We start from the raw sequence: 143438 nt of genomic DNA, 5'->3' as shown, positions 1-143438 counted from the left end.
CACGCAAACACTTGACCCTGTTCATTCACTGCCATTGAATGGGCCCGACCACTCGACATCATTGTTATCGTCTGAGCATCCAGAGCTCCTACAAGCTCTGTGGAGAGGAGGAGGAGCGTCAGACATCAGCAGTTTCGTGACAACAAATAAATAGATCAACGTATGAAGAGTATGTAGAGAGAGGATTGTCATACATTTCCATTCAATTCAATTCAAACAACTTTATTGATCCCAAAAGGGCAGATAAAAATAAATATACAACCATAATCCAACTTAAGTGAAGTAATAAATACATAAATTGAAGCATTATGCCTCCCCAGGATTACAACCTCTGAATGTTACAGGTTGCTGCCATCAGGAGCATTTAAGAGCCTAATGGCAGAAGGAATGAAGGAATTCAAGTATCTGTTGGTTTTAAATGGGGGGGGGGGGGGCAAGATAGCACCGCCCTAATGGCATTAGATACTGTAGCTTTTCAGTTAGCAAGCTACAGTATCCAAATGGTATTTTATTTTAGGATCTTTTGAAACAGAGAGCATTCATTATGCCCTCATGGACCCAACCCATGTGAGGCATTTAGCGCAGGCATTTTATCTCATCTTTTGGACCGCTCAAACTTCTATAGTTCCCAGGCCGAAAACAGACTGTTTGCGTAACATAATATGACCTAAGATTCAAAGGCTAGAGACGTATGTATGATACTATCAATGCACAAAAAAATATCTAAGTCGTCTATGCTTTTAATGTGCGCTGTAAAAGTGGGTTTGTCTCTGCAATAATCCATGTCACACACATTAGAGAGATTCAGTAGGAAGCAAGCACATATTGTAGGTGCAGATAATCAGAAACTGTCACAGTGCTGTTGGTGCACTGGTTTCCTGTTTGGTTTCTGCTATAGAAATGGTTTATAATAGAGGGTTTACTGGGTTAAAAATGCTGCAGTTGCTTAGAAAGGTTACAAATAGGCAATAATCTGATACTGTGGTTTCATTAGAGCTTATACTACAATATTATTTAAAAACATTTAATTAGCAATCTACATTGTATAGGCTTATTCAAATAATATATTTAAGTAACAACACGTGCCTGATGGAGGCCTAAAACATCGTGTTAAGTGACTAGAAGTGCTTATCCTACACATTTGTCACAGAGATTTTTTAGGTATGCAAGAACCTTCTATTGAATATGTCTATTTATTTGCTCGAGGTCCAGTGATTCCTGAATTTATTCATCGTTGTTACAGCTTCACCCACATGGCTATACAAAGTTACTAAAACTTCCACCCACATGATACCAACACTGACCCACCACTGTCTGCAATCACTGCCAAGCCATGAGAGTGTTTCAAACCTCCTAGAAATGTGTTTTGTGGCTAGTCATTTCATTTGATGTTCCCAATAGAACCCACTCAGAAATGGAGGCACTTGTGCATTTATACTGATACTCTCCACAGTTTGCTTTGCTTAAGCACATTTTATGTATAATACAACTACATAAAGAGCATCATTTGTGAAGCTTATGGATTCGCCCGGTTTTCTTATGCTTAGTAAGAGTCATCCACTTCTAGCAGCAAAACTAGTTTTACACAAAGATAGGGTTACCTGGAAAATCATAATGTTGGAACCACGGCATCAGCTATTCTCACATGAGGGTGTAACTCTACAATAGTACGTCCAGTTGCAACTGCTATGTAATATCTCTTTTATTTGAATGTTCATATTCATATCTTCTAATAATTTACGTATTTGAGATTTGAAACCCAAATCTGTCATTTCTAATACCAATGTTTGCTATACAGAAACAAGACTATAAGAGTTTACAGCCATGCTAGCAGCTCTATGAGGCTGAACCTAGGCACAGTGTTACTTTGAGCTAAATGCTAACTCCAGCATGCTAACATGCTCACAATGACAATGCTACTATGCTGATGTTAAGCAGGTATAACGTTTGCCATTTTCAATATCTTAGTTTGCTATGTTAGCATGCTAACATTCACTAAGTAAGTAGCACTACAGTACAGCTGAGGCTGATGGGAATGTTAGTAGAAGTCTTCCTCTAGGGACCATGAATATCTGTACAGAATTTCACTGCAATCCATCCAATAGTTGTCGGGATATTTAATCAAGTGGTTGACTGCCTGAGAGGTCAACATTGCCATCCCTAGAGCCAAGCACTACCAATACAAACAGCGCTTATAAACACACCATGTCATGTCCACCCACATTCTCATACCTGTTGTAACTTTCCACTCACACCTACTGAAAACAGTGCAGCAGGGTGGTGCAACAGCCTACAACTTGTAATGAGTAATCCAAGGTCAGTGAATCTGCTGTTCACACTGAAAGCTTACCTGGGGAAGTCCCTGGTTTGTTGTGGCCCAGTTGTCCACAGCTGTTAGAACCACATGTGTACACACTACCATCATGCAGCAGGAACATTGAGTGTTGCCCTCCACAGGCTATCTCTTTCAGTCCCCTGCCACTGAACACATGACAGTTCCTTGGCTCAAACACAGGGTCCCTCTCCATAGCAATACCCAACTGTCCATCCTTTGCATTCCCCCAACACAGCATATTGGCGAGGGGCGTGAGGATGAGCACCAATCAGAAGAGGCAGACTGAGAAACGGCCAGATGGAGGAAGACAAAAAATGTTCAGGCTTGAGAGCAGCCCCGCTTTCTCCTCTTTATGTAAATTCCAACCCTGGAAGAAACAGAAAACAGGGTAATTATGACATCTTTTTTCATTAGGAACTCATGCTGATCACTGTGCTCCATGTGTGAACCACTGGTGTTTATTAAGAATAAAGTATATGGGTCTAGAGGTGGATATGGCTGTGTGTAAGAATGACGTAAGCCGTATGACTGGAGAACAGGGCAGTGTGTTTAAATAAACCCTGTCAGTGTAATCCCGGCTTAAGCAGCTCCAAGCAGTCCCGCTTTACTGTCAATCCACATACAATACATGCATGTTACTGACTGAGTTAGCCAAGGGTAATAAACAAATAGGAATAGAAAATAATAAGAAAAAATTAAAATGTACATATATCAGGAGGCAGAAAGACAAGGAGAGGTGAAAGCAGAATGGTACTGAACGCAAGAATCTGTCACCTAATCAAATTCATTAGAGGCTATAAAACCAGGATGACCAAATAAATTCATATCAAGGACAACCTCGGCTACACTTCAGACCTCTGACCCCAATTTAATCACTTTTATGTCCATCTGACCCCTGTCTGAATAGTTTCCAGTGTAAATAAGATTTGTGTGAACAGAAATATCATTCCCTGCAATAAATCCTATAATAATAGTAGTAGTAATAAAGTTATAATTAAAGTTGCAACAATTAGTTGATTCCTTAATTAGTCAACTGACAGAAAATGAATCAACACATATTTTGATAATGCATTAGTTGTTGTAAATAATTTCTTAAGCAAAATAACAAAACATTAACTGGTTCTGACTTCTCAAATGTGAATATTTGCAGGATTTCTTAGTCCTCTATAAAAGTAAATTGAATATCTCTAAGTTTGAGACTACACAATCAGTTTAAAGATGTCAACTTGAACTCTGGGAAATTCTGATGGGCATTTTGCACTTTTTAGTGAATGGAGTAAATAACAGGCAGGTTAATAACAATCAAAATAAATGTCTAGTGTTAGCCCTAGTTAAGATGTTTACTGTTACTGTTATATATCAACAATGGGAGGACTAGATATTTGAAACACCTCTCAGTATTTGGTATTTTATTATGCCTTTTCTTGTTTGATTAAAAAATCCCACTAGATTTTTCTTATTATTTTATGTTTGTAAAGCATATAAATAAAGGTAATAATTAGTCGTAGCAGTAGTATAATGCAATACAACTCTACAGCACAACAATCTGCAGCCTCTAAAATTACCATAAAATTGAATCAACAATCAAAGGTCCTCTACAGTTTGAGCAAAAAACGTTGGTTGTATTGTATTGTAGACTGTATTACATATTGAAAATTAACCGTAAGACCCCAGTTAGCAAACACTGCATTATACATGAATAACTCTATTATAGCTCAGTCTCGCATAGCCAGAACTATGTCATCAGCGCTGTGTCAGTGTACAAGTTAGCTTACATAGCTTGCTATAACACCCCTAACTTGGTTTTCAGTTCCTAGGAGACAGTTTGAATTCATGTTTATAACAAGTGGGCTATTATTAGTATTAGCAAACATTGCAATCAGAATGTACTTAATGTAAATCCCGTTAGCTAGCTACCTCACCTGTGTTTAAGTGTGAACTGTAACTTAAATGGTCCAGCTATGTCAACGTGTATTTAAGGTTACGTTAGCTTGATGCTGGTGAAAAGGTGAAGAGGAGTGGCCTGCGTTGTGTAGACATCTTTAACATAGTGTGCAGGCGCAGCTAAATATCTCCACTGACATTAGCTGGTTAAACAGTAAATTAACTAAACCAAAACAGACGGCTTGATGCCCCGCACAAGCCATTATAGTTAATAGTTAGCTATTTAACCCTAGCAAGCCTCAGCAACGCTAACTATCAGTCTATGGTTAAAAACACAGAAATCCACTATTTAACTGATGTCTAAGTAAAACAGTGTTGTAATATGGCTGGTTCATCCAAAAATAAAATACTGTGTTTACCTGGACATATGCATTCTGAAATGGGGCGTCTGGTTTCGGGTTTAGCTCAGAAAACAAACAAGGAAGTACCACCGCTGCTACGTCACTGCAGGGAAGCTGCGATCAAGCCTGCGATTGGCTTGCTAATCAGGAAGTGCGGTGTTGCAACAAATTCTGTGACCCATCACTGGTAACCGTTTTCTTAATACCCATCACATTCTGTGATCTGATTAATTCAGCTCTACTATATATTTCCAGTGCAAACGATTCTATTTTACTGTATTTTGTATTTTGATAGCAGCTTTTGCAAAATGGTGCCCCATAGTATTTAGACATTTTATAGCTGTAAAGAAAACTTTGTAAAAACGCCCACACACTTGCACCAGCCACTTCATACCTAGTCTTGCAACGCCAGCTGTGTCAGCACTACTTCCTACCTTACCTCGTTTTCCTGGTCACCATAGCCTGACTACTTGCACCTTACTACATACTCTGTATATATACAGTAAATATCATCAGGGACTCAAAAACTGCTACTGCACTACTTACACTCACTTATTCATACACTTTAATTTATATTTTTACTTTTCTTATACTCTCATTTATATTTTATATTTATACTTGTCTATTCTTTTATAACAGTCTTGTATAGTAGTCCTGAATATTGCACTATTGTGCATGTTTGCACCTTGATTTGAATTTTGTTTGTACTCTTGCGCCTTGTGCGTCTGAATGTTTGCTTTCACTCCCACTGAATGTTGCATCATTCATATTTTTATGCCATTTAGTTTAATACTTAAAGGAGTTGTCAACTGAATGGAGTCCTATTAGCAGCAGAGAGCAAAGTTGATTTGATTTACAATCTAATCAGGCTTACCAAAGCGGAGAGGCATCTCCAACAAGACATTGCTCTAACATAATTGAGGTACTGTAAAGCACAGACACCAAAACTGCTGTCTGAGATTACACAAATTGGCTTCTAGGAAGTTTCTGGCTTAATTGTGCAACTGAACTGGTTATTATTGTGTGACAGTCCATAATATTGAGATAAAGTTTCAAGGGGAAAAAGTTATAGTTACCCTAATCTCATGTTTTGAACATTGATGACTTGATCAGCTTCCTTTTGGAGAAAAAAAATGAATTTATTTTACATGCATCAATACAGTATGTGAGAATGATGAAAAAGAACATTTACTTTATGAAACAGTGGGCTGCTGTAAGTACCCAGTTCTTATGAATAAGAATACCACCACACAGGTATGGAAGAGTGTGGGTTCTGGACAGCTGGCTGGGCAGACATGAAACCACCCACCCACACCCACCCACACCCACCCACACACACACACACACACACACACACACACACACACACACACACACACACACACTTTACTGTAATATTGTTATTTTCATGTTGTTGCTGATTTCCATCAGTTATGTTCTTGCTGCTTAAATTTTGTCGACATAATTGTTGCTTTTGCACTAATGTTAACATAATGTTCTATTGTCTGCATCTTAAAACTATGTTCCCTGTTGCAAGATGTGCTTTGCAATACTATACGTCAATATAGTCATGCTAATAAAGCCTCTATGAATTTGAGGTCAATTTAGTATGCGGTTATGGTGGATTACGGTAAACATACTGGACTCAAATGAAATGCTTCTCTGACTGGCTGCGAAATGCCAAAGTTGCCGATTAGTGATTGGTGCATAGAGCTGTCATTAATCGCTTCTTGGACCAATCATCTGCACTGTGCGTGGGGCGTAAAAGGAGGCGTTTCCCAGGCTGCTGAATGCTGATTGGCGCGGTCACATCAAAGGCCGTATTTGATAACATTGAGGAGGATACAAATCAGGACGAGACGAGGGCGGCGGTTCATAGCGAGATCATTTCAAGAAACTAATAGAGGACTAAAGCGTATTAATACATCTAAAACATCAAAGGTATGGTTTTAGTTAACACACCACTAAAAAAGGTCAAGGGTATGGTCTCGGTAATATTGGACAAACTGCGAACTTCTAGCTAATGCTGGCAACCTAGCTAGCTAGTCAGCTAAAGATAGCTATCGTTATGTAGCTAGTTAGCTAGCTAGTTAATGCTAACGCCGCCAAAACGAAAAGCTACTAACTTGTTTGCCCAGCTGCTCTTTTCATAACTACGATATGTATATGCTATTTATGATGATTAAAATGTTCTTACTGAAACTCGGGCACACCCCATGTGGCACTTGTGTTTATATAATCGGTATATTGTTAGTGCAAGCAGCTTCATGAGTGTCAAGAGTTGCATCATTCATGTATTAACGTTGACCTTAACGTTAATCTTAACGCTACTTTAAAAATGTATCTTTATGTAACGTTAACGCTACTGCTACATTTTGTGAGTATTGTTGGATAGAACGGTCGTATATTGATCGTATACATTATGTTTATTTACCAATTGTGTTTTTTGTAACGGTATATATGAGCAATGTTTGCAAACACATTAATTGTGATTTATGATTTCATAATATGTTTTTAATTATGATCAATGGACAAACACAAAGTGCTTATTTTCCATCATTAAGACAAACACTTTCAGGTATACATGTGTAATAAGGTTATTTGGAGTCAGATTTTAAAGATTTGAACTCTGACCTGTTTGGCTGCAGCTAACTGTCTTAATTTTGTATTATTCTTATGATTATTTTGTGTGTAATTTGTCAAATATCAGAAAATATCTATCACAATTGCCTGGGCCTAAAGGAGATAAAACCCAAAGATAGTTTGTTAAAGAAAAGCCTCAAATTCTAATTTAAGACATAGAACTTTATTTATCCTGAGGAAATTGTTGTGCAGCAGTTGCAATATTATGTGTAAAAGAGTGCAGATAAAGTATGAACAATAAAAATGATTAGTATGGTGCAAAAAGTGAATGTACACAATGGTAAAATAGAGAATATTTAGCATTTATTGCTTGGAAAAGCTTAAATTCTGTCAATCAACTAACCGGCCCCTATCTTTTCTTAACTAGGTCACTGTTAAACACCTTTTGTAAAAGTATTTCTAGTTTGAAGAGATCATTAAGGCAAATAGCACAGAGCTAGTGGCAATAGCTGCAACATTTGAGATATTCTGGTCCTGTGGGGCCCTCCTGAACAAACAAACAAAGTCTTGTAAGGGGACATTAAATTCTGCATCCAGTCTAACAGTTTTCTTCATTGTTCGGACAACAGATCCCTCTCCCTCTGTATCCAGTGCTTCTCCAGTGTTTGAGCTGTCAGGGTGATGTCAGCTGCCTGCTTTGCGCGCCTGGCAAGGTGCAGTGGTCTTCATGTGGGACGTAGTGGTCTTTTACAGATGACCACAGTCCCAGGTCCATTCCAGCAGGACAGCCACCTCCAGTTCACAATCTTCCGGAGACAACTTTACAGCCCTTCAGGAAAAAGGCACAGCAACACACGCTTTGATGCAGACAGCAGTGGTCAACCCACTACTTGGGATTCATTTGGCATCTGGGACAATCGTATTGATGAGCCCATTCTGCTGCCGTCCAGCATTCGCTATGGCAAGCCCATTCCCAAAGTCAACTTATCAAGGGTAGGCTGTGCCTCGCTCATCGGCCAACGCAAGGAGAATGAAGACCGCTTCCAGGTCTCACAATTGACTGACAGCCTCCTCTACTTTGCTGTGTTTGATGGGCACGGCGGGCCAGAAGCAGCTGACTTTTGTGAAAAATACATGGAGAAATTTATCAAGTAAGGAATTCAGTAAATATGCTGTTATCACATATCTATACCAGTCATCGCCACAGGAAATTAATTGACTGATTAACAAAATAAAAGTCACACCTTTTGTAGCTGATATACTGATCAATGTGGTCTTTTGGTTGTTATCTCAGGGACCTTGTGGCAGAAGAGTCCAATCTGGAAGTAGTTTTAACGAAGGCCTTCCTTGAAATAGACAAAGCTCTTGCAAGGCACCTGCATTTCTCTCCAAATGGTACGTTATTTCATGTGACATGTCTATAGATATACTGTGTATATGCATACACACATGTATTTATGTAATGACACTTTTTTTTTCTTCTCTCTTCGAAACCTAACTTACTTATCCTACCTAGGCTTTGATGCCTTGGATTTCCCAACTGACATGACCCAAGCACTTTTGGTTAGAGGTCTGTCATTTAACCCAAAGTTACTTATTAACTGATGAACAGTAAACCAGCTACAAGTAGAGCAAACACTAGTGCTTCATGCTTCACCATTCATCTACATATACAGAAAGGCAACAAATTAAAGGAAAAACTGAGTACTTGTGTGGATAAACATAACAAATGTGTATCTTTCCATGAGGAGGAGTCAGTGAATGGTTTTTGATGAGTATGAAAAAGGTGTGAATCATATGCTATGATCTTCAGTCACCAGATCTCAACCCAGTTAAACACCAGTGGGAAATTGTGGACTGGTGCGTTACAGTGCGCTCCACCACCATCAGAAACCCTAAATAAGGGAATATCTTTCAGTAGAGGTCCAGGGATTCTAGGTCAACAACCACTGAAGCTGTTTGAAAGTCTTGTGGTGATCCAACACTTTACAAAGACACTTAATGTTCTTTTTTTCCTTTAATTTGTCACCCATCTGTTAATATTTTGTCAATCTGCAAAGTACATTGTTTAGCACAGGTATTAAAGGTAATTTGAGCACTGCTCAAACAAATGAATGCAAAACATTTTTCTCAAATCATGTGGTTTACATCTTTGCCCTTGTCATATAGAAACTTATATAACAAATTAGCTTGACTTTTCTCAAACAGCATATATATTAGGGGTGTGCAAAAAAATCGATTCATATTCGAATCGCGATTCAAGCTCTACCGATTCAAAATCAATTCACAGAATTCCAAAAATGTATTCATTTTTATTTTAATTGTTTGTCTACTGCAATCACATGGGAAAAGTAACTACATTTATATACTGTGAATCATTTTTGAATCAAATATTGAGCCTAAAAATCGATATTGAATCAAATTGTGACATTTTCTGAATCGTGCACCCCTAATATGTATGTCTGATTAAGGTTATCTGTTGATGTAAAGGCTAGTATACCTGTAATGTGGCCATACATCGGCCACGATGTGTGAAATGTCCCAATATGCCTGTGTGTGTGTGTGCATGTTATCTACGGCAGCTGCTGACCCAGCTAAGAGCTGGAGGCCCTTGGCACCAATGTGGATGACGAGAGGCTAGATATTGAAGGAGAGTCCAGCGGGTCCTAAATCCTGGACTACTGGAAGGTTCCCTATCTTTCTCTCAATCTGCTCCCTCTTCCTTTTCTTTTCTTCTCTTCTCTTCTCTCACCAAGTGTATGCAAAGCTTCTTGTGAGACAGTGCTTCAGTTTGACAAGTTGTATGAGATGTATGTTGTCAGTGACAGATCTTGTCCATGAGATGCAGCATGTTTGATACGCAGATTTGGCTTACACATAGCTTAAAAAATTCTAGCTAGTCATCTCATTTATCTCTTTGGAGAGAGAAAGGTCTAATGACATTTAATGCTGTTTCATCACATGTGTCATCCCTTTAAGGAACTACATTTTAATGTTTGTGTAGTTAAATATTCTCCAGACACATAAAGTTGCTTAGAACCATGTTGCTGAATTTAATTTTAAAATAACCTCTTACAGTTTGCCTGCATTAGTGAGAATTAATTACCAAGTTAGTACCAAATAATTATATTTGATATAACTTTCGTTACTGTCGTTGTCAGGCAGAAACCTTGTATCTATATATTCTGTCATAAAAAATCCTAAATCACTGCTGTTGGTCACCCTTTAACTCTGTTGAATTTTTCACATTTGTAACTAGATAAATGCATGCAAAACATAGAATTTAAACAAACCACCCCTTTCAGGACATATTAAAAAAAAATAGTTCTCGTGTGTGTGTGTGTGTGTGTGTGTGTGTGTGTGTGTGTGTGTGTGTGTGTGTGTGTGTGTGTGTGTGTGTGTGTGTGTGTGTGTGTGTGTGTGTGTGTCTTTTGAATATTAAGATCAGTACTAGACACTGATAAGTGTGGTGTCAGTTAACATTGATTATGTTTTAGCTGCAGCCTTAGACCTCTGCTTTAAAATTTGCTCTGGACCTCTACTCAAACTGTTTAAACAGTTTGACCTTTATGTGTGACTCAATTGTTTACTGTGTCTCTCTAGTCCACTGTATGACTTCCCACCCACGTGTTAATGTTTTAATGTGTGAATGTGAGAGTGTGAGATACACCATGTGGTTGTTGTGAACAATGTGAACAGTGACTTTTTGTGTGGACTTTTTTTTTATGGCACGTTCCACCTCCTGATGTTTCCTTTTATGTTTCTGTAGTACCCGGGATGAATGTAGGAAGCACCTCCACCGTGGCCTTGCTGAGGGACGGCATTGAGCTGGTGGTGGGCAGTGTGGGTGACAGCCGTGCAATGCTGTGTCGCAAGGGCAAGGCCCTTAAACTCACTGTCGACCACACTCCTGAGAGGAGGGATGAGAAAGAGAGGTACATTGTCAGTTTAGACAAATAACGGGATGATTGTCGGCTGCATTTGCAGGGTTGTTGTGCCTGTTAGAGCAACTTTATCTTTCTTATTGGTACGTAGCTTTTGGTGACCTCACATAATTCCCAGAATAACCCATTTAAACTGGAGCAGATCAGAATAAATGAAAACACCTGTGTGGAAGTGCAGGGCTTTTAAGAAACCGTTTTGCTACTGATAGTTTCCCCCCAAATGAGAGTAACTAAACTCGTATCCGTGAGAAGATTAACATCCAGTGGTTAAAAGCATTTTTTTTATTTTTATGAGATGACTAATTTTAACGATGTTTGATGATTGTTTTTGTTTGTGAAGTGACCTTGGGTGTCATGAAAGGCGCTTTAAATAAAATGTATTATTATTATTATTATTATTATTATTATTACTGAACTGTCCACCAAAGATGGGAAACAAACAATTAGGCTTTATTGTGTTCCTAATCCCTGTTGATGGTTTAAATTTGAATATAACCCCTTGAGTAAAACCCAACATACCAGATTTTTTTTCTGCGTCTTCAGAATCCTATTATTAGGTTTTGATGAGTCAAAAAGCTTCAGAACCCTTTCGCTGGCATCTGCAGTAATGAGAAAGCAATTTTTTTCTCTCTCTCACTGAACTAACAAACTTCTTTGTGTACCTCTCTCCCTCTCCACCTGAATCAAGGATAAAGAGAAGTGGGGGTTTTATTACCTGGAATAGTCTGGGACAGTCAAACGTCAACGGCAGGTTGGCCATGACGCGCAGCATCGGAGACTTTGACCTGAAGAACACGGGGGTCATTGCTGAGCCGGAGACCAAGAGAATATCTGTAAGTTTATAAAATTATAATATTTCACATTTTTCCACTAAGTGTTTCAGTCTAATTTGTTATGTCCTTGATCATTTGTCCCAAAATTAAGAGATTGTATAGTGACAAATTGAGCTTCTCAACACGAACTGCAGAGATTTTTTTTCTTTTTACGGTTAATGTCGGTACACGATCCGTTCTGCCTGCACGATCCGTTCTGCACATGCGCAAGATAATACTGTTTTACGTATCCATACGACCTGCACGATCTGTGCCTATGGCTAGCCTCCACCGGGAAGCTAACGTTAGTTTAGCTAACAGCTAATTCGGCTAACCGCTAGCTGACAGCTAGATTCAGTCTAAAATAACGTTAACTCAAACGTAATGGGAAAAGCAGGCTACAGCTAAATTAAGACTTCACAGTAATAACAATAAAGACAAGTATTGAGTGATTGTATTTTAAATGAGCACAAGTAAAGTAGAACTGACGTAACAGCTGTTATATATGTTAGGTGTTTGTTATATATGTCAACGTTTATTTTCAAGTTTTATTTTGAGGGTCTTTTAAAGTTATTACATGCTGTCTCAGCTAGCAGTTAGCCGAATTAGCTGTTAGCTAAACTAACGTTAGCTTGGCTGTCGACCGGAAGCGTGGAACAGATCGTGCAGTGTCGTAAATCCTCGTACAACCGCGCATGCGCGAACATTTTGCGCATGTGCAGAACGGATCGTGCAGGCAGAACGGATCGTGTACCGACAGTTAATACTGTATGTACCACAGCATAATTGCAACACAGTACAATTATTACAATCTGCACATCTTGACATTTCTGTGCACATTTGACCTCCATCTTAAATGTGATTATGTACATTTTGAACATCTGGATATATTTTGTATAACTGTTCTCCTATCTGCAAACATATTCATCTGACTAACCATGTCTATGAAGACACTATATATATGTAGGTATTTTTTTGGATTAGATTTTTGTTCTCTGCTTTTGCATCACCACATTTTCCCCTTTTTAAGGTTTTTGTTAATTTCTTTTCTCCTATAAATGACAGTAATTCAGTGCTACTTGGTGGAACAATAGTTTCAAAAAGTTAGAAATGTTTCTAAATATTGCTTGCCCTTTCCTCAGTTGCACCATGCCCACGACTCGTTCCTGGCGCTGACTACAGACGGCGTTAACTTCATTATGAATAGCCAGGAGATCTGCAACGTCATAAACCAGTGCCACGACCCGAAGGAGGCAGCTCAGAGAATATCTGACCAGGTAAGACGTTCATACTTGGCTTGTAATGCGCCCATTGTGAAACCACACAATGTATGTAAAGGAGTGTTTTGTGATTTGAATGGCCATGGTTTGATGCCTCACCAATTGCATAAGGAGGTTGTTTATTGGCAGGCATCTTTGAGTTGTGGAAGATAGACATATTTATTAAAATGTAAGCTTACATGTTTTGTTAGACAATCAAAATCCCAAAACAAAACTGTGTCCACATGGATTAGCCTATCATCACTAGAGGTCGACCGATAGCTAGGTTGGGCCGTATTTGCCGATAACCGATTAATCGACCGATAGTATTTAGAATTGATACTGGATAAAAACAAACATGACACTCCAAGTAAAACAGTGCTGAACTTTATTATAAAAATAAAAAAAACTGTATTGAACCATGAAAACATTCTAAATTAAATAAATATATAAATATAAATAAATATTGAAGTCAATAAAAGACATTCATTCAAACTGAAACAAAAAGTAATAAATAACAAATAAAAACAGTTAAACTCAACATGTAACTGTTTAACTGTACAGCAATGCTACACAAGCATGTGTGTTGTCTAAAACAGTTCTCCTACATATTTGGAGTCATCCAGTGCAAAAATAAACATAATGAGCATTATAATTCATATAAAGGACAAACTATTTACATTTCTTCAAAAAAAATGTATGGCCCAAATGTATGCCAAATCTCAAAACAGTGACGCCATTCTTCTCTGTAGAACGGTTTAGAACGGTAACAGACGATCTCTGACCTGGAGGGATCTATCTTTCCCACTTTATTCTCTTTGTTCTCGCTTGGATGCCCATATAAGGCGTAATGTGTGACGGACTTGCCTTCCCATTGGTTGAAAACATAAACAAAGGCATCATGGGAGATTCCCTTGTCGGTAGCACCTACTGTCTATGGGTAGCACGGAGTTGGCGGCAGAAATGACCGAAAATGTGATGAATTATGGACATCAAGTGGATAAATCTTGGATGTAACAGTTTGGATTTAATGCTCAACAACCCCGAAAAAAGGCACAAGTTCCAGGCTGGATAGAAAATCACCTGTAAAGGCTAGAAAGACACCAGAGACACCCCCGTGACGGCTAACTCGTTAGCTTTTAGCTGCAGCAATCAGTAAGTCTCTACGTTTAACTGTTATTAAATTATCTAAATATGAATCAGAGTTGCCGTTTGGGATCGTGGACGATCCTTTAGGGTTCTGATTCTGACATTTGGGTCGGACTTGCGTTTATTTTTGTCAGTGTTTTAAGCGCTAGAGGTAAGTTAGCCTACTACTAATGTTTAGCATCATCTCAGCCTCGAAAGCAAACAAACATACTGTTGTGCTGTTCTTTCTCTACTAATGCAGCATCTATTCAACAAATTAATAACTTTATAATGATATGACAAAATGTATTGTATACATACCTTTTTGCTGTTTTGCTGCTTTAAACGTTCATCTGATGTCAGCCTTCTCCGCACAGCATGTGCTCTCCGTGCAGCGCGCAGTAACACGTGTCGAAAATAAACAACACGAGGCATCAGTGATAGTTTTTATTTCGCCTCTAGAGGCCGCTATTGTAATGCATGATGCCAGCAGACCCTTCTCAGCTCTCGCGTACTGTGTAATGAATGACAGCGTGTGCTTCTCAGCCACTCCAGCAACGGACGCAACCAGGAAAAACTATCGGTATGGATTTTTACCGATAACGATAGTTCCACCAATCAACTATTGGTGCCGATTAATCGGCAAAACCGATGAATCGGTCGACCTCTAATCATCACACTCATCATTTGATGGAGAGATTAACTTGTAGCATGTACACTGTTGAAATACTTTCAGGCATTATGTTTGGTAATGTCCGGCACCAAGGCAGTATTGTGGACAAGCACTTTGCTCTCTAGGTCAGGGGTCAGGCAATCTTTTCAAAATGTCTTGTTTATTAGTGTGCCATGTCAACATTAAGTTTAATTATGACATCACATCAAAATTTAATATCCAGGGAATCTGCAATTTTATTCCATAGCAACATTTGATAACATTTATTTCCCATAATCAGGACATTGTAATTATATCTGGAGTATGACACATACTGAAAACATCCACATCTGAGTTGAAATCATTAACCTTACCAACATTACACCAATCTTGTTTATCATCTTAAACTTCACTCAAGTTATAATGGCAGTAAATGTCAAAACAGGAGAATTAAGAGTAACAAACAGAAATATGAGAACTATACAATAATGCTGCCATGCTTATGAAACATCCACATCTGAGTTGAAATCATTAATCTTGTCAGCAATACACTTAATACTTGTATTTTTTTTATAGATTTATATGCACAGTTCCCATTTCACATATGCTTGCAATGGTATTCTCTCATTTCAAAAGAATCAGAATCAGAAAGGGCTTTATTGCCAAGTACGTTGCACATACGAGGAATTTGTCATGGTGTTGTTGGAGCATGTCACACATACAAATATAAGAAGGATAAAAAGATATAAACAATATAAGTATAAACATATACACACAGTACGTATTAATAACGATAAAATAAATTTAAATAAATAGTAAAATAAGTTAAACAGTAGTGAAAAGGGACGCTACAGCAGAGTAGGTACAGTGGCATGAGGAGCCAGAGGTGGGGTGTGGAGAGAGTCAGGATGGATTCCGAGCCTTGTTTAGAAGGCTAGTGGCGGAGGGGAAAAAACTGTTTATGTGGCGTGAGGTTTTGGTCCTAATGGACCTCATCCTCCTGCCAGAGGGGAGTGGCTCAAAGAGCTTGTGTCCGGGGTGGGAGGGATCAGCCACAATCTTACCAGCACGCTTCAGAGTCCTGGTGGCGTATAGGTCCTGGAGCGGCGGCAGATTGCAGCCAATCACCTTCTCAGCTGACCGAATGACACGCTGCAGCCTGCCCTTGTCCTTGGCAGTGGCAGCAGCGTACCAGATGGTGATGGAGGATGTGAGGATGGACTCAATGATGGCTGTGTAAAAGTGCACCATCATTGTCTTTGGCAGGTTGAATTTCTTCAGCTGCCGCAGGAAGTACATCCTCTGTTGTGCTTTCTTGACGAGGGAGCTGATGTTCAGCTCCCACTTGAGGTCCTGGGAGATGGTAGTTCCCAGGAAGCGGAAAGACTCCACAGTGTCAATTGTGGAGCCACAGAGGGTGATGGGGGCAGGTGAGGCTGGGTTCTTTCTGAAGTCCACAACCATCTCCACTGTCTTTAGAGCGTTGAGCTCTAGATTGTTTTGCTTGCACCAGGTCACCAGGTGGTCAGCCTCCCACCTGTAGGCGGACTCGTCTCCATCAGAGATGAGTCCGATGAGGGAGGTGTCGTCCGCAAACTTCAGAAGCTTGACGGACTGGTGACTGGAGGTGCAGCTGTTGGTGTACAGGGAGAAGAGCAGAGGAGAAAGAACGCAGCCCTGGGGGGATCCGGTGCTGATGGTCTGTGAGTCGGAGACGTGTTTCCCCAGCTTCACATGCTGCTTCCTGTCAGACAGGAAGTCAGTGATCCACCTGCAGGTGGAGTCAGGCACACCAAGCTGGGAGAGTTTCTGCTGAAGCAGAGCCGGGATGATGGTATTGAAGGCAGAGCTGAAGTCCACAAACAGGATCCTGGCGTAGGTTCCTGCGGAGTCCAGGTGCCGGAGGATGTAGTGGAGGGCCAGGTTGACTGCATCGTCTACAGACCTATTGGCTCTGTAGGCAAACTGCAGGGGGTCCAGGAGGGGGTCGGTGAGGTCTTTGAGGTGTGAAAGCACAAGGCGCTCAAAGGACTTCATAACCACAGAGGTCAGGGCGACGGGTCTGAAGTCATTAAGTCCTGTGGTCCTTGGTTTCTTGGGGACAGGGATTATGGTTGAGGTCTTGAAGCAGGCTGGCACGTGACATGTCTCCAGTGAGGTGTTAAAAATGTCTGTGAACACTGGAGACAGCTGGTCAGCGCAGTGCTTCAAGCTGGATGGGGAGACAGCATCCGGTCCAGCAGCTTTCCTGGGATTCTGTCTCCTGAACAGTCTGTTGACGTCCCTCTCGTGAATGGAGAGAGTCGTCACTGAGGTGGGAGGGGGGGGTGGAGGTGGAGGGGACCTTTAAGGGGGGCATTGGTGGGGGGGCCCAGGACCCTGCTGAGGTCGGCGGGGTGGAGGTGATGCACAGTGGCTGTAGCTGTAGGGAGGTGTCATGGGGGATGGTGTCAGGACTGTCCTTTTGTCTTTCAAATCGACAGTAGAACTCGTTCAGGTCGTTGGCTAGGTGTCGGTCATTGAAGGAGTGGGGGGTTTTAGGCTTGAAGTTGGTGATCTGCCTAAGTCCTTTCCAGACAGTCGCAGAGTCATTAGCTGAGAACTGGCGTTGGAGCTTCTCAGAGTACCGATGTTTAGCCTCCTTCACTGCCTTGCTAAATTTGTACTTTGACTCTTTAAATCTGTCTTTGTCCCCACTCCTGAACGCCTCTTCCTTAGCCAGCCTTAACCTTCTGAGTTTGGCTGTGAACCAGGGTTTGTCATTGTTGTAACTCACCCTGGTGCTTGATGGAACACAGCAGTCCTCACAGAAGCTGATGTATGACGTCACAGCCTCTGTGTACTCATCCAGACTGTGGGTAGCAGTCCTGAACACATCCCAGTCAGTACAATCCAAACACGACTGGAGATCCTCCACAGCTACACTGGTCCACTTCCTTGATGTCCTCGCTACAGGTTTGCAGAGCTTTAGTTTCTGCCTGTAGGTGGGGATCAGGTGGACCATGACGTGGTCAGAGTGCCCCAGTGCAACACGGGGGACGGCGTGATAAGCATCCCTGACTGTGGTGTAACAGTGATCCAGAATGTTCTCCTCTCTGGTCGGGCATTTAATATGTTGTCTATATTTAGGGAGATCATGAGTGAGGTTCCCTTTATTAAAGTCACCAAGGACAATAACTAGGGAGTCCGGGTTGGTCCGCTCCACACACAGTATCTCGTCGGCAAGCATGCGCTGCGCGTCCTGCACGTTGGCCTGCGGTGAGATGTAAACACCGACCAGAATGAATGAATGGAACTCACGGGGTGAATAAAAAGGCTTACAGTTTATGGTGAAATACTCCAGGTCAGGAGAACAATACTGCTGGATCACTGTCACGTCGTTGCACCAACCGCTGTTGATGTAGAAACAGATTCCTCCACCTTTAGTTTTGCCGGAGAGAGCCGTGTCTCTGTCCGCTCTGAAAAGCTGGAAGCCTGCCAGCTGCAGCGCAGAGTCCGGTATTAATCCACAGAGCCACGTCTCCGTGAAGCACAAAACAGCAGATGAAGAAAAGTCCCTGTTTCCACTCAACAGCAGTTGTAATTCCTCCACTTTGTTGGGCAGAGAGCGCACGTTAGAGAGGAATATTCCAGGTAACGGTGTGCGTGATCCTCGCTGGCGGAGACGCACCAGCGCACCGGCCCATTTCCCTCTCCTCCGGCGTTTCTCTGCGTGAGCAAAGGTGAGCGCACCTTTGACCAGAATGTCCAAAAAAGGTTGCAATGGCAGCAGATGTCACAAAGGGAGACCTAAGTGTAACAAACACTATACAAGAATGCTGCCATGAAAACACATCTGAGATGAAAAAAGAGACTGGGACAGAGCCCTTGTATGTAAAGTCATATGTGCTACATTAAACAGATGCCTACCAGTCAATGTGATCCCTGGCCCTGCTTTTCTTTGCTGAGCTCCATAATCTGGGGGTTCGTAGCCTACTTAGTCACTTTAAGTTGCACACAAGCTTCGGAGTGGTCAGTTGTCAAACGACTGCGGGAGGGGCTTCATATGTGAGAATATCTGCTCACAGAGATATGTTGATCCGAAGACTGTCAGCAAAGCCAGTGCAATGTTCCCGAGACAACAAAACTTATCTGGTACAGATATCCAGCAGGTGAAGATGCAAGTTCCGTGATCATGCCTTGATCAAACTTTCCCGCAGCTTAGCCACCTGACTGCTGTGTGGAGAGGGATATCTTTCCTCGAGCAGAGACATGAACTGTGTCGGTGTGTTAGAGCAGATCGCTTAGCTATAAAGTTAACAGCTTTCACCACTGTAGCCATAACCTCATTAAGATCTGAATTTGACATTTTTGCACAAATAATTTCTTGGTGTATTATGCAGTGAAGTTTCATGATGGGGTGACCAACTTGTTTCTCCATTAATGTGACTGCTCCCCGTTGTTTCCCGACCATGGCGGGGGGCACCATGTCACTACAAAAGTCATGCTAATGTCAGTCCCTCACTCCTCAAAATGCTCCAGAAAAACTCTGGCTATGTCCTCACCTTTTGTTGTTTCAGGCATTGGCTTTAAGCAACCGAGTTCCTCTCTTACAGTCCCATCACCGTATCTTGCCATGACTGCCAAACGTGGTATGTCATTACATCCACACTCTTGCCGACACGCCGCTACCGAGCCCGCTCCGCCAGCAGCGTTACTAGTAGCCTCCTAGCCAATCAGAGCAGAGGCAGAGTAGGGTGGGTCTTTGCTGCATGCGAATGGGGATAGATTTTATACGGTCTATGGTGGGGATACAAGTCAGTCAAACTACCATAAATAACAGGTCGCGCAACTGTGAACGTTGTAATGTGGCATGCGGATGAGAGAGTGCTTCAGCATTTCAACCATGATTTCAACACATCAATAACTCTCTTGCACACATATTGCCAACGTGCCATTGGTTAAGGTACAGCGTGCCCATGGTGGCACACGTGCCTAAGGTTGCCGACCCCTGGTCTAGGTTATAAATACACACACCACTCATAATTATTATTTCAGTGATTCATGTTGATGTTGATGAAATGATAAAGGTGCTTTCAGACAGTGGGTAGTTGCCACCAGTAAAATCAGCTTCTGCATCGTTTCCATCCCTGTGGTTTCTATGGTTGCCATGGTCACATAGCGAACCGAGGTAGCACGTTGAAAAAGTTGAACCATCATAAATTCGCAATGCAGTAGCAACAATCAATACTGTATTTTATTCTTTAACTGTTGATGAATCTTGCAAGTATATGTATTTCTAGAAAAGAAACTATTTGCTACACCTGCCAAAGCCGGGCTGGTTCCAATATAGCTTGACCTAAATGGTAAATAACCCCTCATAAATATAGAAGGACAAGTGGAGATCAATGCAATATGGTCCTAGAGCATTAGGTCATCTTAGGTCTAAGACAATTGTTCAAAGTGTCTAAAGAGTTCAAGTAGCAAATAGCCAGTAATCAGACCTTTATGCACATGTTCATGTTTTTTTTTTTTTTAATTATTGTTATTATGGTCCTCTTCTCTCTCAGGCTCTTCAGTATGGCTCAGAGGACAACAGCACAATTATCGTGGTGCCCTTTGGTGCTTGGGGAAAGCACAAGAGCTCGGACACAAGTTTCTCCTTCAGCAGAAGTGTTGTCTCCAGTGGTCGCTGGGCGTAGTCAGCTGGATTAAAAGGTTGCGGTCTGTGGACCTAATTAATGTGTGCAATACAATCGAACAACAGTGCCCTTGTGAAAACATTATAAAAAGTGAGGTGTGTCCAAGCAACAATACAGGGTTACAACATGTTATTTAGAGAAGCATGATATTTATTAGCCTCTGCGAAGTAAGAGGCAGTGAATTCATGATGTACACTAAATGAAAAACATCCTCTTTTATAAAGGTTTAATCTACCAGCAAGCCAATGACCTTATAGGTGCTAAAAGCTGAGAAGTGTTTGAATGGCAGACAGTAATTCATGATGACATGAAAGCCGTCACTTGTGTATATGTAGCCTGCGCTACATTAGCCATGATTGAGTCAATGAGTCAAGATTAGACTCATAGTTAAGACTCATATTCCCAACTGTCTGCCATTTAGATAATTTGTTATCTATTTAGCTGTAATGTATGGAAGCCCTGAGAGGCAAGTGAGAACTTTTTTTCAGTTTCGTTTTTTTCCCCAAGTATTTCTTTTTTTTTTTTTTTTTTTTTTTTCATCTATGAAAATTGGGCACATTTTTTCTGTTTCAAAGTGTTGTAATACTCATTTCAGCCACAAGAGGCTGAACTGCACCACTACTCTGTTTTAAATAGGACTGAAATAATTCAGTTTTCTGCCAGGTGAGTTTTAATTTCTTCATGCATTCACTAAACACAAGGTACATATATTATGTGTTAACAAGTTATATATCATTACTGGCTAATGACAGATTACCACTGATTAAAATAAATTTCTCGCCAAAAGAAAGCCATGACGGAAAAGTTATATAAGAAAACGTGAATGCTTTCAGTCCTATTTAGAACAGAACATGGGGTAGTGGTACACTTCAGCCTCTTGTGGCCGAAATGAGTATTACAACAACAACAACAACAACAACAACAAAAACAAACAAACAAACAAACAAACAAACAAATTAGCATGAACACGTTTAGACGGATGGAAAAAAAATATGAGCCTGAAAAAAGAGGTTTGCATACCTCTCAGGGCTTCTGTAATACAGTTCACGTTGAGAAGTCACAATTAAAAAATAAAAATAAAAATAGTGCATCTGGATTTTACCAGTTCTTTAAAGCCTGCAGTCTTTCCATTTCTCTGTGTTAAGGATAGGACTACAAGCATAGAAAACACTGGGGTAAATGTAATAATTGAACTTATTTGTCAATTGATGGGAATTAATTGAACCCTTGTATAAGAATACAAAATCTACTGAAATGTACATAGAAACATCACAGCTTCTGAAGCAACTGGACTATAAGCATCATGACCAAAATCAGCGAAAAGGTCTTGATGACTGTATGTCAATTCTGGAATTTCCTGTTCATGTTTTTGGTCAAAGCATCTCATTGATGAATTGAGCATTGATGTCCAATTGCACAATCTTGATGGTTTGGTGAAATGAACCCTACATGTTCTGTGATCTAGTGAACTAGTGCTAATGGAATTGCTTAATTCTATTTATATGAGCAGCATTTCAGTGGCTCAATCTGACATTTATAAAAGAAATAATAGGATATTCATGTTTCTTGCTATTAAGTGTTACTCTCTGTACTGATTTGGAACAGGTCTTGTAAGGGCACTAAGAAGTGTTAAGGGTACCGAAATGTACAGTTTATGTTTTGTAAATAACTCTATTTATGTACATCTGGAAAACTGATAGTTGTCATTATTTAATAACTTGTCTGAAGAAAGTCTCATATCAGAATATTTCACAAGCGCAGGACCTTTGCTTAGGTGTTTGTGTTGTGTAAAGCTACATCATTTGATTGTAACTCATTTACACCATTTATGTGTCACTCGAAATATGAAAGCACTTAATGCAATAGAATTGTTCAGCTAAGAGCCATTTTTGACAATGTGAATGTTTGCTTAAATGCCCTCCATGACTAAAAAAAAAAGATCAATCCCTGCATGGTATAGGAGTAATAAGTTGTCTTGGGTGACCTCAGTGAGTGGATATATTTCCAGTGTAAGGCAGGCTTGAACCATTAGATCCACTGTTCTGTTTTTGTTCACTGTTGAGCTTTTGTTTTGTGGTTGTTAAATCTAGATAAATGAAACGCTTCATATTTATCATTGTTCTACCTTTGAGATTTGCAAATGTGTAACCATCAGTTTGTCCTCAATCACCATTTAGAGTTTTGTAAATACAAATTCACATATTGAATGAAACCTTGATTTATTACAATGACTAAGTCTTTATAATTAACATGTCCTCACAAACCTCATCTGTTAAAGTTATCTATCAAAGTGTGTTTTTATTTACTGTATTTTGTTTCACTACCTTTTAAAATACTATCATTGCAGCTGTGGACCTGTATCTGGGACCTAAATGTGACTGTTTTAACAACACTGTTAGTACTGTGTTTTGGTCTGAATGAATTGTTACACTTCAATTAAAAACTATACATCAAACAATGATGTCTTTGTTGAAATTTACTGTATGTAGTAATGTTTACTAACCATTTAAACATTTTACTGTACATTGTCACAGTCACCAGAATGTAAATGACTAACATTTGATATAGTCAACCTATTTACCTTCTCGTCCATTTTATCAAGGAATATACAAGAAATGTTTGATTTGATGGTTGTCACTTTTATAGCCATTAATGGAGCCTGGCGGACACTGGATTTTTGAGGACGACATCAATATCCAATGGTGGAAGAAATATTCAGATTCTTTACTTAAGTGAAAGTAGCAGTACTATACTTTGAAAACACTCAAGTAAACACAAGTAAATGTCCTGCACTTGGTAAGTATTATCAGCAAAATGTACTTAAAGTGTCATATTAACAGTAGGCTATTAATCTGAAGGGTAGAGACCATAATGTATAGTGGCCATTAATATAAGACATATCTCACATTTTTATTTAAAGGACTATACCTGTGGTTTTGCATAGCCCTTTTAACTACAAAATAAAGATATACAGGCGCTTACATGACAGCCATTGTGCTGTGTTTGAGAGTTTGTGTGTGTTTTTCCATCCAGGCAGTTATTGATTTCCATGCATTTGTAAAGACTGCAGTTCGAAAGTAAATTAGCAAATGTCTGAAACAACTTGTGTATTCCATCGCAATGCGCTAATATTGGTTTATGTTCAAACGGCTTTAAAGGTCTGCTCTGCTCTACCATGCAGTGATAATGTAACTCAAAAGTAATGCAAGCTGATGTTCACTGTGATAAATTGCACAACTGTAGCACATTTCATGATGTGAGAAAAGAAGGTTTCCCATTAGATCCTTTGTCTTTTTGAGTGGTGAATAAAGGGTTAATCCGCCTTGCAGCTTGTGGGATATGAGCTGGATGGTAAGACACCTGTCTCTGCTGTCATGAGCTGATGTTAGTCAGCCTGCAGTCTCTCTGCTCTGTCAGTGTGCAGCAGGATCTCCGTACCAGCAGCCCTCTCACAGTCTCCCAGCAGGGTAAGTCACTGCAACAAAACTGTTCATTACTTTGCAACAATATCATGGTGGTGATCATTTTCAGAGGATTTCTGCAACACATGATTGATTGATTTATGTATCTAAATTTTTGGTTTTGCAAGAATTGGTAATTGAGGATTGATCAAGAGGAAATAGTTCCTAAAAATGTACTATTTCATGTTTAAAGCCTTTTTAGTGCTTCAAATCCACAATGATGTATATTAAAAGCAAGTAGTGTGAGAATCAGTGCTGTAGCCAGGCTTTAGAAATCATGAAGTCATGTGTCCTGTGTGTGGGTATTATTGGTTAGTGTTTGTCTGGTTTGGTTAGAAAAAAATACTAGTAGGCTTACAGTTACGGTATGCTACTTGTACTCCTTTTCACTGTAAAAACAAAAACAGCTTGAAGCAAAGAAAGCAGCCATGAATGTACTATACTTTCTTAATTTTGTCTTTTAAATACAACATCAGTGGCCATTTTTTACACAAAAAACATGGTTATATAAGGCCACATATGCCACAGAATCTTATCTAAAGATCTAACATACTGACACCGAGGCCCTACATTTTTTAATTTACAACTATGCCACATTCCCCTATAATAGGGAAAATAAAATTACAAGGCCACAGCATTGTTCAAAGGAATTGATACCTTGTCTTTTGAGTATTACATATTCTGCATAGTTGTATGATAACTCATTTATCATTCATCACTTATGATACTTAAAACCTTTCTTTTGTGTATGAGATCTACAAAGTCTATTTGTAAGTCTGTTTAAACCTACAACCTCAAATCATAGAATTCCTCACAGAAATATACAAATTGGTTCTATTTTGTAAACTATATCCTGGACACAGACATACTGTATTTTATTTCTGATTAAAATAGCTCCGTTTGTTTTCTAATCACACACTTTAGTGCTGATGGGCAGCTTTTTCTTTACTGGTCTGTCCTTCTCCATAGTCTTTAATTCATTAAATAAATGGGAGCTGAATTACTTCGGCACAAATATCCCATCTCCTCTAAGGATATAACATTTAAAGATGCTAGACGGTCTTTTTCTGATGTTAATGACAACATTTTCATAGGGTTGTTAAATAGGCTATACTTTAAATAGATACGTTTTTTCATTTGGATTTCACTTGACAGCATCTTTAAAACAATTAAATGAAAAGAATATTGTACAGGCATACGTTTAGGAGACGTGACACCCCTGCTTCGATCAGTGTTATTCATTTAGAGATACATTTGTTTGAAATGAAGGCGGCTGTGGCTCAGGAGGTAGAGCGGTGGTCCACTAATCAGATTCCTGTTTGATCCCTGGCCCCTGCAGTCTACATGTTGAAGTGTCCTTGGGCAAGATACTGAACCCCAGATTGTGTGTGTGTGTGTGTGTGTGTGTGTGTGTGTGTGTGCGCACACTGCTGAGGAGCAGCAATAAACATACCATAGTAAACACTGATTGATGGATGTCTTCAGTAGACTAAGTATATTTCCTTTTAAAGTGTTACAAAAAATAGATAAACATATTTTAACATATTAATACCCTTTAAAAATCCCATGGGAAAACTATTTGGATGTTGAAACATTGGTAATAATGAATTGAATCTGAATGTGTTGCATTATTTTCCTATTTGGGTTTGTGCCAAAACCAGTTGTGCGTGTGCAATAGCTGGTTTAAAATTGTAAACCATATGTTGTAGATACAGGGTTTCCCCCAGGATTTCTTTTGCTGAGGTGATACTTTAACCCATCCATCTTTTGGTCAATATTAAATGTCATAAACAGTACCCATACATACAGTATATGATGTTTGCTATGCATGAAATCCTGAGATACATTTTGTCTATATTGTTTTGCACCACATCAGTAGGTAACAAATCAGTAAAAGATTGATTTCTATCAGATCACTGTCATTAGACAGGGTTATTCACTGCACAGGATGATGGAGAGAGCCAATCACATCAACATTGCAATGATAGAAGATATCAGCACCAACGGGACGGCCCCAGCCATGGACCACAACAAGCAGCCGTGTGGCTCCACCGTGAGCTTCCACAACATCCAGTACAAAGTGCAGTTGAAGAGCGGCTTCTTCTGCAAAAGGAAAACCAGCCCCAATGAAATACTGGCCGACCTCAAGTCAGTTTTAACAATTACACCCTCTTTATCTGTCTCTTTACATGCTTGTCATTCTCTTTTCTCATCACTCACACAAAAATGCTGCAACTGTTTCAGAAAAACAAGACCCACATTTACATAGAGATCCATTGTTGTTCTCTCTAATCATTTACTCACAGAGTTCAGTATGTATTGTTGTTGATATGGTTTTACAGATTGCTGCATAATTGTTCTAATATACACACACTCAACACTGCTTGAGATTAAGTACAAGCATTTTCTTAGCAAGCAAGGCCAAAAAATATTTGTAAATTTCAAAAACACATAGCTCAGTTGATCATTTTTGGCTAAATTTAAAAATATACATGTCTTGATTTTGAAGACCGTGTTACAGTGAATCCAGTATGGCTCATTGTATCCTTGTCCAAAGCAGAACAATAGTGAATAGACTTACATTGGTTTCTTTCTGATGGTATTAAACATAGCTGACATTTCCCATGGAAGAATGTATCATTTCACACAAGTTTTTGGGCCTTTTCCCATCTCAGTGTTAATTATATGATATTAAGCATGGTTTCTTGCATATAATCTCTCTAATGCACTAAAGAGCAGTCTGCCAGGGAAACGAATTAAATCCACTGCCAGGCTTTTATTCAAGTCTTTTAATTCCGTTTTAAATGACCGACTCTTTCTGGTGCTTTTGTGTTACTTTTTTCTCTGAAGTCAAAGGATTTGCTTTTTTCAGTATAGATTTGTTTTGTGTGTGCAGCTTTCAAGAAATATTTATAAGATTTGTAACACCTGCAAAAACCTTTCAAGAACATTATTCTATTTAGGATGAGAGAAAATGTATTTAGAAAAAGTGCTATGAGGAAAAATTGTTTCATTACATGTCCAAGAATGACATTAATCCACTGTCTTTTTTTTCTCACTCCTCACAATTGTATTGTAAAACTGAAACGGTGAAGTGCAAATCTTAGATTATGAATGCGAACCATTTAAATGTAACCCAGTCTTTTCCTTTAAATTAACTTATCCATGTTAAATTGGTTACAGAGAGTTCTGTGTTATTGTCTTGCAGTGGGATTATGAAACCTGGCCTCAATGCTATTCTCGGACCGACTGGAAGTGGAAAATCTTCGTGAGTATCACACTGATCTCCAAGAAAAAATAGTCACCTGCATTTGTTGTAGATACATTTATTAAGTATTGTTTTTGTTTTGTTTTTGTTGAAAGATTCTTGGATATTCTGGCTGCAAGAAAGGATCCTTCAGGTCTCTCAGGAGAAGTACTCATTGACAAAGCACCACAGCCTCCAAACTTCAAGTGCCTCTCTGGCTATGTGGTTCAGGTGCATTTGAATCCTTTTAATTACTTAAACCTGCATGAACTGATTTTTTTGGCCACTTGTGCGACAAATATTTGGCTCTTTAGCTGTTAAACGCTCCACTATGTTCACCAGCTTGTCGCTAACTTTGTCTGTCTGGTGTTTGGTGCTGAATACACTCTGTTTATCAGAGCCTTTTCACTGAAGACAGCTGCCTGGAAACTACGCTGATGAGAGCTGTGAGAGTGAATCCAAACAGTAAAGTGCTGGGCTGTAAAACCAAAAACATGCTGAAAGACACTAAAAAGCTTCGTAAATGTGAGAACTGCAGAGTTGGGTGATTGAGCCCTTGTTAATATAAAAAAATATTGATTATAGCAGTTTTAAATACAGGGTTTGCTAGTTTCTAAACTCCGCTAGGTCAACATGCATTACAGGTCTGTGGCAATGTAGTACTACAAAACAAATGATCTTCTCTGGCTCTGACCTTTGACCTCAAGCTCTCGTCTCCCCTCATAGGAAGATGTGGTCATGGGCACCCTGACTGTGAGGGAGAATCTGCGTTTTTCTGCAGCACTGCGGCTGCCCAGCTCTGTGCCTCAAAGTGAGAAGGAGGCTCGGGTCAATCACCTCATTAATGAACTGGGTCTCACCAAGGTGGCAGACTCCAAGGTAAATATACACACATGTCCCAATTACTTATCTAACCCTCAAGACATCAGGTAAGTGTCAGGACGGACCGATGTGGGTGTTTCCCTCAGGTGGGCACACAACTGACCCGGGGAATCTCTGGAGGAGAGAGGAAGAGGACAAACATCGGCATGGAGCTGATTATTGATCCTTCAGTTCTCTTTCTGGATGAACCGACCACAGGACTGGATGCCAGCACTGCTAACTCTGTCCTGCTGTTGCTGAAAAGGTAATAAAAAAGCTCCTCTGCCATTCCTCTGACTTTATAATGTGTTATGTTCAGAGTTGATACAGCTCTGTCCGTTCCCCAAAACCACACCTGTATCCATTAAAATGTTATTTAACACTAAAAACACATTTGATTAAGCTTGCATTTACTATCTACTGTAATACATCTTTTAAATTTAATTGATCATTTATCATTTTATTAAACAAAGAGCTGCCTCTTTGGACTTAAACCATTTCCAAATTACAGCACTTGATATTACATGTAATTACATTGAAATATACATTAGCCTGCTATTGGTGTATTGATCAAACAATGTAATGAATGTGCCTGTTTAATCGATGTTAAATTGTTCATTATTCCCACAAATTTAATGGCACAGACCTACAGGGTATGGAGTGTGGAGTTTGCTGCAATTAATAATAACTAATTATTTTAGACTTTTACAGTGTTTAAATATCATTAAATAATTAATGCAGTTTAAAAAAAAAAGGTTTAAAGATTTAAAACCGCATATGGAAACATAGTATATGCTCATTTGTAACTATTAATTGAATATAATGAAATAAAGAAGTAAAAAGTAGGCATTGGAAGAGTTTTTGTTTTAGCTGTAAATCTTGAATTTCATTAAAAAATGAAAACGAAAACAAAAAATTTGTTTTTGCAATTAGAAGGCATCTTTTTTTGTATTCACTATTAAAATATATCTTTACTATGTGTCTTTTCAGAATGGCCAGTCATGGAAGAACCATAATTATGTCCATCCATCAACCACGATACTCCATCTACAGACTGTTTGACACTCTGACTCTGCTGGTTGGTGGTAAAATGGTGTACCACGGACCAGCACCAAACGCTTTGGACTACTTCACCAACATTGGTGAGTACGTGGAAACTTACTCAAGATACCATCTTTATATTGTTCCTGATGTTTTTAATGTCACCTGGAAATAAATGTAGGTGGTTGTGTAGCTTTAATATTTATATGGCAATAAATAAATCAGAACATAAAATAGTCTTCATAAAACATTGGACATGTATTGATATTAAACATGGATCATTCTGATCTGTGTTCCAGGCTATCCCTGCGAGCCCCACAACAACCCAGCTGACTTCTTTCTGGATGTTATCAATGGAGACTCCACCGCCACAACCATGACCAAAGTGCATGGCTCTGAAGGTAACGCCATTTATAAATCCCTCCATGAATGCCACTGTCAAGATGATGTCTTAAGCAACAAATGTCTGTCTTCATAATAGGAAGGATTTGTAAACATGCAGATGCATTTCTTTTGTACAAATTCAAGTTAACATATAACATGTAGGTCTTTTAACCCTTCATCCTTACGTGTTTATAGATTTAGAACAGCATTAATTTACTAGTTCAGAAAGCTTAAAGTTTATTTGTATAGCACCTTTCAACAAGGTAATTTACATAAAAGGCATTTAGAGCTTATATAAAAGAAACACAAGGAAATATAAGGACACATAGATTAGATATTGAAAGAGTAAAAATAAAACAGACTAAATAGAACAATAAATATTACAGTTCAAAGTGGGGCAGTGGAGCAGCTCAGTGGCCAGTAGATCAGACTGTGGTTGTACTGGGCAGCTTTCAGGTATGAATGTGTAACTGTGTGAATGTGATCAGGGCATTCCTGCAAAAGAGAGGCTTCCTCTCAGTGAACCTTCCCTGAATAAATAAAGGTAAAAAAGAAAATAATAATAAAAAAAGTTGAATATAACAAGGAAGCCATTGTATAATTCAGTCAGGTGCTGGTCAAATAGGCATTTGAAACATAAAGAAAGGGATTGCTGTACCACAAAAAACTTACCAACTTAAAACCTCTTGGTATTCATTTTAACATTCTCTGCAAGTGGATGTTCATCGGGCTCTCTTGTCAAGAAAATGACAATGTAAAATGTTGTATTGCCAAGTAAGTAATACTTACAAGGAATGTCCCTTGGTGGAGGGCGCATACATAACCATAAACATTATTAAAAGGAAATGAAAAATAAATGTAAAAGAAACGGTAACATAAATAAACAAATGTGCAATATAACAATAATTGTTAAGAGAGCAAATATGTTGATGAATGTGCAACAAATTCAGGAGATAAAGTTTGTGCAATGTACAGGTAAATAGTCCAGGATATATGATTTAGTGCAGGATGCGCAAAAATGTTGATGATTGTGCAAAAAGTTCTGGAGATATAGTTTGTGCAATGTACATTATGTAGTGTAAGTATAGTATAGTATATGGTAATTATTCTTCCATTCCAAGTTAAAAGTCCACACCATTATGTTTTTAATCCCATGCTTTATGGGATTATTGGTGTCTATTGTAAAAGAGTATTTGAAATACCTACTCCTACTATGACTCCCATGCAAAGATATGGACTTTGCAGAGCTCAGCGGCACGAGGCAGAGCATCGAGGAGCGCCTGGTAGAGGAATACAGGAACAGCAGCTACTCCAGCGACACAAGAGCTGAGCTGGACCGCATCGTCCAGGATAAGAAGTGTATCTCATGTTCAAAATCCCGCACCATCACCTACAACAGCTCCTTCTTCCACCAGCTACGCTGGGTTCTTAAGAGAACCTTTCAGAACCTCATGCTGAACCCACAAACATCTGTGGCCCAGGTATACATCCCCATTACTCACTTAAAACACAAAAATACATCATCAATGGTAAAAATATGACATGTCATAAACTTAAAGCCATGTGTTGTTGTCACATTACATACAAATGACGTGAAATAAATATACAGAGTGCCTCTATAATAAATTCCTCTTCACTTTTCCTACTTGTGGAATTGTTGTGGATTAGTTTCAACTTGTATTTTCCAACATTTGTAGGCAGATTTTTTTTTTTTTTTTTTTTTTTACCTTTTAACAGATCAGAACAGCTGTTTCCCAGTTTCCAGTCTTTATGCTAAACTAAGTTAACTGGCTGTTGGCTGTAGCTTCATATTAACCATTCAGACGTAAGAGTGGTTTTGATCTTCCCATCTAATTCACCAAAAAGCGAATAAGTGCATTTCCTAAAATCTCGAACTGTTACTTTAAAGCTACTTGTTTATGTATCGAATAATTCATTTTAAAGTGAAAAGTCACATTTTTTCTATTGTGACTTTGTTCTGGCTGCAGCCGCTACATCTGCAAGTGTTTAAGCAATATCTTCCCCGTTACAACTTTAATGCTCCAAAAGGCAAAAACTATGCACAGCACAGCACATCATTTTCTTTTTATATTTATTTATCTGAGGTCAAGTCTCCTCAGTATTTTGCCATCAAGTCTCAAGTAAGTTAAGCAAGTAAGTCCTCGTTTTGAGACATTAGTGCGACTCAGGTCCAAGTTCCAAGTCTACAGCTCTGACAGATAAATATTTAATTAATGTCTCAGTTTTCAGGTTAAAGGTTTAAACATGATTCTGTGCCACTATCACAAATGTTATTTTGTTTAAACACTCCAAAGAGTGAAAAGCATGATCAGCATAATCATAAACAGGATGCACAGACAGCACTTTGGAGGGGTCAAGACTTAATGCTCTCATTAGTCACCCCATGGCGAGATGGCGTCAGAAGTCTCCTCACTTTAAGAATTATTAACGGCTAATTGGTCCTAAATAAGTCAAAATAATCCTCCAAGAGGGTCTCTAGGTGTCGTGGGCGCCGTAATCAGCTTTGATGACTATTGTGACCCCACTCTTGCCTCTTTGGTCCAGGATCTGAACTGATATCATATTTGGCCAAAGCCCCTTGGCCCTGGTCCGAGATTCATCACATGATGGCATCATGACCTATCACTCCACTGCCCCCCTTTCACATGAGGGGCTGTGGGGAATGAGGTGAAAAAGGCTCAACCTTATTAGCTTATCCCTTCACCCTGGGAACCGCTTAGTCCCGTCATAATCTGTAAATTGTTAGGATTAAAACTTGTGTCGGTTTCACTTTTCTCACTCTTTTCCATCATCCTCCCCCACCACAGGTTGTGGTTGTTCTCTCAGATAGGCCGGTGTGGAGGAGGAGCAAGGTGTCCACTTGACCCCTGACCCTTAGAAACACTGGCTTTTCTGTCTAAGAGGACAGGACTTTTTAGATGGTTGTCAATGCGTCTATTAACATTTCTCATGTTTTTGTCTGTGCAGCTGGGAGTCAACATTTTCCTCGCCCTCATCGTAGGAGCCATTTTCTTCGGGGTGAAAGAGGATCAGAGTGGTGTTCAGAACAGGTGAGAGGCCTGCTGAAATACACACTGCACATGTCCTCAAAAATCCTCTTTTTTTTAACATAACATCCTAACCTAACATCAATTCTAATATATTTACTGAGGTCATATCCTCTGTATTTTAGCTGGTAGTTTTTTAGCAATCTGGACGGAGTTTAGATCATTCTGAATGAAAAACTAACACAATTCAATATTTTTTAAGACTCAAAACACTTAAATGTGGCTTCTTTCAGGCATTACATTTTTTTTGAGACATTATTTTTGTTTTTAGCAGAAGAGAAGGACTTGGACTCATGAATTCTAGAATAATAAATTATATAATTATATAATAACTAACCATTTAAACCACCGTCATCCCCAGACATTCACTCTGTCAGGGAGCAAGCATCATAAAGTTAAAAAAATAACCTTTTGGTATAGACCTTCCTCTTCCAGGAAAATTGTATTTATTAAAAAGAATTCACGGCAACTGGGCTGACTTCTGTAGCTTCAACAGCATGTTCATGATGCACAATCTAAAGCTATTGGTTGCTAAAACAAATCGGTGCATATGTTATAATATGCACACAGATATAATATTTAGATTAGTTCTGTTAATCTAAAATATTATGTGGCTATACAGTACAGACATATTGATTATTGTTTCCTAATAATTTTTCAGGTTTTTTAGGCAGCCACTTGCTTTTAATAAGGAAGTGTAAAACGTAGAGCAGTTCCTGCATGGCTAATCCTTTTACCATGTTTTATTGTGCACAACCTGGTACTCCCAAGCTCAGTGAAGCATATCAGAAATCTCAATGGTCTCCCTCCTTTTTTCTGTGCATGGTTCAGTGAAATATAATGACCTGATGTCATTATTTTCATGGTCAATGCATAGGCAGTATGGCAGACACCAGTTTATGCAGCTTAAATGTCTCCAGTTATTCACCCCTCCCTCCTTAATTGGGTGCAGGGCCATAGTGAAGTCACCTTCTAAGTCCCTGTATGTACATATGGACCACACCACATCTCTCTGTAGATTACCTGGAACCAGTGCTTATAGATCAAAATGTTGCAATAAAAGCCTAAGAGAGACGTAGTGATCAGGTTTTGTTTTGCTGTTCTTCTTGCAGGATGGGTGCCCTCTTCTTCATCACTACCAACCAGTGTTTCAGCACTGTGTCAGCAGCTGAGCTCTTCATCATCGAGAGGAAACTGTTTGTGTATGTACACTGTCAGGAAGTCTTGCAGGAGACTGACATCACTATGACATATATGTGGATAATTCAACATCATTTTGGATTTGTGTGGATAGAGCTAGAATTTGATTTCCGCTTGGGTTTTCTTGTGACAGGCATGAGTACATCAGTGGCTACTACAGAGTGTCTGTCTACTTCCTCTCTAAGATCCTGTCTGACATCACTCTGCGCACCATCACCTCAGTTATCTTCAGCTTTATTGTCTACTTTCTGATTGGTAAGACTGACAGATGTATAAACTGAGTGATTTGTGGAATACTCGAGATTTCAATCTTTGAGCACTAGATCAAATGCTGTATTTAAATGCAGATAGCTCAGCATTTATTCTCTAATAACAGTGTGTGCCCGTGTCCACTCAGGGCTCAAATCCACAGCTGAAGCCTTTTTCGTCTTCACGCTGACAGTGACTTTGGTGGCCTACACAGCCACGGCCATGACCATGGCCATCTCAGCTGACCAGAGTGTTGTGGCTCTCGCCAACATCCTTATGACCATCACCTTTGTCTTCATGATGGTGAGAGACGCAGCGGCACATCCACCCTAATGTTATTAGTAACACCTGAGATTTTCCTGCTGTGATGTCAAAATGTAAGCTGTGAAAAAGAGCTTCCATTTTTGTCGTGTTTTTAGATTTTCTCAGGTCTCCTGGTGAACCTACCCAGCATCATGGACTGGATGTCTTGGCTGAAGTACTTCAGCATTCCTCGCTACGGCCTTGCAGTAAGTTACAATTAAAGGAAGGTTTTGACAGGAATTGACTGCAATAAAAGTAAGAGTAAGAACTATATGTTTGTAGTTCAAGAAAAAGGAATTTATGCTAAAAAAAAAATATTTAATGCAGCTTTGATGGTTCACATCTTCACCAGCATTCTCACCATGGGAAGAAGGCCAATATAAACACTGTGTACACATTATCTGATTAAACACAAATTGAGCCAACAATTATGACAGCACATAGACATGATTTACCCAATATATTTACAACATTTGAAACATACAGTTTGAAACCAAACCCAAACATAGGAATTAATGTTAGTGCCGGATAGATATTGGATTGTTGTCGCCGACACACATATCGATATATCAAACAGAACCACTGTCTGCAACCTACGAGTACCTAAATACTGCCTAAAGCCTAAATAATAAATAATGTGGCGCAAACCCTCTCATACAGCACAAGTTGGTTGTACAGCTAAAATGTCCGCTCTCAGAGGACTGTGAACACCCTCCTTACAGAGTTTATTATTTAAAATCAGACCATATTCTTCATTAATCGCCATAGTTCAGCATGCCAGGGTGTCCGCGGGGTTTTAAAAAGTATTAAAAGGTAGTAAATCAAATTAGTAAAATTAATCGCCATTTTACGAGGTATTCATTTTTGGAATTTTTTTTTTGCAAACTATGAGTTGTCCATTTGTTTTATTATGTCTATTTAAGTTGATCTTGTAAAGTTTGTGTGATATTATATCCTATCCCGCATTGGGTGATAGCCTATGATCCTGAAGTCGACATCAAACATTTCACGGGAATGTGGATGAAACATTTTGCGCGCTGAACTGGATGACTAGTAGCTGCTGAACGTCAAGCTCCTTAAAGTGGCCATATTATGCTAATTTTCAGGTTCATAATTGTATTTTGAGGTTGTACCAGAATAGGTTTACATGGTTTAATTTTCAAAAAACACCATATTTTTGTTGTACTGCACACTGCTGCAGCTCCTCTTTTCACCCTGTGCTCAGGTCTCTGTTTTAGCTACAGAGTGAGACCTCTCACTGCTGTAACATCTTTGTTGGCAGTCACACATGCGCAGTAGCTAGGTAAGATCACATCATCTAGCTGTTTGTTTCTACAACTTCAGTAGTACAAGGCAGGATTAGCCGGGAGACTTCTTCTAAACGAGGGCACACTTCCAACTTTGCGTGGAATACCTGCAGAATAGGGACATGTAAGTAGTTCTTTTGTAGATTATGGTGAACTAGTGTGTGTTGTAGCAGTGTTTTGCCATTCAGAACAAGTTAGCATGCTAGCGCTAGTATGCTATGGTTAGCCACCTCGTTTTGGCTAGTGACGTAAAAAGCCCTGCCGATTTTGAACAGCTCACCCGGAGACTGAAGGCAGGACACATTCAGAAACCCGTATCTCACTCAAAACAGCATGGATGGTTTTTTTTTTCCAAGTTTGTATACGTGTGGAAGCACCAAAAAACATCAGTATAACTTGGATGGGGGTTAATGCTCTTCGGTCGCATATGCAGTGTACCAGCCATAAATCTGGAATACGTGGAGAACAGTTATCAATCTCCAGTTTCTGTGCTGCTGCTACCATTAGGCCTACACCACCGCAAACTAGTGCCACCATCCAAACCAACGTTTTATAAATCTCAAACTCCGTTTAATGGTTAGAAATGTGTTGCCGTATAGACCTGCAACTCAATGTCGTGTTGGTTTACAAAAATATTGAGAAGGTATTAAAAAATGGTATTAAAAGGTGTTGCATTTACCTCCAGGATTTCTGTATATACCCTGGTATGCAGTCTTAGTCTAGAGTCTAATCTTCTATATTTACTTTGATCTGCTCAGCATTCTTTGACTATGCCGTCTATGTTCAGGCCTTGAAGATCAATGAGTTTGTGGGTTTGAAGTTCTGTGACGAGGCTATGATCCGAAACACCAACATGTCGGCTACAGTGACAAACTGCAGTGTGAGCACAGTCGGCCTGACGTGAGTAGACCTCCATGCTGTGTATGTTCTGGTTGTGTCTTACTGGTCTTACTGGTTTTTAGTGACAAATGACTGACTTTGTGACAAATGATGGCATTTCCAGTCTAGCTAGTCCTTAATGCCAAATGTTAGAAGTTGACATTTTTAGAATCACAGACATCATTCCAGTTGAAAAACATTTATGAACCAAAGAAATCTGAAATGTGTTATTTCAGATGTACAGGAGAGCAGTATCTGGACTACCTGGGAATAGAGTACACCACCTGGGGACTGTGGGAGAATCATGTGGCTCTGACTGTTATGACGTTCGTATTCCTTGTCATCGCTTATCTGAAACTTCGCTACATCAAGAAATTCACTTAAATATGCGATTATGCATCTTTTATTTTTGTCTTCAAGAAACCAGGCCAGTTAATATTCACCGAAATTGTCACCATTAAAGGAATAGTAAGATATTTTAGGAAAAAAACACTTGTTTGCTTTTTTGCATAGAGTAAGATGAGATGACTGATACCACTCTCACTCTTCACTGTTTCCCCTGCCGGGATTAATAAAGCATTAAAGTCTTCTTCATGTTTGTGCGCTAAGTATGGAGCTAAAGCTTAGCTTAGCTTAGCATAAAGACTGGAAGTAGGAGGAAACAGCTAGCCTGGCTCTGTCCAAAGTTAAAAATAGATCTACCAGCTCTAAAGCTCACTAGTGTCTTGTTTGTTTCATCCTTGCACAAACAGAAAAGTAAAAAAGCACTTCTGTGCAGGGCATCAGTTGGTTGCCTGGCAACCTCACGTGATGACAGGACTCTGGGAAGTCACTGCGTCTGGCTGTCATTTGCCAATAAATGGTTTCAGCATGTATCTCTGTATAGAACCACAAACTGTTGGTTTAGCTTTAGAGCATATTTTTGAACTTTGAAAATAGCCAGGCTAGCTGTTTCCACCTGCTTCTTTATGCTAAGCTAAACTAGCGGTAACACAACATAGACATGTTATCAACTCCTAAAGTTGATATGGTACACATGTTAGCAGACAGTAGCTTATTTACACATCCAGCAGACAGAGTAAGATTTTAAATGTATTTGGCTTATCTAGTTAGCTAGCTAAATGCTGCTAAATGCTCTAGCTGTTTGGCGCTGAGCAGAAAGCGTACTTTTAGTTTTTAGAGCTTTTTTGGTGAAAGCAGCCCACAACTGATGTATGAGAGCGGTAAGAGTGAAACAAAACAGTAAAGCTGCGTGACATATAACCAAAGCAGTGAGTTGATAGTAATTTGATTCATTGTGAATATGAAAATATTGATGATTAGAGCAGCTTTGCTGTAAAGATATAAGAGTGTTGATCTTCTCATCTAACTCTAAGTGAATACGCACATTTTCCCAAAAAGGTATATTTCTTTGAGTGTGTCTACGGTTTGCTGTTACATACTTGGATATTCAGTACAGGTAAAATACATACCTGAATGTAAACATCAGTTTTATCATCTTTGGTGAAAACCATGTGTCTTCAAAATGTTAACTTTTTAGGAGCTAATTGCTGACAATATTTTTTATTTTTCACATTGTTGGAGTAGTTTTAAAAGCCCAACAGAAAAGAGTTTTCTGACATGTAGGAATTTCAAGACTTTTCACAAGAAAAGGACGTGTGATGTGTTTCGTATTTATGAATGTATTATTTTAAAATCAGACTATGCCTTTTTTTCTGTACTTTTGTAACTCAGTAGTCTTGATTATTCAGCTTTCACACAATATCCTAATCTTTCTTGATTTGAACTCAGCACTGATTATTTGTAATTGTAGATATTGTAGAAGGATATCACATAGATACTAAGTTTGTGTTAAGCTATTCTATTGTTCCAAAGAAAAGTTCTACATATACATGTATATTATGATACAGCCTTTTGAGAACATGTATAAACATTTTCATGTAACATTGGTCTCTGTGGGGGATTTTTTCTCGGTGCATTGTGTTTTGATATTAACTAACAGTTATTCTGTTGAATGTGTTTAAGTGTTAATAATGATCATATTCAAAAGAATACTTGGCAACACTTTATTTTACAGGTCTGTAATTTTTCTAATAATTTCCAAGGAAGTTTGTACTTTTGTAGTATTATTGTGTTTATCGCTATTTGTCAGTGCACAGCAGGTCAGCTGCACATGCACAAATGTGTTTTAAGATACAATTTAACATATATAAAGACAATTATTGACAATAATATATAAATACGTAAAGATTAGATATTTACTTTGATTATAATGGAGCTGTTCTTTCAAGGAAATCAGCAGCTAATTCTAAACTCAATGCAGCTAAATACAGTAACTGAAACAACACAATGTTGTCTTTATTTCCTCCATAATTAGTTCTCTCTATTATAATCTAATGTTTTTATATTTAATGAAGACTTCATCCTAAATATATATATATATATATATATATATATATATATATATATATATATATATATATATATATATATATATATATATATATGTTTAAAAAGGAAGACAGTGTTTTAGATCCTTTTGTTACTGAGTCATATTTATGGTTGTTGTCTTGTCACTTAAACTGAATCATAATCCAAAACAGAGAAAGTATAATAAATTAAACAAACTTATATTTTAATAACACTTTATTTGGCATAACAGATTTAAAAAAGAAATAGATTGTAAAAAAAAAAAAAAAAAAAAAAGTAAGGCACAGAGAAAACATAATAAATGCATGGGTTTCCCATGAACACTAGATGCACTCCAAATCGAAGTTTGTTTTAAGTTACAATATGTATCATAAAATGATAATAAGCTATTTAATTTGAAGCTTAACTGATGTACAGAGGATGAGTAAATATGACAGAATGTGCCACACTTGTACCTACTGTGTATTAAAATGATGAAAAAAAGAATCAGCATAATTAACAGTCATAGAAATGTCTTTTTGGTATTTGTGTAAATGCTGCGATGTGTGGATACAGTAATCAAAAGCAGGTAAGCATATTTCTCATGTAATACTAAAATCATAAACTGTGTATTCGCTGAGTACAACTGAGTATGCTTGCAGGTTGATGTATTATATCCAATATCTAATACTGTGATGTAACACTGCACTGTAAATCTTCATTATTCTTCAACCACTTTCACACATTTTCATGTTTCCTTTCATCGTGCTGTTAAAGTAATACTTGATAATAGCTTAAGTGACTACTTTTAGATGTCTCAGAGGAGGACCTCACTCACTTTCAGTGCATTTAAATATTTGAGGTGAAGTGCGTTTGATTTGATCACCTCCTTTGAAATATGTCAAGAAATGGTATCTTATTTTCTTTTGCAAAAATGGTCCCACATCTTCAGTTACTTGTACCGCTGCAGGGAAATTTCCAGTGGAGAGCTTTCTTGCTAGAGTGGAATATTCTTCAGCGGGCCAAGTCCTCACACATGGCTGCCCCCGTTTGTGCTTGTGTCAAGGCCGTCGGTGGACAGGGAGGAGGATGGGCGCGGCCGGGGGCCGACAGGAGTGGCAGGCTGTGGGTGGCTGACCTGTGAGACCATATCATCAGACTCCCATCGCTCCAGTTCCTCCCTCACCAGCCTCTCCATCTGCTCCCTGTGGACGTCAGTGTCCCGTCCCAGACGCTCATCCTGACAGACAACAACAGATTAAGTTGTACAGCTTGTTTACATGCACATAAGAAATCCGATTATGCAGTATATCTGACAACGTGCACTGTTGTAACCTAGTAACTATAAATCTGCATATACCGTACATGCAGCAGGACAGTATTCACATTTCTCCCCAACACCCAACTTTATTATGGAAGCATGGCTTATTTATTTTAATTGTACTAGTGATTTAAGATTTAAGAAGAAATCTAGCTGAGGAAATCAGGTTTTTCTTTTCCTCGAGAACAGAAACTGTGTTTCTTCTTTCTTCTTAAAGTCTGCTGTAACCCAGTTAAATAAACCTGCAATAACAGATTTCTTTGGCCACTTGGGGGCAGAAGAAACAAGCTGCTGATATATTACCACCTTTTAAGATGCTATTGCAAACTTGTAATCAGTTGCCTATTAACACATCCATCAGATACAGTACAGTACAGAACATTATTCAAGTATATTAAGTCATATTTCTGGCCACCTTATGAATGCAAATCAAAAAATTCCCTCTCTTTTTAGCTCTGTTTTTGGTCTCTACCAACTCTTCAGAAACATATCTGGCTCTTTAGCTTCTAAATGCTCCACTATGAGCTGACTGCATCTCCACTGCATCTCACCTCCATGACTCCATCCAGCAGTTTGCCCAGCACATCTCTCCTTTTGAGTTTAGCTCTCTCCATAGTTTCCAGCTTCACGATCACAGCATCTATCTTGGACACTATACTGCCGATGGAGTGCTCCATCCTGTCCACACGTCTCACCAGCCTGAGAAACACGGAGCCGTTAGTTCCCTTTATTTGATTAAATGTTAAATGTGTCATACTACTACAGCCATAATCATTCAGATTAGTATGAAAAACCCAAATGTATGTACAGTACCAGTCAAAGGTTTGGAAACACTTTCCTATTCACTTGAACGAGAAAGTGTATCCAAACTTTTGACTGGTACTGTATGTATTATATAAATTGTATATGTATGATTCTGACACTGTTACTAGTTCAACTTTCATTAATGATTAGCCTGCACGTAAGCTACAGTATAATAGTAAAAGCTCCATACACTTGAAACTCTTCATAGGAGACACCCCCTGAGCTGCTGCCACGCCGTCGAGAGCTGTGGCCGCTATCCTCGTCATCGTCTTCCTCCGAGTCGTCCTGGGTACGAGGGAAGCTCCGCCCGCTGCTGGGTCTAGTCAGCGAATTGCGTTCCAGATCCAAGTCCTCCTGGCGAGTGAGCAGAGACACACTGAACATCGGCAGGCTAGGTGTACGCTAACACATACATGCAGGGTAAGTAGCTGTTGGCATCACCACTCACTCTCTCTTTCTCCAGGTCGTCTCTCATCTGCTGGTGTTCATGCTCCGTCAGCTCCTGGTCGCCATCTCGATCATACTTGGCAAAGATGGCCTGAATCTCTGCGTCTGTGTGGCCCTTTCTAAGCAAGGATAAAAAATCAACAACACACTCAGGACACATAGCATATGATTTTTATATTAACAAAACCAAACCCAAAACATTGAAATAATATCATAATAGTTAATAGCTTTCAGCAGTATTGAGGTTTGCTTCACCTTTTAAGGTCCTGGCGGAGTTCATCGATGTTTAGTTTTCCCCCGGCCTGGCGCAAACTGTCGGAGATGTCGTCTACTGCCGTCTTCTTCAGTCTCAACTTCATCAAAGCTTTGTTACAACCCTAAAAGAGAAGAACACTTTAACTTACATTTGGACTTACCTAAACAAAGCAGATACAGTTTAAGGTAATACACAAACTACACTTCTGCAAAAGTAAACTAGCAAACATGTTCCCAGGATCAGATGCTACCTGCTCCCTCTGTCATTAAGATGAAGTCACTCTGTATCACTTTTTGTTATGGAGCTGACAATCTTTGATACCATTCTGGTGTGTTACCTGAAACATTCAGGATTTCCTGCAGCGTTGCGACTCACATCAGAAGAAATTATTTCTGTTTTATTAAATATATCAAGCGTCGGGGAAAACAACCAACCACTCCACTAACACCTTGCCTGGAGGAAACCCTAACATTTTCAAGACAATATTTTTTTCTTTTCTAATAATTTTTTCAATATCTGTATCTGTAAGTATATACAACCAGACCCACAAATTGCAATATTGGGAGTAGCTTCTGGAGCCATTATCTTATTATTGCCATGGTGCCTTCTGTTGATTTAATGGATTTTATCTGCCCTGTCAAAATGAATGATACCAATGGCATGAAAATTCAATACCTTTTTAATGAGATCAGTCATTTCCATCTCAGTCCTCTGCTGGGACATGTCGGCCTTCACCTCAGAGTATGTGTCATTAATGATGGCCAGGAACATGTTCTATATAGACAGGATGAGAAAAGATGTTCTTGTGTTGGCGCATGCAAACAACATGAACAAACTTCAACACAACAGATGACTAAACCCTACTCACCATGAGAATAAAGAAAATGAAGAAGACAAAGGTTGTAAAGTAGATAGGTCCGAGAACTGGATTCGCCTCTTCTATTTCTGAGAACTCAAAGTCTCCCAGAATGATACGGAACTGAGTGAATCTACACAAACAGAAGCAACATTTTTAAACAACAGGAAACATCAGAGGTGTTTGTACACGTGTAGACTATACTTTGAATTACATACATGCTGGCTTGGAAAGTGCTGAAATCGTTGACTTGGGTTCCAAACACCAGGTAGGCTAGCTGAGCATACGCCAGGAAAATGATGAAGAACATGATGGCAAAACCAACAAGGTCTTTGGCACAGCGAGACATGGTGCCAGACAGCTGACTCATGGTCTTATTGAAGTTGATGAACTTAAAAAGCTAAGAGATGTGAGAAATGATCAGCATTAGTCGACTTTACAGTAGTTGGGTTCTTATGTTTCCACTAAGGTATCTTTGGAGTGATTATGAATATAAGGGAAAATATGTATACCTTGACCCAGGCAAAAAAGACGATGACCGCAGCCACGTTGTTGAACTGGACCTGCAGGTTGGCCAAAAGCTCAAAGCTGGGGTGAGCGGTGTGGTTCTCCAACAGGCCTTTCAGACGGTTGCCAACCATGGCTGTTCTGGTTATGTTCATGATGATGGCAACAACACTCAACTGAAAAAAAGAGCAGACAGAGCAAACAACAAACTCAGTCAATCCTGTTAAAAATGACTATATATTGACTTTAGTAATCCCAGAGTAATACGACTTTGATACACACCACGACAATGAGAACATCCAGACAGTTCCACAAGCTCTTGAAGTAATGCAAGCGGTGGATGCGGATCTCCAGCACTTCCTCCACCACGTAGTAGAGGATGAATAGACAGAATGCCACCTCACACAGACCCACAAAGTAGTCCCAGCTGGACACATATCGTATCAGACGCACTGTTTGGAACTGCCAGGAAGTCACCACCCCACCAGTAGCAGGGAACTCCACCAACAACCTGACAAATGCATCAAATCAGATCAACTATTACTATTCATACAGTTACTTTTATATTTTGGAGATAAATTAAGATTCTCCCAACAATTTAGCAAGGGGGATGTATTCATTTTTCCCTTTTTTAGACTGTACTGGGTATATCAAATAATTGATTTGTTGATTGACAGAAAATTAGACAGCACTTTTGATAATCAATGAATCATTTAAGTCAGTTATCAAGCCTTTCACTATTCACTGCTTCTGATTCCTCACACGTGGGGTTGTGTGCCTTTCCTCTGTTTCATATTGTTATGAATAAAATATCCTTGGATTTAGAAACGTTTGTCAGACAGAAGGAGCAATGTGAAGAAGTCACTTTGGGCTCTGAGAAATTGTCATTTGCATTTTTTTTACATTAATTGAATAAACCACAAACAAAATGTAAAATTGGGTGCCTTCTTAAAGAATGTTTTGCCTCTGCTAAAAGCATTTTTGTTGCATTTCATTTCTACCTGGTGCCATTGTTTTATCATTATTGTATTGTATATGTTCTTTGAATTCCATACCATGTTAATAAATCCAAAATCTAGAAGTAATCATAAGTCACGGCCCTGGATGGTGATTGATGATTCTCACCTGGCAATGCAGAAAAGGTTGATGTTCCCATTGTAGACAGAGAAGTCGAAAAACACCGCTCTGGTGCCTCTGTCCAGCCACAGGTGGTCTTTCAGAAACTGCAGTTGGGTTGCCGACTCCTCTTTCGTACGAGACAGGTCTTGGTAGTATCCTCCACCTCCATATTTAGATATCTGTCCCCAATAACCACTCCCATTCATGTTACTCTCTGCTGTATACACCCACCTGAGAGACACCAGAAAGAACCGATTTAGGATGTAGACATTTGTTAGTGTAATACATACGATACAGCTCTAGCCTCCTTTTAAAACTGATAATATAATATAATTGAAGGCTATCAAACTGAATTGAAAAATGCATGGACTTACGCTGTTCCTTTCTTGGGGCCAAAGGAGGTTGTGTCTTCGTTGGTTGGGGTGTACATGTTGTAGCAGTCGTGAACTTCATCTCTCAGATCTTCGTGGATGGAGCAGGACTCGTTGCGGACTTTGACCTGCCGGAGCCGTGGCACACCGAGGAGGAGGTTCTCATAGTAGATAAGACTCTGATTCTCTGGCAGGCTCTTGTTGTTGTACCACACCTCCCAGTACATGCCATTGAGGAAAGGTCCCTCTGTGAACTGTAAGGGGGATTTGTCATGTAAAACAATGATCTTGCTACAATCTGACTATGGAAAGACTTTACTAATGTGTTTAAGGGTTATAGGTAGGGGTGGGAAAAATAATCGATTCTTAGATGCATCGCGATTCTCTCTAGAACGATTCGATTATCGATTCTGATAAGTTAATAATCGATTAAAAAAAAATGGGAGTTTAGGCACGAGTGCAGAAAAAAAACACACAAAGAAAAGGAAAAGAAAATTACATTTTGTATATATACACATGATCTAATAAGACATACATAAAATAATTAAGCAAAACACATATAGGCTGTTCATCTACTTTATCACATTACATCTGACCACCTCATGTTTCATGTTCTAAGAAGCCAATTCTCCACCTTTAAACATGACTGAGCCTCTGACATGGAAGACTACTGGGAGAGAAGGTGACTTTCACAAGCATGTTTAAGGCTTAAGCATGAAATGACTAAAAAACAAAAACCTAAAATATGTCAAAATCTAAGCTTTGTCTAGCTGCTTTGTCTAGGAAGTGATTAGCAAACTCTGAGTATCAAACTCAGATTTATATGTATAATTTTAAAAATCACGCATGGAAATGTACATAAAAAAATTGTTGCATCGAGATGCATCGATAATCGGTTTAGAATCGAATCGTTGGCCTCTGAATCGGAATCGAATCGTGAGGTGCCAAGAAATTCCCACCCCTAGTTATAGGTACTGCACTTTTTGCCTATGCTGTTGCAATATTTCCTTCCTTTGTTTTACTTCTTCTATGTATTTCTACTGAAATGGAACTACAATTGTGACCTGCATTTCCCATGTGTGCTCACATGAAAAAGCACCAATGTACACTATTTGATGGCATTATGCTCTGATGAAGTTCTGAAGATTAAAAGCTTTTTTTTTTTATTTAAGGAGGAGGTCGACCTTTTGGGAAATTTACTATGAACTTTCTTGCCGCAAGTTCCATGAGAAGATTGATACCACTCTCACGACTGCATGGCAAATATGAAAGACGAGATGCTTAGCTTAGCAAAAACTGAAATCAGGGGAAACAGCTAGTCTGGTTCTGTCTGAAGGTAAAAAACAAACACCTACCAGCATCTCTAAAGCTCACTTATTAATTGGGTGGTGGTACCTTTAAACAGAGCCAGGCTAGCTGTTTCCCTGTTTCCAGTCTTTATGTGCTGCTGGTTGAGTCTTATACAGTATTTAACAGACCGATCTAACTCAAAGCAGGAAAGAGAATATGTGTATTTTTTCAAAACTTCTAACTACTCCTTTAATTACATCCAACCTATGTGTGCAGAATAATAAAAAAATTACCATCTTAAAGACATTTTAGTTTACAAAGCAGAGATGAATTTTGCATTTTACCTTCCAGAAATCCTCCATGGTTGAGAGGCTTCTAAAAGAGGAAGGGTCCCCGGCAGACAGCGGTGTATCCAGGAAAAGCTGAGACATGACTTTGGTATAGTAGTACATATTGGCACTCACCATCCCATAAGTCACTGCAGAGCGAATCACAATATGACATAAACATTATTGAAAGTATTATTCCTATTAGCACTAGCTATAGCACTAGCCCTTGTTAAAATGCAGAATGACAAACTTTTGAATTAACAGAGTGAATGCTTTTTTTGTGCTCTTTGCATCTAGTATGAGGATGCAAAGACTTGACGAACACCAAAAATAAACTCAAAATTAGGTTACGCATTATGATTCTATGTAGCATTCAGTATTCATCAGGGAGCAGCTCTGGAAACTGCTTTACTGCCTGGCAGAAAATGTCTCAATCCATTCTGTCAGAATATCATTTCCTGATCCACCCTAAACCACAGTTTGGCATTTCCGTTGCAGCAAAAAGAGAGTAGAGAAACTTTACCATACATTAAATGTGGGATTTCCATCTTTTTTTTTCGCCATCCCAAAATGTGACCATCAAATTTGTGTTGGAATCTAAGCCATCTGACAAGTGTCGGAGATTACATTTTTAGCTGCCAAAACCATTAAGCATATACACTGTGAGCTTGGAAAATAACTTTTCAGCTACAAGAAAGGTACCCAGGCTGGCATATTTTGTGCCACATTTCAACTGTCAATTCAGTTCAGTCCAGGACTAACTTTTAGGACACAAGCATTTACTTTATATAGTGTATATATATATATATGTCACCTAAATGACACACATATTTTGAGCATGTTCCTTAAACCATGTTTCCCTTCCAAAGCTACATGTATGTTTACGTACTGCCCAATGTGTGTATATGTTATTGTTATAGTATACTTTTTTGCAGGTACTCTACAAGAAATAAATATACTTTTCTGTCTTGAACTAATAGAAAATGATGCTATGGGTGCCGACTGACATACTAGTTAATTACTTATAACTTACTTTGGTTTTGGTTTTCTGAGATTAAGTTTTCTGTCACACCCCCAAGAACAATTAATTTAAATGTATTTGCCACTTTAAAAAATAAGCTGATTTAATATGCATACTAATTGTTTGGAGAATACCTAATTTTGCCATATTTCTAGTGTGAAAACACTACATACTACATACAAAAAAAACGGATAGAATTATTATGAATAATAGAAATGGGACACAGTTTGAGAGTGGAATGTGGGCTATGTAGTAACAAGGTCTTGTAGCACATGATAAGGCTCTGCCAACACTTTTCCTCTAGGTTCTCACAGATGAGTAATTTCTGAAGGGCATGCCAACCAACCTTAGCATAAATCTTGTCATTTTGCAGGATTTTTGAGTGTTTACTTACAGATACAAATAGTGATGAGGAATGCGATATATGTAACCATCTCCCTCAGGACGTTCCTGAGGTACCTCTCTCGACTGTTGTCACTGTCCTCCATCAGCTCTGTGCCCCACAGAACTGCAAAGGAAAAAACAGCAGGAAAAATCTTATATTACTGGAATTAGTTTGACCTATTTTATTCTGGTCCAGTTAATGTCTCTGTAACAAACAGTATAAGCCCTACATCTGGTTTGATGTTATATTTGATTATATAATTGTTGATTTAATGTTGATTTGCTGACTTGTATGAAGCACTGTGTAATCTAGATTTTGAAAAGTTCTCTTGTAGAAAGATGATGAGGACTATTATTACTACCACATAGCACTGAACTTTAGTAGCTGTCTACTGTAGGGGCACTGATACTATTGTTATCAGTGATAACAATAGTGATTAGTGATCACTGATCGCTATTGTTATATAGTGGTGATGGTGGGAGGGTGGCAATTCTAATGGCAAATGTTCTCTTTATATAGTATGGGGAAAATATTACTTTAAATCAGTGAAATCTGATTGACGTCTTACTGTACAGGGAAAAAAACTTGATAAGCTTTGGTCGGCTTGATAAACTTCACAGCCCTAAACCCTGACTACCATGTATTTATACATCAGCATTATGTTACTATTCTGTAGATAACTATCAAACTAGTCTATGAAGTTTACAAAGCATAAAGTGAGTGACTAACTTCTGATCTTTTGGAGTATCTGCTTCATACAGCTGCGGTGGTCATGCCTGTCCTGCTGCCGGGCATCCACTGTCGGGGTCGGGTAGAGTCCTCCTCGGGAGATATGGGTGCTGCTGCCCGCGCCAGTGTAGCTGCCTAGGCCGCTGCTGCAGCTGCTGCTAGAGGCCGTGGACACCGACCTCCTCCCGGGACTCGCTGGAGGCCAGTCGGCTTCCATAATCTCATCCTCAGGCTCAAAACCCGGGTTATCCCGACTCCACGCTTGTCTTGACGGAGGGGACGGGGTGCCTATTACTCCTCCGAGACCGAGGTCTTGCTGCTGGATGTTTTCCATCTCTATCCCTTCGCTTGAGTCTAGTCTGTGCGGCAACCTGCCAGTCTGGCTCTGCGGTAACTTTAGCTGCTGCGGTCTGACTCGGGATGAACTCATGGTCCAGTTAGCTATTTCGTTTTTATCTAGTGCGGGGCATCTGAAAAAAAGTTAACCGTTATGCAAAAACGCATTGTCAGCGTCAGTAAGTTAGTTTTCACTCTCGACAAACCGAAGAAAACTTTTCCGATCTTCAATTGCGTCTCAAAAAGCGATGTCCTCCGTTATAAAGCAATGCCTTTAAAGCGTTTAAAGTTGTTAACGTTACCTACTAATCTATTAAAGTTGTTACCTAGTAAGCTATTTACATGAAACTGACGCCCGCATCACAATGCCGTGTTTATGTGGAAGAAGAAAGATACTTTTCTTGCCCCAGGACAGCCATCTTGTTCTTGAACTGTTCCCCTAAAAACCCTCATTCTCATTTGTACGGGACTCAGATTACATTAGAAGTCATGGCGTCGCAGTAAAGGATGGAAAACACCTCCGTGGAAAAAAACATAATCTTTCCTTACATATTTGTACGAAAGTTTGGGCCCATTTATATTATGTTTTATTAAATTAACGGTTTGAATTTACACATTGGGATTGTTTTTGTTGATTCGTGATGATCAGAATCAAGTAGCTAGCTAGTTAATACATTTCTTTAAAAGCTTTTTAAAAAACGATTTCTGAACCCTTTATGACGACCAATAGACAAATAAGCCTTGCATTTATTTTATAATGTTTAATACAGTATTTTAGATGAATATAGACATTAGCGTTAGCTAGCTAGCTAGCTACATAATTTGTGTATGTTTGGGTCCGCGGTTGCTATGACAACAGTGCACTAAAAGAGGAGCTCACTGACAAGAGGCCTTCATTTGAAGCAAACTACTCTAGAATCTAGATCACGCTCTAGATAAGCGAACTAATGGTGCTATATGAGACCTTTTATAGGTGCAATGTATGCAATAAAGTTTTAAACATTAAGTGAAAAGCCATTTTTAAAATAAAAAGCTAGGTGTAACTGCATTGGGGGCTTGTTGGACCTAAGTGTCCAGTTTTTCAATTACATCAAACAACAAAGTTTGGGGACTGTAAAGAGTTTTCTTTTTGAATAATGAATCCAAGCTGGAGAGTGATTTAACATGGAATTACAAGCAAAAGAATATGGTGTATTAATGGGAAAAAGGAGGGCCTGATTTACAAACTGCTTATATTTCAAAATAAAAAGTCAACAACTCTATAAAAAAAAATGTAAATGACCCCCTTAAGACTGTAAATTGGTTGTCAAAGACAGCCGTCTTCATAGAAAACACAGTTACTTGCCGAGGTACATTTAATCATTAGATTATATTTATATTTATATTTGCTACTCATTTATTTATGTTCATACTGTGCTTTATTTATGTTCACACTGCACTACATGCATTTGTACAATCTATTGTTTTAGCAACATAATCTTTTAACCCAATCTTACTTTTGAACCTAATTTTACTTTACTTTTTTATTTCCTGCACTGTAGCTATCTTACTTTATACACTTATTGACTAACTCTTTTCTTACTCTTCCTTTTACCTTGAATGTGACCGTGAGCAACTGCAACTGAGCAATTGAACAATTTCCCTGAGGGGATCAATAACGTATTCTGTATGTAATGTAATGTAATGTAATTAGAGCTGGGCAATATATCGATATTATATCAATATCGTGATATGAGACTAGATATCGTCTTAGATTTTGGAAGTCGTAATATCGTGATATGGCATAAGTGTTGTCTTTTCCTGGTTTTAAAGGCTGCATTACAGTAAAGTGATGTACTTTTTCTGAACTTACCAGACTGTTGTAGCTGTTCTATTATTTGCCTTTACCCACTTAGACATTATATCCACATTACTGACGATTATTTATCAAAAATCTCATTGTGTAAATATTTTGTGAAAGCACCAATAGTCAACACTACAATATCGCTGCGGTATCGATATCGAGGTATTTGGTCAAAAATATCGTGATATTTGATTTTCTCCATATCGCCCAGCCCTAAATGTAATGTAATGTAATATTCTGATTGTTTTTTCCCCATATTTAACTCTTCATTTTTACCTGAGCAACAAAATACATACTGATGTATGCTTCTGTTATATATTTCTAATATAAGTGTTTTTATTTGATAGGATGTTGTGATAATACTGTTTTACTTTGTTACCAAAATGATGGTGCATGCATTATCTGCTTTACCCAAAGTATAAGATACAAAACTTGTTTGACCACTTGGTGGTGCTCAATATCCAGACTTGTTAAGCCCTACACCAGTGACCAGACTACTAAAAACATCAGGAACTATGCATCCCCATTGTTAAGTGTATGCACATTTGTATCAAAGCACAATTCTTGTTTGACTGCATGATTACAGGGAGCAAAACCTGTCTCAGTGTTCATATGGGCACCTGCTATTGTTTTAAGACAGATTTGAAAGTTTGTGAACCTAGAATGGTCAAAATCAAAGCAACAGATACTGGGACATTCTGACTTTTTAGTCATGACTCGTGAGTATAGGTCAAGCCTAAAAAATGCTAGATACAATTTTTGTGATGCAACTCAAAAGCATTTTTCACAAGCCCTAACTGCCAATTATGATGCAACTATTTTCACACCTTGTGATGAGTAAACTTATCTTCAAATGTAAAATCTGGGAGTGCCGCTTTAAAACCATGGAAGATGTGTACCAAAAGGACAACTTTCAGGGATTTTTCATTAAAAATGCAAATGTATGCCATTTGTATTATAAGCTGGAAAGGACACAAAATGATACATGTATACAACTGTATTTGTAGAATGAAGAGTTTTTGAGTTATAGGTGAACAAAAAAGGCACCAAAGAGTAATAGGAAGTAGTACTAAGCAAAATAACACGACACAAGTGTGATGATCAATACAATCAATACTACTACAGTAAAGTTAAGTGAATGTTTTTGGCACAGCATTGGTAGAAAGTTTGGGGGGCGGAGTTATTTGTTTGGCGTCATAATTTATGTTGCCTAGTGTAAACAGTCTATTGGCTGAATCTTTGTGATGGGGGTTCCCTGCCCCAGATTGCAGGGGTAAAACAATAAATAGAACCTATCACTTTAAAACTTCAATCTCTGGTACAGCAGAGATCGTAAACTGTTAGCTAGTTAGTGAAGCGAGGGAACTAGCACTGTATAAACCAGGGCTATTTCAGAACAGTTTACAGCTGGTTACTCGTAGATATTTATTACAAATAATTCTGTCTACATAGATAGGTCTTTTATAAGGTAAGTAAGCCATCCACCAAGCTAAACTATTAGACGGCTGACAAGCTAACGTTAACCGTACCGGCTAATTTTAGCTGCATTGTCTGGTCAAAACCACGGCCATTTGCTTGACAGGCAATAATCATTCAAAGTAGGTGTGTCGCTACTGTACAATTAGCCCACATTCGTTATTAGTTAAAAATAACGAGTGTCATTTAAGTTAGTAAAATCTGCCTTCCTTTGTTTTCTTTGAGCTAGCATAGCACTCCACTTGTTCCATTGATAATGGCTCGACAGTCAGTGTAACGTTAAAGTGGGGTAACGTTAATTTATTTTAAAGTTTGAGTAAACTTTGTTACCTTCGGGTTGTATCGATTATGATGCAACTAATTATAAATCAGTAGTGGATGTCAATGTCGAAGACTCCCTGGCAAAACATGGACATACTTTATTGGTGCACTATCAACGGGCTCAACGTTATGTCTTAGGCTTGATGGTTTCCCCCGCTTGCAATTAGCGTGTAAGTTGTGTGTGTGATAGTACAGCCAAGTAACATCTTGTTAGGTGTCAATTTTTCTGCGTTACCGAAAATACCGATGTGTTTATTTAAAAGTGTTACTCCCGCACATTGTACAAGTGACAGCAGCTGAAAGAAAAACGACGACGCCACAAGTTAGCTTAAGCTAATGCTAGCTAGCTCACTAGCAATGTCGCAAGCTTTGCGTTGATGCACTGTTTGCCGGGCTATGGTTAGCCATTTAGAATGACAGCGAAGAGGCCGTTAGTTGGAGGCTATATTCCTAACATTGTTTTTACAGTCTAGATAACGTTGACCTAGCTGACACTGGGCGCACAGTTTCTAGGACAGAAACATACGATGCAAATTATTAATCTGTCATGTCATATGGTTAATGGACATGCGACAAACGTGAGACATTGCAAAATGTTGTTAGCATAGACATGAAAGGCCTGACTCGTACAGTAGGCCACTTATCTACAAGGCAAAGGATGCACACATGTGTGTAACACATTTATGCGATGTTTACTTTCTAAAAGTAGAATTTAATTGTAGGAAAGTTCGTTTTCTTAGCTTCCAAACTTGAACGCCTGCAATCAGTCACTTCCCTTTTTATATCTACTACAGCCAGTTTTCCTCTTTGTCTCATTGGATGAACGTGATGGCGCAGTTGTGTGTTAGCTAGTTTAGCCAGCTAGCGAAACGGGCAGCTGTCTTGCTTCTGCTATTGGATTGATGTGGGTCATATAAAACGTGGGCCTAATGAGACAAAGAAAGTAAACCTTGTTCTGTTAAAAGGAGACGTGATTCACCTTTTATACTTTGTACTTGCTATTCAAACACAGCTATGCTGTTAACCCGAGGTACAACAAACGTTCATGAGAATTAATGTGGGCTTCCTTAAAATGGCCTGATAATTCATATAACGTTAAACGTTAGCGGTATAAGCTTAATTCCCCAATTCATTATCTTCTACACTCAGTTGCCAAATCGTTGGGGAAGCCTAGTTAAAACGAATGCAGTCTTATTACTAAAGCTCTGCCACAAATCCAACCTTTATGAAAGTTGAAATGTTCAGTTTGAAAAGATGTTGCTTCAACTTTATGGTCATTTTTTAGGATGTATTTAGTAAGTGGTGCTGATGAATTGTATTGTGTTACACCGAGTAATAACTATATTAGGATAGCATGTTAGGAACCTCATCCACCAAAGTTCAGTCCACACCTCTCGAACCAAAACTTAATAACCTTCATAAAGGTAGGGCTGTAGTATAGAACTGCATTCTTTTTTTATATAGTGTGTTTGTGTGTGTTACATTTCTAGATGGCATTATTGCTATTTATTCCTTCTTTATCTTCTGTTTCAGCACTTAATATTGTTTACCAAAGAAATGGTGATGGAGAAGCCAAGTCCCCTGCTTGTAGGGCGGGAGTTTGTGAGGCAGTATTACACACTCTTAAACAAGGCACCAGATTTCCTGCACAGGTAATTAGCAAAATGTGACGTGGAAGACACTAAATGTGTTGGTGTTTTTAATGCTGTTTTAACTGTCATATTGTTGTACCATTAGGTTTTATGGGAGGAATTCTTCTTATGTTCATGGAGGACTTGACCAAAGTGGGAAGCTGGCAGAAGCGGTGTACGGGCAAGCGGTAGGTGCTACAGCCCAATAATGAAGATTCACATTTAAAATACTGTGTATTAGGTGACTGGTACAAGATTATTCACAGTGGTGCTACATATTTTCTTGTCTTTGTTTTTGGTAGTTGTTGTGTTTGGTGTAGTTTCATCGCCCATACGACTCTGTTTTACTTTTGTCGGGTCCGCTAGCATTGATGTGGTGCTATTATTGTGGTAAGCTAGTTCCATTTTGCAGTAGACACACTGTACAGAGTTTTCGTTTTAATTACGTTTGAACTGATTCCAAACTTTGGACACTTTCTGTCGTTTTTTTTTTTTATCCAGCCTGCATTCTTCTCTTAACCCCTCGCTATTTACGCTGCCGTCAGTCTGTGTGGCATGTATCGAAAGCAGCGTCAGCCCGGTGTAAGAATCATCTGTGCGGAAACACAGTGAGCAATACAACGTTGGTAACATTGATTAAACGAAGCTTCGAGGCAAATCATTTTGCATCGAGGATTTTTAGTAATCGAATTATTCAAGTTACTCAAGGAACCGTTTCAGCCCTACAATGGTGACGTGATTGTCACTCCATATAAAACCTTCCTTTTTTTTTTTTTTTTTTAACAACCTTATATTTCCATATCGGTATTTCTGTTAATTGTGTCTGACCAAAATGGAGTCAGATATAAAAATATGTATCATCACCCTGTTTATTAAGGTTGAGCTAAGTAACAAAACACTGCCTAACCTCAGATTGTTGCTAACTGCCAAATTCTTGAAATAAATGAGAATCAGATTTCATAGCATTGAAATATCTTTTTAATTACAAGCTGATTTTGACAAATTTGTCCTCGTTTTCAAGTCATTAAATGTTTTTGGTTATCCATTTGTCTCTGCATTAGGAAATCCACAAGAAGGTCATGTCCCTCCAGTTCAGTGAGTGCCACACAAAGATCAGGCATGTGGATGCCCATGCCACACTGAGTGATGGGGTGGTGGTGCAAGTCCTGGGAGAACTGTCCAACAATGGTCAGCCCATGAGGAAGTTTATGCAAACTTTCGTGCTTGCGCCAGAGGTGAGTACCCCTCTACCTTTCAGTACTGTTAAAATTGAGATTAATTGATAATAACAGTAACAAATGTTTATTGTTCTATTATCTATCTATTGTCATTATGTTTTGGCTTAATAAATAAACCGTAAAGAAATGTTGACATTTTATTGGCTCAAACATAGCTGAGAACTAGAGATCAGTTACTTTTGCTATATTGAAATTACTAACAAGAAAGAAGTTCATTTGAGTCACTAGTAGGCACAAAACAAATTGTATGGTCCTTTTTAATCTAATGTCATTGGCTTTGATTTTTAAAATGGACTCTGTTTGCATGATGAATTTCCTTAGGGTTCAGTGGCGAACAAGTTCTACGTCCACAACGACATCTTCCGTTACGAGGATGAGGTCTTTGGAGACTCTGAAGCTGAGCTTGATGAAGGTAAGATGTTCACAAAAATCCCAAACAGACCTTGTTTTGTATTTGCGAGTTTTAGTTCATCTTTTCATGGTTAAATGTGAGGATGCTAATGCAAATAATTTCCAAATTGTTTTGCTTTCTCTCACTTAGAATCAGAGGAGGAAGTTGAAGAGGAGCCAGAGGAGAGGCAGCCATCCCCTGAGCCACTTCAAGAAAGCCCCAACAGCACCACCTATTACGAACCTCACCCTGTCACGTATGCTAAAACTTCATCATATCTCACTAATATATTTTTTTACTGTGTTTCACATTTTAAAATTATTTAGCATGACGGATTTTGCAGTTTAAATTTAGTTTATCTGTGGAAGTGACCGAATGCTGATTTATGCTTTTGTAGCAATGGAGTCGAGGAGCCCATGGAGGAGCCGGCTCCAGAACCCGAGCCAGAGCCTGAACCAGAGTCCAAAGTAGAGGAGATAAAGCCGGAAGTAGATGAGAAGGTTCTGGAAGAGATGGAGGAGAAAGCACCGTCACCGGTTCCTGTGGAGTCCCCACCAAACACCCAGGAGCCTCCCAAGGTAAGACTGATGTGTCAATGTATATAATAAGTGCAAAAATGACTCTCCTTAAACTTTGTTCTTTGTTTGATATGTCAGCGATGCTACATATAAAATAAAGATGTCTGTCTTAAATTATCAGTCGTTTTATAATGCACAGTCTAGTAGCGTATCACCCAGTCCAACAGAGATTTAGTGATTGCAGTAATATGCCCAAAGATATACCTACTAATGTTATAGTAAGGTGTTGAGTGGTTATTGTTGCTAACAATGCATTACTGCATCCCTCACAGACTTTCTCGTGGGCCTCGGTGACAAGTAAAAACCTGCCTCCTAGTGGCACAGCCGCCTCTTCTGGAATCTCCCCCCATGTTGTTAAAGCTACGAGCTCACAGGTAACCACCAAACCGAGGTGTTGCGTTGCTTTTTCACCGCGGTAAGAAAAAAATCCATACAGTCACAGCCCTAAACCCATGTACTGTATTCCATTAAGTCTCATGATTTCAAGACTTCCTCAGACTTTAAAAGTTTGATTTGTACAGCATTTTAGACTGGCTTTGGCTATATAAACATGCCTTTCATAGGCATGGGCAATATGATTTGAACTCCTATCACATGTCATTTTTATCGCCATATCACCATATATCGTGAACTTTTTAAAGCAGTTTCAGAAAAATCAAATTAGAAATCAAATCAATTAATGGATTAAAATAACCAGATAAATGTCTTGTTTTTGCATAATAAAGTAAATTTAAATACCTGGAAAAACAAGTTACTTTATCACACTAATGCAAAATTTATATGAAAATGTCATACAAAAATTAGAATTATTATACAGTGGTGTAATACAAAAAGACATTAATGCAATAGACTCCTTGCTAGAAACGGTTAGGGTTGGGTACAAAACTCTTCAAAACTCTACTTTTTTGGTTACCGAGTGGGGCTCCGACACCCACGCAGAGGTGAAATCCTCACGAACCACTCTTCACATCGGCATGAATTGCATCCACAGCACTTATGCTGTCACTTTTTAAAGCTGGTTCGCCTGTTACTCCCATGATTTCCTTACACGCAATGTAGCATTTAAAAGGCTATCCGGCGCAGTGCTACATTACATCACTTCAGCTAACTTCACGGAGAACGAGGGTAGAACAGCATCGCTGATCTCTTATAACCAAACATTCAAGTTAACTGATTCTCTGGAGCACCATGTAAAGCAACGATGAACCGGATGTATGGTTGATTTTAGTCTTTTTCTTTTTTTTTCTTTTTTTTTGTGTGGAACAGTCCAGAGTTGAAGCCAAGACAGAGACACAGACACCACCTCTACGGACCAGAGACCAGCGCACACGTGACAGACCGGCCTTCACTCCTCGGGGTGCCAGGCCTGGTAATGCCAACACTCATTCCTCAAATTACGGGTTTATCGTTTTTTTTAGCTTCTCATTTGGTTTATTCTCATGTCCTGCACGTCTCTGTCACTATTAGATGGTGTTGCATCTTTGGAGTCACAAACGGGGAAACCACACTTGAGTTTTGTTAACAAAGGTAAACATGACCCTTTTTAAGTCCCATCTAAATAAATCTATAATCCTGTTTCTTGATTATGCTTTGATTACTTATGAGAATGTTATTCAGTCGTTGTCGTCTTACACGTGGTATGGCTTTCACTTTCATGATGCTGAGGGTTTGACTTTCTTAGATGTTGATGCAGATGATGCATGTGAGCTGATCTGATGTGTTTTTATGACTGTTCTGACCTGCAGGTGGCAGGGGAGATTCTGAATCTGGTGACATTGATAGCAGGCGGATTGTCCGGTACCCAGACAGTCACCAGCTTTTTGTTGGCAACCTCCCACATGACATTGACGAGAGCGAGCTCAAAGAGTTCTTCTTGAGTAGGTTTCCTTGAAGAAGCAACAATACATGTTGTCAAAAAATCCTTCAAAGCTGTTGAGTGTGAATAAATATTAGTTAAATTACAACATTTTTTTTTTTCTTCAGCATATGGAAATGTTGTGGAGCTGCGGATCAACACCAAGGGCGTTGGTGGGAAGCTGCCCAACTTTGGATTTGTGGTCTTTGATGAGTCTGAACCTGTGCAAAGAATCCTGGGGGCCAAGGTACAAGGGGCATGTATTAACATTTCATTACCCACTTTCATTCATTTGGTGGTGGTTTGGTGACACACATCTCTACATCTAGTCTACAATGTGACACCGTAGGGATAAACCCCCACAGGAAATACCTTATCTGTTACAATACAAATGTTATCTTTGTTTCACATTGTCATGTCGGTACAAATCAGGCTCTTACCCGGATATCTAAGGCTGTGATCCGACCAACTATAGTTAAAAAAAATAAAACACCAGGAGCTGTGTTGCTGCAGATCATATAAAATATGAACTAAGAAGGGCAGTTTGAAGCCACTACACAGCGGTTTAAACTGCTTTGATGTAGGAGCCTACTACCCTGGAAATCTATCACTGTTGGCTAAAAGTTTCTCCAAACTAATGCTAATGTACACCTGTCAAAGTATTTTCACTGGAACTTTTAATTGCTCCTTTTTTGATTGCTAGTCAGTGTGTTCATTGAGCCAGGCTCAACATTTATTTTCTTAACCCCTCTTGTGGTGGAAACTCGCTGGTCTCAAAGACCTCAATGAGGATTCGGTCTCTTACAAAAAATATCCCAGCCCAAAAGGCAGCTGACACTCTAGAAGTGTATAGAACATCTATATACCAATATACAAAGTAAGTGCCCTATTAATGTGATATGTCAATAACCAAATTTATCTTTTGTCACGGTGATAAACGGAGGTAAATGGTAAAAAATACTCCACTCATGTTACAAAGTAATCCACTCACTCCAATCATTCAAATTAATAATGGCACTGCAATTTTTTTTTCACATAGGGCTGAAGTCAGCCTGAACACAGCCTTAGAGATGAAATGGTTTCACTGGCAGGGACACAGAACTTGTCAGGTCAGACCATTGTGACACAGCAGTGCTTACATGGGGTCTGGGACCGATTGACAAACTTGTGTGTGCAAACCAGTGAATGATGTGGGTTGTGAAATTGATTCGGGAAATATTCAGTCCTGGTTTCCCCCCACTGTAGTAACAGTGCTTTTCTCCCTGCAGCCCATCATGTTTCGAGGCGAGGTGCGTCTGAATGTGGAAGAAAAGAAGACTAGGGCGGTGCGTGAACGAGAGACCCGTGGCGGCGGAGAAGAACGTCGGGACATGAGGCGCAACGACCGGGGCCCTGGAGGTTCGAGAGGCATCGTGGGAAGTGGAATGATGCGAGAACGTGACGGGAGGGGACCACCACCTCGAGGCGGCATGGCCCCGAAACCTGGCATGGGATCCGGAAGAGGCTCTGGTGGCCAGGGAGAGGGTCGCTTCACAACCCAGCGCCGCTGAGAAGAGCACCACCTGCAGTGTGGAAGTAGTACCGCGTTCTTCATCTTCAACCGTTCTCGTTAACGAAAAGAAATCTTCATGTATAAGCGTATATATTTGTTTTTTTTTTTTATTTTTATTTTTTTGTTCCCTCTTTGCTTTGGAATGTGACACAGCCTGTCAACCTTTGTTTGTGAAATAGACAAAACAAAATAAGCAAACAAAAAAATTCACTTATTAGTTGTGAGCTGAGCATCCTTTTCAGGTATCTCAAGAATTCACAAACTTTAATTTGTAAATTTGTGAAAAAAGTCGAACCAACCAGGAGTAATCTGCCACATTAGGAGGGACTGATGGGACTTTTAACTACGATAATACAGCCCATCATTTGGAAAAGAGATTATATGCCTTGACTTAACTGGGGCGCTGCTTCACGAAATCCCTCTATTGCACATTTTATATGGTAGTTTTCTGCCCGTTACTGTTGGAAAAGAGTGAGATGCAAAATTTGTGCAGTTCCAGGGGAAAAGCTTGCCTTTTACTTTTTTCCTTTTGAGAGACCACTGCTTCAAAATTGCATAATGCACTCATCAATATGCACTAATGGGTACTTTTTGTCGTATTACATTGACATCCATGCTCAGAATGCAGCTGGAGAGACCTGTTTTGTCTCAAAGCGATGCGACTTTCCGGGGCAGACCTCGCTCACAGCCTGTCTGCTGTGACCAATGTACTTTTCACACTTTTGACCCGAAACTACGCTTCGATTACTGGCTGGATGGACAAGATGACAAGCAAATCTACATTATATTTTTCCTCATTTATAAATCGAATAAAAATATAAAAAAGCTCAAATCCTGGACTTTCACCAAATGAGTGGGGGGGGGGGACAAAGGATACACAAGAAACGAAGTTGAACAATATAAGAGTGGTGGCTCGCTCTGTTTTTTTCTTTTGATTTCCAAGTTTGTTTTTCTTCATGTTTTTCCCTGCCAGCTAGACCGCAAAACTGGGATGGACGACACCTTCCCTCTCTCTTCCCTCCCTTCCTCTCGGAGTAACAGAATAAATGTACAGCAAAAATCATAGTTTACTGTATGTTTTGTTTTCTGTGTATTTTTTTTTATTTCTCTCTCGACTTGATAAAAGCATGAATGGTGCCTTCTATTTCACCTTTTCCAGTCTTAGTCCCCAAGCAGTTTGGGGCATTCTGCCTCCTAACACAGAGCTGCTCATTTTGAACTATTGTTTTTGGGAGCAAATAGGAGAAAAAAAAATTGCAGTGTTCACAAGTTTTAAGTTTTTTCAGGTGCATTTTTCACCTTTTTTTTCATTTTTCCATACTGTTTTACTACCTAAGATGATCTGCTGTGAGTTTTGTGCATTTGTTTTGTATTTTGTCTGTTCTTGGGTTTTGTAGAGACAATAGGTGCCTCCAGTTCTATTCGATGTTAAATGGTTAAGAGGTGCATCTGAAGAACAATTACACCCCCCCCCACCCCCCCCCCAAAAAAAAAAAGGTACATCAAAGATGTTGGCAGTGAAATGCTTGCTCATTGGTTTAAGAAGTCGTAGCTCTACACAACCGGGATTTCAGTGAACTAAGGTTACAAGAACAGAAATAGTAAAAGTCTCACAATGTGACTCAGATTCTGTTGATCCTTACTTTCAGTCTGACCATAGTTTTTGCAACTAATGGCAAAAAAGTTGTCGGACTGTTCATTTCTCAGCAACGATTTTGTAATGATCTGTGTGGGTGGGCTGGCCGTAGTACCAGCCTACAGACTAGCAAATAATTGTGCTCACTTTTCTAGCCGTTTATGCATTTGTATTTTCATATGCTGATTATTCATTGTGCTTTATTTTTATTCATTTATTTTTTCCATTCAAGGCAAGTCTGATCTGAACACCATACTAGTCGTCTCTCTCTTGCCCTCTAGTTTACTTTCTTTTTACCACTCTGTAGGGAGGGAAGACCTTTTGGTTTCAGCAGGAAAGGAAAACTTTTTTTTTTGTTGCACTGAACTGGGAAGTGATATCGATGTAGCATTTTTCTTGACTAAAATACTCATGAGGTCTTCCTTGTCTGGTGGTATTGCACTATTTTCAACATTTACTGGGACAATCTGTCATTTTGAACACACTCTCCAAATTTGTCATCTGGCAGTCAAAAAAGAAAATATTAGCGCTCATCTTGTTATCAACATGAACAGAAAATTAGCTCTCTCGCAGTTAAAAACAAGATTTGATGTACAGACATGGCATAATTTATGTAGTTTTCCACAGCAATGCTCGCTTACTGTCCCTTTGTAGTCGAGATTAAATAATTTCCGATGTGAGATTAGTTTTCAATAGGGAGACACTTAATTTGTTACCATCAATCTTAGACTTGATATTCCAAAAAAAATTACAGCTCTTTGGTCTTTGTTTCTCATGGGTGCCTCTACACCGAATGTTTATTTGTCAGGTAATTGCTTAACCTGAGTACTTGACTGCATTCATACTTTTTACAGCAGTGGTCAATGAAGAGGGTGACGAAGAAGAGGCATCATGCTTTCATACCAATTTGTGCTTTTACATCGTACTGATGGTTAAATGTTTGAGGATATAAATTTACAGTTGGATAGTTTTTTTTTTTTCACCAAAGTTTTCCATTACCCACCTTTTCCCAAACTTTTAAAGGGTCCTCAAAAGAGAAAAAAATTCTGTAAATTAATTTTCCTGTGGTTGAAAACGCAGTAGAATGGATCCTCATTGTGTATCATTCCAGTCCTTTTTGAATGAAAATAGAAGTACTTTCTTGGCTTTAGAAGTGGTAAACAGTTGGCAGCCATCTTAATTTTACTGTGGTTACCCTTGTTACTAGTACAAAAGTGTTGCAGGTGGAGATTCTTTTTGGTTTTGTTCTTTTTCTTTTTCCTTTTTTTTTTTTTTTAATGTGTTGGACTTAACATACAATAAACTACTGATATCAGCACCACTCATACCGTTTGTCATGTTTACAGGTCCCTCCATAAAAGATAATTGAAGTAAGCTGTTGCATGTTGAAAAGCTTGCCCAAACCAATGGCACAAGTCAGAAATTAGACTTGCCCCTGGCAGGTTTTGTAGTAAAGGAGCTCTTTGCTGTGGTGCAGATGTGACAGCTAAAGTTAATGCAGAGATACGCACAAGATCATTATTTGTTTATATCGCAAACATTTTGCACTTTGAAAGACATGTTTTGGTGATAACCTGATTTTTATTTTGCAAGCATTACACTTATGGTATATATAATTATTAAGGGGCACTTGGTTTACAGTTTACTTGTCATGGTTAGTCCTACTCAGCCTGTCATATTAAGTCTTCTGTGGCTCTCCCAAAAGTTTGTCAAGTCTGGATAAAATCCCAGCTTGGGTTTAGAGAAAACTAATTTATAACTCAAATATGTCACAGTTTAAGATATGTGGATGTATTTGCAGATCCAGTGCATTCGTAGCTTGACTTATACTAAGGACTAACATTCCATTTTTTAAATGTCTCTCCCAAATCCCCCAATGTAATGGGAGTGCTCAGTTGCTGCAGTATCCCTATAAAGATTCTCTGCAACTACTACTAACAATATGGAGCAATGTTTTTATGTGTGAGCCCCTGTTTTATGTGCTACATTTCAGCCAATGGTTGCACATTATTCTACTGCTCTACAGGTGGTGGTGACTCGTCAAGATACACACTAATGCACCAACAAAGGCAATGAAGAAGACTCCAAGCTAGCAGTAACATGGATGTGAAAAAAAAAATGCAGAAAAACATTTAAGACAATCAGCTTTGCAAATGCTTTATGAGGAAGAAATACATTCAACATGTTCGTTAGACGCAATTTGTTTTGGTGAGTAACTGAATGTAGAACAGAAACTTTTGTTTACAAGAAAACTCCACCGGACCCCTTTAAGATCTGAAAGACACCCTCCAGTGGAAATTAACAACTACATACATTGTTTGAATCCTTCATACAGTTATTCATTTACATTTTGGTATATTCAAAGAATGTATTCAGTCTCATCGTCCAACATCTCTTCAGTCACTGTCACCATCCTCTTCAGATGATGTTTCACTGGATGAAGAATCAAAGCTTGGAGTCTGGAGGGGACCTCTTTGAGGGCCCACTGGGAGGCGTTTGTCTCTCTGGAGATCCAAGAACCATCGAGGAGCTGGGAGAGAACCGGATGCACCAACAGGTGAGTGTGGAAGAAGCTGACCCCCTACTTGTATAAACCCGGCATTATCAGCACCATGTCCATACACGTAAGACCCTCCTTTGACTGGATACTGGAGAACGTAATAAGGCATGATAGGTTGGTAGAGGACATTAGGGGGAGGAGGAGGGGGCGTCTGTCCTAGTTTATTGACAGAGATCGGAGGTAGAGGAGTGGTGGTCAAAGGATCATCAGTGACAGGAAAAATCTGACATGGGTGATTCTCATTTTTTGTCTTTGCAGCAACTGTTTCTCTCACAAAGGAGCCTGGTAAAAGAAGCAATGCAAATGTGATTTGGCATCACTCCTAAGTTCTTAAAGTGCTCAAATTGTAGTGCAGAAAAATGAACTCATTTCATACCTTTTTTGCCATTTCCTGAAGTGTCTTCAAGGCTACGCCTGACAGGAAGAGCTCCTTGGAGAAAAGACAAATTATTATGTCTATAAATTTCACTATTTCAAAGGATTGCTAAATGCAAGGCCATTGCCAGGATTTTAGAAACAATGAGGTCATGAGTGTAATTACCTCGCTCCTATGAATATGGATTATTTGGATGTTTCTCAACATTTTATTTATTCAGTAAACTGTTCATAAAATAAAACAAAAACATTTAAAAGGCTAATAAAATGGAATGAATAACCCAAAACAATATTAAGTTAAGGTAGATTTAACAACTCTCCACCAGAATCATCCTAGATTTAGATTTCCCAGCTATCAAAGCCCTCTCAACAGTGCAGGAAATTCAATTATAGTGGGGGAAATAGTTCTGTAGTTTTTTTTTCTTTTTTTTCTTAAAAGTCAGAATTTAATATTAATTCTGAATTTAATATATTTAGTCTAAAGATATTGTAATCAGCCTACAAAATATGTAGAATTTATACTCCAAGCAGGTTTCTAACCCCCTCCCAAATTCCTGGAAAAGAGTAGTCAAGTAAGTCAAGTTAATTAAGAATATATATATATATATATATATATATATATATATATATATATATATACACACACACACACCGGTCAAAAGTTTGGGGTCACTTTCATATTTTCATATTTTTTTTATATTTAAGTGGTCAAATAAAAATCAATCAATCAAACTTAGAAATTTCCATTCCACTCCATTAGAGACAGAATACCAGCTGAGATCAGTTGCATTGTTTTTTTAATCAGGGCAGCAGTTTTCAGATTACATTATGTGTTTACATAATTGCAAAAGGGTTCTCGACTGTTGTAGAAAGAAGTGGCTGATCTTTAATGCAATATCTACATTGTCCATTATCAGCAACCATTCATCCAATGTTCCAAAGTCACATTCTGTTTACTAATCTGATATCATTTTAAAAGGCTAACTGAGAAAACATTCGAGAACCCCTTTTGCAATTATGTACGCACATAATGTAATCTGAAAACTGCTGCCCTGGTTAAAAAAACAATGCAACTGATCTCAGCTGGTATGCTGTCTATAATGGAGTGGAATGGAAATTTCTAATATATATATTTTACAGTTGTACGGTTTTACAGTCTGTACAACATACGAGACCCTCTGAGGACATGACCTCAGTATAACTGCCTTGGCATTCTGACAGTCGGTGATAAAAACATCTCTATCATCTGTACAATATGCTATTCTAAATAGTACGTTAAAGAACGATGGTTGAAAAGGACTCTTACCTGTGTTTTGTATCTGTAAGCACAGAAGAAAAATCAGAGCTGCTGTCGTTATCAGTTCCATCGCTGACAGAAGATGTTTTCTGAGGACCCTCTGAGAAGCTTTTTAAAACAAGGGGTGATAACCATATTTGTTTTGCTAATTGATGTGTGTTATGACTCACTGCTACCCACTACTACTGTAATTATCATTTATATAATCATATTGCATCACTTTATCAACAGAATCTTAATTACTTTAATTACTGTACACAAATCAGCTTGTCCGTATTTTTCTCAAGTGTGGTGAAACAAGGTTCACTGAGAAACAGTCTAAGCTCAGATCTAACTGATCAGTGCTTTGGCCCTGTGAGGGACAAAAATAAAAGGTACAAGCTACATGCTAAAGAGCACAGTGAGTCACTATGGTCAACCCACACATTAGAGCAGCCATATGGCAGATGGGGTCATGTGTAATTGTTTTCAATCTATCAATCCATAAAAACATAGAATTACAGTGCTCCTATCCTAATCAACCATCCCTGATTATACTCAACACTAATCACTAACATCTCACTCATGCGCAATGTTAACTAAACTGCAATATCAATATTTCCTTTGTGCAATTCTTTGTATTGTGTGAATTAAACAGTTCACTCTTAGCTTTTTACTGTTTACTGCTTTTTTTTTTTTTTTTTACTGTTTACTTATTTATCATATCTTGCATTTATCTTAATATTTTGACACAGGGCCTCTGTACAAGACTAGTTCACTGATATCCTGATAGCCTATCATAATATAACACTGTGAAAGGAGACCTTCTGCATAATAAGATTTATTTGATGCTTTATGTACATTTGGCTGATAATACTTCTGCACCTTCACTTACAGTAAGTAACTTTGAACTATTTTTAGACAATGGTATTTCTACTTTTACTGAAGTAAAGGATATGAGTACAAGGCCCTCATTTTGAATTAAAGTAGGCCTAAATCATTATATAAAACAACATTCAATGTTAATATTATTCTAATTATATATAGCCTACTAAATAAGCACTGACAAAGTAGCCTACAGTACTTTTCTTCTTGATAAGTATTTTGCTGATACAACATAAATTATTATTATGTATTATTTTTCCATCACTGCCTTTGTATTATTTTTCACACAGTGAACTGAATGAAATTGGTCTTTGTATTAGTGTATGATCTTTCACACTCACAGTATAATCAATGACTTTCTTGCCCTTTAAACAAGTGAACTCAATTGTCTGCTGATCAGCCACGTATCGCCACGTCTGCGCGCATGCGTAGTGCCCTCACATTTGTGTTCCGGGGTCGATTAGTCAGTGTATACAATCATCATTGTGGACCTTTTTTTGTTTTCTATTCACATAGTTGTTCACGGATCACTGAGGGGGAAGTGTGAGGTTTTTTTTTTTAGAAGGAGAGACGCTTTGAATACGGCACCGAGAGGACGTTTATAAAGATGAACTTCTTAAGAGGAGTGATGGGTGGGCAGGCAGCCGGGCCGCAGCCGTCCGGAGCGGAGACGGTAGGAAACCAGCCCGGCTAGCTGCGGCTAACTGCAGCTAGCTAACATTTCCACCACTGTTTACCTGACAAACCGAGACCACACACACGTCGGCAATAAAACTTGTGTTCGTACACTGAGGGTTAATTTCTTTCTCTAAAAAACACCCAGTATGACATGTTGAGAGGCTGGGCCCTCCCTACATCAGAACAACGAGCTAGTTTAGGAGGCTAATTAGCTAACGTAGCATATCTGTCAGCCAGCAGCAAGGCTGTCTGACATATCTGCTGGTTTCTCTTCGTGCAGCTGTAATGAATGGGAACATGAAGGAAAGAAAACGGGCAATAATGAATACAAGGACTATCAGCTGCCAGTCCCTCAATCAATATCGTCCTACAATGTCTTTATTTTCAAATAACCTCCAACAATACAGAAGCTAAATATATTCACATCCAGTATAAAGGGTTGAATTAAAGGCAATTGGTACCACATACAAATTGGCCTTCTTCTTGCTATGCACTGTCATGTAGGTCTGCAAAAAACGGTTACTTTCATTATCGATTAATCTGCTGATTGTCTTCTCTCTCTTGTCTTCATAATTGGTTAGTCCGTAAAATAGTGACCATTTCTTATCACCGTACAAGGTGACATCTTCAAGGTGCTTGTTGTTCAGCACCCAAACATATTCAATTTCTAGCGGTATAAAATAAAGTATCAAATCATCACAGGGTGTAATCCCAGTATGAAACAATCAGCATCTTGATGTACAGCAGCATATGACAGGCATGCAGAGCATTGCAGGCATTGCCGGAGCATAGCCATATAATCAGATCTTTATCGGTAGACATTCCTGTTTTGGCTGTTCAGGGAGGCTGCGTGTTCCTCCTGCAGAATGCACAATACATTCATCAAGAAACTGTTACATCAGTACTTTCCCAGTACTGGTGTTTAAAGAGTAACTAACATTAATCCCAGAAGAATCACTCTTTTGAGTAAGTAAATCATATAGTAAATATACTGTATTATAAATGTATTCTTGACCCCTACACCTATGGTATAGTGTTCATTGCGATTGAAAATTCCTTGCCCTTTTCTAGAACGAAAGAAGTTATTCTGTCCTCTAGACCAGTGTTTCCTAACCTTTTTGGCTCCTTAAATTAAAACAATTGTGACATATGTTACTGATTGAATATCTCTGCTGGTTTCCTTTCCAATAATTAACAAAGATTAGAGGAAAGTATTAAAACATATGCATTTATTTTCATCTCATAATGCCTCAGACGGAAAAAAAAACACAAACAACTATAAGGGAACATCCCGTCCACTAATCTGCAAAATGCCCCGCCTTATTAAGACATGAATACAGATTTCTTCTCTTGATCGTATATTAGGCAGAAGTGCAAGCAAAATAAATAATGATTCCTCTATTGACAGATCCAGAAGTTATGTGACCGAGTAGCCTCCTCGACGCTCCTAGAAGACCGTAGAGATGCTGTCCGGGCTCTTAAGTCCCTCTCTAAGGTACAGTAAAGTATAAAGTTATTGGAAACGGGTGCAATAGAAATACACTCAGTTGCCAGTTTATATGGTACACCTAGCTAAATGTAATGAAGTCTAATACAACAGTTCTGCAATAAATACTACCTTCATGAAGTTTATAATGTTCTATTTTTGCTGAAACTGTTTTATTGAACTTTATAATAATTTTGGAGTCTGTGGTTCTGCTGCATTGTGTTGGGTTTTACTGAGTGTTTTCAATATTTAGTTTTGCTGTCATTGATATGGGGTGGACAATATACTAAAAACACCTCTCTAGGGCTGCAACTAACGATTATTTTAATAATCGATTAATCTGTTGATTATTTTTTCGATTAATCGATGAATCGGATAAAAAAACAAAAAACAAAAAAACATTAATTTACATCAACTCAATACATAATTACATACATGTTGTTTTAGTTAATAGTTGTGTAAAGGTAAGTAACCCAAAAAGCAGATACAGACCACACACACACACACACACACACACACACACACACACACACACACACACACACACACACACACACGATCACTTGAAGCTTATTCATTAAATTATTACCATCATTGTAGTAAGTGCAAGTTAAGTTCATTTGTACACCACATTTAAACACAGCTTAAGATGACCAAGTGCTATAAAAGAGCTTTAAAATGAAATTAAAAAGTACAACACACACAAATATATACCTCAACAATAACTGATATGGGACAAAGCACAGAATATATAGCCTACATGACAATAGATTGAAAAATGAATGGGCCAAAAAAGGCGAGTGAATAAAAACGTGTCTTTAGTCCTGCCTGCTTTACTACTGTTATTAACGAGCTAACGCTAGCTTGTCATGCTAGTCAGCTGGATAATGAGTAAACACCACACCAGCACCCGAAGAGGGACGTTACGTTCCTCACTTCAAAACGGAACAAAAGTAGGATTGTGTAGTGACTTTACCCTGCTGTTGAACTCCCTTCCTTCTCATCAAGGACTCCACCATGTTTACGTTTTAGGTGCTGAATCATCACCGTGGTGCGCCCGTGTCATGCCATGTCGCTTTTGCTTATCTTGCAATTAACACATTTCGATTTATTTAGTGTGAAATGCCCACACCTTGGATGACTTAGGTCGTACTGATTTCTCTGCCTGCGCCGTGTGTTTCAGAACGATGTTAAGGGTCTCTCCGGTCTCTCTCCGTATTTCCTCTACTCCGCTCTGCTCTTTTTTCGTTTCTTTCGCTCCGCGCCGCTCCGCACGGCACTCAACTCACTTGCTTTTATCTCTGCGACTGAGTGGCGTGTCGCGCGACACAACGAATCGATAATGAAATTCGTTGCCAACTTTTTTAATAATCGAATTTTATCGATTTTATCGATTCGTTGTTGCAGCCCCACACCTCTCAGTATAAAAAGCAGTTTGAATAAAAACTGAACGTTATAACCGTATAAAGATTTATTGCATGACTGTTGTATTTGACTGCATTACTTTTGTCTAGGTAGATATTATAAACTGGCAACTGAGTGTACGATGGGGTTTGTGTTAAGTCACATTCTTCTAGCATTTTTTTTTTATTCAGTAGGTGTTTAGTGTATTAACATGTTTTAATCTACAGGGGTAGCTGTCAGCAAAGGAGGAAATAGCAGTTGAATTCCTGTAGCGCTGTATTAATGTCATGTAAATGTATGTTTTCTCCTCGGTAACACTGTCATGGATAAAGCTCTCATTTGTCAAAATCTAATTAAAATGATCTGATCATTGACCTCTCCAAAGCCACCTCTCAGTTCTGTTCATGGACAGTTTTGTTACTGGTTGCCACGTCAACCATGAGTAATGAGTTTATCAGGCATGAATAAGGGGTTTAGGATGCACAGGGTTGCACATTAACACACAGCGGTGTCAGTGCTGTGCAGAAACACAGACACGGATGTGTAGACTTCCTCTATTTTCTAAGAAATATAATACAAAGTTCAGAATTGTTATTTTTCTTTGTCCATATAGATTACAATTCCTTTATTTTTAAAACTGTCTTGTCCTGACAGTGGATCACTGATCTTATGAGTATTATTAGAATACTACTGTTGGTTTATAAAGCGTTAAGTGGTTTAGGGCCAAAAAACATGCTGCTAAGTTATGAACTGTCCAGACCTCTGTGCAAGCTGTAAACATGCAGAAGCAGCATTACATTTTTATGCAACACATATCAGGAAGAAACTTTCAGAAAACAGTTATTTCAAGTCATGTTTTCTGTTTTTACAGCTCCTTTTATTCAATTAAAATTGAGACCATTGATACCATGCTGGTTCAGTAGCTGCACTCTGTTATTGTCCTGTTTCATCAATTAAAACTTATTTTTTATTTTTATTTCAAAATCGTATTTATGTGTCTTTATATCACATTGTGTTTCTTCTTTTATATCTTATATACAACACTTCTACTTGCCTTGTTGAAAGGTACTTTACAAATAAACTCGCCTTCCCTATTATCTTTTATAGAAATATCGCATGGAAGTTGGCACACAGGCGATGGATCACTTGATTAACATACTGCAAACTGACAGGTGTGTTGATAAAGTATTTCTGTGTTTTTGTTTGGTCATGTTCTCCTAAAAATAGTATTGTGTTGTTTGTTTGACTCAAGTTTTGTTAACAATAAAACTTGTGTTTTGTTAACACTCTGCTTCTTCCTGCTACTTGAACAGGTCTGACTCTGAAATCCTTGGCTATGCTTTGGACACACTGTACAACATCATCTGCAATGATGAGGAGGAAGAGCAAGGTATTAAACCCTCCCATTATTATTAGAACCTTAAATTGGTTATCATTTGAAGATGATTCCTCCTAATTGTGTAGTTGTTGTAAACGGTGACTGAGCCTTTGTTTTGTTTGCATGTGTGTGTGAGGTCCGTTCATGTCAACTGGACATCAGTGAATTTGCATTTCCCTCTTCTGTACACTGATAATGACTGTTTTATGTAAAGATTCTCATCTCTCTTTTCTCTTCCATGTTTTAACCCTACAGATGAATCAGAAGGTAAAACTCTTTGACTGTGCATGAGCCCCCCCGCCCCCCATACACACATCCCATGCCCCCCCCCCCCCCCCCAAAATCACCAGCTGCGCCTAAAAATCATACATTGTTCTTGGTTGGGTTGTTAAAAAATACCACATTAATAGTCTTGCAGTACACAGATTTTTAATAGCTGATAAAATTCAAGGCTGTGTGTTGGTTGTCACATCTTTACAAGAATCAGTCAGCTGATTCTTCAGAGTGGTTGAAATGAATGCTAGCTGTTGGGTGAGGCTTAAAACTTCCTCTTCCCGCCTCTTGCCCTCGCAGACGCAGTAACCCCTATCCCTGCCTCAGGGAAGAATAAGAATGTTTCCATGCCTGGTCAGTACTGAAACCAAGATATCTCTGCCATAAATAGTACTGCTATTTAACTAACTACACTAAAATATGCCGGCACTGGTAAAGTGAATGGAAGGTGTTTGGGTAGTAACAAGAATGCTTCACTAATACCATCACATCCTCGACCATCTGTCTCTCATTTCTCATTGCTCCTTTGTTATCCTCACATTCAAATAGCGGGTTGTTTTTGCACTGTTGTGTTGGAGTTATTGTATAGTTTTTAGAATCAGTTCACCCAAATTACAAAAAAATCATATTTCCTCCCCTTTACTGTAGGAGTATCTAGCTTTTTGTTTTTGTATATAGCTTTATTTTTGGTCTCAACCTTCTGCCTCTTTAGCTCTAGTTTAGCAAAACTGTCAAGATGTGCGCCAGAAAACCAAAACAATGAGCTAAAAGAAGCAAAAAGGTTCTGTAGATAATTCTGTGTATTCATCACAACAAATGGTCCCTTTTACATTACTCATTTGATCCATTGTTATCCATTGATTATTAGCCTACATAGCTGTGGTAGGCAGTGTCTTTTTGGCGGCACTGAGCAAAAATTCCATTTGAACCTTTCGGCAATTTGTTATTCAAGTGGTCTGATAGAAAACTAGACCTCTATTGGGTTGGAAGCAGAAATTGTAGAGATGGATATATCAAAATGTGGATAAATACATCTAAAACTATCTGCAGTGCTAGATACTGTTTAAGTTTAAGTACCATTTTTTTTAAAATTATGGTCAGATTACGAGGTAAGTATACACTTGCTCTCAGTGCAGTGGTGTTGCTAACCAGCGTGTCACACTAAAGCTCTCAGCTCATCCCACATTAAATGTTTATTCCCATGTATACACTGTAACCCTACTGAGCTCACCCTGTTCACCCTCCCCTCCAGCTGTCCCCTCATCTGTGTGACGCCCTTTTATTTTCCCAGAAGGCGTGTTCACAAGTATCACCCTGAGCTTGGCACATTTTTTGAGTGTATTTTGATGTTCCATGTTCCAAGTCATTATTCAATAGCAGAAAGCCACCAGCGATAAAGACTGGTAAGAAAGTTTTGAGAAGTTCCAGATCATTAATTATTATCGCCGTCTAACTCAGGCTGATTGCTGTGAACAAACCTACTGGTCCCCTCACTAGACTTATGATTCCTCATGTAGTATTTATTGGAGACGTCACTTATTTCAGCTTTCATTTTCCTTCCCAGATGAGGCTGCCCAGAAGCAGGCAGATGACCTGGGTGCCCAGTTTACAGAACAGTTTGTTCAGGACCCTGAGCATGTGACTCTGCTTCTCGCTCTGTTGGAGGTACTGAACTGTTTCTGCTCCAGTGGCAAGACGTCTGTGTTATTATATTTGTCTAAACAACTGCCTGACATACTTAAGCATTGATGTGATTTTTTTTTTTTTAAGGAGTTTGACTTCCATGTACGTTGGCCCGGGGTAAAGCTGCTGACTGCTCTCCTGAAGAACCAGTGTGTCCAGGTTCAGGGTATCATTCTGGTCAGCCCCATGGGTGAGTGTGTCCTCTCCACATCTGATCCGTTTCATATCAACATTTCTGTATGCCTTTACTGACGGCACCTGTTAGCTCCAGAAGTTGACGACTCACACAAAAAGATGAGTCAGTTTGTCAATATTTCCTTGTTTTGCTTTAACCAGTATTTCACAGTTTTTATTTATGATACCATCTGCAGGTGTTTCCAGATTGATGGACTTATTGGCAGACTCTAGAGAAGTAATCCGCAACGACGTGAGTAATTGTCCCTGTTGCGACGTTCAGACCCACTTTGGCTCTGTGTGAAAAAATGCAGCCCTCTCATTCATTTCAATGAGGCCAGTCCATCGGTTGGCAAAAAAGTTCTACGATAGGTAACGTCATCTGGCATGCGCACATTCCTGGTGGATTACTTTGTAACATGAATGTTGTATTTCTGCTGATTACCTCACAATCGTTGCAACGAAAGATGAAATAATTGCAGCCGTGATAACTTTACAGAGTTGTAAAATCTTGTGTCAAGAGTGTTATAAACTGTGCAGTGTTTCTGCACTGAGAAGCCTCCAAATTCACAGATTTGTTACTCAAACTGGACTTCCTAGTCTTTCCTGTCTCACAGCATGGGTACCTTAACGCTAATGCAGCCCTCTGCATCGTTTTAACGCAGAGCTGATTTTGGTCTGAACGCTCACTAAGTTTGTTTAGCACAGTTCTTTGTGTCAGATGCGCGACGACCTGTTTTTCGCTTCCAACAGGGCTTGTTGTTGCTTCAGCAGCTGACCAAAAGCAATGCTGCCATTCAGAAAATTGTGGCATTTGAAAACGCATTTGAGCGTCTTCTAGATATCATCACAGAAGAGGGCAGCAGCGATGGAGGTAAAAGGATTTTCAATGCCGAAAGCTTGATTTTCTGTAATTACGATGTTAAGATCATTGTTTTTCTTGTGAGATATGTCCTAATGCACATCCTTTTTTCCTCTGTGCAGGTATTGTGGTCGAGGACTGTTTGCTGCTTCTGGTAAACCTGCTAAAGAACAACAGCTCCAATCAGAATTTCTTTAAGGAGGGCTCCTACATTCAGAGAATGAAGCCCTGGTTTGAGGTCGGTGACGATAACTCTGGCTGGTCTGCACAGAAGGTCACCAACCTCCACCTCATGCTGCAGGTAATGCAGAACAGTCATGTTGAAGTGTTGATTTAACCTATTTACACATTAAACAAGCAGAACAATGGGATCTTGTTTTGCTATAAACTTGATGACAATGTTCTGTTCCCAGTTGGTGCGAGTCATGGTGTCTCCAGTGAACTCTCCTGGAGCTACAGCTAGCTGTCAGAAGTCCATGTACCAGTGTGGTCTGCTGCAGCAGCTGTGCACCATCCTCATGGCCACCGGTGTGCCTGCTGACATCCTCACTGAGGTAATGACACAACGTACTACCCAGTACAGAGAAGAATAATTGCTTAAGGCTGATTTATGCTTCTGCGTTAAATAGACGCTGTGGGTACGTACGTAGGTACGTGGAGATACCGACCATACGCCGTAGCCTGATGTGCACCTCTCAAAAAACGTAACTACACGTCGCTCTGCCGTGGCTCGGTAGCGTTGCATTTCCCTCTACTCATTTCCGGGTTCTTCTTCTCCATAAACAACATGAAATCAAGAAGATAATTAACTTTTCCTGCTACAGATTTCCGACCATGGTCAGAAAGCACAGGGGAGACACTTTGTTTCTCTCATTATGCCTCTAGAGTCTGTACTAACTCCGAAGGTAATTCCAGTCACTCTCTCGCTCACTCTACCACACACTCCTCACACACTCCTCACACACACACACACACACACGTGCTATACTCTTAAAGAGATCGGTGCACACACTAATGCTAACTAAGTATAAACTTACGTAGGATATGGCGAAAAGCTCTGCGTGGAGTCTTCGCAGAACCATAAATCAGCCTTTACTCAGACGGCTTGGCTCCTTTTGAGACATACTGCATTCAAGCTTGTGATCTGGCCCCTTTCTTTCAGACCATCAACACTGTATCAGAGGTCATCAGGGGCTCACAGGTAAACCAAGACTACTTTGCATCTGTCAACGCTCCTTCAAACCCACCAAGGTAAGACGCAACCAATGAGCCAAGACATTAAATCACCCATATCCATCTGATAGTCAACTGACTTAACTTTCTCTCTGATCTCTCTTGTTTGTCTCTCCATAGACCGGCCATCGTGGTGCTGCTCATGTCCATGGTGAATGAGAGGCAACCGTTTGTCCTTCGCTGTGCAGTCCTCTACTGTTTCCAGTGTTTCCTGTACAAAAACCAGAAAGGACAGGGGGAGATTGTGGCTACGCTGCTGCCCTCCACCATTGATGGTCAGTTGCACCGAGTTGAGAACCTTTTTAAGTGGAGTTTGAAGACAAATTGTCCTGAGAAGACATTGTGTTTTCCTCGTATAGACAGTTTCCTTCTATAGAGAACACTCATTTTATGAATGCAGTGTCTTAAATCAATTTTTAACAGCTTTCCAGAGCAACATTAAAGTTTGATTACTACTAAACACCCTCAGTGTAAAACTTGAGTAATTCTTTAAGCTTCTTATTCCCACTTTATATATATATATATATATATATATAAACACACACACACACACACACACACACACACACACACACACACACACACACACGGTATTTCAGCTTTTGAGGGGCATTACATTTATTATATTATTATCTTGTTTGTTTGGATTTCTTCTAAAGGTTATGATGTTACAGTGTTACATGTACAGTGGTTTTTGACGTTGTTGTACACCAAATGTTGCACAATGCACATTACAACAACTAAAGATGGATGGACTGCTGTTCATTCTGCCTTCAGCTTTATTTATGTATTCACAATAATTTCTTTACTGACTTGCTCACTTTTTTCCGTAGCCAATTCCATCTCAGCGGGCCAGCTGCTGTGTGGAGGTCTGTTCTCAGTAGACTCTCTGTCCAACTGGTGTGCTGCTGTGGCCTTGGCTCACGCCCTCCAGGATAACCTCACCCAGAAGGAGCAGCTGCTGAGGGTCCAACTGGCCACCAGCCTGGGAAAGCCCCCCGTCTCCCTGCTGCAACAGTGCACCAACATCCTCTCCCAGGTAGGACCATAACAGTGGCACTTAGCTGCTGGAATAAAGAAGATGCTAACAGGTTATGTGTGTCTGGGTAGGAAGGGTTTTTGGCAAATAAAGGTTAATACTGAAGTGTCAAGAACAGTGTCACATTATTGTGGTTTTGCAGGGAGATAAGATCGTCCGGCGGGTAAGTAACTTTTGTCTGTGTGTGCGTGCTGTGAGTGTTTGGGCGCCATCTATGCTGGTTATTTTGGCTTGGCATCTGTAGTAGGGGTCTTGTTGGCCCATGTGTTGGGGGATCTTCGCTCTAACTCTTTACTACCTCTCTTTCGTCTCTAACTTATGGCTATGACCCTGTTCTTCCTCATTTGTGTGGCACACAGGTGCACTCGTCCCCACAGATTAAAAAGCTCTCGTTGCTCTCAATGTGTTCACTAGTGGGGAAGTACAGAGAAAAGGGACAGAGCAGCTTTTTCGTGGGTTTCGTCATTCTAACACCTGCTTCGAGCTGTGACTTTGGTTCATTTGGTGTGCTGCAAGCCCTTATCTGTCTGTTCAGGAAGTGTGCAGCACCTCAGCAGCTTTTGGGCCTTTTCCTGTCCGAGTGAGAGATCTCCACTCTTGTTTGTCTGGTTCTCTTAACCAGGGAAGGGTTAAACTTTAGGGAAACTGGTCTTGGTTAAAGGTGCTCCGAAGACGTTTCTTCTCCCATTCGAGAGAGCACCTTTAACCAAGTCCAGTTATCCTAAAGTTTAACCCTTCCCTGGATAACTAGGACCTGAATGACTGAGAACTTTCACAGACATCTGGTTCTCTTACTTACATGTACCTGCTTACAAATGCCCAGTGCAGGTGCCAAAAGATGTTATACTTTATACTAGCCTGGATGCCAGCCGAACTTAGCCCCGCCCGCAACATTTGAGGTCGGGAAGTTCGGTCTGGACTTGATCCATTGTGGAGCAACTATGCCAATCAAATTGTCAGGGTGGGCTTTATACAATGATGGACAGATGATCAACAGTAACGTAATCAATCATGTCACCAAAGAGCGCTGGGGTTGAATTTGTTTACAACAAAGATGGCTGCTGCTGGAGAATTGAGATGTGTAGATTCCGCCATCGCGTCTGTTATAGAAGATATCGACAGCGCATTCATTTTGAAAGAGGAACACAGAACCGCGATCACGTATGTATACACATTGCCACACCCGTCCGCACGACACGGAAACTGCCACCTCTGCCTTTGCTCTGTCGAAGCCTGCCTTTGACTCGCAGCTTCTGTGATGTCTGTCTCCGTTGCGCTGATTGGTTGTAGGTCTATCCAATTGAGTGCAGAGGCATTTTCTTTCCTGGTTCGGTTGAAACGCGCCCCATGATCACAGCCCAATGGAGCAGTATCAGACTCATATTCTGACTAGAATCTGAGTATGCTAATTCTTATTGCTCCCACCCCTACGAGCCCCCAGGCTGACAAGAATGTGGTCAGTTAGCTTTGAGAGTTAAAGGTTACATGTTGATGTTAAAACTCATTGTAATGGTGGTTTTCAGTTTGAAGGAAGGGATGTGCCTTTATTCTTCTCGCTTGAGTCTTCGATTTTCGTCAGGCTGTAGTTTTAACCACAAACACATAAAGAAGCAGAGTATGTGTTTTTGTTGTTGCAGAAGCCAATGTTTGTTCAAATAATACTTGTGGTCATTTTCCTGTCTTTTTGTTTTCCTCTTCATTTTGCATAACGTCATATTTGGAGACTAAATCTGAAAAGGTGATTTCGTAAGTTTTTGTAGTATGTAATGCTGATAAGTTTTTACCAGAGACTGTATATAAATATGGATGACACGTCTCCACTTCCTCCCACTGTACAAAAGTAAAGCCAAAATATCCCGGATATGGTCGCCGCCATCTTGTAATTTTGGAGCCAGAGTCTGCGCAGTAGTGACCGGGCAGTTGAGCCGCGGTATCAAAGTCCCACCCATACACTCGCTCGACCAATCACGAGTCAGTCACAGTTGTCAAGCATGACGTTTCACCCTGTTTTCATAGCATCAAATAACTAATAAAAACCAAACTTATGAGAAAAATGAACACTTGAACAAACATCAGCGTGATCAGAACTACTTAAAATGACAGAAACCATCTCTGGGAAAAGATTATTTGACGTGTAATTAGATATTTTTATTTGGCCTGCTAACATGGAGGGGGCAGGATTTACGACAGCTAGCCACCAGGGGCGATCCAAATGTTTTGGCTTCACTTAGACAGTCTGCATCAACCCCTGGTTTTTACCCACACCTTGCTCCTCATTACTCAATTCTCAATTTTGGCATTTCTGTACAGGAAAGAGGTCTGCTCTTCTTAAAGCATGGGGCGCATTAAGTGTTTGCACCAATTTATTAGCAGCCTTAAGCTACAGTGTAGAGTTTACAGATTATAAATCGCCTCTGCTCTGTGTTTTAATGTGTATTGATTTTCATCATCTTGCATTCCAACTCCATGAAAATCATGCTTTCTTTTGCAACAGCTGATTGAGATAAATTATTATGCATAATTAGAAGCTGATGCTGAGCTGACTTTTGTAAAAAGGAAAGAATATCCATGTTGAGGTCTGTTGCAGATCTGAAACCTCTCACCTGTTTCTCAAAACTGTTTTCATGGAAATGCATGGTCATTTTTATATCACCTCTTTATTATTAGTCCCTTTTTCATTCTTAAAAAGCACATTTGTCCTTCTCTGCCCTCCTTTCTTTCAAATAGTTGCCCCATATATATTTCCATTTCCGTCTGCATTCCTCCTCTTACAACACAGGGTTAAAAGGAAGCAAAAAACTTCACAGCGTTGGGTGCTTTTCCGCTCTGAGTTGGAAGTTTTTTTCAACTCAAGGCATTCAGGGCACCCCTGCAAAAACGAGAGGCACTAACTAATTGAAAATTGTATACTTGATAGATTGCTGGAAATAAAGATACAGTTTTTAGGGAATTTCTTAATACAGGACGCCTAACCTTGTTAAATTTACTGAATGTATTAATTTTGACTGTCTCGTTGTTTTTTGTTTGCGATAACTTTATTAACTACTAATGGTTGATGTGATTGAAGTGTTCCCAGTTAAGCGTTGATGGGTTTACTTTAATCAAGTGCACGTCCAGATGGGAAGACATGAAATGTGCCAACAGAATGAATGCTTGTTTTAACACTAACTCATATTCAAGCACTTTTGTTGCCATTTTATCAGCCCGGTTTTTAATTCATTTTTTCCTGTTTGAATTTAATACATCAGCAATAATATAGTTGGATTTCTTTTGCAAATTATACCTTGCTCTTTTGAAGAAATGACCAGAACTGTTGCTTAACTAATGTCCCAATCTGGACTTAATCTAAAAGTCTATAACCAGGATTCAAATTCTAATTAATTGAAATATTGGAATATATATGGAATTCTGATCCAGGTTATGATGGTGTGCCTTCATGTACATATTAAACATCTGGTTCTCCATTGTCTAAACTCAATATGTTTTAATATCTCTACAATATTACATATTTGGACTTTTGTCAGCTGTTTTTATAGTCATTCAAGAAGCACATGTTAAGATGTCTTTTCTTTTCTCTCTACAGGGCAGTAAAGTGCAGACCAGGGTGGGCCTCCTCATGCTGCTGTGTACATGGATCAACAACTGTCCGATCGCTGTCACTCACTTCCTACACAATCAGGAAAACGTTCCCTTTGTATCCTCAAAGCAGCTTGCAAGCCATCCACCAATTTCATTACAATAAATGTATTTAGTCTTAGATTTGTTAACAAACTGGATTGAATATTTATAATATTTAACTTATAACCTTTAAGGAATTCAGTTAAATCTTCTCATTCAGATTGACAGCTACAGTATGTACTATATATCATCGTATTCTACTTCCAGGTTAAACAAAATAGTGTGTTTGAGTCTAAAACTGACTGGTGTTGAATGAATCCTTGACTCGGTGTGATTCCTGCAGCTGACAGCACAGATCTCCGAGAACTTGGGAGAGGATGAAAGGCTGGTGCAGGGCCTGTGTGCGCTGCTTCTCGGCATCTGCATCTATTACAACGACAACTCGCTGGAAAACTACACCAAGTAAGTGTTAACTCACACACACACACACACACACACACACACCTTGAAAATAACTCTGTAGACATATTTACATGACCTGCCCAGTTCACACACCATCATACCCCCGCATATTATAACCAGTATTGGTTTATTTTTTGTTTATTGAAGTTATTGAGTGTTGTTTTTGTTATTTGGCACTGAATTTGGACTAACTGAAGCTTTACTGTGGGAACACAGTTTCTCCATGTGATGTGTCAATATACAGATACAGCATGATAATCATAGAAATAGCCCTCAATAAGTACTCAAGTTTTTCCAGAATTGTCCATATGTTAGCCAAAGTTATCTAAATGCCCCAACCCGATGAAGCGAAGGAAAGATCAGATTAATCATGTCAACACAGAGTTGGTTAAAGCGCTGTATCCTGTTTTAAGACCTGCCATGTTGTCTCTTTCCTCCTTTAGAGAAAAGCTAAAGCAGCTCATCGAGAAGCGGATTGGAAAGGAAAACTTTGTAGAGAAACTGGGCTTCATCACCAAACATGAGCTGTACTCGCGGGCGGCTCAGAAGCCTCAGCCAGTCTTTCCGTCTCCGGAGCAGATGCTGTTCGACCACGAGTTCACCAAGCTGGTCAAAGAACTGGAGGGTCAGTCAAAGTGAATTCTCCACATCCAGTGATGGTTAATTCATCATGGCAGTTGCAAAGTTAAATGGTGTTCTACTAAGTATTTCTCCCGCTACTCCACACAGGCGTGATCACCAAGGCAGTTCACAAATCCAGTGAGGATGAGAAGAAGGAAGAGGAGGTGAAGAAGACATTAGAACAACATGACAACATTGTAACCCAGTATAAAGAGCTGATCAGAGAACAGGTAAACAACTGACGTATTTTGCATTGTTTTTCATGTATGTGTATTTGATGTTATTTATGTTTGATGCACTTTCCTGTTGACTGTTTTAGTCAGATTAAATTAGATTAGATTTACTTTATTGATCCCAAATTGGGAAATTTCAGTGCTACATCAGCAAAATATAAGACACATAGCACACATACAGAATATACAAGAAATAATAAATAGGATAGAATACAACAACTATTCAAAAATAAAGATACAAAAATACAAAGGAAAGAATGTACAAACGTATATACAAGTGGCGAATAACAATGTACAACCTACTTAAATAGTATTTATTTTGATTGTGCGATCCTCAGGATGCTCAGATCCAGGAGCTGAAGGAGCAGGTAGCGTCCATGTCGTCTCAGAACGAACAGATGCAGACTACAGTCACCCAGCAGCTGGCCCAGATCCAGCAGCACAAGGATCAGTACAACATCCTCAAGCTCAAATTAGGTGGGTTCACCTCATTGGTTGACTGGTAGGAGTTGTTTGTGTCTGGTTGTGATAGTTGAATGAACAATAAGCACATTTTAATCCTATCCTAAAGTGATTTTGGAAAAGTTAAATGTCTTTAATTCATTTTCCGTGTGATTTAATTATTAACTTTTAACAACTCTGGTCTTGTTTTCATATTTTTGGCCACCATCCCTGTTGATTATAACATTTTACTGCTTCATTGCTGCGATATGAGGCAACAGTGATATGCAGTGACATCGCAAGATACAGTTTTACAACAGTGTGTGCACAGGGCAACAACATGCACAATCAGAGAGGTTCAGAGAGGGAGTAGTTCAACAAACTTTTGGGAAATACACTTAATCGCTTTCTTTCACATACACAATGTGAAAAGGGCAATTTGTGGTTTTAAGGGAGTTATGTAGCAATTTCTTGGCAAACAAAGGGAAGGTGTAGTGATCGCATGGAGTCTTGTCATCTCAGTAATGTTGCAGATTTTAGTACCACCATACCTGTACAGAAACACATACTAAAACCTATGCTCCCCGACCATATAATCTGGCAATCCTTGCTAAGGCTTGAGACGCTGCACAGAAGTACTCGGTGGATGGATAAACTGTTGTTAGTCAAGAAATAGTTACATCATGTAGCTCCTCTGAAAAAAAAAAAATTGTTGTTTGTATTAAACAAACGAGATGCAACATATTAATTTGTGAGTTTTACAGGTACTGCTAAATGTATATTTGAACTTAGGACAGGGCCAGACTAACCATGTCTCCTTGCTTCCAGTATTTATGCTAAGCTAACAACATCCTAACTCTAGCGCTGTACTTGATGCACAGACACGAGAGTGATATCATTCTTCTCATCTAACTCATTATGTCATATCACTTATTCAGAAGTGAAAATTAGAATGGATGCACCAGAATTGTCCATCAGACTGGTTCAGTGCAGTCAAATTAGGGCTGGGCGATATGGGGAAAATCAAATATCACGATATTTTTGACCAAACACCTCGATGTCGATATTGCAACAATATTGTAAGGTTGACAATTGGTGCTTTCACAAAATATCTTCCACATTTAGATTTTAGATAAATAACCATCATAATGTGGATATATAATGACTAAGTGGTTAAAGGCAAATAATAGAACAGCTAGAACAGTCTGGTAAATTCAGAAAATGACATCACCTTACTGTAATGCAGCCTTTAAAACCAGGAAAAGACTTTACTTACCATGTAACGATATTACAATTCTTCAAAATCTAAGACGATATCTAGTCTCATATCACGATATCGATATAATATTGAAATATTGCCCAGCCCTAAGTCAAATGCTATGTACATGGACAACTACAATAAATACTGTAGCTCAGACTTAAACCAGGAAGGAACAATAGCAACCAGATGTTAAAAATAGACAGTTTAAACATGTCTGATGGCTTATGTGGTTTCATTGTTTCTCTGTATAATTGCTGAATGGAGCAGAGTGCACAATGCCTTATCTAAAGAATTTTAAATAGTGAGTAAAATGTTATCATAACTGCATAGAATAATGGCTAAAAACTATGTAAGTAAAACCCAGGCTGTAAACAGACTTGCCTCTAAAGAGACTCACTAAAAGACTAACTGAAACAATCCAAACTCTTCCCATAATATGATGATTGACTGTACTACAGACACTGATAAATAGTCCAGGCTGATATATTGGTCAACACGTTGTTCTTCAGTTTTTTTCTTAAACTCCTGAATATCGAAATCCGTATGAGCCTAAAAAGAATCCAGTATCACTCGGGCTGTATTGCTGTGTTTTCAGTAGTTGGTTTTTTGTTGTGTACATTATACAAAAATCAGTAACTTCAACATTTATATCACGTTTTCACGTTTGTGTGTGTTTACACTTCAGGTAAGGAGAACCAGAATCAATCTAACAGCCAGGGAGACAGCTCTCAGGTGAACGGGCTGCAGACGGAGGAGCTCACACAGCTCAGAGAGGAGGTGGAGGAGCTGCGCAAGCAGCACACACTCCTTCAGACACAACTCCATGACAAAGATGCACTCATCAACACCCTGGTTAGTAAATGTGTGTGTGTGTGACACAGACATCCATCACCCCCTCCAGACACAATTCTGTGACTCCCTGGGGAGCGTTTCCCAAACAGCAACGGTGGTCACTGTACACAGAACATGATTGAAACAGCTGACATTATTACACAAACTGGTGTTTAGTTTTCTGTGGTCTGATCCATGCATAACATATAAACAGCAGATAGACTTTGGATAATAAATGACACTGAACTTCAAACCACACCTTCATTATCATGGAAACAGCCAGACAACATTACAGCATATGGATACCAACTACAGTTTTCTGGCGAACTAAAATGACTTAAAACAACAAATAAATTCTTACAACAGAACTTCCAACAACTTGAGAAACACTTCCCAGGGGACTTAGTTTGTGTGCTCGTTTGTAAGACAGACTGAATTAGAGCTGCACTTGGTTGATCCACAAAAAATGAATAGGCAACTATTTTGATAATCGATTTTGATGATTTAAGTTACTTTTTAAGCAAAAACTCCAAACATCTCCAAGTTTCGGCTTCTTCAATTTGATGATTTGCCTCCTTTCTTCACCTTTTTATCATTTTAAATTGAACATTATGTTAACATTTATGTTTGGGCTGTTGTTCTGACAAAACAAGACATTTGAAGATGTCACCTTCGGCTCTGGAGAAACTCTGATGGATGCTTTTTTTTTTTTTTTTTTTTACAGTTTTCTGACATTATATAAACGAGGAATAAGAAAATAATCCGCAGATTAATTGATTGATGAAAATAGTCGTTAGTTTCAGCCCTATTCTAACTATAATCTTACAGTTAGAAGTGGATGTAGAGTTTTACTTTAATCCTGTCATTGTGAAAAGGACATTATAGTGTGTCAGTAATGTATTTTGTTTTCTCTGTATGTAACTGTAGAGGTCAGAGACAGCAGAAGGTTCAGCAGGAGGATCAGACAACACAGAACTGCTCAAGGTGGGATTCATCACTAATACACTTCCCCTTCAAGAGTGTGGAACTGACCTTTGTTTTCCAATGAATGTATGTGTAAGGGTTGAAGCTGGTATTATTCTATATTTCTCTTTTTGTCACCAAATCCCATGAAAAGACGAAAACCAACATCATTGGTCTGCCTGTTAATTAGGGCTGCACAATTAATCACAATGTTATCAAAATCGCAGGGGGCATAATATATGTCAAACCATTCTGATTTAATATTGTATCCTACAGGCTAAAGTAGAAAAAATCTTTGTTTGGTACAGATCCTCCCAAAAATCACACTATAATCATTTAATTTTTTTAATTTTTATATTTTTCAGGGAAAATGAGAATAATGATACAAAAATGATCATTCCTTCCAATATCGTCAATCAAATCGCAATTGCAATATCAGTCAAAAATAATTGCATTTAGATATTTTCCTGATATCGTGCAGGCCTACTGTTAATTCTTTTGGACTTCCCTGCCCTCTGTCACTTTGCCCCAGCGTGTTTGTTCCCAGAATATCACCAGACTTAACCCTACAAAACTTCAATGGAAAGCATTTTTCATATTTTTAGTTTGTTTGTTTGACTCTGTTTGTTGCAGGAGCTGGAGGCTCTGAGGAGTCAGGTCGAGTCCCAGTCGGCAGAAATCAACCAGATGAAGACGGAGAGACAAGAGCTGCTCAGAAGAGCTGAAGCTGGGGTAAATATCATGCAAATATGACATTTTGTGCCAAATATATCACATTATATCTTGACAGATGCTAAATGAATCAACCTGCCACTGGTTTCTCTCAGTCCTCGGACGCAGTCTCCAGCAGTGACGGCTCATTAGACGCTGCCAAGATGGCAGAAGTGGAGAGCAGACTTGCAGCACAGACGACTGAGACCGAGAGACTCAAGGTGTGTAGAATAACTGTTCAACAAAATGTGTGTATGACTGTAAAGCATCACTTTACTTCACCCTGATTTGTTTCAACTATTTAAACACCAGTTGGCTCTGACCTCTTTGAAATGATTTATTTTATTCATTGGATGTTTGGGGTTTTTCCTGGGTTCCCATCATTTTCTATTCAACATCTACACCTTTTTCCCTCCTGTCTCTGTCCTCTCCATGTTCTTCGTTGGTTCAGGAGGAAGCAAAGAGCTTGTCAGAGAGCCGGGCGGAGCTGGAGCAGCAGCTGGCTTCAGCCACCAGCACGGTGGCCATCCTGCAGACGGAGCAGGCCAAGCTACAAACGGAGGTGCAAGAGTCCAAGAAGGAGCAGGACGACCTGCTGATGCTGCTGGCAGACCAGGACCAGAAGATCCACAGCCTCAAGCAGAAACTCAAAGACCTGGGAGAGACGGTACACAATCAGTATTATAATTTTCATTAAATTCCTCAGGAGTTTTAACTCATCATCTTATATGAATGAATAAATGAATGAATAATTTTTAATATTGTGTCATGCACAAAAAAAAGTATGCCCAGCCCAAACGGGCTTACAAGACACCATTATTCATAGCAAGGGGCCAGATACCACAATAGCAACATAAATGAAACAAATAAAACTTCTTGTCTTTTTTTGCCATGCTCTAGAGACAAAAGTTGCCAACTTAAATGTATTAAATCTAAACAACCACTCTATTTGGCCATCATCAGTACACCAGAACATTTCAGCATTTTGAACAGACATTTCATGGAAGATAATAAGGACAATACAAAAGGAAATGGGATTCATTCTCAACTTCTTCTAATTTACATAGTTCGCACAACCTTTTATCTTCTTATAAGTGCTGAAAAGCTTTACTGCTGTGAAACCTCACTCATCTAAACTTGTGGAGAATGGAGTTTTCATAGACAGACTGATTAATGTGCGAAAGGAAAACTATGACAGAAAGGTTTTGTTGACAATCTTTTTTCTATGACGCCAACACCACAACTAAATAATAACTAAGCTATGAAAACAGTAAATATGACTAAATAAATTACAATATTCAAAAATGAGACTAAAAGTTCAGATACAAACTAGACTAAAATGTTTTTGTTGACTAAACGTGGATTCCAACTAACAGTCTAATGACTAAAATGTGACTGAAACTCATATTGTTGCTCCAAGACTAAGTCAATCAAATTGGCTTGTGTGGTGGTTTGATTTTCTAACGCTGGAATCTGGATTGTCAACACCAATAAACTGGCTGAAAAGCGAGCACCAAACTGCTGCTCTGAAAGACAGTCATTTTATAATTTACTTACTAGTTTCAATGCAGTGCAACAGCTTCACCTCACTTTGATGAGGTTCAGTTGCCTTGAGCTCTTGTTGCACTTGTGTACATCCAACATCTCACTCAAAATCATAAATTAGCAAGGCCAACTGTTTTTGATAGATGTTGTTTCTGCTTCCGTACCAGAACTGGTGTTGTTACAGGATTGCGGAGGTTACCGTAAAATGGAATTATGCTTCTGGGAACAAACGCGTCTCCGCAAACCTACATAGAGAATGTAGGATATGAGCAACTGTAGGTTGCAGAGGCTGATTAGTTGATCCGACCTTTGTCAGTAATTGGGTTCAAAACATAAAAGGTAAAAAGTATGAAGAAAACAGCTGTGTGAATGTCTCTGAATCGCCCCCCTGCACACTTGGCTACATGCAGCACAAAGAGCATGTTTCAGCGTGCAACTCTAACCCCGATTTTCCACTGGGCACGTCTGTGCTGCGTTCCGGTTTTGTTCCGTCCTCCGCCACACGCCATATCACACCGGGAACGTCTCAGAAGCGGAGCGTCTTGCCTGCCCGACTCGCAGATTATATTGTCTCTACTTTGGTAAATTGACTGCATAGTCTCGCTGTTTCACTTCCTGCCCGGCTGTCCGAACGGCCTGCGGCTCGCGTGAAAATAGACCTGGTGTGTATCTTCAGCGGAGCACCGCTTCACGCATGCTTCTGGGACGCGCCATGGCGCGGCTGGTGGAATATCAACCATTGACTTGAATAGCTGCGATTGCTCACGGGGGCCACAGCGCAGACGTGCACTGTAAGCCCGGCTTCACACTGGCTGCGTGTGCTGTTTCTGTCAGAAAGGTGTCTGACGCGGCGCTGCTGCTGCTAGCCTTGTCTGTACACATGTATGTTTCCCATTGATCAAATGAAACAATAGTGTGTATGCTTCATGTTAAACATAAATATATAAAGATTTGATTACAGCAAAGACATCGTCTGCAGTATTGACGACAAAATAGGCTACAGAATATTTCGTTCTGTATTGACAGGTGCAGTATTTGAAAATAGATAATTATTATTATTTTTTTTTTTATTACATTTATATCTGCATTTATGTCAAAACCTAGAGACTTTCAAACATCAAAATGTCATTTATTAAATGTATTCGTGTCAAAGTGACATATAAACATCTTTTTGTATTCTATTTTGCCTGGAAACGCTTCCAACACGCTTGCGTGTCGCGTGAAAAATAGGCTTCGGCCCTATTTCTAGCATGCACGTGTTTTCGGCGCGGCTCGAGCCGCAAGCTCTAACCTGTTAACATGGGAGCCGAAATAAAAACGGACGCGCCACGCAGCTGACACGCTCACGCCACACAGCCAGTGTGAAGGAGGCCTAAGTCTACCTGATGTCCAGCGTGTTGTCCTCCGTATCTGCTCATTCATTTGATCTGACTATCAAGACAAAAACTAGACTTCCAAGCTTTTAATAATCTTAAGGTCTGCTCCCAGCTTAACCAGTGAACTGTGGCAGTTTTTGGTAGCACAGATGTCCTGTGTAGTAAGCTTTACAACTTCAAAGACATGCATATGTCCTGACCACTCAGCTGTGTTTTGTGTGTTTGCTTTAGTTAGACTTTAGTGACACTTTCCTTTCAGGTGGACGATGAAGACGACCTCGACGCCAGGGACCAGACAGATGACGATTTCGAGGAGGATGAAGACGAGGACTAGAGGAAAAACACTGAAAGAAAAGATAAGGAGAGATGGGGAATATTTGTCTGCCCACAGGCAAGAAAAAAAACTTGACTGAGAAACTGAGGAAGAGGACTAATCTATTGATGCAGTTTCTCTCTCCAGCTGCCATGCTATCTTCACGTTTCTTTACCTTCTTGTCACGTCACACGTACATGTTAGTTATTTTGTCATTTTTCCAAGGATTCAGTTTTTTAGCGGCAGCAAAAAAGATTCAAACATGTCAGTGCATTCATCTCTGCTACTTTTAACCATCAGTTTGTGATGGATTTTACCAGTCTTGTGTTTATTATAATGTATTGTCATATAGTTTGTAATCACAAGAAAAACACTAGGTTAATATTGACTCACAAGTCATCTGGAAAATTTAGAAAGGAAGATTTGAAATGTAGCAACAATGCAACTGTAAACGGATTTGATATTATTCTCATTTTATCATAAAGACAACGAACGATGCACCTACAGCATCAGCATCCCCTGCAATGTGTCACTGTGCTGCACCCTGAATTCATCTTCACACCCCAATCAGTTCGAGTTCAATGATACAGTATTTTAACACTCAAGTTGTTCCATTTCACTTTGACGACACAACCTGACCGCTCTACAATATGCTGCAAAACACTGACAGAAAACATGTAAAGACAAAAAAGATATTTTTGCAACTTTTTGTCCAGTACTGGCATCCAGCTTCTGTATGATATTGTGTAACTTATCAGTTTATGAGCCACATTGAAATGAATAAAGAATCTATCAGTCTGTATGCCTGAATAGGGGGATAATTGTAGATAAATAAATTTTACTAAATCCACAATTAGACTTTTCTTTTCATGATTATTTAGGCTGAATATAGGTATGGATAACTTTCAGTATATTACTGGCGTTGTCATGTCTTGGCTACATAATGTGTTTTCTGGCAAAGATTTCTGAAATTTTTAGGACGTGACAATAACAGATACATTTTTTGATACCTTTGCTGATTATAAACATGTTTTTTTTTTGCAAAACCCTTTTTGATCATATAACTAAATAATAAGCCAAACTTTTCAAATGCATTTGTTTAACATGTTTACACAAACAGGCATACATGAATGTTTCAGGAAACAGGAAATATCTGACCAATATACTTTAGGTACTTGGCATTTGTTTTGTTTCACTGTCTAATAGACAGTGAAACAAAAGAGACAACAGGAAACAAGAAGAGAGATGCAACAATGGTCCCCAGCCAGATTCGAACCGGGGACGTTGCAGTTCATGATGTTTTTAACACTAAGCCACAGAAGATAGTCTCTGATGCTCGCTGCTACAGTCACAGTTTTCCTGGCTTTTTTTTTTTTATACGCAGCCCTTTTGTGACAAATAATACTAGACATTGATCATCAACACTAAACTAGAAAAAATACAGTACTACAACTCACACAACTTCTCCAATTTCCCATTTCCACACAAAAAGAAACAAAAGTCACACACAAAGTGGCTTTTGTTGAAATGAAGAAACAAAATCAATACTAAGAGAAAAGTACAAAAGAACAACTCCCACATGGATCAACATGCTTTAAACTCATCCTTTCGCTTACAGATTTATTCAAGAAATAAACTTTCTCCCACTTGAGAAAATATTTTTCTGATCAGTTCCAAATACAGTATGACACTCTCCCCTTTTCTCCAAACTCTGTCACCAGAACCTAAAAAATGAGGCTCTCCAGAAGTCGTCCAGTTCCCTGAGAATAATTCATCTGGGTCCAGTCCTTCAGTAATCGCTGAAAAACAGATAATACTTTACAACTAAAATATAACGTTTTGGACAGTATACAAACAGCAAATCTTCAACCAATATAGTTGGATTTAGCCTCTATGCCCCCAAATTTCCAAAAGGCCACAAAATCTTCTAAACCAAGTCAATTTAACCTGAAGGGAGGCCAGTAGAGGCAACCTTAAACAATACGTGTCTGGCTGCATTTGTCATAAAAAGTTCCTCTGAGAAAACTAATTTTGTCAATGCACATGTGGAGACTGCATGAACAAACCAACAACTGTGTTTATGAAGACATTTGTGTTTGTTTTACACTTAACAAGCCAGGCAACTTGTCCAAGCAGTTCAACTATTTGACCACCGAGCCTCTGGGGGAAGAGGAGGCCGATTATGTAGTTCACACTTGGTTTTGGTAAACCACGCCTAAAAGCCCTGAAAGCAGTCTGAAAACTTGTTATGTAGAAAAACATCTTGTCTGCCATGTTTCCACACAGCCCTGCCCATATGACAAGCACCCTGCTGGATCTCCACTCCTTCAGCCAGCCACACTGTATAGATACATTAATTGTAAATGTATTATTCACCTGGTTATTATCTGAGGCAGTGTCCAAATATAGCGAGCACATTGACAAGCAAAGGTCTATCTATGATCACGAATGCGACATGAAGGTTTTCTAGAGAGGAGGTGACAAGTTCCTGACAAACCAGAAATGAGGAAACCTCCTTACATACAGCCAGTAGTACACATTTAGAGGTATTCATACTTTACTTGAGTATTTCCGTTTTATGCTACTTTATACTTCTACTCCACTACATTGCAGAGAGAAGTATTCAACTTTTTACTGCACTACTTTTATTTGACAGTTTTAGTTACAGATTAAGATTTTATATAAAGAAACACAAAGTGTTTAAAATACAATACATAGTTTAAGATTACAGTAGTGGTTCCCAATGTTAAGGCTTGTGACCTGTTACAAAACAGCAGTGTCTAGTTACAGTAGGTCTATTTAGTTAGTGTTTATTTATATTTCATTAAAAAAGATTAAAAAAAAAAAAAAGTAAAAACTAATTTGTGTTTCAGAACTTTAATTACATGTTGATGCATCAGTATTGCAGAGTACTTTTGCTTTTGATAATTTTTAAGTACATTTCCCTGATAAGACTTTTACCTGTAATGGAGTATTTTTACATGGTCTTATTGGTAGGCCTACTTTTACTACAGCCCATGTTCTGTTTACACAGGACCTGAGGCTCTTGTGTTGTACTTGACAAACTGGAGATCAACTAAGTTTATTTCACATGGTTTCCCTCGAGGCAGTTTGTCTAAACTAGCGTAATTGAAGATGCATTTTCAATCCTTGTTTGTTTTAGAAAAACTAAACAGGATTTTTTTCCTCGTAACACTAGAGAACATTTCCCGCTTCGGTCCCCCTACCGGTTGGAAGCGGAATTGTCCATTATGGTTTAGCGTTAGCATGGATGTATTAAGAGCCCAAACTTTGAGGAGCATCCCTTTTATATACTGTCTATGGGAGCATCTCGCGTGCAGTCTGCGGGAAGGCGGTGCTTGACATCAAGCTCTTCTTCTTCTTCTGTTATATTGGCGTTTGGCATAACAACTTGTTGCATGACTGCCACCAACTGTTGGCCGTAGCCTAGAGCATCAGGTGGTGAACACCTGGTGAAAACATGGAGGCCACAATAATTTGCTGCTGTTTTCTTATGCGAGCATACAAACAGCACATCGTCAGGTGTTTGTGTTATCTGCAGGACAACGAACGGGAAAGGACACGGATAAGGTGTTGTTGTTTTTTTATACATAGGCCTATTTATGAATAATTTGAAACATGTTATGTCTGTGTATGTTCCTCAGCAGAGGCGTTTGTCCACAATAAACAGTTTATTGTCATTGAAATATGTTTAGTGAACCAAAGTCGCCTACATCAAACGTCAGTTGTCAACAACGCGTCACAAATCTTTATTTAACAAATTCAGGCCATTACAAACTTCGTTTGACAATTAATACATGGAGTACCAAATACAGACTAGGTATCCAACTATAACAAAGAAACAACTTGAATTATAAAGAAAAAAGAAAAGACAGAAAAGTAAATAAATAAATAAATAGAGGTCTAGTCCACAACCAATACTTGTATGATCTGTAGCACATTCACTGCTTGTTTAGTTTTTATACATTTCAAAGATTTCTTATAAATGCGTAGCTCATTCATGAACACACAAAATAAGGGTCTCACCTTCAAAAATCTGCATTTGTGGATAAACTGTTTAGCTAAAATAATCAAGGTGTTATACATCTGGTCCCTTTTTGTGTCCTCCATTAACACTCCCAATTTAATGTCCCCATAACTCAAAGACGGTGCTTCTGAATCCTTTTCAGAAATCCAATTACTGATCAAATCCCAAAAAAGGTTTGGTTACATTACACTCAAAAAATAAATGTTCTAAGGTTTCTATATCTGAATCACAAAAAGTACAGTTATTCTCGTCAATGTTAAATCTTTGTTTAAGAAACCAATTACATGGATAGATATCATTCAACACTTTAAAATGAGTTTCTTTTGCTTTCTGTGAAACAGGAAGAGTGAGGTATCTGGTTCTTATTCTCCTTACAATCTCTTCAGGATAGACTTGAAGTAAGTTGTTTCTTTTCAACGGTAAAGGAAATAATACAGATGTAAGGGCACCCCTTATAAATTTGTGCATTTTGCCACCTTAAAATCACGGTCCTCTATAAACAGAGAAGGCATGCGTGGTACTACTGCGTCATACTGCAACATGCCTTTAACCAAATTCACCATTGCCTGTGGAATTGCTTTAATGACTACTGAATATTGTTTTTGGGTACACTTCACATACAATTTACTAATGAATTCATCATACTCCAAAAAGTCCCACTTAAATCCATCAAATGTAGAATAGACCAGACACCTCTCTCAACCCAATCACCATAACATAACGATTTCCCTTTGTAAAGGATGCACCGATTATTCCATATTGGGGAACTATGTGGAGTAAAGTTGTGTTTATAAATCATTTTCCAGTATAAGAGGACCTGCTCATGGCATCTAGACAGCTTGACAGGTTGGTAACATTAAAATCACATCTTAAAAGAAAGTCTATCCCACCACATTTGTCAAAAATCTTAGAAGGAATGTAATATTTTGTAGCCACCTCAGTTTTATCACTCCGTTCATTGCTTCATAGTTGATCACATTTAAACCCCCTTCTTCTAAGGTTTTCACTGCATCACCTTTTCTCAGATAATTATGTCTGTTTTTCCAAATAAATTTGAAATTAGTTTGATTCATTAGGGATGGCAAGAGAGAATGCAGGGTACATAACTCTAGATAGTGATTAAATTTTAGTAATTAAAACTCGACCAAAAATAGACAGATCCCTCTGTAACCAAGAATTAAGTATAGCTTTGGTTTTCTTTATACCAACCTCAATATTTAGTTCTTCTCTAATTTTCCTATCTTTTGTTATTACTACCCCTAAGTATTTCACTTCATTCTTAACAGGAATATTATACAAATCTACAAGCGGGTGGTCATGTATAGCCATTAGTTCACATTTCTTAAGATTTAAACATAAACCTGACGCTTTGAAGAATCTCTCTATTCTCTTAATCACCAGAGGGATCTGTTCAGACTTCTTGAGGAATAAGGTAGAATCATCTGCCAGCTGAGAAATAAATAGGCGATTACCTAGCACATTTAAAAGCTCTATATCCGGACTGTTTTTTGTGTATTGCCACTAAAATAAATAATAACGGCGAACAGGGGCAACCCTGTTGAATACCTCTTTTAACCTCAAACCTTCTAGTTGTTCCCTGGTGGAGAGAAACTGAGCTATTACTGTCCTTATATAACATATTTATGACCTTAATAAATTCTGAGCCAAAACCAAAATACTCTAAAGATCTCAGAATAAATGCATGTTCCATTGAATCAAAAGCTTTGTAAAAATCTAAAAATGGCCCCTGTCGTCAATCCAGTTGTTATAATCTAGTAGGTCAAGGACCAGTCTAATGTTATTGTGAATGGATCTTTCTTTGAGAAACCCCAATTGAGTTGTGCTTATTATCTGTTCTATACCATCTTTCAACCTATTAGCCATAACCTTAGTAAGTAATTTGTAATCCACATTTAATAAAGTAATTGGTCTCAAGTTATCAATGTATCTTTTGTCCTTGCCAGCTTTAGTTAATAGAGTAATAATACCTTGTTTCATAGTTGCTAGTAAATGTTTTTAATACATTCCTTTAGGGCAGTAAATAATTCTTTTATATCTTCCCAGAAAAATTTATAAAAATTTGAAGTTAATCCATCCTGACCCGGGGATTTTCCTGACATTTGCTTTAATGCTATATCCAATTCTTTCAAATTAATCTCAGCGTCACATCATGCTTTGAACCCCTCCTCAATTTGAGGTATATGTTGTTTAACGCTTTCCAGAAATGATAATGACTCCTCCTCTGAATAGGATGAAGAGTACAGTTTAGAGAAGAAATCATAAATATTTTCATATATTGCTTTTGTGTCAGAGCATTCTGTATTATTGATCATCAAAACATTTATTTTCTTTCTTTCTTGTCTCCTTCTTTCAAGACCGAAAAAATAAGAAGTATTCTTTTCCCCTTGTTCTATCCATTTAGCCCTGGATCTGACATAAGCCCCTTCTGCTCTCTGGACAAATACCTTATCTTGGCTTGTAAACTTACTAACATTGCTGTATCTTCTTCTGATAAATCAGCTTTTCTACTAAATTCATTAATTTCTTGAACTAGTTTCCATTCATTTTCCCTTTGTTGTTGCCCTCTAATTTTACTATACTTTAACGACAGACATCTAACCTTGTGTTTAAAGTATTCACATTTCTTACAGCATGTATCTACCTCCACATCGCCCTTAATTTCCCCTATTAAAGCCTTCACTTCCTCAACATATTCTTCTACATTCAATAAGTCCGCATTAAACTTCCAATAATTCTTCCTAAATTTATGATCGCTTCCTGGTTTCATTGTAATGCCAATTACACAATGATCTGTTAAAGGAGCAGCAGATATTGAAACATCTGTCACAGCACTTATTATTTCTGAAGTGACCAACCAAAGATCTATTCTCGATCTTGATCTCCCATTAGGTTTTATCCAAGAAAACTGTCTCATAAAAGGTTTTTTTCCCCTCCAGATGTCAATGAGTGAATTAACCTGTATGAATTCCTTCAGAACAGTATTATAGTGGAAGTCATTGTAAATTGAAGGACACCTATCGGACCACTCATCCGGTACCATATTAAAATCCCCACCTATTAGTGTAAACCTTATACCATACATTTTGTTATAATCTGCAATAATTTCAGTCAGCATTCCCAGAATTCTTTTGTTTTGGCTAATCGTATTGAACCCATAGATATTAAGATTGCAAATGCCCCTTCTAATTTAACTACTACAGCTATCCAATGACCATCTTTATCCACTTCAGATGTGACTACCAACTCGGAAACTCGGTTAGCAAAATCTGGCCCGAGTTTCCCACCTCTGATTCCGACAGGAAGGGACGTGAATGATGACGTTTTCACTCGGAAAAACGTTTTTCCGATGTCCATGAACGCACGGTATAGCCTCTGTTTCACATTAGATGACAGAAACTGATGTAAGCTAAACACAAACGACATTCCATGCAACAACAGTGAACTGTGATTGGGCCCGTGTACTTTTTCGTTCATTTGATTTCCGATTTTGAAACGAAAAGAGTGGTTCGGAAATAACGTAAGACTGCTCCGGTGAAAGCCTCGTTTTCGTGAGCTTCTGGGGCTAGCTGCTAACTAGCTCGGAAGCTAACATCTAATGGCAAGCAGGTTGCTAATTAGCCAATGCTAAAAAGTATGGAAGTACTAGTTTTCCCTGCTTTTTATTAATATTTCTCAGTATTTGTCTTTTGGTGTAGTTTCATAACATGCTCGTAGACATGTAAATTAACTGTTTGCGTGCTAGCTAACGGTCAACACCTTTTATATTGTAATGTGAAAGCTCAGGCTGCGTTAGTTTCAGCAAAACCACAGCAGCAACTTGCACTGCCCCGTTAAAATGCAACATCAACCCTCGGATATAACGGTAATCACGTAGCGATTTTACTGTATGACATCTGTATGTGTGTTCGACCTTTTGAAATACTTAGATTAGGTGTGTTACTGTGCAGGTAATATCCGAGGAGCATCTCGTATGATTGTGAGTTCTACTGAACCAGACTGAGAGACCATTTAAAGACTCAGGAACCCTTTGCAGGTGTTTTGGATTAATTAGCTGATTAGAGTGGGACACTTTGAGCCTAAAATATTGAACCTTTTCACAATATTCAAATTTTCTGAGGGTTTTCATAAACTGTAAGCCATAGTCATCAAAATTATAACAAATACAGGCTTGAACTATCTCACTTTGCATGTAATAAGTCTATATAATTAGTTTTACCTTTTAAGTTGAATTACTGAAATAAATGAACTTTTGCAAAATATTCTAATTTTTCGAGTTTCACCTGTATGCTTCTGGTTCACCTGTTAATTGTTAAAGCAAAATTGCCCCTTTCTACATTTGGTTGTGACTGAATTCTTGCTGTTAATATGAAAGTCCATAACGAAACAACACACCATTCTACTTTTGAGGGCTAAATTAAATGAAATATGGCTCGTTGACCGTTTGAACACATTGTCATCAATATCAACAAGGTTTAAAATGACCCAGTTTTTCAAATTTGGATATCATTTCAAAATCGGAAATCAGTAGTAACTACATGAAAACTTCACTGTTGCCTGAAATGTCATTTGTGTTTAGCCTACATCATCAGTTTCTATCTAATGTGAATCAAGAGGCTATATAAGCTTCGCTACCAGGCTGTCTTTTTTTTTTTGTCTTCAAAAAACTTTATTATTCAAGTACAGATCCATAAACACATTGAAAACATTAAATGCATACATACATACACGAAAAATGGGCGCATGAAATTTACATTAAAGTGGTTGTGAGGCATTGTAAATGTTCAGAGTCCAGATGGCTTTCTTATTTGTCAGTCCTTTTTTAAAGTTTCAAAATATAATTTCATGTCATTTTTAAATTGGTGAATATTCGGTTTTCTTTCAGATCATATACATTTATAGATATAACATTTTCAAATAAAATTCAAGATTCAAAATGAAAACATGGCATTTATCCAAATAATTTCCTTCATAATAAAAAATTCTACCAGGCTGTCTTGGTCCGTTCGAGCGTATGGGGAGTGACGTAAGCAAAGAAAAATGGCTGATTTGGATGTAGGTGGGGCTTGATGTCAAGCCCCGCCTTCCCGCAGACTGCAGCGAGATACACTTGCAAACTTTCGCAGAACAGCGGAGAAAAAAAACTGCCGCAACCTTGACTGTCTCTGGCCAACTAAACTAGACTTTGTTTTATTATACCTTAACGTGTACTTTTGTCTTCTGACACCATGCTCGATGGCTTATAGGGGCACTGGAGCCTATCTGGAAGCTCTAGCTACATAAGAACCACACAGCAGCATGCCTATTAACCCACTACTTTATTGACCCTCCTTTCAACTGTCACCTGCACTGGCACTGCACAAGGTTCCTACCCTCGTATCTCCTAATACTACAACAAGCACCCCAAAATTCAGGGAAAGGCCATAAGCAAACTGAAAGTTAGCAAGGAACGTTGAGATTGAAACTAACGTCGGGTATCCTTTGCATGTAATCTCTCGCGCTAACGGCCAAAGCGCGTGGCATCAGTGTTTTCAACGGCAACAGTTGATAACGGCTGGATTTTTGAAAAACTTCATTGTCAAGCGGTCAAGAAACACCAACGAATTTTTTCTACTAGCTAGCTAACTTAACGTTACTTGGAAAACAGAAACCGCACTAACAGTAGGCCGATGGGCATCTTTAATTGTATCGATGACTGAGTTTTGGTGAGAGCAAAAAAATGCTATTGCAAAGTTAACAAGAGGTAAGATACAGCTAAGCCAACAGCAAACTGACTCTGAGATTGTTTGCTAACGGTTAATGTTAGCTAGCTAGCTAATTATCACAATGTCAACGCTAGCATCGGGTTAATTAATTGATGTTAGTTAATGCTAACCTTACGTTAATAACCGAAACTAATTAAGCAACGTTTACAATAAAATAACTTACGTTAGCTTTTACTTGTATTTAACTTTAGCCAAGTTAGCTCAGGGGAACGTTAGCTAGCTAGCTACGTTTTTAACACAAATATGCCTTCGCAACTCTACATGAACGTTAGCTGAACGTGAACTACCCGTTAAATGTAACGTCAATCCCGTCAACTGTCATCAGCTGAAAAACTGCCATATTTTAGTGAAAAATACACTAATTTATCATCTTATTGATATTTCCACCTCTTAGGGGCTTCATCAAAGTGTCACTGTGTGCATTTGCTTGCTTGGTCTACTAAACTTAATAACAGGCGTTTTGTTCATGAGCACTAGCTACTGACTGGCTAATTATGTTTTTATTTTTTATTTCATCTAACAGAGAATAAACAGAAGGTGGTGATATTGCCAGAGCTCTTTATAATGGATGCATATGATTCAAATGCAAACAAGCATGAATCTCAGGTAAAGTTAAATTAATTTGACACCCTTACATGCTGGCTTACAAAATACAAGTAAACAAATCCATTTAATTTATGGTAAAGCTGTTTTACATGTGCAAGTACTATTACTACTATTTACAACACTTGTTTTCCTCAGGCCAAATACAAGCAGGCAAGAGAAGAGCGAAAGATGCTCCTCACCACTGCACACAACTACATGATTGACATTCTGGCTGACAGGCTGACCTTGGAGCCAACAGCAGTAGAGGAATTTATTTTAGATTCTTCATCTGTGAGTTTTTCCTCATGAGTTTTGACAATCAATGTGCAAAAAAATGGGGTCCCAATGGTTTTGGACAGTTTGGTCTTCCATGTGGCCACAATCAGGTCTCTGAACAAAATAAATGAGAAAGCCAAGACCCCAAATTGATATAAAAAGATCATTTTTGCATCTGGAAAAAATGTGTCAGTTGTACCTTCTCATTTTACCTTCCAGATGGAAACTGAGCGTTTTTTTTTTTTTTTGTTATTGGCACGAGCAAGTTCACGTTTTGATTTCACTCTGTTTGAACATAATATGCATGATGGCATGGTTGGATGGTTTATGATTCCAATATTGTTGCAAACAGCCTACACATCATATTGGTGCATATTTCAGTTTGCTAGCATGTCTTTTTGTTACTAAAGTACCACTGGAAGATACAGAAGATAAGTGTGCTTCACATCTATAGTTTGGTAGACTCGGTGGGATTTTGGGGTAAAGTTGCAACATTGTTGCATTTTTCATATGGTTTGGCAGCTGACAAGACAGCGAGTGAAGGGGAAAGCGGGCCCTGACGAGAGAGAGATTATGATGTGTTGTCACACAGATGACGAGCAATGTATGAATGGTCATTATAGGTTATGGATTTGGAAGTTATCCCTTAAATCATTATATAAGTCCGTAAATTGTGTGCAAGATTGAAATTGCAAGCAAGTAAATGCACTGTTTTTTGGTTCACTTCCTATATTTGGGTCGGATTGCATTCTTACTTAAATTGACCTGAATTCTAGTGCACTTGGAAGGGAACCGAGACTCCCGCTTTCAAGCGGACCAGAGTTCGGTTGTTTTGTCCACACTTGCTTTCACACCACCCCAAACACACCTGACTATCCGACGAAGCGCTTTTAGATCGTGACACACTAACCCGATAATCGGCCGTTGGACAGTCTGGCGAGGTCAGTGACTCGAGTCTGTTCGGTGTGTTCCGTGTTGTTGTCCGTTGGATGGGCCGTCGGCCTTCATTTTTGCCGATTTGACATGTTGATTCGGAAGGCGGGCACTGCCGGCAGTCGGACTCAAATGACCCATCTGATTGGTAGAGTGCTAACCCGGAAACGGGGAACGGAATGAGCGCGACTAGAGTCTCTCAAAATCTGACGAAAATCGTTTAAACTGACCTTTGTCGATCTGAAATGAAGACAGATTCAGCCACTACACAGCCTATTCCTCACTTAAAATGTTTTCAGAAACATGTTTCGGTGAACTAATTTAGTAAAATATGAGATCGTATTCTGAACAAGCTGCCATGACAGTCTGGCTTTGAATTTCTGGAGAAACCAGACCCACGTGACGCGTTCGTCCAATCAGCTGATTAGCAGATTAGCGCCGCCTGCTCTTATGGAGACGTATTACGTCTCGTCGCTTTGGTGTGTTCCGAGGCACTTTTTTGACCAACTCAGGGAGACTGATCAGTCCAACTGCCTTTTCTGCCGAGGGTCGGCCGTCTGGTTGGTGTGTCAGGGGCTTTAGGGTTTGGTTCAAATGGCCCAAACTGCTCAGTTGTGATGTAAAAGAAACCTTACACAGGGTGCGGATAAAAATGTGCACTCTGTATTTCTGGTGTCAATTCATGACATACTGTAGCACAGTACTGTTGTGGCACTCTTTGCTCTTGAATTTAGGGAGAAGTTTTCATTTTCATAAATGTTTCTATCTAAGATGACAGGAACATTGTTTTTTTTGGTTGAATGTCTTTCATGCCTATGTTACTTTATTATGTCTTTATTTGTTTTCTTGCTCAATAGCTGGCTGCTTTTGATAATTTCTTCGCCAAAGGAGGTTGTAAAACCATTTCCTTTGTGTATCAAGAGTGTGAAGTCCCAGGAATAGGTAGGAATACTTGTATTGCATAATTGATTGTATTTGTCCCCATAATGGTAAATATTCAAACTCTGGTATATATTATCTATATCTGTTGTACAGGTCCATTACAGTTTTTTATCTCATCAAAACCCATATGGATTTAATTTCAGAATGTGGACGCTCATATCCTGGGACTACCAAAGGGGGAAAAATATTGAGGCTGTTTTTAGCCAATCTGTCTCAGACATGTCTTACAGGCATTTGCTGCTCTTTCACACGGACCAGAGTGGACATTCCTGTGAATTTCGAAAACATACATGAGGTTTTGAGAAGACATTCCTTTATGTGTTAAGTTGTGTGTTTCTGTAATTAGTTTTTGTGTGATAAGCACATGTTTTCGTTGAATGATTGTATTTAAATAGTCAAATAAAATCACTGTTGAATGTGCATATCAGTCAGAATTATTATTAATGTGCTAAAGGAGGTTGTGGCTTGCCTTTAAAATATACTGATTTAACATGTAGGCCTACCTTTCCTTTTTTAGAGGAAAAACTTAATGAATTGTGTGCTAAAATAGCAATATGTAACGGTTGACAAATAATGTATGTTAAAATGCCTTTACTTACTATTTAACAAAACAGCTAATTGTACTCATGAGCACACCTTTAACCATTCAGATGAAGCTAATCAGCATTACCTGTATTGGGAAAAGTTGGCAAATATTGTCATTCAAAACAGGTCTTGCATAACTTACAAATATGCTCACAGCTGATGACCATGTAACTGGCACTAAGCTAGTCTTTACTTCTTTGCCATTTGATTTTGTGAAGTAATGGATGATATTGTCTTGATGCTTTGTAGGAGATCTTCTTTTCAATGGTTGATGCCAGAGAGGGCCTCCTGAAAGGAACAAGGAATGCCAGCAACTTCCTGCTACCAGCTCTTGACGCACAAAACTGGGGTGTCTTAGATAAGTCTAGACATGGAGGAAAATTTAAAAAGAACTTCAAGTACACAATGAAACGTTTCCTTAGCTCTTTAGATGGTTAGTCATTATTTTTATTAAGTTGCCAGTTGCATAATTTTTTAATCTGTCAAGTTTTGATGTTTAGAAGACATAACAGTAACATGTCCTCAACATTATTTGGCAAGTCATACTTAATTGCTTTAAAATTGTCATTTGTTCCATTATCTGTTAACAATGATATTGTTGTAACCAAATGATGGTCACTAAGTAAATCTGATAATCTTGCACTCTGTCTTTCTTGTTTGAACCCCAGACATACAGATGAGCAATGAGAGTATAGTTCATCTGAATGCAGTCACAGATATTGACTTTTCTAAATTGGCCTCCCTTGACGATATGAAAGTTGCAGCTTCCAATTCTGACATGGTGCATCGGCTGGAAGAAATTCTGATGCAATGGTATAAGCAAATCGAGCAGGTTGGTAACTTTTATCTTTGTTATTATCAACTAAAAGGCAGTCACATTTCAAACAGTAACAGGATCTCTCCCATTGTCAAAGTTTAGAAAACTAAGACAAACAATATAATGTCATTAAGAGCATATTTATGGTTTATGCAGTTGGTCCAAGATATAAATGGAAACTGCAGATAGCTTTAGACACTAAACATTTTCCATAGTTAATTAATCCATATTTTGAAATGTTAAAGTTGATTACTTCCTAAATTAATCTTATTGTAGATTAATTGATTGAATTGCTGCTCTGTAAAAGGAAATTGTAACCATTCTCCATATCCATAATCATCAGGTCCTGATAGAAAGTGATCAGTTAAGGAAAGTGGTTGATTCTGCAGGGCCATTAAGTGAGTTGGAACACTGGAAAAAAATGTCTTTAAGGTTCAACTCCATCATCAATCACATCAAAGGCCCAGAATGTAAGGCAGTGGTAATGGTGCTCCATATCAGCCATTCTAAGATTATGAAGGTAAGGAAGCTTGAGTGTTAAACTTCAACAAAGTAATAGCTAAAGAAGTTATTATACAGCATTATAACAGGTTTTGATGGATCTGACTACAGTTTGATGTGTGTAAAGACGCAATGTGACTAACTGAGTCTGTGTAAAATAAAAAATAAATGTCTGTGCAAATTATATGATAGAAAATGTTATTGTTGCATGAGCTATAGTAATGAATGAATGGATGAAGAATGCAAATTGATCATCGATAACTGTTATAAGACATTTTACCATTCGTTACCTTAGTTTTTTTCTGCAATCTGAACATCACTCAGCTACAGTCATTTGTGAAGGGCATTTAACGGATGAGGATTTCCTAAAAAAATGTTTATATATTAATAATAATCCAAAACTTGTTGTTCTTAAACTTGTCTTTTCAAAATTGAACCTTTTCATGCATGCACCTATGTAGATGTGGAGGGTGCTGGATGCCAAGATAACAGATCGCACCAATGAAGCAAAAGACAATGTAAAATTCCTTTACACACTGGAGAAAGTCTGTCAACCTCTTTACAACAGTGACCCGGTATGTATAGTCAGTAATTGGATATGATAAATAGCTAGTCATGTCTACGTAATTATATACATACAGTAATATGTAGAAACAATTCAGCAACAATATATTAAAATAGCAGATTAAAAGAAGTATTTAAAAAAATAATTATAAGTGTTAAGGACCCAGGTTGTAAATGCATTTCCGTTCATTTTAGAAATGTGTGTCATTTTGTAGTGCTTTTTACTTTCTACAGTAAGGATTAATTACACCCTCGACTGAAATATTTACATGAAGCAAAATAAAACGTATTGACACCAACCAACAACTACCATCATGCATTGCGCATGACATCAATCCAAATGAGTTTTTGATAACTGACAGTAACACACTGTTGATGTAGAATTCCCTGTATAGTGAGTAATTGAACTATTTCAGATGCAGCCCATGTGTAGCAGGTGTAGGTTAAACCTTAGATACAGTGACCTCTAGTGGACATCAGGTTAAAATTAAAGACACAGTATATTTATACCTCTTTCACACCAATGACATGGTCAGACCGGGCTATCTGACCTGTGTTGAACCCTTCTTTTGTCAATTCAAAACCGAGCCAGTCAACACGGGTTGATCCCTGGTCATGACAATTCAGATACGACCAGGGTCACAACCCAGGAGCAATGCATACCAATTACTTCAGGCGAGGGGTTTACATGTCCTTTTCATGGCATAATCCAGTCCAGCTGTAACAGTGGTTTGTAACCTATTAAAGTTCCTTATTGTACAGTATATATTAAAAGATAAAAATAACGACCACAATTAACTTTAATATTCAGGGTTCATATGTTTTGAAAAAACCTGGAAAAGTTATGGAATTTGAAAAATGCAAATTCCAGGCCTGGAAAGGTTTTGGAAACATAAAAAGATCCAGAAAGTTTTGGAAAAGTCATGGAATTACTTTTTTAACACCGCATAATAATATGTGATTAATCAATGTATTTTCACGTCGTCCTAACCTCAACGTTCTATTCGGGGCACGATATTACGAATCCCACTATGAACCACATAAATTGTCATTCATTTTATTGTTAAACCTCTGAGGGTAAACTTTAACACAGATTTTTATTCTTATTGTATCATGTTGACTGACATTTTCAGGAATACATAGTCATGGAAATTTGCCAAAAAAGTCATGGAAAAGTATTGGTTAAAATGCGTATGAACCCTGAATATTAAAAAAATACTGAGCTGGTTTGGCTTGTAATATTATGATTACTTCATTTCAAACAACATTTCAACATCAAAACACAACCCCAGACTTTATGGGTTTGGGGGTTTAATTATGCAGTGTTGTCACATGTATACATGTTAAGTGACTTTCTTACCCCAATTTTTAAGCATAGAGTAGAATGCATTTTATTGCACTGCTAGACTGTGGTTGTAACTCATTTTGATAGCAGCATTAACATTAGATAGAAAGTAAAGACAAAACATGACATAACAGTTATGATTTATGCAAAGCATTTGACATGATATGCACGACCCCATCACACGTAACGTTAATGCCATTATTTCTGCTTGCGATGGCGTTTCTTTGCTTGCCTGTCTGACCGGAGCTGGAGGAAAGCGGACCAGATTAGCGAGAGTAGTATCAACATTAGTCTTGTTATGCTATCATCCACTACGTTGTCTCTCACTGTCCCGGTCATCTGCCACTTAATTTCTTCCTCACCGCAGACTGCCGGGAGCTCCCGCTTCTCAAGGTCTTGCTACATATCTATGTGGTTTGAATAGTCAATCACCTCCAATGTAGCTAAAAACATGCTGCTGCCATCGCACTTTTTTTTTTCTTCATATTTTTCGCACCGTTTGTTCCTGAGCTACTTAGGGACCCTGGTTGTGTGCTATTCACATTGAAATTGGCCCACGTCAACGCAGGTTAACCCTTTCAAACACAAAGTCAACCCTGGATGAGTTCTCGGTGTGATAGTGGTATAAGAGTCAAGGGATTTATTGGTAATATTAAACATTTTACATATAGGAACTTTTAAGTACATCATGTATTAAGGCGAGTTTGTTGCATTTTTCAAAGTACTTGTTCAGTAGAAGTTTAATAATATAGATATACATGGATGTGTGATTTCAGGTCACTATGATGAAAAGCGTGCAGAACGTCATCAATGCCATTCAAATGATTTACAATGTTTCATTGTCCTACAATACCAGTGAAAAGATATCTTCACTGTTCATCAAAGTAAGTGTATTTAGTGTCAGAAAAATATAAGTTGTGTTCAGGAAATGTAAGGACCCAATTTACTTTGTGAAACTTTGTAAATAAAAAATTTCAGGTGACAAATCAGATGGTTACTGCGTGCAGATCATATATTACTGACAATGGCACATGTCTAATATGGGACCAAGACGCTGATACCATTGTCAAGAAAATGCAGGTGATGATGACACCTACCTATATGAATAATGTCTGTGGTATCATTGGTTAGTCTTTAATATAGCACATGTTGACATTAGCATGTAAGTGTTTTCATTCATCTTTTATTTTTGGCAGGACTGTATCTGCTTATATCAGGAGTATCAGTCTTGCTTCCAGAAAACAAAGAAACAAACAATGGAAAGACCTGGAAAGAGGTCCTTTGAGGTTTCAGAGATGCAGATTTTTTGCAAGTTTGAGGCCTTCTGCAAGCAACTCGTAAAGGTGCAGTCCATGCTAACTTTTTATATTTGAATCCCACTGTTACCATAAGCATTGCCAAGTAACTATAAGCATTATCTATTTTAGATCAAACAAATAATTACAGTGTTCAAGATGTTCGGATCTCTTGGAAAATCAAATATTGAGGGCATTGAGATTCTGGCCAGACAATTCCACACTGTATCCATGAATCTGAAAAGGAAGCAGTATGATATGTTGGCTCCAAGGACAGTTGAATTCGAAACAGATTTTGCTAAGTTTATGGCTCAAATCGGCCACATTGAGGTGTGTATAGTTTCCTTCTGTTTACAATATGTGGTGTAGGTAGCTTCTGTCTTCTCCCTCTCTCTTAAATGTTAAGTATTGTTTCCAATATTGATGGTCATTTTCAAATTTTGGCTATCATTATCTACAGAACCAGCTTAGGACCTTTATGAGTTCATGCTTCTCAAATATCATCTCATCTCAGCAAGCTCTGTCCTTAATACAGCGGTCAGTAAAAGATAGTATAATAATAGTGTAATAAAAAGATTATACTGTACAATTATGTATTTAAACGCGATGATTTGACTTAATCAGAAAATTCTTAATCTCTAGTTTTCAGAGGCTGAACATTCCCTGTCTTGACACAGAAATTTCCAACCTTTTGGGTCTAATTCTTCAACGTTATGCCTCAGAAGTAGAGTTTGTGAAAAAGGTATCCCATTTTCATAAATGTTAAGTTATTGTCAAATATAGACTTAGGTGTTTTTTATGAAATTAACAGATCTACTTAAGTTAATTTTCTCTGCAGCTATTTGACAAACAAAGAGATGACCCCCCATTAGCAAGAAACATGCCTCCTGTGGCAGGACGGATTGGTTGGGTCAAGCACCTCTACCAAAAAATAGAGGAACCCATCTCATACATAAAAGTAAGCCTACATTTCTCCCACCAAAACAACCAAAATACTTATTATTGTACTGATATGTTTTAATGTTGATTTAATGCATCTGTTGTCAATAACAGAAAAACTCGGACATCTTGTGCAGCCCTGAGGGACAAGATGTGGTCAAAATGTACAATCAAACTGCAGCTGCGTTTGTCAAGTTTGAATCTGTTTGCCACAGAGCGTGGATGATTGAAGTGTCGAAACTAGATTATGGTTGGTTTTCTGTCTCTGACACCCTGACATCTGATGCCTTAGATGACACACAATGCCCCTTGTTATTGATATAAATTTAAAATACTTTCTCCCCAATTCTGCTTCATAACAGTCTTGAATATTACTCTGCTGGTTCGTCACCCAAGGACTGGAAAATATGTTGTCAACTTTGATCCTAAAGTAACTGAGGTCATTCGGGAGGCTAAGTGTTTGTTAAAGATGGGTCTGGAGGTTCCAAAGCAGGCGTTGCGTCTGGTGAAGTTGGAAAGCAAAATAAACACCGATCACCTCCGACTACAGGTACATTTGAAACATAGTCTTTCACAGATGGATAGTTAGCTTAATATAAAATGACTTGTATGTCTTTTTTTTTTTTTATAGACCATTTTGGCAGATTATGAGTCTACTTGTGAGAACATTCCTGCGGACTTTGCCAGCCTGATGGCTTCAAAAATAAAAAATGTAAGCGGTTTTTAAACTACATTTAATGTAGAACATTTATCTAAATCATAAAATATCAAAACGGTGAAGAGTAACTCATATCATGTTCTCATAAATGTAAACATATAGTTCAACTCATGATACGAGCCACAAGTCAGTGTAAACAAACATAAGTTTCTTCAAGTGTTTCCTTTCTGTGGGAAAATGTATAAACCTGCAAATATGAAGCAGTGTGAATAATAATCAGATTTTAATTTCATGGCTTTTGTGTTTTAAAGAGTTAACTATTGCTTAATTCACCAATGCTTCCAGAGTTGCTAATGTTTTCAGCTATTATGTTTTTGGTCAATTGCAAGGTGGAATCTGTGCTTCGCCATGGGTCGGTGCTGCTCACCTGGTCATCCTTCCTCCTGGACAAGTTCTTCCAAAATGTTGACACTGCTTTGTTTGAGCTCAAACATCTTGTAAAGAAGGTATATTACTGAATAAAAGCACTGACCAAAATGTTAACTATCATTCCTTCTCAGATATAGATATGAATACTGCTATTGTGGATTTGCAATGTAAAAAATGACAGCTTGGCAATATCCAGTCAACAACCCAAAAATACTATTGCTCAAGGGCCATGTTTTTAGGTGCCATGTTTTTTTTTTTTTTTTTCCAGTTGCAGGATATCTGTAAGATACACATTGATGATGTCCTTAAAGACATCTCAGAAACTGTGCTGATTGAGCTCCCTGAAAGTGATGCGTCTTCAGTGCAGCACCTGATTGACCGCAATGAGGTATGGATGCATACTTTTTCTGAACCTTTTTCATCCTCCAAATTAAAACACAAAGTAAAATTCAATTGCTAATATTTTTCCATCGAATGAGTTCTTAAAGTGCCTATAATCAATCTTTTTTATAATGTTTGAAATGACATTGTGAAAACAATGTGGCAATGTGAAACTGCTTTGTAGTGATAGACCTACAGAGATTCATCATCACCCAAATCTGCAGCTCCCCTCTGCTTTACGGAGCTCTATACAGAGTTTCATAGCATTGTTTAGCTGTTCCGCCAGCAACGTTACTGTTTTGGTTCACTCGCTCTCATTGTATTGTTTTCAGCTGAAATAACCCTAAAAAAATCCCTGGACAGGAACATCATGCAGACCAAGTTAGCGACTAGTTTGTAAACATAGTGGAGCATTTAGCAGTTAAAAACCATTGATAGTCGATGGAGACCAAAAACCGAGCAAAGAGAGTGAATATTGGACTTACATTAATCAGGTGGCCAGAAACATGACTACAAATTATAATGTTGCTCTGTAACTACAGGATGTGTAAATAAGCAACTGTTTGTTTCAAAGAAATTATGAATTATGTCTTGTTCACTAATCCACTCAATTTATATATATTTTTTTAGAATCTATGTAAGGAGTGGGCAAACACATTGAACTACAAATGTAATCGTGTTAGAGAAGCGGTGAAGGAGCTGGGTAATGTGTTCAGTGCCATATATGAATCAAAAGGCACCAAGAAGACGGTTGAGGAGCCAGTTTCAGGTGCTCTTAAGTCCCAGTTTTAAGTCTTGCACACAAGTGGAAATAATATAAAAAAGAACAGTCATACTCACCAAAAATTGAAAAATGTTAGATGTATGTGCTTTTTTTTCACCCTTGGAACATTTTAGGACGCCGGAGTGTGACTTTCTCAGGAGAGAGCCAGAAGACCCTTAATGAGGATGAGGGAATGAATTTAGAAGGTCCATATAGAGATAAAGCAATCGAATTTGAGAAGGTATGTATGCTTACCAACACCAAGACATAGTTCTTATATATGTATATTTGTATATCAACAAATATGTAAATATTTCAAATAAAAATCTTAATTTCAGGAGTTTAAGAAGCTTTATGAATACTTCAGTGCAAGGGTATTAGATGCACTGGTCAAGACAACCAAGCTATCTCTGGAGACCCTGAAAAGGAGAATTTCTGGCACTATGTAAGTAAGTCTGTGTTATTCACTATGTAAAAAAAAAAAAAAAAAAAAAAGGCCAATATCTAAGAGAAACGATATGATCTCTTACAGCTCGACATCAATAAATGGGAATTTTAGTACCTACCAGAAGTCAAAGTCTGAAACTAAGATGGTCTCGCTTATAAAATGTGAAGTCCAGCTGGTTATACCCAACGTGGTGAGTTTCTGCTACTCATTGTTGACTGGTTACACTTCACACTAGTTACCTTAGGGGAGATGGGTAATTTAGAATTCCTTGCCAATATTGTTAAACAGAAAATGTTGTTTCTCTGTCTGGTATTTGTCATCAGGTAATGATTCCCACTGAAGATGAGATCCAACAGGCCATAAATCGACTAATTGACTTGGTGTTGGAAATTAGCAAGGGCATTGCATGGCAGTGGGAGTACAGTCAAAGTTGTACAAATAACAAAGGTAAGTCATTATCAACATGCACATGAATTAAAAAAACTTTACGGTACGTGTCCACATGGGATGTTTTTTGACAGAAGGGATCGCCCCGTTTCCTAGCGTTTGAGGCTTGATGGGCTTGCTACTAGCAGTTATCAATTTCTCTTCAATGACCATTGACAAGCGAAGAAATCCGGCTACACCCTCCTACAACCACATTTGGACGAATGCTTCACTTATGAGCTGTCTGGTCCCGAATTTCAAAACGGACCAACACTTAAAATAAAAATATAAACTTTACCTTATTTTACAAAAATAGTTCACCGAAATGGGTTTCTGAAAAAAAATTCTGCAAGTGAAAAGCAATGCAGTTGCTAAATCTGTCTTTATTTTAGATTGACAACGATCAGGGAACCTATAATGCTTTTCTGTATTTTCTGTCGTATCTATAATGTTACAATGTCGGATTTTCATGTTAAACGTGGCCAAAGCTTTAAATAATGAGGTAAACCTATTTCAGAGAAATCCTAGTGAGCAAAACATCAGATTTCCCAATGTTATAAACACTACGCTTTCAACGTTTTTTTTCTACTCTCGGCTCTGTGTGACATCACACTGAGCTGGGTTTCTATGATTGGTCAACTGCTCCAGGCAGGCTACTGAAGTTCTTTTTTTAGGCTAACGTTTATTGTCATAAGTACTGTAGCTGCATGCTAACGCCAGAGAAGCTGTAATCTTGGCTACCAAAGTTGTTCATTTCGCCCCAATTTTGGGTCACATTACTGCTGGAACATGTCCGGTTGTGTAGTATTTGGTTTAAAAGCCTTTATTTGCGATTTCTGATGGTACAAAGTGCTGCTATATTCTATTACTGTCCACTGCTAACTATAGTAGCTGCATGCTAACGTGAGCAGGTTCCTCTCTTCTCCTCCTGAAGTCAATAATCAGCTCTTTTTTGTTTTGGTGGAGTTAAATGCCAGGTTATGGTCAGTGCACCACACAGCCAGTTTTTGAACTTCATCCCTGTAGGCAGACTCGTCGTCGTTCTGTATCAGCCCCACCACAGTCGTGTCGTCTGCAAACTTGATGATCCAGTTTGTGCTATTGGTCGGTGTGCAGTATGTACAGGATGGGACTCAGCACACAACCTTGAGGTTCTCCAGTGTTGAGCGTCAGGACTGGGGAGTGATAGGACCCTAACCTGTTAGTCTGTGGCCGGTCTGTTAAGGAGTCCGTGATCCATTTGCAGGTGTTGGTGTTCACACCCAGGTCACGCAGTTTGTCGACCATTCTGCTGGGGATGATCGTGTTGAATGCGGAACTAAAGTCCGCAAACGGCACCCTCACATATGAGCCGGGGCTCTCCAGATGAGTCAGAGCAGAATGCAGAGCTGTGTTGATGGCGTCCTCTGTCGACCTGTTGTGCCTGTATGCAAACTGATGTTGGTCCAGTATCTGACAGTATATAATAAAATCTAAAGTCTTCTGATATGGCCAATATAAATCTAAGTTGTATACCGCTCTTAAGAACGCCCTTTTTAATTGTTGTGTGAACATGATTAGTTTTATTAACCTTATTACTTTCAAATTTTTGTGTATTTCCCTGTTTGTGATGATCTCATAGGCGGAGAAAAAGAGAATTTCTATCACAGAGTTGTTGAACACAAGGACATCAAAAAAGCTCTGGTCATTCTTAAATATGAGGTCAGCTCCCAGAGAGGACAAGCAACTGATGTTCTGAAGCAGTTCAATCCTTTCAGGGGGATCTGGGATGAGGACAGGAACCTTAAAGTCAAGGTTTGTTTTCCTGGGAACATGTTCTTGTTTTGACTTTTGAGAGAACATACATGTATGTTTTCCAATAATAATAATAATAATAATAATAATAACCATATGTTTATCTTAACTTTTATAAAGGAATTCATGGACAGCAATCCATCTTTGAGCCAGATCAAATCTGAAATCCAGCACTACGACTCAATTGAACAAGAAGTTGGTGATATTAAACCCATCATTGTTTTGGGGTCTAGTGAATTGTCAACAGGTAACGTAGCCGTAATGTGTTCTAGACAGCAACCAGATGAATTTATATTATTTATAAATTTATAAATAATACTTTTTTTACTACATATTACAACGTATGTTGCTGGGTCAAATTCCACTCAAAAATAGAAAGATGGTCAAAGCTTTACAGCACACCGTCAGAGGAAGGAGCTAAAGCTTTAGAGTTTTCCCACTATTGCAGTTAGCAGCGGCTATTTGGAGCATGATTGCCTGTACATGTCATTGCAATCCAGTCAATGATGAGACCTTTACTCAAAACCAAAAATGTTAATCTTGTGGTGGTGCTCTGAGGGGAAAACATAACAGAATGTACCACAAATATTTGTACAAAATATAATGGCAATGCATATAATCTTTGGTCAAGATATTTCTGTCTGGACCAAAGTGGTGGACCGACTGACCAACATTGCTGTCATCATTTTTTTTTTTTTTTTTTTTTACCAACAAGAAACCTTCTGACCCAAGAAGCAACATCCTCTTTGTCATGGGACATATTTTATTTTATAGCAAAATGTTTTAGTTGGTTATGACATCACTTGTAGGTTATGCCTGGTTTGAGAACTGTGTTCTGCACTGTAAATTGTATCTCTTGTAAACAGAGCCATTGAAGAAGGCCTTGATAGCTGAGACCAAAGCCTGGAAGAAACTGTTGTGCAAGTACCTAAAGGAGAAGTACAAAAAGAAAATGATTGACACCAGCATACATACCAATAAATACCTCATACAGCTATCTCATCCTGTGGCTAATCTGGAAGATGTGCGTCGTGCCATGGGGGCCCTGTCTAAGCTTCGAGATGCTGAAATACAAACTGATATGACATTGATTTCCATTGAGGTGTGAATATCACATATCATATTTGTTTTCAAGGATATAGTAGCTTAATTCCAGTCTATAACTGCAATGTTTATATGATCATGTACTGACCAATAATAGAACTGCTTCAAAAAAGGCTGATGACTAGGTTTCCAGACTTAGAATATGGACAGATCATGGTGAAAACGTGTGATTGTTGAAAGAAATAAAAATGACAAGAGCAATTTGGAGTTAGGCATTGTAAGGGACAAGAAATACACAATGAACTGAGTAAATTGCTGGCTTTGCATGATCTATGCAACATTATCAGTTTGAAGTTATACATAATTTTCCTTGATAAGTTAGCCCTGCAGTTTGATTTATCTAGTTGTCAAATAACTATCTAATGATCATGTTATACGTGTTTTACAGGAAGCGTTTGAAATTTTGACTAAATATGAAGCAGAGGTGACTAAAAGAGAAGCAGAGGGGGTCTACAATCTGAGGCATTTCTTCACAAAGCTTCAGTCTAAAGCAGTTAGTATTATATTCATGCCTTGATTTGCTTTGGAATCTTATGTGTTCTTTTGTAACTCAGCTGTGATCTTGGTTTTTCCTGACTCTCGCAGAGATCACTGCAAGATGATCTTGTTCGTATGCAGCCCAAGTTCAAACAAAACCTTCTAGAGTGTGTGGCCATTTTCCAAAATAACGTTGGCACCTTTGTGAAACAATATGATTCAGTAAGTATTCTGTGAATCTGTAAGTCTCCTCAGTGTTTGTAAGTTTTAAGATCAATCAATTTAAATGAATAAATTAATTACATGGTCTGTTTTAGGAAGGCCCTATGGCTGATGGAATCGCCCCCCAAGAAGCCAGCCGCAGGCTCCAGATCTATCAGGTAACATTGTGGATGGATTTAATAACATCCTATATTGGTCAATGTTGGATGCATGTAAAGTATTTAAATAAGTAGGAAAGCAATATTGCATATAGTATGTACACACTAAAGACATTTCAGTTTAGATTTATTGAAAATGTAAAAACTGTAATTTCTTTAGATCATCTACGTCAATACAGACTTCAATGTTTAGACCAAGTCACTTGAATGTAACAAGAAAAAAATGTCTTACTTACTTACTGTGTCTTTCTGATACAGTGGTTGACATGTCCTTGCTCTTTATAAGTGTACACTGAATCCTCTCATAATACCCCAAACCAAGGAGTTCAATGCAAAAGTATCAGAAGTGATACATGAGCAGGGTATAAAAATGCATGTGAATTTGTTTTATAAACACAAACATTTATCCATATCCACACACAGTCTTTTTGTTTTTGTTTTGCCCTTTTGGTGTATACCCTCCTGTTTTTACCTCTTATGAGTTTCTCTTATTGTCAGCAATTGATTTTGTTTGAAGTAGTTGTTTTTCTGCAAACTAAAATACAAAAATATATCAGGATATTCTCTGAGATAAGTTTATCTTGCATATTTAATACAGACCTTTTTATATTTTTATTTTATTCAGACTCGATTTGAAGAACTGTGGAGAAATTTCACGACATATACCTCTGGAGAGCAGCTTCTTGGCTTGCCAGTTAGAGAATATGACTGCCTGCAAAAGAAAAAGTGTGTGACCACTCTATAAAACTTACCCTACATTACCAAAGCAATGGAAATGTGATTTAATACTTAGCTATAGTGTTAATCTTTGTGGTAATTTCTAATATAATTAGACTAATAAATAAATGATTTCCTATGGTTACCTTAGAAAAGAGCTTGATCTGCTACAGAAACTCTATGGCCTGTATGATGCAGTGATGAGTAAGATTAGAGGGTACTTTGGCATCCTGTGGACAGATGTGGATATTGAGAAGATCAATGCAGAACTTTTGGAATTTCAGAACAGGTAATACAAATATTTCTGCTCATTAATACTACAATTTGCTATGTACTGTGATTTTTTGATATGATAAACATCAACTTGGCTTTTGGTTAGGCATGTGCCAATATGAAAAACTTTCCAAATTAATACAATATTATCTCTATAATTGCTGTAAAAAGGTGAACATTTTTAAATATAGGTAGTTCAAATCAAAACTGTTTGTATATTTATTCAGACAAATACATCAACACTTATGCCTAATTTTAGGTGCCGAAAGCTGCCCAAAGGATTGAAGGACTGGCAAGCCTTCCAAGACCTGAAGAAGACAATTGATGATTTCAGTGAGTCATGCCCTCTGCTTGAGATGATGGCAAACAAGTCTATGATGAGGAGACACTGGGACCGGATTACAGACCTGACTGGGCACCAATTTGAGGTGGAGTCTGATACCTTTACACTGCAGAACATCATGGAAGCACCTCTGTTGAAGTACAAGGACGATATTGAGGTTTGCTGGCAGTTTGGATATTGGGGTTGCAATCTGCCCTAATCTCTAGTTACAATATGTTATCTTATTGTGTTGTTCAACCTCCTAAGATTGGCTTTTTGCATATGTAGGACATCTGCATATCATCTGTAAAGGAGAAGGATATTGAGGCCAAGTTGTCTCAAGTGAAAGAAGTGTGGTCCGGCCAGATCCTGAACTTGATGACATTTAAGGATAGAGGAGAACTGATGCTGAAGGGGGCAGATACAGTAGAGATCCTCACCATGCTGGAGGATAGTATGATGGTGTTGGGGTCACTGCTGAGCAACAGGTATAACAAAGCAAACACTGACTTGTAATTATCAACTAATGAAATTTGAAAACATTGACCACAATCAATATTTAACACAAAGTAAGAAAATGGATTGAGGCCATAAAAAGAAAAGACTGCTACTAGACTGATGTGACCCGTCAGATGTTTCAAAGAGGGAAATAAAGTATTGATGCAGACAGTTTTGGTTCTATTTATTCAAAGTATCATTTCAGATGTAGTGCTCATAACATGTATTGTGCTGTCTTAAGGAATGTGTGTCTTTGTCTGCCTTTTTATAGGTACAGTGCTTTCTATAAAGCAGAGATCCAGGACTGGGTAACAAAGCTTTCAACATCAACTGATGTCATTGAACAGTGGATTATTGTGCAAAACCTGTGGATTTATTTGGAGGCTGTGTTTGTTGGGGGTGACATCGCCAAAGACCTGCCACAGGTATAGTTATGACTTTTTAGCTTTATATTTTGAAAATCACAATGTTGCGCTCTTCCTTAGTAATGTGCAAAAATACTTTCCCAATGTAGGAAGCAAAGCGTTTTCAGAACATTGACAAGTCCTGGATTACGATCATGCAGCGAGCCCAAAAAGTCCCAAATGTGGTGGAATGCTGTGTGGGTGATCCAATTCTGGGACAGCTCCTACCAGATCTTCAGAAACAGCTGGAGTTCTGTCAAAAATCTCTCGCAGGGTAAAGCTTTGTAAAGCTCTTTTTGTAGTTTATTGCTTTTTCTATAGAGATCAGTGGGGATAAAAAGATTTTACTTAAAACCCTTCTACGTAGTGCTACCTTGTTAGTGCATTGTCTTCAATTGCATGTTTTTCAATTTCAGTGACCTTCCCTAGTTTTTCCACAAATTGCTGCTGTCAGAATTCTGTAAAACAAAACACTAATGTATGAGAGATTCAAGCCATATAGAAGTGTGCTTGTTTTGCAACAACCTCATCGCAAAGTATCTGCAAAAAAAACCTTTTTATTGAATCACTTGTATTTGATGGTTCTTCACGTTTTTGTAATTCAATTTCCATTCATCCGACTTGATTACTATTGATTTATTTTTTTCATTTAATTTGGTTACTCATACCTTGCAAATGCTTTGCTAAAGTTGAGGGAGATGATGTGTATTTAATGTGTTTTATTGTGATGTCTGTCTTGAGTCAGCAATTTCCCTTTCTCCAAGACAATTTCTCCCATGGGAGACAATATATTAACCGTCACCTTAAACTGGAGATGTAATCTGACTCAACAGGTACCTGGAGAAAAAGAGGCTCCTCTTTCCACGGTTCTTCTTTGTGTCTGATCCGGCCCTTTTGGAAATCCTCGGGCAAGCCAGTGATTCTCACACAATTCAGGTTAGAACATTGATTTTCGTTATTAAAAAAGTTTTTAAATAACCTGTAAAGTGTAAAAAAGAATCACAGTTCCTCCAAAACTTTGTATGCAGGGTACCCGTGGGGTCTTAAAAGCATTGAAAAAGTCTTAATTTTGATAATCTCAAATTAAGGCCTTAAAAGCCTTGAATTTGTTATACAAAGTCTTGGATTTCGTTACAAAGGTCTTATATTTTTTGCCTTTCCTAGGATTAAGTTCATACCCTAACAAAAATTAACTGTTACTAATGTAGGCTAATTAAAAACTGACCGAAGCCCGTCGCTGGACGCACCGGAGGACCGAGACACAAAGTAAACACGCCTCTCTGACCGGTACCGGGGGGATAGCAGTTAAACTGAGCAGAGGATGTGCGGAATGTGTCGGTGTTTTCGGAGCCTGGCTGGCCGCTCGGCGCCTTCAGACAAAGCTCAAGCTAACAGGCTAACGGCTTATTAGCTAGCCAAACACCGAGCGGTAACAACTGCAAAGATTGGATCTGTAAGCGCATTAATCTGCTCGGTGCGCGTCTTATAACAAACAGCGAGCAGCCGTCGGACTCTAACATCTGTTGATCCGTGCAGGACTTCAGTGTGAGCGGACTGTTTAGAGACGATGTGACCGGCAGGTAACGTTAACGGTTATCTGCTACTGTAGCAGAGCTGCAAGTAAATGCTGAACTGAGCTGTGTGTTTTCAGTTTTAAACACTGCTGCAGGTTTTCATGCACGACTGTTGTTGGTGATTTACAGAGGTGGAAGACTTACTCAGATCATGTATTGCAGTAAAAGTAGAAAAAAACTGTGTTGTAGAATTACAAATTACTTGTCAGTTACAAGTCCTGCATTCAACATCTCCCTTAAGTTAAAGTACAAAAGTATTATCAAAATATACTTAAGTACCAAAAGTAAAAGTGCTTATTATGCAGTGTAATATATCTTATTTTACTGGATTATATTATATTATAATCCAATAAACTGTATTAAATATGACTGATAATTTAAATAAAATGTTTTATTTAATTCAAGTAGCTTACTTGTACATCATTATTTTCTAGGGTTTAAAATGTATACAGATTTTACATTACAGGATTTCATAGCTTTGCTTATGAACTGCTACACTTTTTAAACAAAAAACATCTGGCACATCATTTCTACGATTGTCCTTTTATAGTGGCAAAATATACACAACAAAATGTTAAAATTGTAATCGGTCATATGTTTATGGATTTTTTGAACTTGTTTGGTATAAATGTAGTAAAGCTAATTTTAGGTACAATTATTTTTTTCAGTCACATCTTCTTGGAGTGTTTGACAATGTTAATGAAGTGGATTTTCATTCAACTGAATATGACAAGATGTTGGCTGTTAGTTCACAAGAGGGAGAGAAACTATCGGTATGTAATGCTAATTGCATTTGCAGAATATAAATATAATGTAGAAATGCATGTGTTACTCTTAATGTCAAGCACTTTTTTGCAGCTGGTCTAAATGAGGTGATTTTAATTTCATTATTTATTGTTGGGAATCTAACAATGCATCATATAGCAGAGTGTGTCTTGTGTTTTGTTTGTGAAATCTTAATATAAAAAATAATTTCTAACTGCAGTGTAGGAGACAATATGGAGGAAAACTACCTTAAATTGTATTTGAGTAAATGCACTTTGTTGCTTTCCTGTACTTATCAGAAGTATAGTATATTATAGTAAATGTGTGTTTGTGGTTTCAGCTGGACAGTCCTGTCATGGCACAGGGACCAGTAGAGCTCTGGCTCGGGGAGCTGTTGTTACAACAGCAGGCTTCATTACACTCTGTTATCAAGGCTTCAGATCTAGAGATCAACGATGAAGACTTTGATCTTCTCTCTTTCCTCAACAAGTTTCAAGCACAGGTCAGAAGACTGAAGTGAATTTTTTATATTATGTTGACAGTTGTCATGCTAGTGGCACCCTAATTCCTTTGTATTAGATATCAGGTCAACACCAGGCTTGTACAAGGTATAATTGTGGTAGAATGTCTAAATTGATTAAATCTGATACTACGAACAAAGTATAACAAGTCAAAACTGTGACAAACAACTGTCCACCTTACACAACAGAGGGTTTATACTGTACTCTTGAAGGTGTTCCTAGAAAAATCCTCATTTTCTTCTCAATTTAGGAAAGGCTTATTCATATTCTGATCAAACTACTACATGGTAATCACTTGACAACTCAGCCTGAGTGTCCAGAATTTTGACCTCATGAAACATCTGCAACGTTGATCATGACTTTATATTGCTAATTTGCTGTTCTCTTCCTTCCTTCATCAGTGACTGAGGCAGCCTAACAAATGTTAGCAATGGTCCTTTATATATTCTTGGATTTATTTTGTGTCAGAAGTTTGTAAAATTGCAAAAATGAATATACTTGTAGTGTTGAGAGATATAAAGTAATCCAGGTGACTGTCAGGGAAATAGCGAGGCTTGGACCCAAATGCAGAGTTGAGGAATTTATTGAACCAAAACTTACAACAAAAAGTGTCCAGAGGTTGGCAGGCAGGCACACACGAAAATGATCCAAAAGGCATGAAAGCCAGGAAGCAAGACAAGAGAGCAAGACAAAACACTAGACCCGGAAGACAAAAACATGCAATACAAGACAATGATTCTATACGAGACAAAGACAGCACAGAGATTAAATACACAAGGTAACGAGGTTGAAACAAGGGGCAGGTGACACAAGGGCTCAGGAACCGGTGAAACACATCAGGGCGGGGCAGACAATCAGACACGAGGGAAAACACAAGGCAGGAAGTAAAACAAGACATGACAAGGGAGAAAACAGAGACTAAGGAAAAGCTACAACAGAAACTCACAATTGTGACAGTGACATCAGTAGTTCTTTTGTTGTTTTTAATACATGATGGCACCGCAACTTATGTACGGTATTTTAGCTCATACTTTTAGGTTGCATTCAGATAATTCACTTAAGGAGTTGCATCTTTTCATGCAATATTTTTCTTTTACTTTTTTAGGTGGGCTTGTTGGGAATCCAGATGCTTTGGACAAGAGATTCAGAAGAGGCACTGCAAAATGCTGAGGATGACAGGGAGATAATGCCTCTTACCAAAAAGAAATTCCTAAATCTACTCAGCGCACTTATTAAACAAACCACCTGTGACCTGACCAAATTTGACAGAGTCAAATATGAGACGCTTGTCACAATCCATGTACACCAGAGTGATATATTTAACGACCTAGTAGGTTCTTTACAAAGTCTTACTTGGTCATGGCTCCTATTATATTATTAACTGACTGTTATTGTCATTTATTTATCACGTTCAGATTGATATCCTTTTTCCTCAGGTAAAAAAGCGTATCAAATCTGTCAGTGACTTTGAATGGCTGAAGCAGAGCAGATTTTACTTCAAGGAGGACATGGATAAGGTCCTTGTGTCTATTACTAATGTGGACTTCATTTATCAGAATGAGTTCCTAGGCTGTACCGACCGTCTGGTCATCACCCCTCTAACTGACAGGCAAGAGAAGAGGAATTTCATTTTGTATCTTAATTATTGAATTAAATTTTCATATAATGTTTAATTTCTAAGTTGAATTGGAAAACTGCTATTATCAACAGGTGTTATATCACACTGTCCCAGGCTCTGGGCATGAGCATGGGAGGAGCTCCTGCAGGGCCAGCCGGCACTGGGAAGACTGAAACCACTAAAGACATGGGTCGCTGCCTCGGCAAATATGTGGTCGTGTTCAACTGCTCGGACCAAATGGACTTTAGAGGACTTGGCAGGATATACAAAGGTATCCCAATCAATGAAACAATTCATCCAGCAGTGTGGTGTATAATTTCAGTTATCTCATTATGTATTCTTTTTCAGGCCTTGCACAGTCAGGGTCATGGGGCTGCTTTGATGAGTTCAACAGAATCGACCTGCCAGTGCTTTCTGTTGCTGCTCAGCAGATCTACATTGTTCTGATGGCACGCAAGAAACATAAAAGCAGTTTCATCTTTACTGATGGAGACTGTGTTACTCTGAATCCAGAGTTTGGCCTTTTTATCACTATGGTAGGATAAACAAATACACAGGAATCTTATAGGAAAAACTAAATATACGCTAAATAATGAGTTACCATTCCACGTCTAGAACCCTGGGTATGCAGGTCGTCAGGAACTTCCTGAAAACCTAAAAGTGCAATTCAGAACGGTGTCAATGATGGTACCAGACCGGCAGGTTGGTCAAGGCTACTTTTGCTGCAAAGTAATATTTTACTTTATGCTCTAGTCTTGACGCGTGGTCACTTCTCCATTGTTGTTGTTTTTGGCAGATCATCATGAGAGTCAAACTAGCCAGTTGTGGGTTCAATGACAATGTCGTCTTAGCCCAGAAGTTCTTTGTCCTTTATAAACTGTGTGAAGAACAACTTACAAAACAGGTGAGAATCTTGTGGCTAGTGCTCAATTACTATTTTTATATCATTATTGACCTACTGACACACAGCCTCTGCTATTCGTCAGGTCCACTATGACTTTGGCCTGAGGAATATCCTGTCTGTGTTAAGAACACTGGGGGCCAATAAAAGAGCACGGCCTGATGACACAGAGTCCAGAATTGTCATGAGAGTGCTGCGTGACATGAATCTTTCTAAACTGGTATGACAGGAACTCAGTGTTGGCCACCAGGGATAGTATAATATATTTTGGAGTTTCAGCAGATACTGTGTATGTGAATCTTTCTGTATGTTTCAGGTGGATGAGGATGAGCCCCTCTTCCTTAGCCTAATCAATGACCTATTCCCTGGTATCCAACTGGATGGGAGCACATATGTTGAACTTCAAGCAGCTGTTGCCCATCAAGTTGAGCTTGCTGGTATTGTCAACCACCCACCATGGAACCTCAAGCTGGTTCAGGTACTATTTGACCATACGTTAAGCTTCTATTGTGTTTTGTGCGTTATAAAATTATTGTTTGGATTATACGTCAATGATATGTTACTGTTACTATCAGCTTTATGAGTCTTCACGAGTACGCCATGGCCTGATGACTTTGGGCCCAAGTGGAGCTGGGAAGACCATAGTCATCAACCTGCTTATGCGAGCTTTGAGTGAATGTGGAGCCCCAACCAGGGAGTTACGCATGAACCCCAAAGCGATCACTGCACCACAGATGTTTGGTCGTCTTGATGCAGCCACCAGTGATTGGACTGATGGGATCTTTTCCACTCTGTGGAGAAGGACACTTAAAGCCAAGAAAGGTATGTACACATTCAAAATAATATTTCTTAATTTATTTCACAAATTGCTGATAAAATCTTAAACCACCCAAAACACATTAAATACACATATCAATAACTAAATATTATTTGAACCATCGAGTATAAGAACATGAAGCAAAGTTCATATGGATTAGTTGCTTTGTCTGAGAAAGCAGCTTCTGTTAACATTTTGCTTAAACAGCAGACATAAAGTGATGCATGCTTACACGCTAAAATGTTGGTAATACCACCTGTAAATATGGTCAGTCTTTGATGTGGAAGAGCTGTTTGAGAATTTAAGGATTGGATTGTGATGGCTTTGAAATGTATACACTTCAGGGGAGTTCATATGGATTGTGCTGGATGGACCTGTGGACGCCATATGGATTGAGAACCTCAACTCTGTGCTGGATGATAACAAAACACTGACCCTGGCTAATGGTGACCGCATCACTATGTCTCCATCCTGCAAGCTGGTGTTTGAGGTGCACAACATGGATAATGCTTCCCCTGCTACTGTGTCCAGGGTGGGTATGGTCTTCATGAGCTCCTCGGCTCTTAGCTGGAAACCCATACTCCAGGTACAGTTGTTTTGTTAAATCATTAAAGGAGAGAATGTTTGCAGACAATAAACAATGCTTCTTTTACAATAAAGTGCTTATGTGGAACATGGGCTTTATGTTGTAGGGATGGGCTAACAAACGCAAAGCAAAAGAGGCAGAAAGCATTATGAATTTATACGACAAGATATTTGAAGACGCTTACTTAAATATGAAGCAAACCCTTAAACCCAAAATGGAGCTTTTGGAATGCAACTATATAATGCAGGTATGTATGCAAAAAACAAAATGCTGAAGACATACGGAATTAGAAGATGGCTCTAAACTTCTTTTGTGAAACACTGAATTATCTGAATATTATCTACCCTCAGTCTGTGAATCTGCTGGAAGGCCTTATCCCAACCAAGGAGACAGGGGGCTTGGCTGGAAGCAAACACCTTGAACGCCTCTTTGTCTTCTGCCTGATGTGGAGCCTGGGAGCCCTTTTGGAGTTAGGGGATAGAGAAAAACTGGAGCATTACATCAGAGCTCATGGCAGTGGCATTGATGTACCTCAAACACAGCCAGGAGAGACAATGTTTGAGTACATGGTCAACCCAAACGGTACAGTCATTTCATACATTAAATACCACCTCTTTGCCATCTTTATCTGACTTTTAAGTGAGTGTTTGAAGGACTGTTTTATCCTGGGCCTACGACTATATGTATTGCACCTTCTGTTTCAGGTGAATGGTGTCATTGGAATAACCATGTGGGGGAGTATGTCTATCCTACTGATCATGTGCCAGACTACGCCTCCATTCTTGTTCCAAATGTTGATAACACAAGAACCTCTTTCCTGCTCGAGACAATTGCCAAACAACGCAAGGTGATCTTGTCTCTTTAAAAATAACAGAAGTATGTTTACTTAGAAAACGTAATTACTTTTTTTGCATTACAGTTTATCTATGAAAGTTGAATATTGTATTTGTATAGGCCGTTCTGCTCATTGGTGAACAAGGGACAGCAAAGACTGTGATGATAAAAAGCTACACAAAAAAATATGATCCTGAAACAGACCTGTCCAAGTCCCTAAACTTCTCATCTGCAACAGAACCCATCATGTTTCAGGTAGTATATTTATTAGTATGTTCTCTATGCATGGCTTCGTACACTTGTGAATTGGTTTTATTGCAAAACCTTTTTTTTTTCATTACAGCGAACAGTGGAGAGCTACATTGAGAAAAGGATTGGCAGCACCTATGGACCCCCAGGGGGACGCAGGATGACAGTCTTCATTGATGATATCAACATGCCTATTGTCAATGAATGGGGAGATCAGGTATTTATATAGCAGGTTTTTTTCTTATATATTGACTATTTGTGTTGAGTCTAAATAACTACTGTATGTGACTGTCCAACCAGATCACCAATGAGATAGTACGCCAGATGATGGAAATGAATGGCATGTACAACCTAGACAAACCAGGAGACTTCACCACTATTGTGGACGTACAAGTTCTGGCTGCCATGATTCATCCTGGTGGTGGCAGAAACGACATCCCACAAAGACTGAAAAGACAGTTCACAGTCTTCAACTGTACTCTGCCGTCCAACACCTCCATTGATAAGATCTTTGGTAGCTGTCTCTAAAATCATTATTTTTTTCTGCTTACTGTAGGGTGTATCAGACAGTTAAACTTTTTTTCATGCTTTTTCTCTGTAGGTGTCATTGGCTGTGGATATTTCCATACATGCAGGAAATTCAAGCTTGAGATTTCAGACATGGTGAAGTGTCTTGTGTCTGCTGGAAGGATTGTATGGCAGTGGACAAAGGTAATCACTTAATTGACATTAATTGATTACAGGGATACGATTTATTAATGAAGACATTACATGATTTAATGATTTTTCATTGAAGGCAAAAATGCTTCCTACACCAGCCAAGTTCCACTACATCTTCAATTTGAGAGACTTGTCCAGGATCTGGCAAGGAATGTTAAACATTAAGGCCGAAGAATGTAATGATATCTCCACTCTCTTGGCTCTTTTCAAGAGTGAATGTATGCGGGTCATTGCTGACAGGTACAGTGCTTACATACATTAAATTATCTTTTTAAGTACAACAAAATGGCAAAGATGCAAACTGAAACTTTGTTTTGCTTTAGGTTTATTTGCTCTGAGGACCGAGAGTGGTTTGAGAAGGCTGTGTCTCGCGTGATTCAAGAGCATGTTGACCCCAGCCTTGTCGCAGAACTTCATCCTGAGCCCTACTTTGTGGACTTCCTGCGAGATGCTCCCGAGCCCACTGGAGAAGAAGATGAAAATGCCTGTTTTGATGCCCCCAAAATCTATGAACTGGTATAAACTTGGTATTTAGACCATTGTTGGATATCTGTAATATCAATTTAGAAAACGGTCACCAAAACCTAAGCAAACTAACATTCTTCCAGGTGCCAAATTTTGAGTTCTTATCAGAAAAGCTGATGATGTATCAGACCCAGCACAATGAGGTCATAAGAGGCTCCAGCCTAGATCTCGTATTCTTCACGGATGCCATGACTCATCTAGTCAAGGTCAGACTAAAAGCCACTGTAGCTGATGCATATTCTGTAGCGTAAGCTATAGATAATTCTGATTTTTTTGAGATTTGCCTTTGTATAGATCTCCCGAATCATTCGAACTGACAATGGTAATGCCCTGCTTGTTGGAGTGGGAGGATCAGGGAAACAGAGCCTGACTCGCCTGGCCTCATACATAGCTGGATACAGCATCTTCCAGATCACATTGACAAGGTAAAAACAGGAAAAAAATAAAACTTCTGTCACTATTTGTATAGCAATTTGGAAGAAGACTGCCACGCAGTTACAAGATAAGGTAGTGAATAAGGTGAAAACTCGATAGTCTCTTATATAGTTTTGTATTTAGTTGTTTTGTAACTTTTCTCAAATCATTAACTAAATTACATAAAAACAAAGACTTTTAAAGACAATTCTCTCTGTTTAAAATGCACTACAAAACATTGCTATTACAATATCACCTAATTCCCATCGACTTACATCTTTACAAGTAAATTTATATATTGTTAAATGTTAGTTTGCGAACACTTGTTCACTTTGTAATTGTGTTTTTAATTAATTTGATAAAATGTTAAAGGTTGGAAATGTATCATGTTTCCTACTACTTAGTAGCAATGAACAAATTCATTCATCATTTAAGGCCTATATTGTGCAATAGTAGCAACCCTATTACACACACTGTACTTGCACTGTATGTGATATCATGGACTAGACCAAACTGTTAGGTACATTTTTGTTTATGGCAAGACCATTTTCATTAGCAACAGAATATGTTTAAAGAAGCACTAGACCATTTTTTTTTGTAGAAAGCAATAGAATGTACAGTAAGTATTACCATTAACCCATGTCCTGTTGGTATCTATCCAAAATTGTGCACTTGTGTTGGTTTTCACACATTCACACTTGCAGGACAATATACAGGATACACTAATTGTAGGTTTTTTTTCTTACACTGCTATCTTTGTTTTTTCATCAGAACATACAACATAAGTAATTTCATGGATGACCTGAAACTGTTATATAAAACAGCTGGGGCTCAGGGAAAAGGCATCACCTTCATCTTTACGGACAATGAAGTAAAAGATGAAGCCTTTCTCGAGTACCTCAACAATGTTCTTTCTTCTGGAGAGGTGAGGACTTCACTTCAACAGTAAAACGTTTGATGTCTTTGAAGCCCCATAACAGCTAAGTCTACATTTAGACAATATAGTTGAGAACGTTAGTTTATTCTCATTAAAACAATAATCATTCCTATATCACAGAAAAAAAGAGGTCAGACAAAATCAAACTCAAAGAAATGCTTTCACTGATCCTGATTATGTCTGTAAATTATGTGTGCGCAGGTCTCCAACCTTTTTGCTAAAGATGAGATTCAAGAAATAACTCAGAACCTGCTCTCTGTAATGAAAAAGGAGTTTCCTCGTGTACCACCAACCTTTGACAATCTTTATGACTACTTCATATCCCGGTCCAGAAAGAATCTGCATGTAGTTCTTTGCTTTTCACCGGTAGGTTAGTATTTCCGTTACCCATAAGCAATAACCCAAATGTATTTACATACTTTGTTTACTTTATATTTCTCTGTATTTGTTCGGTATAATGCATGCCAATTCTAAACTATTGCATTAAACATGCACTTGCTAATCTACCCCTGCATAAGTGAATATTCTTATTTGAATTACATTATCTACACTTTTGACAGGTGGGGCAGAAGTTTGGCTCCAGATCCCTGAAGTTTCCAGGGTTAATTTCTGGCTGCACCATGGACTGGTTCACCCCTTGGCCCAATGATGCTTTGGTGGCTGTATCTAACTGTTTCTTGTCAGAGTTTCTAATAGTTTGCTCTGCTGATGTCAAGGCTTCTGTGGTGACCACCATGGGTACATATCATGACAAAGTATCCGTTGCCTGTGACAGCTACTTTGAAAGGTATAACACACATCTAGGTTTACACTGTTACATTGATAGTATTGATATTCAGATACTCTCATGTTTTTAGTCCAGATACATATTTTACATGAAGTTGTATGCTGTTCATCTTTCAGGTTTCGAAGAAGAACTCATGTCACCCCTAAATCATACCTCTCTTTTGTGAATGGTTACAAAACACTATACACTGAAAAGTACAACTATATCAACACACTAGCAGAGCGCATGAATGTTGGTAAGAAAGTTTCAGCAGCAAGGTTATGATATGCTATAAAGATGATATGAATGGACAACTTTGCAAGGTCTACTCAGGGCAGGGATTTTAAAAGATGTTACTCATTTCCAGGGTTGAACAAACTGGTGGAGGCAAGTAAGTCTGTGGCTCAACTATCCAAAGTTCTTGAGGTCAAGGAAAAAGAGCTGGCTATAGCATCTGTCAAAGCTGACAAGGTAAATGATAATACAGGCTCCAGCCTGTGTTTATGATGATGAATTTTCTAAAATCATAAATTATTAAATTGCATGAAAACAAGCATAAAAGGTTGGAGCAAGTGTGACACACATTGATTATGAGGGGAAAAAGACTTAGACAACAGAACATTCATTATTTGGTCAAAGTGAGGTTTCATTGTATAATGAATATTTAACCCCAAGGTTTTGAAAACTGTATGAAACGTCAATAGCTTATTAGTGTTTATGTGATACAATTTATTACGCGAGACATTTCTTGTTGCGTTCACATAGGTGGTGGCAGAGGTGACAGTCAGTGCTGAAGCTGCTACCATTGTAAAGAATGAGGTCCAGGTTGTGAAGGATAGAGCCCAGAAAATTGTGGATGGAATTGAGAAAGAGAAAGCTTTTGCAATGGAAAAACTGGAGGCTGCCAAGCCAGCTTTAGAAGAGGCTAAAGCTGCACTAAATGTGAGATTTGTGTAATTTGTTTTCATATTTGTGTATATACACTATATATAGTGCATTACATGATATAATAAAAAATCTTACAGACCATCAAGCCTGCTGACATTGCCACAGTGAGGAAATTAGCCAAGCCTCCACATCTGATCATGAGGATTATGGACGCCTGCCTGGTGTTATTCCAAAGGAAGTTGGACACAGTCTCTATTGATCCAGAACGACATTGTCTTAAGCCATCATGGTCAGAAGCACTGAAGGTAACTAAAATTATTTCTGTTAAATTTTAGTTGTTGGGATTCTGCTCTAATTACTCATAACCTGCACATTGTATGCACTTTCTGTAATGTCACATTCAATTCAATTTTCAATTCAATTTTATTTATAGTATCAAATCATAACAAGAGTTATCTCGAGACACTTTACAGATAGAGTAGGTCTAGACCACACTCTGTAGTTTACGAAGCCCCAACTATTACAGTGGTTGCCTCAAGAGCAAGCAGTAGCTATTACGACAGTGGCAAGGAAAAACTCCCCTTTTTTTTTTTGTTAGGAAGAAACCTCGGACAGACCCAGGCTCTTGGTAGGCGGTGTCTGACGGCACCGGTTGGGGATGTGATGAGTGGTGGCAATAATACTCATAATAAAGATAGTGAAACAGTGACCACAATGGTAGTCGTAGTAGTTCATGTCATAGTAGGGCACAGCAGGGCGTTATGGGGTGTAGTGTGGCACAGCATCCTGGGTGGACGCGGTTGGACGCAGCAGGGCGCAGTCGGACACTGCGGGGAATCGCAGAGCGTAGCAGGGTGTAGCAAGTCCATAGCGTCAGCTGCACCCAAGACCCCGGTGTAGGTGCCACCCAATTCCAAGGCGATGTTCTGGGTGAAGAAGAAGCATAGGGACTCCGGGGAGAAAACTCCCCAGAGCTAGGTTAGTAACAAGCATTTCTGGGACTAAGATGCACACAAAAGGAGACAAGTGAAAAGAGAGAAGAGGGAGCAGCTCATTGTGTCCTTGGAAGGAAGGAACTTCCCCAACAGCAGTCTAGAGTTATAATAGCATAACTAAGAGAGGCAGGCTAAAGAGAGGGGCCGGACCGGGCTCGTACTCTCCCCTGCCGGAACGGGCTGTACTTCCTGCCTCCCTCTACTCTATTATGCTGCAACTCCTCACTCCCTAACTATAAGCTTTATCAAAGATGATGGTTTTCAGTTTATTCTTAAATGTGGTGACGGTGTCGGCCCCCCGAACCCAAGTTGGGAGCTGGTTCCACAGGAGAGGAGCCTGGTAGCTGAAGGCTCTAGCTCCCATTCTACTTTTAGAGACTCTAGGAACCACAAGTAACTCTGCATTCTGGGAGCGCAGTGCTCTAGTGGGAAAATAAGGTACTAAGAGCTCTTCTATGTATGATGGTTCTTGACCATTTAGTGCTTTGTAGGTCAGGAGAAGGATTTTAAATTCAATCCTGGATTTTACAGGAAGCCAATGCAGAGAAGCTAATACAGGAGAAATATGATCTCTTTTCTTAGTTCTTGTCAGAACACGTGCTGCAGCATTCTGGATCAGCTGGAGGGTCTTGAGGGACTTATTTGAGCAGCCTGATAGTAAAGAATTAGAGTAGTCCAGCCGGGAAGTAACGAATGCATGGACTAGTTTTTCAGCATCGTTTTGAGAGAGGATGTTCCTGATTTTGGCAATGTTACGAAGATGAAAAAAGGCTGTTCTTGAGGTTTGTTTTAAGTGGGCGTTAAAGGATAGATCCTGGTCAAAAATGACTCCTAGATTTCTGACAGTAGTGCTGGAGGCCAGGGCAATACCATCTAGGGTAGCTATATCTTTAGATAATGAAGTTCGGTGGTGCTTGGGTCCCAGCACAATAACTTCCGTTTTGTTTGAGTTTAACATCAGAAAATTGTGGGTCATCCAGGATTTTATGTCTTTAATGCACGCTTGAAGTTTAGCTAACTGACTGCTTTCGTCTGGCTTAATTGACAAATATAATTGGGTGTCGTCTGCGTAACAGTGAAAGTTAATTGAGTGTTTCCTAATAATATTGCCTAGAGGAAGCATATATAAAGAGAATAGAATTGGTCCAAGCACTGAGCCTTGAGGAACGCCGTGGCTAACTTTAGCGTATTTGGATGGTTTATCGTTAATATTAACAAATTGGGATCGCTCAGAAAAATAGGACTTAAACCAGCTTAGTGCGATTCCTTTAATGCCAACTAAGTGTTCCAGTCTCTGTAAGAGGATGGTATGGTCAATAGTGTCGAATGCAGCACTAAGGTCCAATAAGACAAGTATGGAGACAAGTCCTTTTTCAGCAGCAGTTAGAAGGTCGTTAGTGATTTTCACCAGTGCCGTGTCTGTGCTATGATGCATTCTAAATCCTGACTGAAAGTCTTCAAATAGACTATTTCTATGCAGAAAGTCACACAATTGATTAGCGACTACCTTCTCAAGGATTTTGGAGAGAAAGGGGAGGTTAGATATAGGTCTATAGTTGGCTAAGACCTCAGGGTCGAGGGTGGGTTTTTTCAGAATAGGTTTTATCACAGCTACTTTAAAAGACTGCGGTACGTGACCCGTTAATAAGGACATACTGATCGTATCTAGTAATGTGGTATTGACCACGGGTAGTGCTTCTTTAAGTAGCCTCGTTGGAATGGGGTCTAAGAGACAGGTAGTTGGCTTAGCTGAAGAGACCCTTAACATTAATTGTTGAAGGTCTATAGGATAAAAGCAGTCTAAGTATGTATCAGGTCTTATCGTTCTCTAAAGTTATTAAAAAATGGTCTGATAATAAAGGATTCTGCGGAAATACTATTAAATCGTCAATTTGGATGCCATATTCTAGCACAAGGTCGAGGGTGTGGTTAAAACAGTGCGTGGCCTTATGCACACCCTGACTGAAACCAATTGAATCTAGCAGTGAATTGAAAGCAGTACTAAGGCTATTGCTGTCAACGTCCACATGGATATTAAAATCAGCTACAATAAGTACTTTGTCTGATTTAAGGACTACACATGATAAAAACTCTGAGAATTCAGATAAAAATTCAGAATATGGACCTGGGGCTCGGTAAACAACAACAAATATAATTGGCTGTACTGTTTTCCATGTTGGGTGTTGAAGAAGGCTTTCAAACGAGTTATAATTTAGTTTTGGTTTAGGATTAATTAACAGGCTCGAGTCAAATATGGCTGCAACTCCCCCTCCTCGGCCTGAGCCTCGTGGAATTTGGGTATTATTATGACTGGGAGGAGTGGCTTCATTTAAACTAACATATTCGTCATGGCCCAGCCAGGTTTCGGTGAGGCAGAATAAATCAATTTGGTTATCTGATATCAATTCGTTTACCAATAATGCTTTCGACGACAGAGATCTAATATGTAATAGTCCACATTTGATTTTCCTATTCTGTTCTATCGTTGCAGTGGTTGTTTTAATGCCAATTAGGTTGTTTAGTATAGCACCTCTTTTGTTAGCGTTTGGTTTAATCGGTCTCAGTCGGGGAACAGACACGGTGGTTATGGGATTATGAATGGGTGATTGCTCTGAAGGGAGCACAGAGGGGCGTGTAGCGCTGTATCTCTGATTACTGATATTATTGATTATAACTGGAAAGATGTAGCTGGTCTGTGGGTTAACAGAGTTATTTGTAAAGGAGTGGGAGCTTTTGGGAGAGTGTGTCTGGTCAGTGTGCTTGTGAGTGTTTACGGGATGCAAACAGTCAATCAAAGGTCTGGGTATGCAGGGCGTGGTGCAAATTTCCACGTAGCATCTGGCTTCCGCATCACATTTTGTAATTCACATTCACATTTTGTAATTTCCCAAATGTGTTTTGTATTGTTAATAATAATAACAAAAAAAAAACTTATGGCTCCCTTTGTCACATTTTCCTTCTCTACTTTTTAGCTCATTAGTGCTACTGGTTTTTTGACAAACCTCCAGCAGTTCCAAAAGGACAAAATTAATGGGGAAACGGTAGAACTGCTGCAGCCTTACTTTGAAATGGAGGATTACACAATGGAAAATGCCAAGAAAGTGTGTGGTAATGTAGCTGGTTTGCTAGGATGGACCAGGGCTATGTCCACATTCTTTGGCATCAACAAAGAAGTACTCCCACTCAAGGTAAAGTTGATCTTCATCATGGCAGCTAATCATTTAGACATTTTATAGTTGACTATTGTATTTTAATATTGGGTTCACAATGTTCTGCTCTAATCCTTTTAGGGTGTTCACATACATTAGGTATATATACAGTAACTGGGACTGCATTGTAGATGTGTAATATTATGATATGATAAAGTACTACTTTGATTGGTGTTTTGTGAATTGTAATGTCCTTTGTCTGCAGGCTAACCTGGCCATTCAGGCAAACCGGCTAAGAGTGGCTAATAATGAGCTAGGCAGGGCTGAGGCTCAGCTGGCTGAGAAGCAAGCAGAGTTTGACAAAGTCAAGGCCAAATGTGATGCTGCTATGGAAGAGAAACAGGTGTGTTTCAACCTTATAAAACATTTTTAATATTGCATTTACTTTAAGACAGAGATTGAAATTGTGGATTGTTTTTTTAGGACTTGTTGGCTGATGCTAAAATGTGTAGGGATAAAATGCAGGCTGCATCTACACTTATTGACGGACTTAGTGGAGAGAAAATTCGCTGGATAGAGCAAAGCAAAGAATTTAAATCACAGATCAACAGGTAGGATTAAAAAGAAAATGGGGACATGTTTCTTTATTATAACTGGGTCTGGCTTTTTAAGTGGAGATTTATAATTTCTGATTATTCACGCATTTGAATAAGGTAATGTGCTTCTTGTTGGCAGACTTGTGGGGGACGTGCTGCAGCTCACTGGCTTCTTGTCTTACTGTGGGCCCTTCAACCAGAGTTTCCGTGAAATGTTGTTGAAGGACATCTGGCAGAAAGAGCTCAGAAAACATAAAATCCCTTTCACAGAAAACCTCAACCTAATTTCTTCCCTAGTGGACCCTCCCACTGTAAGAACAACATAAACCTAATTTTATTTTACATCACTATATGTTATTAATGTAATAAAACACATGCTTCTGTTTTTGGTTAAGATAAGCGAGTGGAACCTTCAAGGACTCCCAGGAGATGACTTGTCTGTGCAGAATGGCATCATTGTCACAAAAGCAACAAGATATCCCCTCCTCATCGATCCCCAGACTCAGGGCAAGGCTTGGATTAAGCAAAAAGAAAAGGCTAATGCACTCCAAGTACAGTACAAGCAAAGTACAACCCAAATTAGTTGTTTTGGTAATATATGGTATGGAACTTATCAGTGATCTCTATTTCAGGTGACATCACTCAACCACAAGTTCTTTCGCTCTCATTTGGAAGACTGTCTTTCTTTGGGACGCCCACTGCTTATTGAAAATGTATGTGAGGAGCTAGATCCTGCCCTTGACAATGTCCTTGAGAAAAACTTTATTAAATCTGGGACCAGTTTCAAGGTAATGTAGCCACCATTCCCACTTGAAATCAACAATACAACTGAAATGTTTCCTCTTCTAAATTCTTGGATTTGTCTTGTGTAGGTTAAAGTGGGAGATAAAGAGGTAAATGTGATGGATGGTTTCCAGCTCTATATAACCACCAAACTGCCAAATCCAGCATACACCCCAGAAGTCAGCGCCAAGACATCCATCATTGATTTCACTGTAAACATGAAGGGCCTGGAGAACCAGCTACTTGGTCGTGTCATCCTCAGAGAGAAAAATGTCAGTGTCTATTTTTTCCATGTTGTATAAAAATAGTTTTTAATTGGCGGTAAATAATATTACATGAAATGGTGAAAATTGCAGTAACAACTTCAGGCCAGCAGCAAAGTGTTTTAGGAGCATCATGTGGTAGTCTCTAACTGGGTCAATTGTGCTAGGCTAGCTGAATCAATGTTTTCTCTTATATAATCTCGTTATTACAGTATAAAGCATGTATATTGATCGTGTCTTGGGATTCTCATGAATTTAAGTTCCACTTATAACAATTATTTTAACAGGAACTAGAAGCAGAAAGATTGAAGCTAATTGAGGACGTAACTGCCAATAAGAGAAAGATGCAGGAGTTGGAAGACAACTTGCTGTACAAACTCAGCAGCACAAAAGGTTAGAGTACAAACAGTTACTGGTGTTGGTTAATGCCAGTTCTTTGAAGCCATACGGGTAATGTATTTATATATTTCACACAAAAGTGTTTCTGTTTGTGTGATTAAAGGTTCCTTGGTTGATGATGACTCCATGATCGGCATTCTGAGTACAACTAAGCAAACTGCCGCTGAAGTTAGTGCAAAGCTCAGTGTTGCAGCAGATGCAGAGGTGAAGATCAATATAGCTCAAGCGGAATATCGTCCTGTTGCCTCGCGAGGCAGCAGCCTTTACTTCCTTATCACAGAGATGAGCATGGTTAATGTCATGTACCAGATGTCCCTGGGTCAGTTCCTCAAACTGTTTGACCTGTCACTAGAAAGGTATGGTTTTACCAAAACTGTCTTGGTGCTTGTTTTGAGCCTGAAGCCTGTAAGAGGACAGGCTATAGGTGCTATAATGCTCTCCAAGGTGTGCTGATGTAGAAAATAATCTCTGTCTCTCCTGTTTACTATTGTTACGATCTGCAGGTCTGAGAAGTCTTCTAAAACTCAGAAGCGAATTGCAAACATCATTGACTGTCTGTCCTATGAGGTGTTCAGGTACACAGTGAGAGGCCTATATGAAAACCACAAGTTCATCTTCACACTCTTGATGGCTCTTAAGATTGACTTACAGAATAACAAAATAGAGCATGACAAATTTCAGATACTTATCAAAGGTAAGATAATCATCACTGTAGGGGAAAGTGTGATCCACCTTTTTTTTATTATGGCATCTTCTAACATGATGACTTCTCTAAATATGCAAATAGGTGGCGCAGCTCTTGACCTGAAGACCTGCCCCACAAAGCCATTTAGTTGGATCCTGGATATGATATGGCTAAATGTAGTGGAACTCGGCAAATTGCCACAGTTCACTAACATCATAACCCAGGTGAGAAAAGGTTTCATGGATCATACATCTGGCCATGGCACCTATATGCCAATTTTCCAGTTTCCTCTGCTCTCTAGCACACCTGCCCTTATCAAACAGTAAGGGCTGGTGAGTTCCATCAAGTGTCTTCATAACACAATGAGTATGTTACTAACTCTTTTTGTTGTGTTATTGATTATTTTTTTTCACCGCTGGGGGCCAATAAACTGATGCCAATGACAGCGATGTGTATGGTAAAGTTACAGTAGATGGGATGCCATGATGTTATGGATTCACATGTACAGGAAATAAACATTTATAACACAGACATAGTACTTAAGCTCTTAAGTAAGTAAGTATTCTCGTATTTACCTAGCTATTTGGCACTCAATTAGTGTGATGAAAATCGTTTGAGTATTCATCATCGCGCATTAGTTAACAACCAGTTCCGACCCGGCCGCAATGACTGGTAGTTTGAACCGCTGTCATCGGCTATACTATGTACTGCTTTCTACTTGTAGGACTATAGTATACTTTCTAGTCAACCAATTTGTTTCCCATTCAGTAAGATTTACCCCAATTTACCAGTGCTTACAATGATCAGTTAAAGCTAGTTTTTTTATGGCTAGTTGACAAAAGTCTTTTTTAACAGTGCTGCAGCGTACAGTCAGTCCCTTCCAGTCAGATGCTCTCTACATTGTTTTTACTTTGATACGTATAATGGCAGGAAAAACAGGTCCTTAAAGTTGCTATTTATTATATTATATATATTATATTTAATTGTCTATGCACATTGTAAAGCACTTTGTGACCCTGTCTGTGAAAAGCGCTGTATAAATAAATTTTACTTACTTACTATTGACATATTTTGTAGGTATCCCAACATGGAAAACTCTGGAAAGCATGGCACAATCTTGATGCCCCAGAGGAAGGTGTCATCCCTGATGGATACAACTCCCTTGATGTCTTCCTTAAACTTTTGCTAATAAGGTTGGATCCTGCTGCCAGTCATGTTGCTTATGTGGTCAAATACACAATATGATGTTTAATACAATATTCTTACACACTATTTCTTTCGCAGGTCTTGGTGCCCAGACCGTACCTTGTCTCAGGCCAGGAAGTATGTAGGAAAATCTTTGGGCATGAGGTTTGCTGAGCCGATCATCTTGAACCTTCAAAGCACATGGGAGGAGAGTGACCCTCGCACCCCACTAATTTGCTTCCTTTCTATGGGCTCAGATCCTACTGACCAAATTGAAGCACTTTCTAAGAAACTTGAACTTGGTGAGCTTTACTGCCATATTAAACTTACAGCTTGTATAAGCTTCTCATCTTAACCATAACGAATTGTACATCCGCTGCATTTCATGATCTCACTACATTGTGCTGTGTCTTACAGAATGTAGAGCTATATCCATGGGGCAAGGACAGGAGGTGCATGCAAGGAAGCTTGTTCAGACATCAATGACGCATGTATGTATATATGTATAAGATAAGGAAGTACAGTAGTACGGTACGTTGTATGAATGAGTACATTAAAGTGATGGCCTACCATTTCACCTGATCTGTTGTCTCTGTATCTGGATATGTATAGGGAGGCTGGGTCCTTCTGCAAAATTGTCACCTGGGCCTGGAGTTTATGGATGAGTTGCTAGACACTATCACAACTGCAGAGACCATGCATGATACTTTCAGGGTGTGGATCACCACAGAACCACACGATCAGTTCTCCATCACACTTCTACAGGTGATCCTTTCAAAAGCTATTATGTAAAGCATTATAAAAGTATTAGTTCATTTATAACTTTACTTCCTGACCTATACATTACACAAGCTTAAATCAATGCCACCCCTTTTCCTCTAGTCCTCCATCAAATTTACCAACGATCCACCCCAGGGAGTGCGTGCTGGCTTGAAACGAACATTTGCAGGAATTTCACAGAACCAGCTGGAAGTCAGCAACCTGCCCATGTGGAAGCCCATGCTGTACAGTGTGGCCTTTCTCCACACTGCTGTGCAGGTACTGTCCATTCCAAGGTCATGGATTAGGTAGAGGAACTTTATTTAGAGGAGTCAATGAAAAAAAAAAAAAAAAAAAAGTAGTACAGTTCAGACTAGAAGCGAAGCAAATATAAAAATAATCCTGACATAGACTTCATTTGATGAATTTTAGTTTTTCATGTTATATAAATTTAGGGTGTCATGAAAAATGCTATTCAATATTGCACACATTCCCAAAAAATGAAGGAGATATAATGAATATATGGAAATTAGACTTTCAGAGTGACTATATGATGAATGAAAATAGTAAATTCTAGTCAAATGTCACCCTTGTCAAAATATTTTGTGTGACTATCTGGTGTATTTGTTTGGTGCTCATCACTTGTCATAATAGGGAAGTCAATCTGATAGTCTAATATGTTTGAGTCATTAATGTTTTTAAACGGCAATGTGCGCTTAACTATTCACAATAGTAATTATTTGAACAACATATTATAGAATGTACTTGTGTTCTTGATTTATTTTTATTTTTTTCCAAAACAGTTAGGGATATATGTTATTTATGTATGTTTTTCTTTTGTACGATTTGAAGCTCATTCACTTGATTTTATTTATAATCATGAGTCGTATTGCTTTCTTTTGAGGAACGACGCAAATTTGGACCATTGGGTTGGAACATACCATATGAGTTCAACTCTGCTGATTTCACTGCAAGTGTTGAATTCGTTGAGAGACACTTGGATGATTGCGGCCCCAGGAAGGTTAGAATTCTTAGGTTAAAGGAAGGTTAAAAAACTTTTTTTTCTTTTTTTTAACTTCTTACCTAACATAATTTTGTGCTTTCCCACAGGATGTGTCCTGGGTAACTGTGCGATACATGCTAGCTGAGGTGCAATATGGAGGAAGGGTTACAGATGACTATGACAAACGCCTGCTCAACTGTTTCTCGCGTGTAATGATCCAATTTTTGTGTTCCTTTATTCATTCATCTCCTTGATCAATAGTTTCATTGAATCTGTTAGATGATAATGGGTGTTTTTCATTGCAGGTGTGGTTCAGTAAGAAGATGTTTGACCCCTCATTCTGCTTCTACACGGGTTACAAAATTCCAGTGTGCAAGACAGTAGAAAAGTACATGGAATGTATTCAGAGCTTGCCCACTGTGGATTCGCCCCAGGTGTTGGGGCTGCATCCTAATGCTGATATCACGTAAGGAAACGTTACCCAAAAACTATTATCAAAGCCACTCTTACTACGGAGTCTCTTAAACAATTAGTGACAAAAATACTGTGCTTATAATGTGCTTATATTGTGTTATTATAATGTGAAATTATTAAGTATTGCTAACATAGCTTTTATGCTTACATGTTCAATGTTGACCAGGTATCAGACGAACACATCTGCTGAAGTTCTCGACACAATCACGAATATCCAGCCCAAGGAAAGCGCAGGGGGATCAGGAGTGACTCGGGAGTCTATTGTTCACAACATGGCGCAGGACATGTTGGGGAAACTGCCCCCTAATTATGTGCCACATGAGGTTAGGTTGTCTGGTAAATAGGATTTTAGTCACCACTTTTTCCAACAACTAAAATCTAAATTCTGCAATTTTTGTGGGTTTAAGGTCAAAGCCAGGCTGTTGAAGATGGGAGCTCTGAACCCAATGAACATATTCCTACGTCAGGAGGTGGATCGGATGCAAAGGATCATCAGTGTGGTGCGCACTAGTTTGACTGACCTAAATTTGGCCATTGATGGTACTATCATAATGAGCGAGGTCAGATCACTAATTCACCCATTGCTCATTCTGAAACACTAGCGCTTTACTGTTTTTCTCAAAATACTCACACATGAATTACATTTCTTTCCACAATTAATATTCACTGAATATTTGCATATTGCAATACTGAAACATGTTGGTTTTTTTTATGTAATAAAGTGAGAAAATAATTTTTATTTCTGAAATCCCATATGATGATTGAATTTTTTTTAATTGCCATGAGGGTGTAAAGTCCTGTGACACTTCTGATCTGTACTTGACTCCTAGAACCTCCGTGATGCCCTGGACAATATTTTTGATGCCCGTGTGCCAAACCTGTGGAAGAAAATCTCCTGGGAGTCTTCCACACTGGGCTTTTGGTTCACAGAGCTTCTGGAGAGAAACAAACAGTTCCACAGTTGGGTGTTTGAAGGAAGACCCAAAACCTTTTGGATGACCGGCTTCTTCAACCCCCAGGGTGAGTAACAGGTTTTTGAAAAGTAAGGCATTATTAGAGTTGTCTCACACCAATAAATATAATGAACACAAGGCTTGTTGGATTAATGCTGAAGTCACTGTAGTTTTGAGCATAAAGGAACATAAATGAATCCCAACAGATTCAATCCGGTTGATTGAGACGCACTGAGTTTGACGGTGTGGTAAATTGTGCTAAATGAAGACCTTCAGCCAATTAGGTTAAATTGATATCGGACTTATGCTAATAATGTCTTTCCTGGGGTATGTTTCCAGGGTTCCTAACAGCTATGAGACAAGAAGTAACAAGGGCAAACAAAGGCTGGGCTCTGGACACTGTTACCCTGACCAACAAAGTACTGAAGCAGGCACAGGAGGAGATCACAGCCTCACCTACAGTCAGTCAAAAAGCATGGAGACACTAGCAATATATCTGATCTCAGATTCAGCTTACACTTACATTTATGATAAACTTGGTTGGGTATTACAATAACCATGACAGTATTTTCTGCTGAGCAATTGATGTTTATTCTTTTAGGAAACATGCATTTTTCTGTCACTGACTTCCTTTCCTCAACAGGACGGAGTTTATGTTTATGGTCTGTACCTGGATGGTGCTGGCTGGGACAGGAAGAACACTTATCTCATTGAGTCCTCACCCAAAGTGCTGTTCACCCCCTTGCCTGTCATCCACATGTTTGCCGTCAACTCCACTGCCCCCGTGGATCCTAAGCTCTATGTCTGCCCCGTCTACAAGAAACCAAGGCGCACAGACCTGAATTACATCACAGCAGTGGTGTTGCCTACCATTCAGTCACCAGACCACTGGATCTTGCGTGGGGTTGCCCTGCTCTGCGACATCAAATGAAAGATAGCTGCATGTCTTTATTATTATGTCATATTGCTTAAAGGGCAAATAAATGTATTTTTAATGTCAAATGGATGTCAATACTTATACTTAAGATAGCTACTAGTTATAATGCAGTGATAAACAAATGCCATACCATTTATGTATGTTCTAGTAGTTGACAAATCATTCCAGTTAGTAATCAGGTTTTCTTTTGCTCTTTTATGCATTTAATTCAAAGTGACATCAGTGTATTGGTCAGGTAGCATGAGTGACATATCAAATGTTGCAGTTAAATTACATGTTTATTGAATAACTGATCACAACCACACTGCTGGAATACTTAAGAAAGTATGAATGCTCTTGGTACATGTAGTCATTTAATACATTTTCTATTGAGTTCTTTTCTATCTGACATAAAAGGCTTGACAACGGTATTGGACAGGTATGACTAAAAAGTGAGCTCTTAACACTATAAAATGGGAGGGACCCTGTTAACCTGAAGCAAAGGAGACCGCTAAGTTGACTTAGTGAAGAAGAGCGCAGGTCTGAGGAGTTATCCTTCTCTTCCATGGAGAAGACAGCTCTCCCTTCTTCAGGTTAGATGAAATGGCTGGTTGTACAGCGATTTCTCAGGATCCAGAATGTGTTGCAATGAACACAAAATGGTCTGTTACTCGTCCAGCAAGGTAAAGAACTGCTAAAACTGCTTAAAAGTACAAATATTTGACTGGATGGATTGAACATGCAACCCTCCGGTTATCAAGCCAAGTCCCTACGGACTGAGCTACTGCTGCACATCAAAAAAGATTATTACAAAAGATATTGACTTTAAAACTGTTCACAATCTCCCCTTTAGTAAAGTTCTAAAAAGCAATAACATGTAACAGAAATGGGAGGTCTGCACTACAGTCTGTGATCTTTGAAAAACCCTTTTTACAAATATAACATGGCAAAGAGGAAGAGACTCAGTAGCACTCACTAATATGGGGTCTAATGTTAGAGTTAAGCATTTATTAGTCAGTTAAGGTTAAGATGAGTAACAGGAAGTGAATGTTGCAATGAATGCAAAACTAAACTATTAACGTGTGCCAGTGCATGTTATGCATACGTGTGTAAAGCAAGGAAGGGAGTGCTTTTTGAGTGACATGTCCTTTTTCCCAAAGTGAACATTGGGACGAAGACGAGCAACTGGTGCCAGCCATCAAAATCCCCTCCCACCCTCTAAGTGATCCCCAATTATGTCAACGGGGGAAAATAGTGTCCCTTTGAAAAGCGTTCTTAATCAAACCCAATTAATTCCGCTCTTTTCCCTTATTATTTCCACCATGGACCACATCCCGCTACTCAGCCTGTTAACTAGAGCCTGTACCCCAGCGAAGGTCACGCTTGGCCAAGCAAAATAACATCATAATGTGCGTAATTAATCACTAGTTCTGAGTTTGTCTCAAGCAAATTCTGGGTGACGCTACATTAAGTCTTTCTGACAAAGGTGTGGTGAGAAAGGTTATTACTAAATATAGCACAGTCTAACACTTTTAATCTACATCCTTTCCCTTGATTTATTATGCCAAACTGCAGAGGCATATAAATGGTATGCATATTTAGCAATTGCTTTACCTAAACTAAAGGTAGCAATTAGGAGCTAGGCAGTGAGAGAAATAACTTTGTCTGATAAATTATGTCCTATCCTGGGCAATTATTTTCCTAGTGCAAAGGTCCTGAGGCCTATATATTATTTGGTAAACCTTGGTATCATTAAATTTTTATTATGATCCTATCTTGCTGACAAGTCTTACACAATGGATATGTATGGACAGGAAGCAAGTTTCCATACTCACTAAGACTTGATAACAAAAATGTGTATTTATTTTTTAATAATATTTTTTTTTCCGTTTCTTTTTTCTAAAGGTACTACTTTCCCAACAGTTTCTCTTATTGTCCATCCTGCCTCTGGTAGCGCTATTCGTGCCCTGATGCATACGTTATCAAATCAAATAAACCTAACACTGCACACAGAATAGTTTTTCATTTTGACCTCTTCCCCTTAGGGAATCTTTGCACACCATTGTTCCTTTGAAATATAATGGACCTTGAACACCTCTGTTTTAGTATCTAACAATTTTATACTCCAACCTCTAAATCTACTTTACTATAGATAAAAGCTGTGACGCATCTGACAGAAGCATATTGATTTCAACATAAAAACAACTGTTCTGTCACAAAAAAGTGGGTATTGAGTTTAAGTTGTGCCTACTGATATTGTTGCAGTGTTCTCGGATGCAAAATAGACCTTCCTTACAATCCTCCATCCAAAAATAAATTGGAGCCCCTAAACCAAACACGCTACTGGAGGGCAATTGAGCCCTCAACCTCTGCTGCTAAAAACAGTCAATCTGCAGTGATGTTTTGAAATGGGGA

At 38.8% G+C, this 143438-nt stretch overlaps 7 protein-coding genes across 22 annotated transcripts in view; 5 read left to right on the top strand and 2 right to left on the bottom strand.

Moving 5' to 3' along the window:
* herc3 (HECT and RLD domain containing E3 ubiquitin protein ligase 3) overlaps positions 1-4745 on the bottom strand; it is a 35172-nt gene extending 30427 nt beyond the window's left edge. Inside the window, exons 1-3 of the mRNA XM_031276937.2 lie at positions 4639-4745; positions 2351-2702; positions 1-97 (exon numbers count right to left, since the gene is read on the bottom strand). The exon at positions 1-97 is cut by the window's left edge and continues 63 nt beyond it. Coding sequence (XP_031132797.1) covers positions 1-97; positions 2351-2573 — 320 coding nt within the window. The 5' untranslated portion in view covers positions 2574-2702; positions 4639-4745. The remainder of the gene's footprint in view (positions 98-2350; positions 2703-4638) is intronic.
* Positions 4746-6349: 1604 nt separating this feature from the next.
* On the top strand, positions 6350-21036 carry ppm1k (protein phosphatase, Mg2+/Mn2+ dependent, 1K). 3 transcript variants are annotated; one of them, XM_031276814.2, is made up of 8 exons: positions 6350-6561; positions 7833-8354; positions 8498-8598; positions 8720-8773; positions 10973-11138; positions 11836-11980; positions 13102-13236; positions 20548-21036. In XM_031276814.2, the coding sequence occupies exons 2-8, from the start codon at positions 7885-7887 to the stop codon at positions 20677-20679; spliced, it is 1203 nt and encodes a 400-aa protein (XP_031132674.1). In that variant the 5' UTR covers positions 6350-6561; positions 7833-7884; the 3' UTR covers positions 20680-21036. The 3 variants fall into 3 exon arrangements, with proteins under 3 accessions (XP_031132674.1, XP_031132676.1, XP_031132675.1); XM_031276815.2 differs by having other exon boundaries at positions 6398-6561; positions 7830-8354; XM_031276816.2 differs by lacking the exon at positions 8720-8773.
* A 3004-nt stretch (positions 21037-24040) lies between these two features.
* Positions 24041-37366, top strand: abcg2d (ATP-binding cassette, sub-family G (WHITE), member 2d). Of its 4 annotated transcripts, none has more exons than XM_036000080.1 (16): positions 24041-24146; positions 26084-26288; positions 27349-27408; positions 27504-27618; positions 28114-28266; positions 28356-28513; positions 29239-29390; positions 29589-29690; positions 30904-31154; positions 32662-32744; positions 33854-33943; positions 34075-34196; positions 34339-34493; positions 34610-34699; positions 36588-36700; positions 36916-37366. In XM_036000080.1, the coding sequence occupies exons 1-16, from the start codon at positions 24062-24064 to the stop codon at positions 37061-37063; spliced, it is 2082 nt and encodes a 693-aa protein (XP_035855973.1). In that variant the 5' UTR covers positions 24041-24061; the 3' UTR covers positions 37064-37366. The 4 variants fall into 4 exon arrangements, with proteins under 4 accessions (XP_035855973.1, XP_035855975.1, XP_035855974.1 ...); XM_036000082.1 differs by having other exon boundaries at positions 24053-24146; positions 26053-26288; XM_036000081.1 differs by having other exon boundaries at positions 24084-24146; positions 26071-26288.
* Positions 37367-40044: 2678 nt separating this feature from the next.
* On the bottom strand, positions 40045-49364 carry pkd2 (polycystic kidney disease 2). 2 transcript variants are annotated; one of them, XM_031276750.2, is made up of 15 exons: positions 48524-49364; positions 47804-47917; positions 46404-46537; positions 44773-45023; positions 44405-44629; positions 43562-43790; positions 43285-43455; positions 42991-43172; positions 42785-42905; positions 42592-42690; positions 41916-42037; positions 41662-41779; positions 41404-41564; positions 40961-41108; positions 40045-40328 (listed from the first exon to the last, which is right to left on the bottom strand). In XM_031276750.2, exons 1-15 carry the CDS (start codon positions 48951-48953, stop codon positions 40119-40121), a joined length of 2715 nt encoding a protein of 904 aa, XP_031132610.1. In that variant the 5' UTR covers positions 48954-49364; the 3' UTR covers positions 40045-40118. The 2 variants fall into 2 exon arrangements, with proteins under 2 accessions (XP_031132610.1, XP_031132609.1); XM_031276749.2 differs by having other exon boundaries at positions 41404-41567; positions 48524-49360.
* Positions 49365-51939: 2575 nt separating this feature from the next.
* On the top strand, positions 51940-62698 carry g3bp2 (GTPase activating protein (SH3 domain) binding protein 2). Of its 4 annotated transcripts, none has more exons than XM_031276752.2 (13): positions 51940-52170; positions 54033-54151; positions 54237-54318; positions 55192-55365; positions 55690-55780; positions 55910-56015; positions 56157-56337; positions 56610-56711; positions 57604-57706; positions 57805-57864; positions 58083-58214; positions 58321-58439; positions 59461-62698. In XM_031276752.2, exons 2-13 carry the CDS (start codon positions 54057-54059, stop codon positions 59740-59742), a joined length of 1527 nt encoding a protein of 508 aa, XP_031132612.1. In that variant the 5' UTR covers positions 51940-52170; positions 54033-54056; the 3' UTR covers positions 59743-62698. The 4 variants fall into 4 exon arrangements, with proteins under 4 accessions (XP_031132612.1, XP_031132611.1, XP_031132614.1 ...); XM_031276751.2 differs by having other exon boundaries at positions 58321-58448; XM_031276754.2 differs by lacking the exon at positions 57805-57864.
* Positions 62699-66883: 4185 nt separating this feature from the next.
* uso1 (USO1 vesicle transport factor) lies at positions 66884-89914 on the top strand. Of its 6 annotated transcripts, none has more exons than XM_031276785.2 (27): positions 66884-67149; positions 68563-68649; positions 71152-71216; positions 71358-71434; positions 71678-71689; positions 71996-72049; positions 73260-73360; positions 73466-73568; positions 73750-73805; positions 74306-74426; positions 74537-74715; positions 74828-74968; positions 75577-75665; positions 75768-75922; positions 76481-76686; positions 76829-76849; positions 80270-80380; positions 80648-80766; positions 81210-81391; positions 81496-81617; positions 81959-82097; positions 84008-84174; positions 85081-85137; positions 85750-85848; positions 85944-86048; positions 86279-86494; positions 89008-89914. In XM_031276785.2, the coding sequence occupies exons 1-27, from the start codon at positions 67084-67086 to the stop codon at positions 89080-89082; spliced, it is 2925 nt and encodes a 974-aa protein (XP_031132645.1). In that variant the 5' UTR covers positions 66884-67083; the 3' UTR covers positions 89083-89914. The 6 variants fall into 6 exon arrangements, with proteins under 6 accessions (XP_031132645.1, XP_035855972.1, XP_031132647.1 ...); XM_036000079.1 differs by having other exon boundaries at positions 88980-89914; XM_031276787.2 differs by lacking the exon at positions 71996-72049.
* Positions 82365-141330, top strand: LOC116034220 (dynein heavy chain 8, axonemal-like). 2 transcript variants are annotated; one of them, XM_036000078.1, is made up of 94 exons: positions 82365-82380; positions 92414-92416; positions 99427-99498; positions 99634-99768; positions 101544-101628; positions 101772-101923; positions 102463-102646; positions 102882-103045; positions 103374-103550; positions 103993-104106; positions 106217-106324; positions 106419-106520; positions 106637-106783; positions 106868-107065; positions 107196-107272; positions 107378-107477; positions 107574-107693; positions 107789-107924; positions 108037-108224; positions 108306-108386; positions 108722-108838; positions 109030-109149; positions 109773-109911; positions 110040-110146; positions 110244-110350; positions 110438-110543; positions 110677-110800; positions 112401-112573; positions 112694-112820; positions 113440-113675; positions 114066-114170; positions 114263-114376; positions 114472-114534; positions 115160-115260; positions 115403-115540; positions 115784-116024; positions 116135-116334; positions 116616-116769; positions 116859-117022; positions 117582-117684; positions 118991-119095; positions 119428-119589; positions 120714-120938; positions 121045-121217; positions 121319-121497; positions 121575-121762; positions 121842-121928; positions 122023-122130; positions 122213-122347; positions 122444-122605; positions 122703-122949; positions 123289-123530; positions 123637-123777; positions 123881-124112; positions 124235-124377; positions 124485-124619; positions 124708-124830; positions 124914-125127; positions 125215-125324; positions 125410-125573; positions 125657-125849; positions 125942-126064; positions 126153-126283; positions 127044-127197; positions 127411-127575; positions 127770-127996; positions 128113-128231; positions 128343-128446; positions 128741-128917; positions 129001-129168; positions 132831-133046; positions 133273-133410; positions 133491-133618; positions 133743-133914; positions 133999-134154; positions 134236-134391; positions 134476-134658; positions 134937-135042; positions 135152-135404; positions 135552-135742; positions 135836-135957; positions 136811-136926; positions 137018-137220; positions 137336-137409; positions 137531-137683; positions 137801-137956; positions 138582-138698; positions 138788-138889; positions 138986-139146; positions 139321-139477; positions 139562-139714; positions 139985-140174; positions 140447-140568; positions 140751-141038. In XM_036000078.1, exons 3-94 carry the CDS (start codon positions 99457-99459, stop codon positions 141036-141038), a joined length of 13698 nt encoding a protein of 4565 aa, XP_035855971.1. In that variant the 5' UTR covers positions 82365-82380; positions 92414-92416; positions 99427-99456. The 2 variants fall into 2 exon arrangements, with proteins under 2 accessions (XP_035855971.1, XP_031132644.1); XM_031276784.2 differs by lacking the exons at positions 82365-82380; positions 92414-92416 and adding an exon at positions 98611-98870 and having other exon boundaries at positions 99416-99498; positions 140751-141330.
* Positions 141331-143438: the final 2108 nt, after the last annotated feature.

Source organism: Sander lucioperca, chromosome 4 (genome assembly GCF_008315115.2).
Source record: "Sander lucioperca isolate FBNREF2018 chromosome 4, SLUC_FBN_1.2, whole genome shotgun sequence".
In the NCBI taxonomy this organism is placed as follows: domain Eukaryota; kingdom Metazoa; phylum Chordata; class Actinopteri; order Perciformes; family Percidae; genus Sander; species Sander lucioperca.
This window is presented reverse-complemented; position numbering and strand designations above follow the sequence as displayed.

Bases quoted from the DNA above. Each gene is read 5' to 3' on its own strand.
- pkd2 (XM_031276749.2), bottom strand. From the start codon at position 48,953: ATGAGTTCATCCCGAGTCAGACCGCAGCAGCTAAAGTTACCGCAGAGC. The intron at 47,918-48,523 runs GTTAGTCACTCA...TTTCCTTTGCAG, and splicing joins GATACTCCAAAAGATCAGAA to TTCTGTGGGGCACAGAGCTG. The intron at 41,109-41,403 runs GTATGGAGCTTT...CGTGTTTCTCAG, and splicing joins TCCTATGAAGAGTTTCAAGT to GCTGGTGAGACGTGTGGACA.
- uso1 (XM_031276785.2), top strand. From the start codon at position 67,084: ATGAACTTCTTAAGAGGAGTGATGGGTGGGCAGGCAGCCGGGCCGCAG. The intron at 75,923-76,480 runs GTCAGTTGCACC...TTTTTTCCGTAG, and splicing joins GCTGCCCTCCACCATTGATG to CCAATTCCATCTCAGCGGGC. The intron at 80,381-80,647 runs GTATCCTCAAAG...TGATTCCTGCAG, and splicing joins ATCAGGAAAACGTTCCCTTT to CTGACAGCACAGATCTCCGA.
- g3bp2 (XM_031276751.2), top strand. From the start codon at position 54,057: ATGGTGATGGAGAAGCCAAGTCCCCTGCTTGTAGGGCGGGAGTTTGTG. The intron at 54,152-54,236 runs GTAATTAGCAAA...TTGTACCATTAG, and splicing joins GCACCAGATTTCCTGCACAG to GTTTTATGGGAGGAATTCTT. The intron at 58,215-58,320 runs GTAGGTTTCCTT...TTTTTTCTTCAG, and splicing joins GCTCAAAGAGTTCTTCTTGA to CATATGGAAATGTTGTGGAG.
- LOC116034220 (XM_031276784.2), top strand. From the start codon at position 99,457: ATGGATGCATATGATTCAAATGCAAACAAGCATGAATCTCAG. The intron at 109,150-109,772 runs GTATGGATGCAT...ATATTTTTTTAG, and splicing joins ACCTGATTGACCGCAATGAG to AATCTATGTAAGGAGTGGGC. The intron at 121,218-121,318 runs GCAAGAGAAGAG...TATTATCAACAG, and splicing joins ATCACCCCTCTAACTGACAG to GTGTTATATCACACTGTCCC.
- abcg2d (XM_036000080.1), top strand. From the start codon at position 24,062: ATGTTAGTCAGCCTGCAGTCTCTCTGCTCTGTCAGTGTGCAGCAGGAT. The intron at 24,147-26,083 runs GTAAGTCACTGC...GTTATTCACTGC, and splicing joins TCTCACAGTCTCCCAGCAGG to ACAGGATGATGGAGAGAGCC. The intron at 36,701-36,915 runs GTGAGTAGACCT...GTGTTATTTCAG, and splicing joins GTGAGCACAGTCGGCCTGAC to ATGTACAGGAGAGCAGTATC.
- ppm1k (XM_031276814.2), top strand. From the start codon at position 7,885: ATGTCAGCTGCCTGCTTTGCGCGCCTGGCAAGGTGCAGTGGTCTTCAT. The intron at 8,599-8,719 runs GTACGTTATTTC...TATCCTACCTAG, and splicing joins CCTGCATTTCTCTCCAAATG to GCTTTGATGCCTTGGATTTC. The intron at 11,981-13,101 runs GTAAGTTTATAA...CCCTTTCCTCAG, and splicing joins CGGAGACCAAGAGAATATCT to TTGCACCATGCCCACGACTC.